Source organism: Aquarana catesbeiana, linkage group LG02, assembly GCF_042186555.1.
Source record: "Aquarana catesbeiana isolate 2022-GZ linkage group LG02, ASM4218655v1, whole genome shotgun sequence".
Classification (NCBI taxonomy): domain Eukaryota; kingdom Metazoa; phylum Chordata; class Amphibia; order Anura; family Ranidae; genus Aquarana; species Aquarana catesbeiana.
In genome coordinates, this window is record NC_133325.1 from 140696997 (window position 1) to 140841175 (window position 144179).

The following is a 144179-nucleotide window of genomic DNA, read 5'->3' on the forward strand; positions in this document are numbered from 1 at the left end:
GCACAAAGAAATCTCAAAACATTGGACTATATAATGAAAAAAAACTGAAGAAAAACTGAAAACTAATAAAAAAACAGGACATAGTGAATCAATATAAAATATGCAAAGAATACAAAAAAGAAAAAGAAAAAGTGAAAGTCCACATATGATGTGAAAAGTAGGAAGGCAATTCCCCTTAACCACTTCAATACACTGTATTATATACTCTGCAGTGCACTATATACCCTGCACTGTATTATATATACTACACCGACTGCACTATATATTCTCCACTGTATTATATATACTACACTGACTGCACTATATACCCTGCAATGTATTACATACAGTTGTTCTCATAAGTTTACATACCTTGGCAGAATTTATGATTTCTTGGCCATTTTTCTGCGAATTTGAATGATAACACAAAAACATTTCTTTCACTCTTGGTTAGTGTTTGGCTGAAGCCATTTATTAATTATCAATCACCTGTGTTTACTCTTTTTAAATCTTAATGGCAACAGAAACTACCCAAATTACCCTGATCAAAAGTTTACATACTCTGGTGATTTTGGCCTGATAACATGCACACAAGTTGACACAATGGCTATTAAAGGTAACTGTAACGAGCCCCTTGCTCGCTCAGTTCCAGTCTCCCGACACTCCTCTGCTGCTATAGAATCAGACTGCAGATCACAACATCTGATTGTTCGGTCATCCGATGCTCCGGGACTAGAACTACAGCTCTGTGCCGTTCTAGTCCAGTTGTGTAGCTCAGAACAAACACCAGGCAGGCTGTATGTAAGTTCAACCAGGAATCTCACTTTATTGCAAAATACAGGCTTTTATACACTAAAAGTGGAGGTGCAGACCTCCTGCTCATATTACTCTAACAATACAGCTGTAACCTAATTAACCTAATTAACATGAGCTAATTAACTAATCCCTTTAGACAGCCTAGAAGACTCAGACATGACTTTTAGGCCAGACTGGCCGTCTTGTAGTTCAGAAAATCCAATCAACATTATCACAATCAACATAGACTCTTCTTCACACAATAGCAGAGTTAATTAACACAAACAACAATGGGGATCTAATGACTCTTAGATCCCATACTATAGACTTATTTACAATACACATTTTAGCAGACAACAGACGGACAGGTGCTGGAATTTACATCAGCATCTCCTAACAGTATCTGTCCCAGCATTATGAATCAGCCACTATTCCAATATGGCAAATCCAGGGTCCCCGAGTCTGTTTGTCCTGGGGGACCAGGACTCGAATCCACAGCAATACCACCTCAAGGGTCCCCAGCCATACAGCTCACAAAGAGCACCGTTCCCCCAAATGCAAGGGCCCCCGATCGATCGGCAAGAGGCTAGCATACAGTCCCCTCCAAAAGTCTCTCTCCCGGCTAGGTCTGTCACAGTAACCATCCTCACCTGTGATCTGTTTTCTTGTAATTAGTGTGTATATATAAAAGGTCAATGAGTTTCTGGACTCCTGACAGACCTTTGCATCTTTCATCCAGTGCTGCATTTCAACATTGAAACACTGAAGGAAATATCAGACATTATAGTGTCCAAAATGTGTTGATCTTGCCTTCATCAGATAGGGTGATGTCACCCCTGTAAAAGCCAAATTTTGAAGATGCACACAAATTGGGAGTCAAACTGGGGATTTCCCTCCTGATCCCATACCTAATGTCAACATGTGCTATCTCCCATCATGGGGGATCAATGTATGTGTTTTGGGGGTGTAACCCCTTCCTCTCACCTACTTGAGTTGCGAGGAAGGGGTTGCAGCCACAAAACACGTACATTGATATCCCCTGATGGCAGATAGCACATGTTGACACACTGTGTGCATTTTCAAAATGTGTAAAAAATTTGTGCTTTAAAAAAAAAATGGTGGCATTTTTGGGGTATTTAGATTCTTCCTAGTACATCAATCATGTTCTTCAGTTTTTGTTCAATCCCAATTGTTTTTTTGTTTATACAGTCTAAATCCCGAATACAACACATTATCTCTTGGATTAGCCTTTGGGCACTGTCGCTGGTGAAATTATGTGATTGTTCTTCCACAACCTGAACATCACCTAAAAAAAAAAAACAAAAAACAAAAAACATCATGTATTATAAATATGCATGCATACATCTATTACCTGAATCTGTGGTGTCTGTCACAACAGGTGAGTGTCTATCTCCACCACCTCTCCTTCCTCCACATCCTCTGGTTGTGACCTCTGTTCCCCTTCTTCAGGAGGTGGGGGGGGGGTTCCTGGTGTCCTCATGTTTTCCGAGTCTTTGCTCCCCTATGAGAATGAAACAAAAGGTATACTTAGCACACCGATATTTGAGGCCAGAAATAGGAATATGTAACATTGCTTGGAAGTGGGGTACAATTGTCTGTTTGTGCAGAGTTCAAAGCTGATGACATGATTTATTCCCTTAACCAAGCTGGAATAGTTACCTTTTTTGGACAACTTTCACACATGTAGACACCCCAAGTATCCACTGGAGTACCTGTGTGGGACACCCTAAAAAGTTTGTTCTCGTGTCTCACACTAGTGCTCCAGAGTCCAGATGTGTAAACAGCTGCTGAATGTCCTCTCCTTACATTACATTGAATCAAGTTTGCAATTCTAGTTTCAAACATATCTAGACAACAACGTCCTAAACTTCTTTTTAGACAAATTATCATGACCAAATGTAGTTAACCCTGTATCTGCCTAAAACGTTGCATTTAGTTGGCAAACGAACGATGTTTACTACGACCGATTACTGTGCTGCCCATGAACATGAAAGTAGCCATTTTAAACTGTACAACAGTAAAGAAAAGCACATGGGAGCAGCATGCAAATAATAATAATAATAATAATAATAATGACACACGACAACTATTTACTTTTTAGAAGCATTTTCTTTATCCTTCTGTACTGATCCTGCTCCCTCAGTTTCAGGTCTGACCAGCGTTTCCTCAATTGCTTCTTGGATCGTCGTACCCCAAAATTCCAGCGCAGACTCTTCACAATTTTAGTCATGATCTTGGCCTTTCTCACATTTGGGTTTAGGTACGCTCCATACGTCCTATCATAGTCGGCCCTCTTCAAGATGTCCACCAGCTCCACCATCTCTTCAAAGGACATATTTGAGGCCTTAAATTTTCTCCTCTGGGATTGGGACATTTCTTGTTCCAGGCTTTCCTCCTCATTACTGCTATTAAGCACCTGTGTCTCCGCCATGTCGTCTCCCACTGTGAAGAAAGAGAAGGGGCGGAATATTCTAGAAAGAACGTCAGGGGCGGGCGACGCGGGCGGAGTTTCACGCATACGCAGTGTATATAAAGCGGTACACGTGTGTGTCGTACATACGATCTGTGAGCGGAGGGCGAAGTAACAGGAGCGATGATCGTTATAACGAAGGTATAATTTGAAGTTGGTGCCTTAGTGGTCTATACTGCTTATAGATTGAGGTCTATATTGGGTCAAGATTAGGAGAGTTTTGCCTGACATTAGGGTTTGTATTGTGTTGTGTCTTATAGAGAAAATGGATCCCTTTAATGATAGGGAATTTCTAGGAATATTCATTGATATGTTCAGGGAGCTGCCCTGTCTGTGGCAGCTGAACCACCTGTTTTTTAATAATCAAACAAAGAGGAAGGCAGCGCTGGATCAATTGGTGGAATTTGTGAAGCCGGTGATCCCCACGGCAGACAGCCCCTAATTGGTGGCCTGAGGAGCACTTATAATAGGGAGCTCAAGAAGGTCCAGGATTCCCTGAGATCAGCAGCTGCAGCAGATGACATTTATGTCCCCAGGCTGTGGTACTACCACAGACTGCATTTTCTGGCAGGCCAGAATTAACCCAGGCCAGCATTTTCCAGTCTTCCTTCAAGGCTTCCTTCCCCCCCAGCTGAGGCTTCTGACGTCCAACCTGGGCCTTCCAGGCAGCAACATGTGGAGGAGCCCAGCTTGAGCCAGGTATAGCATTCTTCAAAATATTTCTGGTTGTCAAATTAATGATGTTAAATATATGCTAATTTTGATCACTAATTTCTGATTTCACAAAGTGTTTTACATATCAATAGACAGTAGTGGCCACAAATGATTGGGATAAGAATGAAAAATGCTGGGGTCAGAATGATAGTCTTTTCTATTTATTAACATTCAATTTGCAACAGTCATGAGATGAAAATTGTGTGTGATTGATGAACCAAAAACTAAAACTATGTCCCTTTTTCATACACAGGAAAGCCTCAGCCAGGCAGTGGAAAGTGACAGCCAGGAGGTGGCCGGGCCCAGTAGCCTGCCAGAATTGCAGGTCGCTCCCCCCTGCCTTCCACCAAAAAGTGCCAGGAAGAGGAGTCACATGAAGGAGGCAGCAATTGGCCTATTTCTGAAGGCTACTGTGGCCCTCACAACCTCCCACACTGTTCAAGAGGACTTTGCATACATTACAGCATGCAAAATACTGGAATGGAGAAGGGCCAACGCCTCTTATGTGAGGAAATCATCTTGAAATCCCTAAATAAGGGGTTGAGGGACCAACTCACAAGACAAAACCACATTTGTGAGTTGAACCATGGTCCTCCTCCTCCTCCTCCTCCAGGTCCTACTCCTCCTCCTCCACCTCCTGCCACACCTCCAACACCAGAGCCACAGCCTTGAAGGAAGTGTCTAAGGAAGACCAGAGAGTGATGGCCTGGGTTCAGTCTGGTCTGGCAAAAGATGCAGGCTGTTGTATGACCACAGCCTGGGGACAGATATGTCATCTGCTGCTGTTCCTGATCTCTTGTAGTCCTGGACCGGATTGTGCTCACTATTATAAGGACTCCTCAGGCCACCAATTTTGACTGTAAAATTATTGATGTCTGCCCTGGGGTAAAAAGGCTTCGCAAATTTCACCAGTTTATCCAGCGTTGCCTTCCTCTTTATTTTGTTATGACCCATAATAAATGGCTATTTTGTTTTCATAAATACTTGCCTATGTGTTTTTCTTCAAAAAGGACAGTTTGTTTGTGAGTAGGCAGGTACATTTAAAAAATACAATGTCAAATTAACAAGGGACACCAACCAACCTCCTTGAGATTTAGAAATACAAGATAATAATGGTGTTGTGGAAATGTGACATACAAAAAAAAAATGGAAATCACTAACAGGAGATCTCAACAGGAGATCTTGATTTAAAAAATAACAAAAAAAATAAAAAATGTATTCTAAACATTATTATAGGGATCTGGCTTTAAAAATAAAAAAGATTATTCATGAGATCAAGAGAAATAATAAAGAAAGAAAAGTTTGTGAGAACTCTGCGTGAATATGAGCAGCAAAACAACTTCATTCTTCTAGTATTATAAATAAGAAGAGAATGCGCTGCATTGAAAAATGTAAAAAAATTATCTGTGTGACGAATGTGCCATCTCCATTACGCACGGTCGTTTTACCAGACCGAGCGGCTCCGTCTCGTACTTGATTCTGAGCATGCATGTTTTTTTGCGCGTCGGAATTGCATACACACGAGCGGAATTTCCGTCTGAAAAATTGAGAATATGCTCTCAAAAATTCGGCCAGCAAAAGTCCAATGGAGCATACACACGGTCGCATTTTCCGACCAAAAGCTCTCATCGGTCTTTTGCTGGCCGAAATTCCGATCGTGTGTACGGGGCATTAGCCTTTCTCCTTAATGCTGACCTGTGTCCAAATCTAACTCTACAGTTTTAGTCCAAGGAATACCTGCTGTGATCATTCATGAAGAGGTTTATCGTGTTAACTAAATTTTTATTAAATAATATATACCTGCAGGAAAAAAATAACCATGCATTAATAATTGAACCTATATCACATAAAAATATGTAAGGCCATATAGTACTTTTATCAGCATTTAATAAAATTTTGTTCAAAAGTAACAACCCCCCCCCACAAGGTTCCTCTCCTTTTGAGCGTTTCACTCCCTGGTAGTGCCTCATTGTTGAGAGATAATTCTGTTATTAAATCTCAGAAGTAAATGAAATGCAACAGAGAAGAGGAACCTTGGGGGTTTGTCCTATGTTAGCCTTATATAAAATCTGTGTACATTCAAAGTACCTGGTGGATCTGGGCAGGAGAAATAAAAAGTATGTTACCCCAACTTTTGCTGGCTTGGCCACTTATGAATAAAACTTTATCAAAACGTGATTATGGTAACAAGACCCAGAGTTTAACCGGTATCTACGGAGGATGACTGCAGCTCGACAGGCCCTTTGAGAAATGTTGTGGAATGGGATCACATCCCATTAACCATATGTGGACCGCCCTGCGTACATATACTGCGGCAGAGCGCGCCGCCCTGTGCCAGATCACGGGTCTGGGGCATGTGTGCGTGCCACCGGCAACCCTCTCCCCCTCTGATTGGACATAACGGGAGCCAATCAGCAGGTTCAGCGAACGCGATGTGCGCTGGGACCTGCCGATTGTTCGGGAGACGGGCAGAATGGCCGTCTGCCTATGTAAACAAGGCAGACCGCCATTCTGTGAGAGGGGAAGGTACTGATCCTGTGTTTCTACTAAGTAGCAACACGGATCTTTACCTTCCCCCAGTCAAAGCACCTCCCTCACAGTTAGAAAGCACTCCCAGGGAACACATTTAACCCTTTGATCATCCCTGATGTTAACCCCTTCTCTGCCAGTGTCATTAGTACAGTGACAGTGTATATTTTTTAGCAATGATCACTGTATTAGTGTCGCTGGTCCCCAAAAAGTGTCAGTTAGGTGTCTGATTTGTCCACCACCATATATCGCAGTATTCCACTATAAGTCGCTGATCGCCGCCATTACTAGTAGAAAAAATAAATTAAAATATCCTATAGTTTGTAGATGCTATAACTTTTGCGCAAACCAATCCAGATACGCTTATTGGGATTTTTTTTACCAAAAATATATGTAGCAAAATACATACTGGGCTAAATTGATAAAGAAATTTGATTTTTTACATTTTTTTATTGGGAATGTTTTATAGCAGTAAAAATATTGTTTTTTTTTTTGTTTTTTGTTTTTTTGTTTTGTTTTTGGCTGTCTTTTTTTGTTTATAGCGCAAATAATAAAAACCGCAGCAGTAATCAAACACCACCAAAAGAAAGCTTTATTTGTGGGAAAAAAAGAACAACCATTTTATTTGGGTACAGCTTCGCACGTCCACGCAATTGTCAGTTAAAGTAACACAGTGCCGTAGCGCAAAAATGGCCTGGTCATGAAGGGGGTAAACCTTCCGCAGCTGAAGTGATTAAAGTTGAATATTAAAGGTACATTTTTCAGGCAATAAGGTTGTTTTATTAAATCATGCAATTATTAAACTTAACACCTTCATAAAGATTAGCCATAGGTCCTTTAAATAATCATGCATCATTTTAGGAAGATAAAGCAAATAGTTATTTTTATATCAATTTTAGCTTTAGAGCATTATCTATAGATCACAGAATATATAGCCAGCATTCAAATATTCATCTGCTTGACCCCATGCATTACTGACAGATTTTGTATACTCCAGTTTTAGTAAATCAATCCCTGTGTTTCTATAAATAATTTGTAATTATATATACATAGGAGTAGCCATATGTTTTCATTAAAGGGTCTGCTTCCTGACTCCTTAGAAGCATAGGTATGGAGCCTTAAAACCAGCATAATTAATACCTTGCTCTTCTTTGTTTAGTAATACACTGAAACTATTTATTGGAAGGGCAAGGCCACAGCATTTTATATTTAAACCGTTTCATACAGTTAAAGAAAAGTCAAAGCCATAAACATCAAGGTTCAAGAGAACAAATCATGCCAGTCACAGCTGAGCTGTGAGCACCGAATCACTATAGCGAAGCATTCATGTCTGTCCTAACCATAAGTTCAGGACAGGCACCCTACAAACACCAACCACTGAAGATTACACAGATAACTCGTAGCTGGCAATGTGACAATCTGCCTAGAAAGCTGTGACAAAAATAAAAAATATATACACAGTTATTGAAAAAGATGGAGCAGATTTCAAACTAAGAGAAAGAAGCACATTCTGCACATTACTGGTCAGAGGAAGGTTCAAAGCCTTATGTCTGTGAGGTTGTATGCACTCAACATGAGCACCATATGTTCATACTTACCAACTGTCCCGGATTTCCCGGGACATTCCTGGGATTTGGACTCTTTTCCCGAATTTATTGTTTCCCGGGGAAATGTCCCGAGAAATCTGGGTTTTTCACGATTTTTCCCTGCCGCTGCTAGAGGTCCGCGGCCGGCGGAGACATTTTTAAGAAGACCAGGAACACGGCTGGGTGGCTAGACGAAGCTCATGCGTTGCCGCCCACCCTCCGCCCCGCTTCGCCCCGCCTACCCCCCGCCCCGCTGACGGTCTGTTATGGAAAGGGGCGGGGGTTCTATTGTAACCACGCGGCCGGCGGAGGGAGACACTATTTTGTATACCCCTCTATTCTGCAATGGCGGCGGAGACCTACTAGGACACCAGAGGTAAGGGGGGGTGCACTGCTGGGGACATCTGATGTAAGGGAGGCTCCGCTTGTGACACCTGATGTAAGGGGGGGCTCTGCTGGAAACATCTGATGTAAGGGGGGCTCCGCTGGGGACACCAGATGTAAGTAGGGGCTCCGCTGAGGACATCTGATGTAAGGGGGGGCTCCGCTGGTGACACTTGATGTAAGCTGGGCTCCGCTGGTGACACCTGATGTAAGGGGGGCTCTGCTGGGGACATCTGATGTAAGGGGGGGCTCCGCTGGTGACACCTGATGTAAGGGGAGGCTCCGCTGGTGACACCTGATGTAAGGGGGGGCTCCGCTGGTGACACCTGATGTAAGGGGGGGCTCCGCTGGTGACACCTGATGTAAGGGGGGCTCCGCTGGGGACATCTGATGTAAGGGGGGGCTCCGCTGGTGACACCTGATGTAAGGGGGCTCCGCTGGTGACACCTGATGTAAGGGGGGGCTCCGCTGGTGACATCTGATGTAAGGGGGGCTCCGCTGGGGACATCTGATGTAAGGGGGGGCTCCGCTGGTGACGCCTGATGTAAGGGGGGCTCCGCTGGTGACGCCTGATGTTAGGAGGGCTCCGCTGGGGACATCTGATGTAAGGGGGGCTCCGCTGGTGACACCTGATGTAAGGGGGGCTCCGTTGGGGACATCTGTTGTAAGGGGGGCTCCGCTGGGGACACCTGATGTAAGGGGGGCTCCACTGGGGATATCTGATGTAAGGGGGGCTCCGCTGGGGACATCTGATGTAAGGGGGGCTCCGCTGGGGACATCTGATGTAAGGGGGGCTCCGCTGGGGACACCTAATGTAAGGGGGGGCTCCGCTGGGGACACCTGATGTAAGGGGGCTCCGCTGGGGACACCTGATGTAAGGGGGGCTCCGCTGGGGACACCTGATGTAAAGGGGGGCTCTGCTGGGGACACCTGATGCAAGGACGGATGGCTGGTGGCAGGCGACGTGGCAGGTGACACGCTCAGGGATCCCACTGATTTGGCATTATGGTGAGTTGAATGATTTTTTCATTTCATATTACAATGTAATAATAGAAATAATGCACTTCAATCATCCTGACACCATAACAACCATGGTGCCGGGATGACTGAAGTGCTAACACCAGGTGTTTGGAGTTTCTTTATCTGCTGATTGTTAAACTTTCTAGAATACACATATTTTCATTGTTATGTAGGATCTGGGGCTGCTGTCCCTCCATCCCTCTCCCCCCCTTTCCCTCTCCATCCCTCATCCATCTCAGACTCTAACCACACCCCCTTTGAGCCACACCCACTTAAGACACGCCCATTATTTTGCATAAACCATGCCCATTTATCGCCACGGCGAGCTTCGCGCCACATTTTTACTTTCCCCCTGTGCCACACCTACAAACGCATGCCCCGCCCCTAATTATAATAAGACTCCACCTACAGCCAAAAAAGTGTCCCTAAAAATTTTTTATCAATGTTGGCAACTATGCATATGTTGTGCGACAAACATCAAAACAGTAGACCATTTCTTGCCACACACGAATCATCTGATCGCTAGTTCAGCTTCAACAATTTGTTGTCTAAGATCTTGAAGAATAGCAGACACAAGTGGGACAAACACCCTTTCTTTTATGTACTCACATAGATAAAAATCTCAGGGGGCAAGGTCTGGTGACCTTGGAGGACCCACCTCGCCACTTAAAGGACTTGAAGGATCTGCTACTGATGGCTTGGTGTGGGTCAGGGCTGGTTTGGCAGCAAAAGGGGGACCTACTCAATATTAGGTGGATGGTCATAAAGTTATGGCTCATGGTGAATTTTTCTGGATCAAGGTCCCTGATGCAGACTTGATTGTCCCCACAACCAAACAGTAATCTGACCTTTATATGTTTCCCATACATCTGGATGTTTCTGATGAGTGGGGTACTCAAAACCATATTTCTCAGTTTGCATGTGTGATGATATAGTCGTGTAGTAAGATATGAAGTCGTTTTTGAAACATTAGCAATTATAGCATTTCTGAGCACATTTTAGGTTGCATTTACAACTCAAGTTTCTTTTTTTGTGCCTTCAAATTCTGAACTTTAGATCAAAACTTGATTAAAAATTGATTTATATGACGGCAGTTGTCACCCAAACATGTGTAAATGCCTGAAGACAAAGTAGAGCAGTCAGTAGTAGCACAGAGAGATAACGTGTTCAGCACAGGGATGCAGAGTGGTAGTAACACACCCATTCCCAGCAGTGCTGCACACTACAACTTTGTACTTACAAGCGTAGAATGGTGAAAAACTTTAATGAGTGAGAGTCAGGCTACGCCCTAATGAAACTCTCAGACAGAAAGAGCATACACTGAACAAGGCCATTTCAATTTTCTACGCAGTGCAGTCAGAAAGTAAGATTTTTAGTGTGAATAATACCTTGTGGTATAGTTGTGCTCAACACTGAAGTTAGAACCGTGTGACATAATTCTATTTTCACTCTTATCAAATTAGACCTGTGCAAGTGTCTGGTCTACAATCCTAATGGAATTTTGGGCCTTTGTTGCTTATGTGGCCTTTGCAAAAAATCTAAGGATTTACGTGGGATTTGCAAAGAATAAAAATCTTGTACCTCCAGGAATGATGGTTCTTGCATACAAGAACCGAAAAAAGTTAGCAAAAGAGAGCAGGTATACACATTTGACAGATGTTATACTTACTAGCTCTGTGCAGTGGTTTTGCACAGACCAACCCCTATCCTCCTCTTCTTGGGTCCCCCTGCCAGCACTCCTGGCCCCTCCCACCTGCCGAGGGCCGCTTGCTCTGGGGGCACTCAAGCAGAGCCGTGGCTCTGCCCCACCTCTTCTCTCCCCTCACTGGCTCATTGCCTGTGATTGACAGCATTGAGAGCCAATCAGCCAATGAGGAGGGGGAGACCCCAGAGAGCCAAGGCTCTCATGCACACCGCTGGATCGTGATGGGGCTCAAGTATTAGGGAGGCTGGTTGGGCTGATGCACACAGAAATTTTTTACCTTTATGCATAGAATGCATTAAGGTTAAAAACCTTCTGCCTTTCGAACCACTTTAAACAATGTGCTTGTACGGTTTTCTTTAACGTTGAAATAAAATAAAAGTTTTTAAAAAACAAAAATAGATCCTGAGGCATTTTGGGGTTTTGACACAATCAAGTCTCACCTTCAGGCTTCACATCAACTCACAAACCTGTTGACAACAACTGATCATTTTTGTCTTGGGAATTGGAGAGCAGAGATATACTTACCTAATCCTCTGATCCTCCCTGCACAAGACAGGTCCCTGCAGCAAAAGGCCACCCCACCTCCCTCCCCATAGTCTAGCAGTCTTATGCAGTGGACTGTTCCTGATTTCACCATGCCCATAGACCTGCTCTGGACATGAAGAAGTCCAGAACAGTCCACCATTGGATCATGGGGGAGCACTGTTTGCTGCTGGAGGAATGGGTGAGGATACAGCTTTCTGGTCACCCTTGACAAAAACGAGCAGTTAACCCATAAAGTGCGGGCACAGCCCCACTGGATGGTGAGAAAAACAATTGCCCAGAGTTCAGCTTTAACTTCATCTGCCTAAATAAAAACATCTGAATATGTTACTCATAGCAGCAAAACAATAATCAGTTTCCGATCATCAAAGTAGGGGAAATAAGGCAAACTTTGGTTGATTGCAATGTGGATACTGCTCTTTACACATTTTAATTTTGCATTTAGTAATTTTTATGAATAAACCTAATAATGAATTACAGACTACTATTTCGATTTAGAACAGTCATTCTCTCTCTTAGGCAAATATATCACCTCCTAAAAGTACACCTTTGTCAGACACTAATCCGTTCTGGCAGAAACCCACTGCTGTCCTACCAATGACCTGTAAAGAGCCACACACAGCTCTCAGACCTTGCCCTGCAGCTCCCCCTCAAGGTAAAATCCACTGACAACACCGGTATATTCACTTTCTAGAATATATATCACCCTTCTTTAATTCTGACAGGAAGATTGACAGCTGCATAATCATCAAGGCCACCTGTTTAGTGCAAAAAGCAAAGGGCACAAATTCTATGTAAAGCTGTGCACAGGACGCGTTTCATGGAAAGTTCTGTATCAAGATAGGCCATCGGGGAAGGTGGGCCTTTTAAATTCTTTAGGGGGTCATTAAGTTACAAAGTGGATGACAAAAAAAGAGCAAAGACCAATCATTTCACAGTGTATTCTTGATCTTTAATTAAGATTTTTCTGTGCAGTAATCTACATATTGAACATTGCATTCAATTTACAGCATTTTCAGCTTACCTAAGGCTGGGTTCACACTTGATTCTGATGCGGCTGACAGCAGGGGTCCAGCGTGTCCCTGTGTTCTCTGTTTCAGGGATGAATCAGGCCCGAATTTTTGCCTGAATTCAGAACTGAAACTGAGCCAAAGACGCACAGAAACTTTGTGCAATTCGCTCCATAGCCACCCCAGAGATGTGTAAACCCGCTGAGAGCCGATCACACTCTCCTGTCATGCGAATTGGATGACATCCAATCAACCCACATCCAATTCGCATAAGTGTGAACCCAGCCTCAAACAGATAATACTAAATATTTAATGCTCTGTCAAGCTATGGGTTACATATTTGAGTATTTTAATAACATGTTTTTTTTTTTAGCCAGACAAAACATGTACAGTATATCAAACAAAAATAAAATTACTGCGCTTGTCATCAAAAAACAAATGAATTGGTGAATGAATGAAAATGAATATGTTTGTTTTTAGAAAGCCAAGCTTCAACTTCCTGTGGGATACACACAAAATAAACAACTTTCTATATTAAGTTGCGCTAAGCCCTCATACGAAGTGAATTCATGCAATAAACATTAATAATGCTGTAATATGTATATAAAGTGAGTCCGCGCAAAAATAGGAAAATTGATTGATTATATCATGTTTTTGAATAGTCCACTGTACAAAGATGATTTTCATCTTCATCACACTTTTCATCACACTGCCGCTTACCGACTCCAAATTACTATTACAGGAGATCACACACGCTTGTGGCTCAATACCCAGCCTGGGCCTTTAAGAGATGGAGCGATAATTTCAGCGTCTTCCTAGATGTAATCCTTCAAAGGCACGTATTGCCCTTTGATCCCCATAAAGAAATAAAAGCTTCCATAGTATAAAATCTTAGGTAACTTTATTAAATAAAAAGTGTTGCACTTACAATTGAAACAATAAAAAATTGAAGTGTAAACAGGCTCTCGATTGCAGCCCGTCACTCCGGGACCTGCGTGAACGTTGTTCCTCCCTACGCGTTTCGTCACACCTGACGTCATCCTGGGGCCCCAGGACAATGTCAGCTGAGATTATTGCTCCATCTCTTAAAGGCCCAGGCTGGGTATTAAGCCACAAGCGTGTGTGATCTCCTGTAATAGAAGATCATTTGGAGTCAGTAAGCGGCAGTGTGTGTAGAGGTAGAGGTTTTATCTTTCTCAACCACGACTCTTGGGTGCATCGTGTGTCAGTGACACTCCCTCCTCACTGATTTTGAGTGAGAGCAGCAGGAGCCAATGGTTCCTGCTGCTGTATCTGAGCCAATTAGGAGTGAGAGAGCCTCGGCTGTCATGCACATCGCTGGATCTAGACCGGGTTCAGGTATGTATTTAGGGGGGCTGCGAGGGGAGCTGCATGAAAAAGGTTTTTTTTACCCTTCTGCCTTTGCAACCACTTTAATATACATATACACTATATTACCAAAAGTATCAGGACACCTGCCTTTACACGCACATGAACTTTAATGGCATCTTAGTCCATAGGGTTCAATATTGAGTTGGCCCACCCTTTGCTGCTATAACAGCTTCAGCTCTTCTGGGAAGGCTGTCCACAAGGTCTAGAAGTGTGTCTATGGGAATGTTCGACCATTCTTCCAGAAGCACATTTGTGAGGTCAGGCACTGATGTGGATGAGAAGGCCTGGCTCGCAGTCTCTCTTTTTATATTAAAGGAGAAGTTTGGGTTAGCAAAAAACAAACATATATACTCACCCCTATGCTGCAGCATCACACTGATGCTGCACCTGTCCCATGTCGGCTCTAAGCTTGAGAACCGAGCGATCACATGACAGCTGGTCACTCAGTTCTCAGTCTGCTTGGAGTAGAGAGCAGTGACTGTCAATCACTACTTTCTGCTCTGCTCCTGCAGCGATCACTGAAGTGCTGGGCTGGGGAAGGGGCCAGTGGGGCTGGGGAAGGGGCCAGTGCAGCTGGCTCCGGCTCTCAGTCACACTCTGAGAGGAGCCAGCTGTCAATCAGGCAGCTGAGTGGATCCCAACAATATTTTCAGAACCCTTCCAGGGCCTGGATTGGCTCTGTCACATCAGCTGATAGCGAGCTACTGCCCGCTATCTGCTGATTCTGTGTCATAGGAGAGCAAAAGTAAGTGGCCCACAGGAGAAGTATGGCCAAAAAATGCATTGGCTATAATTCTCTTTTAATTTATTTTAGTAAGGCCCTTTAACCACTTCCCTACCCGCCCATAGTCATATGACGTCCACAGATGGGATCTCCCATCCTGGGTGGACGTCATATGACGTCCTGGGATTCCCGGCCATCTAGGGGGCGCGCGCGCCCGCCGCGTTCCTTGGGACCCGGTGCGTGTGCCCGGCGGCCACGATGTCCGCCGGGCACCCGCGATTGCCCGTTAACCGGGCCGGCATGTGGATCTGTGTGTGTAAACACACAGATCCACAGCCTGTCAGCTCTGAGGAGAGCGATCTGTGTTCCCAGAACGGAGGAACACAGATCGGTCTCCTCCCCTAGTGCGTCCCCTCCCCCTTCAGTTAGAATCATTCCCTAGGAAACATATTAACCCCTCCCCGCCCCCTAGTGGTTACCCTTCACTGCCTGTCACATTTACACAGTAATCAATGCAATTTTATAGCATTGATCGCTGTATAAATGTGATTGGTCCCAAAAATGTGTCAAAAGTGTCCGATGTGTCCGCCATAATGTCGCAGTCACCAAAAAAAATCGCGATCGCCGCTAAAAAAAATAAAAAAATATTTTTTTTAAAAAAATGCCATAAATCTATCCTGTATTTTGTAGATGCTATAACTTTTGCGCAAACCAATCAATATACGGTTATTGCGATTTTTTTTACCAAAAATATGTAGAAGAATACGTATCGGCCAAAACTGAGGAAAAAATGTGTTTTTTAAAAAAAAAATTGGGATATTTATTATAGCAAAAAGTAAAAAATATTGTGTTTTTTTCAAAATTGTCGCTCTTCTTTTGTTTATAGCGCAAAAAATAAAAACCGCAAGCTCTATTTGTGGGAAAAAAAGGACATCAATTTTGTTTGGGTACAACGTGGCATGACCGCGCAATTGACGTTTAAAGTGCGACAGCGCTGAAAACTAAAAATTGGCCTGGGAAGGAAGGGGTTGAAATTGCCAGGTATTGAACCGGTTAAAGAGGAAGTAAACCCTGATGGGTTTTACTTCCTCTTTTTTCCCCTGCAAAGTAAAAGCATAATGGGCTAGTATGCAATGCATACTAGCCCATTATGTTGCACTTACCTGCAAACGAAGCCCACGATGTCCCCCTTGTCCCCGCTATTGGCCACATCCATCTTCACCCCTCTTCCTTTCGGGGCCGTAGACTCCGGCTCTGTGCCTGGCTGGAGTCTCGTGACGTCACGGTACGGGTCCTTTAGAATCGGAACGATCATGCCCTTTCTTCAGTGCGCATGCGCCGATGATGTTGGCGCAAGCATATATGGTAATATCTCCTAAGGATATATTTCCAGTACCTACAGGTAAGCCTTATTATAGGCTTACCTGTAGGTAAAAGTGGCGTAACTAGGTTTACAACCACTTTAACTTAAAGCCGAACCCCAGGTGGATATAAAAAACACAAATTAATGCAGCTCTGTGATCATTACTACATAAATAAATGTATCTATTAAATGCAAGCAGCGCAAGTACCTGAATCTGACCTATTATCAGGCTCTTGCAGTCCCATACAACAGAGCTGGAGTGTCAGGGGAAGAAGCAGCACAAAGAGCCAATCAGTTCACGTGCTGACAAGGAAGCATGTTGATGGGAGGCGAAAGCAGGGTGGCAATGAGATGAGCTCATCACTGTGCTGCTTATCCTTTCACTGTCCAGTGAAATATTGAGGCAGGTCCAGGACGACCTTGGCTCTGTAGAAGTGGGTTGAAACAAGTACTATGGGTTAAAGCTGAATATCACAACAAAATTTGCTTTTGTTATTTTAACAAGCTATTCATTTTTATCTTATTATTTGTGGCTGGAGTTTCCTTTAAACCGGAGGTCCGTCAGAATTTTGCATAAAGACTAAAATGAATGTAACCTGTTGTATCAGAGCTTTAATCTCTCTATGGAAGGCCTTATCTATAAAGACATTTATTTCCTAAAAGTATTTCGGAGCATCAATCTTAACCCAGAATCGGTTTACAACTATAGTAAAAAAAATATATATATATATATATCATTATGTTACCATTAACTAGTTGCAAAAACAAGAAAAGTTATGAGAAAAAAAAAACTGAAATTCCCTTAACATTTAAAGAATCCAGCCTTGTAACAGGTTAAATACTTGGTAACAGGTAAACGTCCTGAGGGAAATTCAGATACAGCCGATAACAAGCCTGACATACCACAATTTTGTGCCCTTTCACTACCTCCTGAAGCTTTCACCCTCTCCCCCCCTGGTTTCTGAGACCCCTTCCTACTGACAAATGGATCACATCATTGACTTTTCTGCCTGTAGGAACTCGCAGTCCTGTAAAATTACCTGCAGCATTGCAAGGGGAGAAGAATTCTTTTTTTTTTTTAAATGTATTATTATTACCTGTAAAAAACAAGCATAAACACATTATACATTCCACTGTCAGCTCAAGGGAGGCTCCCTGCTAACTTGAGATCTGCAGGGCGTTGCCACATTACAAGTAGACCATTACACCAATAAATGCTTCCTGCAGAACATCCATTCACTACATCTTACCTGCAGAATATTTTATTGTAAAAAGATTGAGAAAAAACACCTTTTTTTTAAAATAGCATAAGCCGGGGGGTCCTGGGAACACAGAGGGTGGTGTAAGTTGGCAGAAACAGACTGCCAATGGTCCTTGGCAAAGAGGAAAGTTGTCTTTGGCACAGGTTATTGTTGTTTTACATACATGACATGGTGTCAGCTGACCAAAGTCTGTCTCCATCAGCTGGTAATTTTTTCCCCTCTGTCCACAAAAAAAAGAGATTCCCTGCATTCAGTAACACTGTACAGCAAGAGGACCTGTCTGTAACCTTTACTGCTTTAACTCAACCTTTCTATATTACAAGCAGGCCTCAAAAGATGTGCATTGCATTTTTTACACTTAAATACTAAACTATACTATTCCTAAAATAAGTGTACTTTATAACCATATAGTATTTCAGTATTCACATGTAGAACTTCATAGCAACTGTAGATCAAACATAGGCTAAGATGGTAGCCTTCTTTGCTGTATTGGATAGGAGGGTTTAGTCCTGCTTTAAGTGAATTGTTTTCAATGCTTATTTTATTTCAAACTGGATATAAAGTCTAAGGCTCTATTCACACTAATGCGTTTTTTGATGCATTTTGCATTTTGCAGAAATGCATGGGAATTTTTTAACATGGGTTCCTATGGAGCATGTTCACATCAATGCATTTTTGTGCCTCTGCGTTTTTGGAAAGGGTCGGGGACTTTTTTCATGCAAAATGCAGAGTTTTGCATGTAATAGAATTCAATGGACCCGCATCCAAAACGCAAGTACCGCGTTTTTACCAAGTTTTTTTCCGCGTTTTGCATTTTTTCTTTTTTTTTTTACACTGTATACAGTATAAAAAAAAACTGTAAAAAAAAAAAACCAAAAAGCGCAAAACGCGGCAAAAACGCATGTTCAAAAATACGGCAAGCAACGCAAAAAGCACTGCAGAAACGCTCAAAAGCAACATGCATAGATGTGAATCGAGCCTTAGGCTCCATTCACGCTAGCACGTTTTTTGATGCATTTTGTATTTTGCAGAAGTGCATGGGAATTTTTTAACATGGGTTCCTATGGAACATGTTCACATCAATGCCTTTTTGTACCTCTGCGTTTTTGGAAAGGGTCAGGGACTTTTTTTCCATGCAAAATGCAGCGTTTTGCATGTAGTAGAATTCAATGGACCAGCATCAAAAACGCAAGTGCAGCGTTTTTGCAGTGTTTTTACAGCGTTTTTGCGGCGTTTTTGCGGCGTTTTTGATGCGTTTTGCTTTTTTGCCGTTTTTTTTTTTTTAAACTGTATACAGTCTAAAAAAAAAAAACTGTAAAAAAAAACGCAAAACGCGGCAAAAACGCTGTAAAAACGCTGCTCGAAAACGTGGCAAGCATCACAAAAAACACTGCAGAAACGCTCAAAACAACATGCATAGATGTGAATCCAGCCTTAGGCTGGATTTACATCTATGCATTTTTAGTGCTTTTTGCATTTTGCAGATTTGCACTACAGAACATGTTCCATAGGAAACCATGTTAAATGTTCTGTAGTGCAAATCTGCAAAATGCAAAAAGCACTAAAAATGCATAGGCGTGAACCCAGCCTTAGGCCCCATTCACACTAGCGCGTTTTTTGATGCATTTTGCATTTTGCAGAAATGCACGGGAATTTTTTAACATGGGTTCCTATGGAACATGTTCACATCAATGCTTTTTTGTATCTCTGCGTTTTTGGAAAGGGTCGGGGACTTTTTTTCATGCAAAAAGCAGCGTTTTGCATGTAATGGTTTTCAATGGACAAGCATCAAAAACGCAAGTGCACCGTTTTTGCAGCGTTTTTGATGCGTTTTTGGTGCGTTTTTGGTGCGTTTTTGCCGTTTTTTTTTTTTTTTTTTTTTTTTTTTGTAATTTTTTTTTAAGACTGTAAAAAAAAATGAAAAAAAAAAAAAAAAAAAAAAACGCAAAACGCAAATCGCGGCAAAAACGCGGCAAAAACGCCGCAAAAACGCGGCAAAAACGCGGCTCAAAAACGTGGCAAGCATGAAAAAAAACCCTCCAAAAACGCTCAAAAGCAACATGCATAGGTGTGAATCGAGCCTTAGGGCCCATTCACAACTAGTGCGCAGCATTATTGCACTTAGTACCGCACACTTCCCTGCATTGCACAGTAAGGCTGGATTCACACCTATGCATTTTTAGTGCTTTTTGCATTTTGCAGATTTGCACTACAGAATGGGTTCCATAGGAAACCATGTTAAATGGACTGTAGTGCGAATCTGAAAAATGCAAAAAGCACTAAAACTGCATAGGTGTGAATCCAGCCTAACACAATTTGGGAGATTTACTAAGGCCTGATTCACACCTATGCAGGTTGCAGTTTTCATATTCCAGGTGCATTTTGCGTTTTTTCAATACACGTTTTTGATCTATTAAAGTCTATGGAACCAAAAATCAGAAAAAAGTCCCTGGCTTTCCATCAAATGCACAGATGTGAATGTCACCATAGGAAACCATGTTAAATGGACTGTAGTGTGTTTCTGCAAAACTGAAAACCTTTAAAAAATGCATAGGCGTGAACCAGGCCTAAAACTGGAGCACACAGAATCTGGTGCAGCTGTGCATAGTAACCAATCAGCTTCTAGCTTCAGCTTATTCAATTAAGGCCCCTCTCACACCAGAGGACTGATCAGGTCTGCCTGTCCATTTTTCAGGCAGACCCAATCGGACCACTCATTGCTCTCTATACAGCGGCGGATGTCAGGGAACATGTGTCCGCTGACACCCGCCAGCATCCAATCCGTCCGGCAGATTGGATGACAGTCGAATGGAAACAGACAGGCAGTCCATTTCCATCCGACTGCCCCATAGAGAACAGCGGGCCTGGGCTGTGTCCGTGTCCGTTCTGCAGAGCGGACACTGAACTGCTCAGCGGGGATCAGCCAAGAGATCCCCTGCTGAGCAGGCGGATCCACTTGACGGATTCTGCTTAGTCTGAATGGGGCCTTAAACCTAAAGGCCGATTGGCTACTATGCACAGCTGCATCAGATTCTGTGTGCATCAGTTTTTGTAAATTTCCCCACCCCGATGTATATATGCATTCCCATTCATCTTGAAAGGCACACTAATGCACATGTTGCAGGGCAGGGGTAGAAGGTTGCGTGGGTGGTGGTCATGTCCTCCATGTTTCCCTCTTCAGGTGCCAAGCAAGGGTCACATGAGAGGTCTTCCCCGAGGGGGGTTCTCCTGGGCTATGCTAGGCATGTTATACAGGATCACTTTACTACACATGGGGTACCCTTGCTTTGTGTCATCTTTATCAATGCCATATACACTTGCACTGCAACTGTCCTCCAGTTAACTCTTGGCACTCTGCACAGGCTCATCACGGTCACTTCACTTAACTCTTGAACCTCCATATCTCTGTACAGTATGGGAACCTCTGTGGCGCAAATCTGCTCCCGTTGGTCTGGGAGACAGACCGCTGGCGGAAGAAGTGCCGACAACATCTCCCTCGCAGCTAGAGACCACTCCACCTACGTATAAAAGGTACACGCTATCAGCAGGCTGCTATAAGATTTCTGTTACCCCAGGTAATTGTGTCTTCACACTACTCCACACTGATATCTTCATACCCCAATGTGTTAAGACCCACTCGTTGAACTATGTGTGTCGGTTACTTGCAATAAACCCCTTTCAGTAACTTCAGACCAGGCAAGGACAATGTTTCCATACGTTACTTAAGAAGAGTGCAAAATAAACATCTCAAAGTCCAGAATACAAGAACAGGATTTTTCATACATCTCCTAACTACATGCTTGTGTTGCCCTGCAAAACTGAAGTCCAACAATTATAATTCCTTCAGAAGCATTCTCATGCAGATGTAGGTCCTTCAGAGGCATACTTCAGTCCTGGTGGCTTTGGGGTAAACCCCAGGTTCAGATGTCTTTACATCCCGATGGTGATAAGCGACATCCCTCTGCTCCTCGTGGGTGTCATTCTCCATCTCTCTCCCTTATGGGCACCATTCTTAACTCTTTATAAGGCCTTTATTGGGGACATGCTGTAGGGGATTACTCAAACCCAAACTGACCTTTGCCAGCTCCCTTAGGGCTCTGGGCTTCAAACTTCCGAGCTCTCACTCTCTCAAAGGCTCTCCTCCATGTACTGGACCACTGTCCAATTTATATAACATAAGATTAGTGGGCAGGACCCAGAGAAGAACCTGCCAAAAACCAAAGAACTGTGAAAGGCATTAACTTTGACTGGCCTGGAAGCACCTAAATGGTTATTCTGACCTACTTACACAATGCACCTGCGGTACAGCACACGGCAATGTACCAGACTGCATGACTGTATTGCCCTAAGCTGCAGTGACAATAATAACTACAGTAGCTGTTTTACGTTTGTACCCATCTAAAATTAATAGGTTGCAGTAATGCTGTACTCCTTGCTGTCATACGGATCCAGCAACTTCATTATTTTCTGTGTGATTGACTCAGAACAAGCAGAACCAAGGCTTTTTCACTGAAAACAGCAGCCGGGATTTCCAACAGTCTAAAAGGCCCCCAACTCAAGCAGCAAGATTGGAGCAGTGTTCAGGGGTATGTCGGACCACTGGAGAGTCAAGCTGTTGTTTTTTGAGAGAGAACAGCGGCCTGCCTCTCTTCTGTGCTTCCAGCATAAGTGATTTCAACCATTTTTTGCAGCACTTAGTAGGGTAAAAAAAGTAAATAAACCTTATATGTACAGCCAGGCTACTTTATAGTAAACATAATTAGGGTTCAATTGGGCTTTTAGCTTTACCTTTGTTTTTGGAATTCTTTAGACACTGTGGAAATATAGGCTGAATCTTCACTTACTGTAGAGTACCTAACACACGGGAACATTTTTTATATTTTAAGACTCTTGAACTAGGTTCATTGTAGTCCACTTCAGCAGATACAAGATTTTCTGCAAATGCCAGTATTCATTTAGTGTGTGTGTCTGCAAAAATACATTCAATCCATTAAAATAATTATTACATTCCACACCCCAGTACAGGCACTGACAGCACAAGACCAACCCTCAGTAGTTGTTACATGCCTGGAATTCACCTAAAATTTATGTTCCCAAAGAAAATGAAACTAAATATGAAGCGGAGCATCTATGAGATAAAGAATGTAAAACAAAACATCATTATTCTTTTTTTAATAAAGCAATCTGCATTATATTAAATGCTATAGCAAACAAGAGAAATGCACCTTTAACTGATCTGCATACAGTTAACAGCTGTTGCTCTGAGTAAAGGCACATTGTTTTGTCTTAAAGGGACTGCTGAAAAGGCAGCCAGACTAGGGTTATACGCATGCCACAGCCATTATGCTTTGTTTCGTGGTGCAGCATAAATTATGCCCCCCCGTCACATTCAGCAGGCAGCAGTTGTGGCAGGGTATTCCCATTCATCTGTTAATATCTCCTCCTTAATGTCTGTCAGCTACACCCGTACTGCTCTCTGAAAGTGATCCATCATAGATCACTCTTAAAGCAGAGCTTCATCCAAAAGGAGAAGCTCCGCTTATCTGCCTCATAACCCCTCCGCTGCCACATTTGACACCTTTTGGGGGGGGGGGGGGGGGACCTGGTTTTGACAGGTACCTGCTCCCACTTCTGGCTGAGTTCGCTGTGGTGTACTCAGCCGGAAGTTCTGCCCCTACCCCGCTCATTCAGAGAGCGCAGCGCAGTAGGGAACCAGCTGTGAAGCCGCACAGCTTCACTGCCAGTATCGCTTAGTGGAGATGGCGGCGGCAGCATCTGATAGCAGATTGAAAAATGGGCTTGGGTGAAGACACCGCTGGATTTGTGGACAGATACGTGTCCTAATATTAAAAATCAGCAGCTACAGTATTTGTAGCTGCTGACTTTTTATTTTTTTCTGCAGGACCTGGAGCTCCTCTTTAAGAGAGCAACACTTTAGCAGCCCTAATGTTTTTCAAGTCAATGACCTAGAACAAGCATGCAGAAGGCAATGTTGGAGGAAAGGCAGAACTCCTAAGCAGCACACATGTTCCATCGTAGTGAGTCAAAGTATTTAAAGGATTAGCTCACCTTACTGAAAACCTTACAGAAAAAAGTAAAGATGAACATAACCTTCACCTTCACCTCTTCCCCACCCCAGTCCTTGCTGTATGTAGCTGAGCTGAGCACCTCTGCAGACGGTCCAGCAACTTGGGGATTTAAAATCAATGATCTTCTTCCTCTTCTCCATGCAGTGCATTGGGACAGACCAGATCGATTCTGATTAGTCAACGCCATCAGAGTGAATCGATCTGGTCCATCCCGGAAGCACTGCACAGAGAAGATGGAGTACAGCGAGGATTTCAAATCCCCGACCAGTGCAGTGGCGCTGACAGACACCTCAGCAACCCCAGAGGTATGTACAGCTGGGAGAGAAAAATATCACTGCTCTGAAAGAGGTCTGTGAGGAACAAACATTTTCTCCATGCTGGAAGTAACAGGTGCAGGCAATGCTAGTAATTGAGAGGTAAACGAGAAATCCTGGACAGCCGCACTCAAAAGTAATCTTCGATCTTTATTTAAGTATAATCATAAAAATACATGCCACAGCATCACAAAGCAGGAAACTGATGCGTTTCACACTGTAGTCAGTGTTTAATCATAGCTGTGATTAAGCTGTGATTTGAGTGTGGCTGTCCAGGATTTCTCGTTTACCTCTCTTGTGTACACCTGGGACCGGAGAGGGTAGGGGGGTGTATGGTGTTAGTTTATTTTTACAATTTTACTGTAAAGGTGAACACTTTAAAGCAAATTTTGTCAAATTAAGGGAAAGCATTAGATTTGTTTCTATCCTCCATTTACCCTCAGCATACCTAACTTTCATTTGCTTCCCCACCACTAGCCTAAGCTAAGTATACACTCCAAATGGGCAAAATGACAGTCTCCTTAAAAAACCTTAGCCTAAGAGCCCCCCCAATACTAATTATACTTGTCAGTGAACAGAGATTTTTTTCTAGATGGTTGCTATTATTCCACAGAGATCGGGATGGAACTTGGGTGGTCAGGATATAAACATATATAATGGACTGGTACAATTTGCATGTTTATTACACGATTGCCTACAAAATGACCATGTAGTGGTCTGGTCTTCTGAACACCTTGTTATGTTTATTAATGCCTGTAAAGCACAACTGCACTTTTAGAAATTAAAAAACAAATCAGTAGCACTACAGCGTACAAACAAAAATGCTAGAGTTGAGCTTTAACATTTACATCTGATAGCTTGCCATACCCTAAAGCAGAGACTATACCGTTCTTTCCACCAACACTTTAAAAAGGGCCCAAAATACATCCCTGGGAATTACAGACCAGTTAGCCTAACATCAATAGTATGTAAACTCTTGGAGGAGATGATAAGGGACTATATACAAGATTTTAGTAATAAGAACGGTATCATTAGCAGTAATCAGCATGGATTCATGAAGAATAGTTCTTGCTAAACCAATCTACTAACCTTCTATGAGGAGGTGAGTTGCCATCTAGATAAAGGAAGGCCCGTAGACGTGATGTATCTGGATTTTGCAAAAGCATTTGACACAGTTCCCCATAAACGTTTACTGTACAAAATAAGGTCCGTTGGCATGGACCATAGGGTGAGTACATGGATTGAAAACTGGCTACAAGGGCGAGCTCAGAGGGTGGTGATAAATGGGAAGTACTCGGAATGGTCAGGGGTGGGTAGTGGGGTTCCCCAGCGTTCTGTGCTGGGACCAATCCTATTTAATTTGTTCATAAACGACCTGGAGGATGGGATAAACAGTTCACTCTCTGTATTTGCAGACGATACTAAGCTACGCAGGGCAATAACTTCTCCGCAGGATGTGGAAACCTTGCAAAAAGATCTGAACAAATTAATGGGGTGAGCAACTACATGGCAAATGAGGTTCAATGTAGAAAAATGTAAAATAATGCATTTGGGTGGCAAAAATATGAATGCAATCTATACACTGGGGGGAGAACCTCTGGGGGAATCTAGGATGGAAAAGGACCTGGGGGTCCTAGTAGATGATAGGCTCAGCAATGGCATGCAATGCCAAGCTGCTGCTAACAAAGCAAACAGAATATTGGCATGCATTAAAAAGGGGATCAATTCCAGAGATAAAACGATAATTCTCCCACTCTACAAGACTCTGGTCCGGCCGCACCTGGAGTATGCTGTCCAGTTCTGGGCACCAGTCCTCAGGAAGGATGTACTGGAAATGGAGCGAGTACAAAGATGGGCAACAAAGCTAATACAGGGTCTGGAGGATCTTAGTTATGAGGAAAGGTTGCGAGCACTGAACTTATTCTCTCTGGAGAAGAGACGCTTGAGAGGGGATATGATTTCAATAAACAGATACCATACTGGTGACCCTACAATAGAAATAAAACTTTTTCACAGAAGAGAGTTTAACAAGACTCGCGGCCACTCATTAAAATTAGAAGAAAAGAGGTTTAACCTTAAACTATGTAGAGGGTTCTTTACTGTAAGAGCGGCAAGGATGTGGAATTCCCTTCCACAGGTGGTGATCTCAGCGGGGAGCATCGATAGCTTCAAGAAACTATTTGATAAGCACCTGAATGACCGCAACATACAGGGATATATAATGTAATACTGACACATAATCACACACATAGGTTGGACTTGATGGACTTGTGTCTTTTTTCAACCTCACCTACTATGTAACTATGTAACTTTGTAAACGGTAAATAGGTTGATGGTTTGTGGTTTTTAACTGATGAAGGAAAAGTGCAATGCCAAAAACTACAAAAAAATATAAAACAAAGCTTACATGTCCAATGTGTCATTCTGCCTCATAATCAATCAGAGCTACTTGTTGGCTGGTTATATACACATACTTAGTAAATAATTGCAATAGTATCTCATTGCATAGTATAAAGTATGTAAAGAATATCAGGGCAATTTGTGCACTTTGACACCTACAGGTACTTCTATCTCTTATCTTAAGCGGTATTTATGAGTATTTCTTCAAACTGTGACACTTTTATCAAAACAATGCCTGATTCATATGTCTACAATTCTTAACAGATTAGATATTTACTTGTGGGTAGAGTGCAGTGTGGTGTGCCAGCGGCGAAGAATACACTTAGAGGCTGAGGTGGTTGAGAATAGTATATTGTGAGAGATCCAATAACGTATAAACAGGCCCAGAGGGTAGGCACAGCCAATTGGAGGCACTTACAAACAATAGTAGAGGATCGAGATCTTGGAGTGATGCCGACAGCTTCTACAGCAGGGAGCGGGAATGTGGTCTGGCCGATCCACACCCAAGAGGTTTCCTATGAGGAGATAGTGTAGTCCCTGCACTTTCCCTACTCCTCAGGAACCTGTCCCTGCCAGACGGGGAACCTGTCCCTACACTAGCTACTCGCATAAGGCGCTTCAGTCTTAAATAAACTCTACCCTGACCCAAGATGGCCACTGAGGTCACGTGGGGCACCAGCCTTCAATCGGACAGCTGTCTCCTGGTGACTGCAGGAAGTCATAGAGGATCCAAGTTACTCACAACTTTCTTCCCCTTCTGCATTGCTGCTTTAGTGAAGTGCCACCTACAGTAGGGAATACAGACTGCACCTGCCTACATACTTATTACTGAACAATGAAAACAGAAGTAATTCAATAAAAAGACTGAGCCCTTGAGCCAGGGTAAATAAAGTATTGAGATACTTGTGCTGTTATTTACTTCATCGGTTTAAAAAAAACACAAATCAATCTATTTAGCTTAAATTAATAAGAAAATATATATACAGTGCCAATAAATAAAAATCTTTCATGAGAGAAATACATAGACTTTTTCTATAAATACCACTTACCTGGATGTCTATTTTTGGAGGCATGGCAGCTAAAGCCATAATGGTGATGCGTGTTTCAGAGTTTCAAATGCAACATGGTAGTGCCCAAAAAAAGAAGTTTTTGTGATTGCTGTGTAATATCATGCTTTACCCTGAAGTCACTGCACTTGTAGCGTAACAGGTGGTGCAGCCTATTTCACATTTACAAACCTGAATGGATCCAAAGTTAACACATCAGTGTGCTGAAATAAATAATCTCAGGTCCTCTGAGCATTGTTTCTCTGTTTCTGGGGCTTCCTATGATTGGTGCCATAAGTATCTAAGGCATTATTGGCACAATAATGGTACATGTTGTTGTCCACAATAATGGTAAACCTGTAACCACGTCCATGTAAAGTGCAGATATCTACTGTAATCCTACAGTACAGGTTTTTTAGTTTAATTTACAACCTATCTGAATCGAGTCTGCATACTCTTTGTGTGTGCAGGTTTTAGTGATTGTTTACAAAAGGTGTAACTTGGGTGGCAGACTGGGAGTTATAGTGCTGATCATAAACATAGCCAATGTAAAATGCTAAGTTAAGGCTTTTACAAGAAGAGTATGAACTTGGAGTGCATGCTAGTGAGTGTGATGAGATTTACCTTACACTGCATTAGTTTGGGCACACTTATTGTACTATTATTGTAAGGTAATTAATGATTATTATTTTTTCTTACAGCAGGGAAAAAGTTAAATATGTAGACCTGGTCCATGGTGCTGGCAGAGAAGAGCAGCTGCATGGAATTTGCTGTTAGTTTTCAGTGCGGGACAGGAACAGCAGTGCAGGGGAGACTGTCATTACGGAGCTGTGTTCAGACCCTTTAAGCCCGAAGAGGAGTGTTGATACTATCACAAGAGGGAGGGCAGTGGACTGCTTGGACTAACGTAATTGCTGGGAGCAACTGAGGATTGTGGAGGGAAGTAGATCTTTTACGGACAAAGCTGTTTGAGACATGGTGTGGGGGGGGGGGGGGACTACATATCCCAGGTTCCCTGGAGCTCAGTAAGGAAAGACGAAGGAAGGATTGTACCCAGACTCAGGGAGAGGTAAGGAGGACATTGTGAGAGACAGACTGTGCATTTGGTCACTAAACACTTACCACGGCATCAGGGATGGAGATAGATACAGCAGCAGACCTTCTCTAGTACCTAAAAACACCACTGTTGTAGTCCAAGCCTGATGCCTGAATGTCAGTATAAAAGCTGCAGCCACTAACTAGGAACAGAGAGATATCAACCATCACCCCCTGGAGTCGGTGAGAGACCACTGGCCAACCCCCACTACACCATGCTAAAGAGGAACAGGGTTTCCAATATGGGTTACAGTGCAGGCACCTTCACCCGGATTAGGAGGAACTTTATTCAGAGCACTCCAACACCAGATTTGGGCACCAATGTGCTGGCCAGAGGGGGGAAAGGGGTTTAATATAGATTGCTGCGCCATTCTTGTGGCATTACCCCCTTTAGGCAGGATTTTTTTTTATTTTCCTTACAACTGATTGGGTATTCTTTACAAAGTGAAGCTTCACCACATTCACTAAGCTCTGAGGAAATTGAGTGCAACTGCGCTTGCAAAGTGCACAGTCTATTTGCCTTTAGTAAATCAACCCCTGTGAGTATGTTTGCCCCATATTCTGTTCTGTTTATTCAGAGGGCTGCAGGGTACATTTAAAGCGACCATGTGGCACTTTGGGCACCTACTGTATTTCACCTAAAATACATTTCTTTCCAGCTCTCTGTTAAAGGTTTGCTTTAACTCAGTACATCCTGGGTTGGATAGACGTTGATTAAGTGGGGTGATTTCTATGTAGTACAACAGAAATGACTCAAGGTATACACCCTGTAATTTATAGATGCACACCAAGCCATAGTTTGTACCTCATAAAATATTATAATAAAAATGGGAACATTATTTCCATCAGATCTGCAGGCATTTTTAGCTTGAACAATGTGCCTGTAGCAAAATAAGTGTTATCTGGTAATGCTTAAGATATTTATCTTAATGCTTTTTTTGCAGATTGGTGTGCATTTTCTATATTTTGAATTTCTCTTAGAAGAAATTTTTTTTTGAGGGAATAAACTTTGCAACCTTTACTCAAAAAGGGCAAACAGCTAGTCACAAGTATTATATGTAGGTTCCATGCTAGCTTATAATTTAAGCCTAGTACACAGGGCCAAACGTTGGCTGGCATTGACAGGTTCAATAGAAACCGGCCAACAATCGGACTGTGTGTATGGCAGCCGGTCCGACAGAAGCCAGCCGATTGGATCTGCAGCCAGAGGCTGTCTGGCTGCACACCTTTGCGAAACAGGGATACAGCGGGGTCTGTACTGATAATGATGAGAGTGACCCCTGACAATCACTCGGCCGACGGGGAGCTGGCGATGGTGGATCCGCTCACATACCCGCCAGAGGCTCTCCATGCTGCCTAGGCTGCGGCGCCTGCTCGCAACCCTTCAAGTGTCCAGGTCCCTGTTCTCAGCTGAAGGTTGTGGTCCCAAAATGAAGGTTCCTCCCCAGACCAGGCTATATATGTCCTCACCTGGCATTCCGTTCTCTCTCACAGCCAGCTGGAACTTGTAGTTTGCAGCGGTATGACTCCAGTGCAAATCCTGGCTCCTCGTACCACATATCCCAATATCCGTTGCTCTCAGTTGTGATCTCTGATTGCTCTGCATTTTAGGTGATAATGACGCAGTGTCCAAGCTAAGCACTAGAGGGGAACAAACTCAGTGCAGCTGATGTTACAGAATGTCCCCCGATGACACAGGCAAATTTAGCCAGCACCTGGCTACAAATATGCAATAGGGATTAGCAAATCTGCCTTGGTTTGATTTGCCACAGGTTTAAGAAATCTGGTTTGATATTTAGTAAATCCAAACTTAGCTTTGCATCTCAGTGAAGTCAATAAGGGCCAATGCCTGTAAATGTCAGCCATTTTTAGTACCAAAAGTCAAACTGCTGTCAGAAAAGGCAGCACATTCTGTATATGGCTGTGGATTATTTTTTTTACAATTAGCTTGGCTTATAGCACCCAAAATTGTCAGAAGTGATTTATGCTGATAGTAGAGGAACAAAGCAGCAGACAGAAATGACACTTGGGGTTTATTTACGAAAGCTAAAGGAGGGAAAAATGTGTCACAATTCTGCATTGAAACCAATCATCTTCTAACCTTAGCTTGTTTAATTAGGCTTTAGCAATAAAACCTGGAAGCCGATTGGTTTCTCTGCAGAATTGTGACTAATTTTGCCCTCTCTAGCTTTAGTAAATAAACCCCTCAGTGCTCTTTATTCAGACAAGTACACACTATAGAGGGGTATGCTTTGTTCATATTTCATGTCTGTGGTTTAAATCCACTTTACTGGATACATGTGTGTAGATGATGAATGTGCAGAGGAAACTTTAGGGACCAAAGCCTCACTGCGCACATGTTGTTGGTCACAAATTATTAACCGGTGGTTGGAAAGGCCTGTGCAGTTTTTTAATGGGAACAGGAGTTAGTATTGAGGTTAATATTCAGGTTATAGACTTTGGCAGCCATCTTTGAGCATTGCATTTGGGTTGCACTTTTCAAATTTGCCTTAATCCCTTTATTTTGTTGACACTGCCCCGATAACAAAGATGAGGGTAACCACGTGTCACCTTTCTCTGTAGGATCACTCATGTTTCATCTACTGCACACTTGCGTTTAGAAAGGACAAAGGATACATTAACAATAAAAATGTATAAGCCCTGAAAACACATTGGCAGTGTCACCATAATAACTTGATGGCAATCACTACTTACATTACAAAGATTGCGAACATTTTCATTACAAGAGCAAGCCACAAGTTGTGCCATGCATAATCTCTTACAGATCACCCCACTGCCAGGGTATACATCTGCTAAATAGCTGTGTAAACTGTGGTCTCAGCTATCTGGCAGGTTGGCGTCTGATGGATGGATAATGTGCACTTACAATGTACTGACACACCCAGCTGTATACTGGCACAGACTCATAGACAGGCACAAACACACACGTACGAGTAAGTCAGAGACATGAGACATACAAAGAAGCACTGATCTGTCAAGGAAGGCTAGGAGTGGCACACAAATGTATAACGCTTTGAAACGAACTGTGGAGAAGCAATAATGGCAATGAAAAAAACTGAAGAAATCATAGTTAAAAGTGAACAAGTTACAATGACAGAGAAATAACAGGAAGTCCCTGGAGTGGTCCAGGACTGTGTACCAAATCTGAGCCAAAGCCTTTCCTGTACTATGTAACATTAGGCCTGAAATAGTGTTGGAAAGAAACAGGGTCTAGAATCCATGGCTGCATAAGGTGTCATTTGTTTTTGTCTGAATACATACATGAGCCCATGTCCAGTGTACAAAGAAATATGAAAACTCATTACTCCCTGTTGCTGGGATTTGAGAATTACCTATTTCCTATGGATCAAACAGCTCTGCACACATACAATTAGGATAATCAAAAGTTCTTAAAAGGATAAGTTCACCTTTTGTAACATGTTACAGCCATATTCAGGGTGGAACATGTAACATATTACAAACGGTCCAGCCCCCGCACCTCCCTGATTCCCTGATCTGACAGCTAGCAGGGATCTTCAACCCCCCCGCCTGCTGTCACAATTTTTCACAGTGTTCTTTGAATGGAAAACTACTAGGTCTGTCAGCCTTTGCGGCAGTCAGCTTGTAGTTTTCAATGAACTACCACGGCGCTGTGGCACGCTGTGGTAGTTCATTCTCCCTTCATGTCAGACTGTATCTATTTGCCCGGATGGGATATACTGGCACCCAGATAAAATGGCAGATCTGCTGGAGACCTGCATGACACCACTGATCTGCTAATTGCTGGTGCAATGCTATAAAGTCTCAAAAAAAATAATAAATGCACATTTTTGTACCTGCAAAAATGTGCATTTATTCTTTATTTCAAAAAAGTTAACTTATCCTTTACATCACAGATTCTCCTGATTCGATCAGCTGAGAATGCTGTATTTGATACAGTCTGTCACTTATTAGTAGGAAAAACTCTTTGTTTTTCTTAAAATCAGCCACTATTTAAATATAATGAGCGTTGGATTGAAGAGTTTTTATAAAAGTTTTAAACCTCTGTTTTCAGGGAGAATATTTACATGTTTTCTGATAGGTGTCTTATCGCTATTACATACTGTACAACTGTAGCAAGGTGTCGGGGCCCTAGAGGCCTAATGATGACCTCAAGGGTTAGGGAGAGCTGACATCCTTCCTTGTACAGTGGGTTACCAGGCATGGTGGGTGTGATGCAAGAAGAAATGATGGGCGCCAGTCACTTTTTGAATGGGAAAAAGAGATTTACTGTCTCTTAACAACACTGTGGGAGAGAGGGTTTGGGCCAGGACACCCTTGAGTAGATGCAATGGTAATTGGCAAACTCCGAGACTTCTATAGGTAGACAGCTATACAGTGGAAGGCCTCCAGCCGAATAACACTTCTGTATAGGTAGGACCGCTGTCTCCTATGGCAACTAATCTTGCAACAGTCACTAACGGTAGTTGTACATAACTCTTGGTAACACAGAACAGTCCTTTACTCATCTCACAGTATCCCACTGTAGATCTTCACTGACTGAGCTCCCAGTCTCTCACTAGACTTCAAAATCCCAGTCATCACTGGATCCCCTGAGCTCTTCCACAGCTATCCCGCTGTATACTCCTCAAGCGCCACCCCCACTATCCTGCTGGGTCCCTGGCTTGGCACTTGCTGATGCTTTTCAACTTCTTCACTGTCCCCGGGTGGTGAGAAGACTGCCCTGGTACTTGCTTCAGCTTACTCACAGTAGTCTCCGGTAACAAGGTGGCCAGTCGCTTAGTAGCAATAGCTTCTCCTCTATCTCCGACCACAACTGGTTCCCCGTTCAGATAAACCTTCACAACTCGGTTGGACTCCAATCCTCCAGTCACAACCCTAGACTGCTTCTCCTGCTCCTGGATAGGCCTCAGGCAGTCTAGCAGCCAGGTGTTCCCGGGATAGGCCTCAGGCTTTCGGCCTAGCAGCCTGAGGTGACATAACACACGTCCACCCAGACAGCTGTCCAAGGTGGCATAGAACCCCAATCACCTGACTCCACCCAAATAAATAGGCTCTCCCAGCAGGCCAAGGGACTTAAAGAAACCCTTGCCTATTGGCTGAGACACCCCATCCATTCATGATCTGTCCTTGCTATGCCCTTGTATATCTAATGTCACTAGCTACAATGCCACCTAGTGACAGAAGAGAGAAGTGCAGCAATTCCAGAATTAGGGGAAATCAGTGGATCTCCAAACAATTAACCAGGACAAATACTACCTGGTAAACTTAATTTGTTAGCAACCCTGCCTAAACACCAGGGTGCTACACAACAATAAAAGAGCTTTAGGTATACCTCAAATAATAGCTTTTAGAGATACCAAAAGCTCTTTTTATACTGTTGTATCCATTTTATAGTGTGGAGTCAAGGGCTTGTCCCTAGCTTTGTGGAATTATTTCACCTTGAGGGGATTTTTTTATAGATTGGTAATTAGTTCTCCTAAAGAGCTATTTATCTCATAGTTCACAATACCATTGGTCCCGGTTCCCCCAATGTAATTAGTCATGGATCTGTTAACCATTTGCCTACTGGGCACTTTTACTCCCTTCCTGCCCAGCTAAATTTTCAGCTTTCATCGCTTTCACACTTTGAATGACAATCGGTCATGCAACACTGTACCCATATGACATTTTTATAATTTTCTTCACACAAATAGAGCTTTCTTTTGGTGGTATTTAATCACCACTGGGTTTTTTATTTCTTGCTAAACAAACAAAAAAGGACTGAAAAATGTGAATAAAAAAAAAGTTTTTTCATAGTTTGTTCTAAAATTTTGCGAACAGGTAATTTTCCTCCTTCATTGATGTGCGCTGATGAGGCTGCACTGATTGGCAGTGCTGATGGGCACTGATGAGGCGGAACTTATGAGGCTGCACTGATAGGAACCAATGAGGCAGAACTGGTGGGCACTGATGAGGTGGCACTGATGGATGGCACTGTTGAGTTTTTCATAGTTTGTTCTAAAATACTGCAAATGGGTAATTTTTCTCCTTCACTGATGTGCGCTGATGATTCTGCACTAATGGGCACTGATGAGGAGGCACTAATAGGCGGCACTGATATGCAGCACTGATGGTTGACACTGATAAGAAGGCACTGATTGGCGGCACTGATTGGCAGCACTGGTGGGCACTGTTGGAACTGCATTGATAATCAGGGCCCTGATTATTAGTATAGATGACCATAACCTGATTTCATTTAATGTTAGCTGTAAGCAACAAACACATACAGGAAAGAGAGAAACACTTAACTTTAGGAGAGCAAATTTTCCAAGGATGAGGGCTGCTCTCCAGGACTTAGACTGGGAGGGAATATTGGCATCAATGGACACAGAACAGAGATGGGAATTCTTCAAAAAGACTGTATGCGAACTCACAGAAAAGTATATTCCCATGGGTAATAAGTTTAAAAGGCTAAAAATATAACCTATGTGGCTCAGGGCCAAAGTTAAAATGGCTATAAATAATTAAAAAAAAAAAAAAAACTTTTAAAAAAATATAAAAATGAAGGAACGCTATTATCGTTTAATTTTTACAAAGAATATAACAGAATATGTAAAAAGAGAATCAAGGATGCAAAAATTCAAAACGAAGGACAGATTGCAAAAGATAGTAGAACAAACCCCAGAAAATTTGTCAAATTTATTAATAGTAAAAAGGTCAGGTGACTGGTGACAAAGAGAGTGGGTAACTGGGGACAAAGAGAAGGCAAATGTATTAAATATATTTTTTTCAGCTCTGTGTATACAAAGGAGCATGGGGGAGCTCATGTCCATAATGGGGGTGGTAGTGACACAGCCCCAAATGATCCACAATGGCTCAAAAGTGATATGGTCCAGAAATATTTAGACAGAATAAAGGTGGATAAAGCACCTGGATCAGATGGCATCCTAAAAGAACTGAGCTCTGTCATTTCAAGGCCATTGTTTCTAATATTTAGGGACTCGTTAATGACTGGAATGTTACCCCTGGATTGGTGCAGGGCCAATGTGGTGCCCATATTTAAAAAGGGACCAAAGTCTTTGCCAAGTAACTATAGACCTGTTAGTTTAACTTCTATAGTCGGGAAGATACTGGAGAGTTTAATAAAAGATCACATAGATGAGTTCTTGCTGGAAAAAAATATTTTAAGCAACAGACAGCATGGATTCATTAAAAACAGAAGTTGTCAAACAAACCTGATTTCTTTTTATGAGGAGGTAAGTAAAACCTTGGACAGAGGGGTGGCTGTGGACGTGGTATACTTGGATTTTGCAAAAGTGTTTGACACAGTTCCCCACACACGACTCATGTATAAGGTAAAGTCTACAAGCTTGGAAAGATCAATTTATAAATGGATTGAAAAATGGCTAACAGACAGATTTCGGAGATTAGTGCTTAATGATTCATACTCTGAATGGTCTAGGGTTATCAGTCGTGTACCCCAAGGTTCAGTGCTGGGACCCTTACTTTTTAATACCTTTATTAATGATATAGGGTCTGGGATTAAAAGTACAATTTCTGTCTTTGCAGATAACACTAAACTATGCAGTGGAATAACGTCCTTACAGGATGTCTCCAATTTACAAGCCGACCTCAATGCACTGTCTAATTGGGCAACTGAGTGTCAAATGAGGTTTAATGTTGATAAACGTAAAGTTATGCACTTGGGGGCTAAGAATATGCATGCATCATAAATTACTAGGGGGAGTACATGTGGGGGAAAAGGATCTGGGGGTTTTGGTAGATCATAAGCCCAGTAATAGCATGCAATGCCAAGCTGCGGTTTCCAAAGAGAGCAAAGTCCTTTCTTCTATTAAGAGAAGTATGGATTCCAGAGAGAGAGATATAATTATGCCCCTGTACAAATCATTAGTAAGACCTCATCTGGAATATGCAGTTCAGTTTTGGGCACCAGTTCTCAAAAAGGATATCAGGGGGACTGGAGAAAGTGCAGAGAAGGGCAACCAAACTAATAAGAGGCATGGAGCTATGAGGAAAGATTAGAGGAACTGAATTTATTACCTCTTGGGAAGAGTAGATTAAGGGGGGATATGATCAACATTTGTAAATACATAAGTGGTCCATATAGTGAACTTGGTGTTGAGTTATTCACTTTAAGGTCATCACAGAGGACAAAGGGGAACTCTTTACATCTAGAGGAAAAAAGATTTCATCTCCAAATATGAAAAGGTTTCTTCACAGTAAGAGCTGTGAAAATGTGGAATAGGCTCCCTCCAGAGGTGGTTCTGGCCAGCTCACTAGATTGCTTTAAAAAAAAAGCCTGGATTCTTTCCTAAATGTACATAATATAACTGGGTGCTAACATTTATAGGTAAAGTTGATCCAGGGAAAATCTGATTGCCTCTCAGGGAGGAATTTTTTTCCCCTGCTATAGCAAATTGGATCATGCTTTGCTGAGGTTTTTCACCTTCCTTTGGATCAACTGTGGGCATAGGATTGTGTATGGGATTGTATTTATTTTTTATTTATTTTTTTGGTTGGACTTGTGTCTTTTTTCAACCTGACCAACTATGTAACTATGTCCCTCTAACACAAGCCGGTTATCGGCTCTCTTCTCCCCTCCTCATGGTGTCAGCATGAGGAAAGGAAAGCGGATATCTGGCTTGTGCTTACATTGTGACCAGCTGTCATTGGACACAGCTGATCATGTTGTAAAAGGCTGCTGTGATTGGCCCTTTACTCCGATCTGTGATCAGCTGAGTCTGCCGCAGGGGGCGCAGGGCAGCGTGATCATAGGAGGACGTCATACGATGGAAAAAAATGATTCATGTACGGCCGGCTTAGTAGAATTTGTTGTGCTTGTGTTTTTCAAGCATTGAGCAACGCTTTAATGGTTATGGTATTATTCAAAATTGCAGTGCAAAAAAAAACAACTCTATGGTGCTAAAATCATGAAAGCATATTAACCAATTAGATTTAATTTTAACCACCCAGATGGCAACCATACTATCACATCATTTTTGTTAATATAAGTAAATATATTTCACTATCTTTGGAAATAGCCCTACTTGGTAATCCTATGGGCCTTTTTGAGCTGCATGCACATTTTTGCAAGTTTGTACACCAGAAGTCTGTATGGGCACAGGGGTTATGCAGAGGGGGTCACACATATATTGGAGAAAAAGTGACCATGCATGGACCCTTAAAAACACAATGCAATCAACTGGAAAATAGCTTCTAGCATACCACTGCAGTCAGCCTGTTTTAAAGGTCATATGCGATTTAGCAAAAAAAAAAAAAAAAAAAAAAAGATTCATTCTAAGGCCGGGTTCACACCTATGCGAATTAGATGCAGTTTTCCCTGCATCCAATTCGCATAGCAGGAGAATGTGACCGGCTCCCTATGGAGCCAGTTCACATATCGCCATTGCGGCTGCGGAGCGCACTGCACAGAAACGCTGTGCATTTTTGGCTCAGTTTCAGGGCATAGATTCGGCCCTGATTCCTCCCTGAACGTGGCCGGTTCCAGTGTGAACCCAGCCTAAGTGTTATTAAGAAAGAACTGCAGTCTGCTCACATAATTTTTAATAAAAACATCTTTGCCACTCTGAAGCTTCCCTCCAACCACTTTGCATATTATTTTTATATACTGTACTTGCCAAATATGCTGCAGAAATCTCCCTCCACTAAAGGCCTGTACACACGGTACGCAAGTCGGAAGTAAAATTTCGTCTGATAAACGATCTGCTGATTTTTCGATAGTTAGCATGATGCTTTCTACAGCCGATTACGATTTTTCGTACGACAAAAACTATAAAATTTTAATCGTATGTGAACACAACGTTCGATTTTCGTTTAAGTAGTACAGTTTTCATCCTAAAAAAATTGTAAGAGCAAGACTACGCATTCTCAGAAACTAGAGAATACATACAAAACTATTCAATGCATGACGTCACTTCTGAAGTTGAATTCTGTCATATGAGAATTTTGGTATGGTGAGTAACCTCTTCAGTTTCGACATGAGACTAGCGTGCAACAAAAAACAGACGAACATTTGTCCGAAAATCTGATCATGTGTACGTGGCTTTAGTGTGGCTGCAGCCATTTTAACTGTGGGCAGCTGAAGCTGCTGCCTGTGCACTTCCTGGATTTACACAGACACACAGAGGCATACCTCCGGCCCTGCAGCTCTCATTGGCCTTCTTATGACTCATCCCCCCTCCCTTCCTGGCAAACTCTCATGAGAGTCAGAGAGAGAACTGTACATGATGTCATACGCCTAGGCTAATGACCAGACAAGAAAAAGGAAGTGGGCTGTATATGGTATTTACTGGTGAAAAAAAATGTTTTACTATCCAAAGTTAAAACAACAAGGGCAGAAGATTTAATAGATGGAAAGTATTAGGCCTTATGCACCCTATAAGCTTAAAGATATTTTTTATCCTACAGGAGTTTAGCAGCGTTTTTCTGGAAGGTTAAAGAGGAAGTAAACCCTGATGGGTTTTACTTCCATTTTTTTTCCCCCGTGAACTAAAAGCATAATGGGCTAGTATGCATCGCATACTAGTCCATTATGTTGCACTTACCTGCAAATGAATCCCGCGATGTCCCCCCTGTCCCAGCTGGTGGCAACTCCACCTCTGTGACTGGCCAGAGTTGCGTGATGACGACATAAAACAAAGGCGCTTATTCAATAAGGAGAAGTGCATTAAAAATGAAGTGCAGTTAAAACAAAGGGCACATATCCTTTGTGCCACCTTTCTTGACCTAAACTAGCTTATCCTCCCTGTCTCCATATGTATACTTATCCCTGATCGAAGGCTGCGGCCTCTATTGTTTGTTTCTATCATGGGACAAAAGTTGGGAACTACTGTACAGAAGTTTCCTATAGACTTAGATAGGGCCATCTCCTGAGCATTTCCAGTCTCAAGATACATTACTATAGAAGTTTATGGGGATCCAACTTGCAGGCATGCCCAGGGCACTGAAGACTTGCTGAATGCAGGATGTAAACAAACACCAGAGGCTGCAGCTGTCAGATAGAGGTAAGCAAGCATTGGGAATAAGTGTTTTGGCTGGTTTGGGTCAAGAAAAGGGGTAAAAAGGTTAAGTGCACTTTGTTTTAAATTGCACTTACCCTTCAAAGTGACCCTATCACATAAGTAAGAAGTATCAACCAAGCACGTATCTGTAAAGAAGAAACAGAATAGTTACCTCTCTTGCCACCCACATCGCTGAATGCTGCTCTGTTGCTAAGGAATTGTCCCCTGATGTACATTGGAAAACCAAACACTTCCTATCTCCTGTGTCCCCCACAACACTCATTCATAGCTCCCAACTGTCCCTGATTTTGAGGGATTGTCCCTGATTTGGACCAATGTCCCTCTGTCCCTCTTTCCTCCTCATTTGTCCCTCATTTTGATCTGCTCTATATAGTTGTATATAAAATGCACATTTTTAGCTTTCAAAAAGTGTTTCCCAGTGCTAAACCTTTCGTCCAAATTCTAAATTGCTACATATGTAAATAAAAAAAAAAAACACTTGTGGGCTTATCTAATATTTTTTGTATAATTCACCTTTAAGGTGGCGTGATAGCGGGTGTGTCCTATGCCTACATACTTTTGCTAATAGATGTCCCTCGTTCCCATCTCAAAAAGTTGGGAGGTATGCTCAGTGACATGGAAGCCTATGCACAGCTACACCCTCATGGGATTGCAAATGGCACCATCCAGAACCATAAATAGAATAAAACAATAAATAAGCAAGCACATCAAATTATGTGGATAATAATGGCACAGCCCTTTATTGGATAAGCATAAGGAATAAATTATTAACCAACCAAGATAAAAAAAACAATAAGATATATTGCTCAGCCATACAACTCAAACAAACATCACACTTTTGTGAATTGGATGTGGGTTTTGTCGCATCCAATTCACATACATCCAATTCACATAGCAGGAGCTTGTGACCGATTCTCTATGGACCCGGCTCACACATCTCCGCAATGGCTCCAGGAGCCCTGTGCATCTTTTGGTCCATTTCAGGCCCAAATCATCCCAAAATTCGGGCTAGAATCAGACCTGAGACAGTGAATGGAGACGCACCAGACTCCTGCTGTGAGCCGCTGCGTTCTCAAGTGTGAACCCAGCCTTAACCATAAATGAAAAGTCCCCAATTTGGAATAAGTGACAAAAACACAGTAAATGCTATGGCATAAACAGGTAAGGAGAGAGGGAGGCTTGGTAGCTTGCTGATTGCATTCGGTCCCAAAAGAAGAAGCTCTTGCTCCAGTTCATTTCTTTATTTACCCTCCAGATATGCAAATGAAGAAACCATTGCAAACACAAATATAACAACACAAGACTCCATGCTCCAAGTGACTTTGCAAAATAAATGGGGCAAAAAAGGAAATAGGCGCAAAACAGCAGCCAGGACATGTATAACATTACAACCTTATGGCTCCATTCACACTTGTATGAATCCAAAGTTACGCTGATTTTGGAGTGCAACTTTGGATGGGTGCAACTTGGATACAACTTTGGCTTTGACCAATGATAATGGACAACTGTTGCATTGTATAACATTCAGGTACGACTTTCATGCAACTTTTGAGAGTTAACATTGAAGTCTATGGCCCTCAAGTTGCATGAAAGTCAGACCAAAGTAGTGCATGTAATGGTTATCATTGGAAAACATGGGGAACAACTTGTCATGCAACTTTGATGTCCAAAAGTTGCATGAAAAGTCGCACAAGTGTGAATGGAGTCTAAAGGGGCCTCTGCAATCCCTCAAAAGGGTGCACTATAATAAATCCACCCTCCTTTATTCATTCCATCCCTAATCACTCAATTATCACCGCCCTGGACGCTGATGTTTGCAAAGTGCAATGACATGGGATTGCCACAGGAACGGCAAGAATGTGATATCTGGGCTGTAATGGCTTCTTGAACTCTGGGCTGCGTGTAAGAAGCAAGATGGTGGCATCCAGTAAGGAATAACTGGGTCCTGGGGGACAGACTCAAGTAGAGTTTTTATTCACTGATTATATGAGTTATTAGCTGAAACTCTTAGCAACCACTCACATCTCACCTTTCATTGATCTATCTACAATTAACTAAAATCTGAATAGTTGCTATACTTCTTTAGATATCACCATAGCTGGCACTGCATTGCTGATGAAGAATAAATGTATGCATGGGTATTAACGTAAAAATCTGGCCATATTAGGTCCCAACACATCACCCATCTAAAAATCAGAACAAATGTGTTTGTAGAGTTAATAAACAAACCTAGACATGAGCCCAGCAAGGAATGAGGTGTGTGCTTGTGTGAAATCGCAGCCAAGCTTTGGGTGGATGCACAATGCTATTGAATGAACTTTAATTACTAGAGAAAAAATGACATGCAAGCAAAATCCAGCATTTCACACTGAGCTTTAACCAGCCCCACCCTGCAAACTGCTCCCCGCCCAGCAAGCCGCTCCACACCTAGCAGAGACATGACAGGATTGCTGCTATTACAGGTGTCCTAGACAGATAACTTCAGCAAAGATTGAATGATTAGTTTTGCAATATACTTAAAAGAATGTGCAAAACATTTTTCTACCAGGTACCCTTATTACATTACGTTGCATACCTTCCCTTCTAATGAATGGTCTCTGCCACCTGTGCTATGCTGAACTACATTTTTCAGCCAGCAGTAATAGACTGCGGGTAACATAGCATTCCCATAATGGTCAGTTATCACTCATGTATGCATTAGAGCAAAGGCCTGAATATCTGAAGTGATCGTCTCCTGTTGCCTGCTAACTGTCAACTCATGAGCCGATCTTTTGCAATATCAGATTCAGATTTTTGCTTAAAAAGGTAAAGTTTTTAATCGTAGTCTCCTTAAAGGGATAGTTCACCTTTACCACAAAAATTCCTATGCAGATAAGGGGTATCTGTAGATAAAAGCAAACTGTGCAGCACTGACTGAAAGTTAAATAAAGCCCTTACTATAGGTGTATGCCATTTACATACCTTATGAAACCTGACTGAAATACTCCCAGAACGTTGCTAAGTGAGGCCTAGTCATCACTGCTCACCTCCACCATCACAGGAGTGAGCTCTCAAATGCTTAGCTCAGAGCTACTTCATCAGGGGAGAGAAAGAGTATGTGAGGGGATTAGAATTAGAGAAAGAGCTCACTCCTGTGATGGTGGAGGTGAGCAGTGATGACTAGGCCTCACTTAGCAACGTCCTGGGAGTATTTCAGTCAGGCTTCATAAGGTATGTAAATGGCCTACACCTATGGCAAGGGTATCATTCATCTTTAGTCAGAGCTGCACAGTTTTAATCTACAAACATCCCTTACCTGCATAGGCACTTTTTGTAAAGGTGAACTATCCTTTTAAAGTGAACCTGCCTTTGAGAAACAGTAGAAACTGTTGGATAGCGGTGGCACAACTACATTAAACAAAATGAGCATCTCAGCTATTCCATATCTGAACTTAGCATAACCTAAACTCAAACTTTATAAAGTGAGGATAAAAAAACTTTGTGAACTTTATATGGCTGTTTATGTCTTTGTTAGGATGAATTCCCCTCACGTCTTGCTGTGAGTGAGGACAGCAATAAAAAGGAAGAGCTGCAATCGATCCAAAGCAACCTGAAGATATATTAATGTAACCTCTACTGCTGGAAATAAGAAGTTCTCAATGGCTAGCCTATATAGAGCCAGAATGCTCTCTGCAGAGTTACACTTGGAAAACTATATGAGCTTGCATTTTATGTATGTGCAGTATGGAGTAAACACTGTAGTGTCCAGCAAATAGCGATATTGCCTTACTTTTATAAATGAGCCCCTAAGTTGTGCGAAGGGTGCTTTAACCACTTGACCTCCAGAATGTTCTACCTTCTTAGTGTCTGGGGCATTTTTTGCTATTCAGCACTGTGCTACTTTACCTGACAATTGCTCGGTCAGCAACGCTGTACCCAAATAAAACTTTATATCATTTTTTTTTTTTTTAACACAAATAGTTTTCTTTTGGTGGTATTTGATCACCACTGAGTTTTTTATATTATATAAATGAAAAAAGACCTAAAATTGTGAAATAAAACAAACATATTTTCTACTTTCTGGTATAAAACATATCCAACAAAAATCAAATGTCTTCATAAATTTAGGAATTCAGGCTAAAATGTATTCTGGTACATGTCTTTGATAAAAACCAAACTGCAATATTGGGGACACTGATCCGTACAGACACTATACTGGTAATGGCGGTAATCAGCGACTTATAATGTGACTGTGATACTATGGTGGCCAATCTGGCGCTAACTGACACTGGCTGGGAGGAACACTAACTGACAAGGACATCGCTAGTGACACTAATTCCGCGATCAGTGATAATACTCTACACTGTCACTGTACTAATGGCATTGGTTGGTGACAAGGCAGTCAAATGGTTAACTGTGGAGGGCAATCAAGGGGTTTAATGCGCCTAACAAGTGTGTGCAAGTGTATATGATCTGCTTTTATTTACACAGAATCTGTCTGGCTTCTCTCCCTGAACAAAAAGAGCTCAGGGAGGGAGAAACTGGCCAAATCCTGTATGGCCACAGCAGGTATAGAACAAAAATAATTGGCTGTAATCTGCTGACAGACTCATACTGTGGCCAATCACAGCACAAATCAGCAGGGGGCACACGCAGCATGCCCGAGAACCAGGAAGTAAGCCGCAACTTATCCATAAGCCAATTAGCCTGGAGCTGCCCCCCACCCACAGAAAATGTACTGTGGGTAGAAGGCAAGTAGTTAACCTGTCATGACAGAACATGAAGGCTACCAACCTCTCCTTCTAAAAATGCTCAGAAATGCTTCTGAATATCATAAAACCTGGAATGAATCATTAAAAAAGGAAGATTTGACTATATTCCGACTTTTTAAACTGCATACGTGTTCTAGATCAATGACTGAGAAAGTTCTAAAGCCACAGCCGCCAGGCAACTGTATTCCTAAAATGAAGTCAACATGGCAGCTCCTGTATTTCTATCAGCACAAGTACCCATAAAGCCCAAGTCCAGGTTTCCTTTCACTATAGTTTGTTTGGGCCGAAAAAACAATTTTCATAACTAAGGTATTCTGCTGCTGTCTGTGCCTTATCATTCTGTAGTAGCATCCGCTACACACAGTGTGCAATGTTTTGTTCTGGCAGTATCTCGGGTGACTTCCCATCTATTGCTAGAGCAAAACCGAGTCAGGCCGAGTGCGTCTCAGTCACTCAGGGGAACCTTGTATTTTTATCAGTGAATACAAGTCTTCCTCTGATTGGCGGAAATGGAAATCATGACATAATTTGCCTGCCCCTCATCCAATCAGAGGAGGCCTTGTATTATAAAAATGACAAGGCTTCCTATGACTGGCTTAGAACCACTCAGCCTGACTCGAAAATGTTCCAGCAGCAGAAGTCACGCTTGACTAATGCTACTACAGTATGATACAGAGCACACAGTGGCAGAATAACTTTGCTATGGAAATAGTTGGTTTTGGCCAGCTTGGCCCAAACCAACTATTTTATAGTGAAAGGTAAACTGGACTCTGTCTTTAAACTTGCAGGAAGGGAGTATGTCTGATACAGCCCTCTGCTTGCTCCCTTACTCCCTACTTAATCAGCCAGCTTTTTACAAAGTAGATAATGAGGAAATTGACGGCAAGGGACAAACACATCCCTAACTCTAGCAACTCAGTTCATCCCTAATAATAACACTAAACTTGCAACACACATTTATTGACTAGAGGACTATTGCATCACTATGAAAACATTGTATTGTTGTGGTAACAGGGATGTCAGGGAAGAGCTCCATGTCCAAGAAGCATCAGTTGATAAGAATGACTATGGGAATCACCAACTCACAGCAAACATACTGGTGTGAAGGCACATTAGCACAATATAGGTTATAACTGCTTACTATGGTTACTATATTTTGTGTTTAAAGAGGTTGTAAAGGCTGATTCTTTGCATTAACTGTTACAGCGCAGCTCTTCAGTTCTTGGAGGATGCCCATGGACTTCCTCCCACGTGCGCGTCTCCTGCATGCTCTGTGACCGCTGTGTCCTTTGGAAACAGATCGCAGCAAAGGGCCAATCACAGCGGCACTTTACCATGTGATCAGCTGTATCCAATCACAGCTGATCACATGTAAACAGACTTGTTGGTTATAGGCTTTGCTTTCCTCACATGCTGTCTCTGAATGAGGAAAGGAGAGCCAATAACCGGCAAGTCTGACAGGGGACGGTGAGTACATTGTTTACACTGATAGTCAGAGTAGTGATCATCAGTTCCAATCAGTGTGACCTCATCAGTGCAGAAAAATTACTTATCTGCAAAATTGTATAACAGAAACTAAGAAACACAATTTCTGGTCTTTTTTGTTTATTTAGCAAAAAAAAACAAAAACCCTGTGGTGATTTAATACCAGCAAAAGAAAGCTCTTCCTGTCTCAAAAAAATCTATAACAATTTCATATGGGTACAGTGTTGCATGACCGTGCGATTGTCATTCAAAGTCTGACAGCGCTGAAATCTGAAAATGGGCCTGGGCAGGAAGGGGGTGAAAGTGTTCGGTATAGAAGTGGTTAAGGTAAAAAACCTTCTATTGAAAGTCCCTTCCTCTTAATACCAGAGCCCCTTCTTGACCCAGTGCAGTGCCCAAGAGCAGCGACTTGGCTCTGCTCGCTCTCCCGCCTCACTGGACCTAGTGAGAGCAGCGGGAGACGTTGTCTCCTGTCAATAACATCTAGTGATGAGGGGGGGGGCGGCCTGTACTGTGTGTGTCAATGTCGGGATCGAGCCCTCACGTGTGCCATCATAGGAAGCTGCTTGCTATGGTCGCACACGGAGAAGAGGAGAAGCCCAGTAGGGGACCCTAGAAGAGTAGGATTGGGGCTGCTCTGTGCAAAACCATTACACAGAGCAGGCAAGCATTACAAGTTTGTTATTTAAAAATGAGAAAAATAACTTTACAATCAGCTTACATAAAGATAAAACCGAAAGCCTCCTACTGTCCGGCTCTAGCCGACAATTTTCCAGCCAGCTCTTTCAACAAGAATCAATTAAAAAATTGACTTTTGTGAAGCCAGATGTTGCCAACAGGACCATCCATAGAATGAATTTCAGCTGATTCACCAAGAATTGGCATGGCTAGCTTTACACGTTTCCTGTTGTACAATGACACCTCACCACATCTAAGGACTGGTAAACTGCAATATATTATATTTTTGTACTTAGAATTAGATGTTTTATTGATAAGCATGAAAGAGAGAACAAGGTTCTTTTTTTCACTGATGGGTACCACTACAATTATGTACAAAACACACACTGATCCTGTTACACTTGTGCATTGTGTGCAGTTTATTGCAGATATTATTGTGGATTCTATTCAGTGTGAAAGAAATGCCCATATGAATAACATGCTGTGATTTATTTATTTTTTTGTCTGTGGTGCAAAACAATCTTTATGAGTTGTTATTTTGTGGTACCAATTGTTTCTGTATCATTTTTTTTTCCTCATACTGGTTTCTGAGTGTCACTAAGGCTTCAAGTACACTTGCCTACACTAGCAGGCCCTAAACTTGAGTTTAGGAGGTTTTGGCGCTTTTTTTGCTAAAGCTCCTAAACTCAGCCCCATAAAAGCCTGGGGGGTCTATTTACTAAAGGCAAATCCACTTTGCACTGCAAGTGCACTTGGAAGTGCAGTCGCTGTACAGTAAAACCCTGGTTTGAGAGCGTTTTGCAAGACAAGCAATTTTTTTTTAATAATTCTTGACTTGATATACAAGTAGCATCATGTCACAACTGAGTATAAAAGAGAAGAGAAACGCATTGTATGGTGTGCCCCCCAAATATGTTTTTGTATATTGTAATAAGCCCTGACCAGGTTTTTTTGGGGTTGGAGCACCCATTCCCCTCTTCATTACCTCTTATTTAGTGGCCACCAGTGCATAGGGGGAATCCCTTCAGTTCTCCCACATAGAGGAGTTCAGCTCCCATGGCTGAGACGAGGGTCTTCCATTCTATTACTAGAGTAGGACCCACTAATTCGGGGTACTTTGTCGCAGTAAGTGGGCTTAGCACTACATGACCATATAGTGTGACCAAACCCCCTAATTTTTTGAATATGTTCAGGTGTTTTTAACTAGCCTTGCAGGAAATGTCATTCTTGAATGCGTGTGCTGTAAAATATTTTGTAAAAGAGAAGAGAGGCGCCTCTAAGTGTAGCAATATGGATACATTTAATGAAGGTACAACATTTAGCAACTCACATGGTTGATGATTAAAAGAGGCACATCTAAGGCATCCAGGGTAAAGCTGTCCACATAGACCATTTTCCTCACTGCCATTGACATCGTCCTTTCCATGCTGCACTCCACGAGCGGTTCAATCACTCTACTGCAAGGTAGTCTTCCCAGTCACAATTGCAGACTGACAGCGGTGAGAGCCAGCAGTGTGGGGGATGATCTATGTAGACAGCTTTACCCCGGATGCCTGCATACTTAGATGTGCCTCTTTTAATCATCAACCATGTGAGTTGCTAAATGTTGCACCTTCATTAAATGTAACCAAATTACTACACTTAGAGGCGCCTCTCTTTTCTTTTATACCCTGTAGCTCCTGCTGGATTTTGCAAGGATAATCAAAAACTGCATTTTTGCTTGTACATGATGGAATGATAAAATCAGCAGAGCTTCCCCTCATTTCAGATCTTCCCCTCAGATCTAAAGCGAGTGCACTTATAGTGCACAGTGGATTTCCCATTAGTAAATCAACCCCTATGTGTCAATGTACCCAGAGGCTTTTAGCAGAGTTTCGGAGCTACCACGTTTAGGTGAGCTTCAACCTCCCTCTCCTGAACGCGAGAGAATTGTGTTCAGGATAGGAACAGTTTAAGGCTTGATTCACACCTAATCCGGCCGCGGATCGCACAGGAACGCGGTGCATCCCTGTTCTCCATTTCAGGGACGAATCTTTGCCTGAATTCGGCCCTGAAACGGAGCCAAAGACGCACAGCATTTCTGTGCAGTGCACTCTGCAGGCGCCCCGGAGATATGTGAACCGGCTCCATAGAGAGCCGGTCACATTCTCCTGCTATGCGAATTGGATGTGGGGAATTCCGCACCCAATTTGCATAGGTGTGAACCTGGCCTAAACGCTGGCCATGGGACAATGCAAAATACAGTAAAATTACAAAATCACCTTAAGATCTTGCCACATTTTTCCACGGCCAAGGTAAATGTACTGTATAGTGTACATGAAACCCTAAGCTAGCTTCACACCATGTGTTCTGGTTGCAACCACCTGCAGCCAAATCGCACTGCTTTCGCGAGACGCGCGGGTCTTGGTTCCAGTACCAAGACTCGCAGTGGGTGTATCTGCATCACCTAGTAATTCTTGCACAATTGTATCTATTACATGTACAAATTGCTGTGTTGCACAACTAAATTTAGTCTCACTGTTTGAAATGATAGTGTTGAATGATGCTGGCATATCTGTTTTGATGTAGATGATCTTTCATCTACCATTCCCTAAATAATTTTATCTGATTGATCATGCTGGACTATTGACTGAAAATAATATGATTAACACAGTTTTATTCATTGATGAGTGTTAACTTCAAAGAATACATCAGTTAAACATCCTCAGCAAACCACATCCACAATTGCCTAAGGAATAATACAGCAGCCAAGGATCATCGCATGTGTATCCAAGTGGACATAATAACTTACATAGTTTAAAATGTTACTCCGGATTCTAAAATCACTAAAGATTCCAAGTTTTAGAAATGAGGATATTAATAGATATATAACAGAGACCTATTGATGATAATGCTCCTAGCATTCACAGATCATCTCAATTTACTTAGGGATGTGCTTGCCATACCAAATTATGGGGGTAGTAAGGTAAGTGGTAATATTCACATAGAAGGTACATAGGTTTGTTTTCAGGAGGCCTGAGCTGGGAGAGCACATTAAACTGGAGCGTTGTCTGGTCTGGGTGTGGTAGGGATTCCTCCCTGCTCTGATTCTGTCAATGTTGTTTCTCTGTAGCTTTGGGTGGGGCGGCTTCCCTGCACATCACACAGAGAGAGGAAAGCATTCTCACCCCACCCAGACGCGACACTTTCTGCAGTCTACGCGACAGCAGGGCAAATCCCAAACATAACATAGGTGTTCTGCTAAAACATTTTATTGTATTAGCTCTCACAGACATTAATAACTGTGATAAATTTAAATAATCAACTTTACATCTCAGCTTGGGAAGTCCCTCTATACAAACTGTGGGGGTTATTTACGAAAGGCAAATCCACTTTGCACTACAAGTGCAAACTACAAGTGCACTTGAAATTGTACTGAAAGTGCACTTGGAAGTGCAGTCACTGTAGATCTGAGGGGTACATGCAAGGAGAATAAAAAACAGCATTATAGCTTGCACATGATTGGATGATAAAATCAGCAGAGCTTCCACTCATTTCAGATCTACCCCTCAGATTTACAGCAACTGCACTTCAAGTGCACCTTGCAGTGCAAAGTGTATTTGCCTTTCGTAAATAACCCCCACATTTTGCATACAGGGACTTCCCAAGCTGAGTTGTAAAGAAATGCACTGCAGGACTAACTAATCCTGTCTGTCCTAGAACTGCGTTGTATGTAGAGATCAGCAAATGCCCATATTCATCCCCCGTCAGCACCAACCAGCTTGACAAAATTCAAAAAAGTTAAATTGACTTTATTTGGAAGGGGCCAGGTGGAAGATTGCTGGACAAACAGTGACTGCGGCCACTGTCCAAGTATTCCCAACAGCCTCCAAGGGAGATTTGTCTATCCATGGTGTTTCACATGGACGACTGAATCTATGGGGTTGATTTACTAAAGGCAAATACATTGGGGTTTATTTACTAAAGGCAAATCCACTTTGCACTGCAAGTGCACTTGAAAGTAAAGTCACTGTAGATCCGAGGGGGATATGCAAGGAAAATAAAAAAACAGCATTTTAGCTTGCACATGATTGGATGATAAAATCAGCAGAGCTTCCCCTCATTTCAGATCTACCCCTTAGATTTAGAGCGACTGCACTTCCAAGTGCACTTGCAGTGCAAAGTGGATTTATCTTTCGTAAATAATCCCCATTGTGCGCTTTGCAAAGTGCAAGTGCAGTTGCTCCAGATCGTAACAAATGAGGTAAAGCTTCACTTTGCAAAGAATAGCCAATCACATGCAAGGAAAATAAAGAAAACAGCATGTTTGCTTGCACATGATTGGATGATGGAAGTCAGCAGAGCTCTCCCTCATTTACTCTAAGCTCTGGAGCAATTGCACTTGCGGAGTGCAACTGCAAATTAACTCCTATGTATTTATGGCCACCCTCAAGCTGGCCATACATTATACAATTTTCTTTAGATTTACCTTCAACTATGTAGTGCAAGGGCCTGCCTGATTGCATACTAATGGAAAGTGTTTCTCTAAAGCAAAATTGTATAATGTATGGCCAGCATAAGTCTTCTATGCCCAGCTGATCACCAGAACTGGGGCATAGGTGGGTATTCTTTACATGTTAGATTAGCTTTTCGCTATTGCTTTAATTGTATTTAGAGAATTTGTCCTTTAGGTTGCATTCACACTGAAGCACACTCCGGCTCACAGCAGGAATCCGGTGAGTCTCCATTCACAGTTTCAGGTTCAACTTCAGCCCAAATTTTTGGCTAAATTCGGATCTGAAATGGACCAAAAGAAGCACAGGACTCCTGTACTAATCTCACCGGAGCCGCTGCGGAGATGTGTGAACCGGCTCCATAGAGAGAGACGATCACAATCTCCTGCTATGCAAATTGGATGCAGGGAAATCTGCATAGGTGTGAACCCAGCCTTAAATAATGACTTTGTGGCTTTTATATAAAAATGTGATATGCGAAAAGTTTGCTTGTACTCATATCAACCAAATAGCCTCCAAATTTCTTTTTTTACTGTACTTATTAAAAGGGATCCTACCTGGCTATAGAAAACATGTTTTTTGGCATACTTCAGCTCCTATGTGCTTCTTCCTTTATCCAGAGAACTTAGTTTACAGTTGAAATGTTGGAATGTAAGCAGAGAAGGTAAAATATCCCCTCTACACTTTAGTGCCGCTGAAGTGGCCACCAGCAATAAGCTCGGATCCTAGTCCAAACCCACCTGAGTGACCCAGCCCTGCAGTCCCATGTGTACAATGGGCGCATACCTACTGCTCGGGTAGCTTTGGACTAGGAGCTGCACACCCAAGCTCATCTCTTGTGACTAGGGTTGCCACCTCATCCCCTTAACTCTGAGCACATATATAATTACACAGGTTCTGAGGCTAATTTAATGCAGATAAGGCACCAAGTGAGTTTAATTATCACCTTAATCAGCCAGAGAACCTGTGAAAGTCATATGTGTTCGGTTTTAAACGGATGAGGCGGCAATCCTACTGGTGACCCCTGGACTTCATACTAAGAGCATCATTCAGAATAAGCAAGTGGTCAAAGAATGGCAGCATCCCACTGCATTTTAATAGATTCCCTTTAAAGGCACGGTTGTTGATATACTGTATGAAGTATTTCTCACAACAAATGACGCATGGCATACAATGCTGTCGGGTTGCAAGAGTATTGACATTTGTAGAAGCTTTTTTTTATTTGCCTCTTTAATGACATTGGGGGCTATTTACTAAAGGCAAATCCACTTTGCACTTGGAAGAGCTGTCACTGTTAATCTAAGGGGTAGATCTGAAATGAGGGGAAGCTCTGGTGATTTTATCATCCAATCATGTGCAAGCTAAAATGCTGTTTTTTATTCTACTTGCATGTCTCCCTTGGATCTACAGCGACTGCACTTCCAAGTGCACTTTGCACTTGTAGTTCAAAGTGGATTTTCCTTTCGTAAATAACCCCCATAGTAAGCAAGTACTATGAGGCATTCTACAAATTAGTAGTAGGAGCACTTCTGAATACTGAAGTACACAAGATATGTTTTCGGATTGTGTATTATAGGTTATTGCACATGACAATCAAATTAAGAGAATCAGAATTGCATTGCCGATCAATAACTATTTACTGTCCGCTTTGTGTAGAACTGTGCAATTTTGACTTATAAATTCTAAGCATCTCTGCAGACAAATCTACATGTATATACCTATCAATAATCAAAATGTTTGCAATTTACTGGTTCACTCATTGCTAGTTATTGCAGTTTGCACTACTTTATTGCTCTTTGCATTGCATTATTGAATATACGTGCGCTGAATATAAGGAAGGAGATCATATATATATTTATATAGATAGCAGAGATTTAGGTGGTCCCAGGCTTTTGGTTCGTGCTCAGGACTGACATACCTGCACACATCTCTGCATGCCTGAATCTCTACAAGTCAGCACTAGTTATTATGACTTGCCTGCAGGCTGTCCTTGAATTGTTGAGCTTTTAAAGCCTTCCACTGAGGAACCCCTCCCTCCCCTCTAGTGTATGACTCAGATATCTGAGCACCTGGAATTCTGGACGGAGTTTTTCTGTCTTTTAGCTCAGTGCCAGAGTCCACACCTATAATACTCTGCAGGAACCTTATGAGTCAGGTCTGCCCCCACTTCCAAGGTGATCTCCCACTTGCAAAAATTCTAGCAAGCATTCACAAACTGAATAACCATGAGATATCAAATATGAATATGGCTTCACTTGTCACATCTTAGGGCTGTAATGCTGCTTCTTTTGCACAAGAATACTATTCAGCACTCACTGAAAAGTTTTTGGAAAGCCTTACCGTTCCAAAAGCTCTAAATAGCCATAGTTGAGTCTAGTTTTAGAGAATGTAAGGCCCTGGACAAAAATATTTATTTCAGGTACTTATATAGCGCCGTCAATTTATGCAGCGCTTTACACATACATTGTAAATTAACATCAGTCCCTACCCTCAAGGAGCTTACAATCTAAGGTCCCTAACACACATTCATATATGCTAGGGCCAATTTAGACAGCATCCGATTAACCTACCAGCATGTCTTTAGAGTGTGGGAGGAAACCAGAATACCTGGAGGAAAACCACACAGGCACAGGGAGAACATGCAATCTCCAGGCAGATGGTGTTGTGGTTGGGATTCAAACCAGCGACCCTTTTTGCTGCTAGGTGAAAGTGCTAACCTCTACACCACTGTGCTGCCCCATGATATAATAGAGTAACTTGGTTTGAGAGCGTTTTGCAAGACAAGCAAAATTTTTAAATATATTTTGACTTGATATACAAGTGATGTCTTGATATATAAGTAGTGTCATGTCACAACTGAGTATAAAAGAGAGGGGAGACACCTCTAAGTGTAGCAATATGGTTACATTTAATGGAGGTACAACATTAAGCAACATATTGCTACACTTGGAGGCACCTCTCTTCTCTTTTATACTCTGGAGCTCCTGCTGGATTTTGCTTCTAATCCCCTTGTGGAGGCTTCCATTTGTGGATGGACATTTTATGGTTACACAACCTGGTCTCATTGCTATAATCTTTTTATATGGACTATAAACTGAAGGACTTATGAATAAATGATTGTGGAACAAATCATTTCAGTTTCCATTATTTCTTATGGGGAAATTTGTTTTGATCTACAAGTGCTTTGGATTACAAGCATGTTTCCCGGAATGAATTATGCTTGCAATCCAAGGCTTTACTGTACTCAGAAATATAGGCATAAAACAAGCCATTGCCATAATAAAGCAGCAAGCTACTTTTTTGTTGCGCATTTACACAACGTAAGCTCTGGTTACATCACCAGAAGGGCCCTTTCACACCGAGTGCAGTTGGATGCATTTTGAACTGTACTTCAGCTGCATAGACAGCCCAAAATCAAGGACATCCTGTGGACATAGTTCACATCCTTGCAGTGCAGTTCAGCGCAGTTTAAAAAAAAAAGGTAGAGCATGCTGCATTTTTCAGCACCGCAAATTCAGGGAATGTGCTACAAACGTGCTTCAAATGCATCCACACCGTGCCTCTTTAATGGCCCTTTTTGAACAGCACTCCAACTGCATAGACAGCCCAAAATCAAGGTAATCCTATGGGCATAGGTCACATCATTACTGTGCAGTTAAATAAGTAGAGCATGCTGCATTTTTCTGCACTGCAAATGCAGGGAATGCGCTACAAATGCACTTAAAATACACTGCACCTCACCCCTTTAAGCCAAGAAAGCCAAGCCTAAAAATGTATGGCAAAATGCACTATAATGCAGTACTAAACACAGCACAAATTGCATGCAAAATGCGTTCAAGTGCATGTCAAATGTGCTTCAAATGCATGTAAATATGCAGTCAAAAATGCGCAGTTATGTGCAGTTTCTGGTGTGAATGGGCCCTAAGGGTTCATGTACACTTGGCCATCATTTATCGCGGACGTGGTAAAACGCAAAATCCGCCACGATTTTGCAACGGTTTTGCTTTTTCCCGTGACTGGTAAAAACATTCCTATCCTGAACGCTATTCTTCCGTGTTCAGGACAAGGGGGTTGATTGAGGTTGAACCTCACCAAACCGCAGTAGCTCCTTAACTCTGCTAAAAGGGTATATAGGCTTTTGTGGAGTTGCGTTTAGGAGCTTTGGCAAAATAAATGCCAAAAGCTCCTAAACGCACATTGCTAGTGTACAAGAAGCCTTAATACTTTTTAAGATTAAAACATTAATTATGATTAATATCATAAGCTCACAAGACCTGCCCAACATCTGTCCAAAAAATGGACCAGATCTGGAAAGAACACTCTTACTTTGACATGACTGCTACTTTTGAGTTCCAAATATCAGAACAATCTTAACAAAATGCAAGAGTACATGCATTTACATGTTTGAGGAAAAGGAAAAAAACACCTTGGCTTGGCAATTAGTTAGTTATAAATTTTTTTTTTTTCAGTTCATCATTCCCAATGGCCAAGTTCCAAATACAATTACAAATCCCTAGCCCTATTAACCACACACAAACCTGTGTGCAAGGGAATGTACTGTGTTCCCACACCCAGGGTCCTTCCCTTATTTATATATCTTTGGCTCTCTCCCATATTAAGTAAAAATGTTAAAACTGGGCCCTAACAATAATAACTGACCAAGGTCAATCTCTACGTAAATGGCACCACAAACTGGCAACTCTGTTGTTGTTTAGGCAACATGGGGTGGTGTTGTCCCATTCATGCTCCCAATTGTCTGTGGTGGTTTTCATCATAATCTGGAAGTAGATCCAGGTCACTATAGTCCAGCTGTCATTTGAGAAATATTAGAATGCCTGGCATGCTGTACAGGAGTGAAGATAGCCGGGCACTTGCTGGCCATAGAGAAACACTGGGTGTCTCAAAGTGGTCAGTGGGGCTTGGGTCATCTGAGGAGCATGTGGGCTTAAAGCACAGTATCAAAAAAGACACGTCTTTTTGAGATTTGGATAGGGAAGCCAGTCCAGGTTTGTGAAACATAACTAAATTATATGGAACTCTAGGTAGTCCGAAACCAACCTGATGAAAGCTCTCAATAATAATAATCTTTATTTTCTCGTTGTTTTATTATTATGCTGTTGTTGGCTGGATAAATTATCATGCAGTTAGGGGGGCGAAGAACCTAAATCTTGGTCCCCCAAACAACATATTTTACTCAGCAGGTCGTAAATAACCCCCTATATACAGAGGCTTCTGTTAATTGAATGCACACTGCCTGAAACTAGAAATGAGGTTCAGGTTTGTGAATTGCAAACATTTAGCCAAAAACCAATGCAGGTTCCCCTCCAAGGATTCATAATGCATAGTCAGCTGAGTCAAAAGAGCCAATAATCTGAGGAAATATATGACCAAGCTACCTACTATAAAAGGGTGGGCTCACAGCAGCCACATTGTCAGTGTTTGTTGTTAAGGACCTTTGACGATTCTATATAGGGTGTAATACTGTGCTTTTAATGCTGGCATTGGTACATATACAGATTCCTATTCCCTTTATTTGACTATAACTTGTTTATTAGCTCTACAAATAGCTACATTTGAATGGCATGTTTTACTCTCCATAGACTTCAATGTGGTTTTCCTCGTATGATTAAAAGTGTCATATGAAATGTGCCAGAGTGGTAGTCCTGTCTGACACTAATGGGGCATTATACCCAAAAAGCAAAAAAAAAAAACACAGCAAAGTGCAGCTTGTTTGTTTGGATGCAATGAGTGGTTTACCCAAAAGCTGTGAATTTTAAGCAGGATTTATAAAACAGTTTGCAAACCAAACTTGGAAAATTTGGCTCACCTCTTCTTCTAATATGTCTTGCGGTATAGTGGTGTCTTCGTAAACAAACAATACCAAAGTTCAGATAGGGACCATAAGGGTCTTAGTTTGAATGCACTAAAAACTGATATCTTGCTGTATCCTGCATAACCATATAGTATGTGCTAAGAGTGTCTGTGATTGTTGACCAGATGTCATGAGGTCAGTCTGGAGCTACTAGTTTTCTTGTTTTCTGATTAATTGAGATTTCATACTATTCATTTTTGTTGTTTGCTCCATACAGCTTTTTTTTTAGTGGTTGATTTTGTCTTGACAGCCTGCACTCAATATGTTTTTCATTCATTCATTCATTTGAATGAGCAAAATATGGAACCCCTTAAGGCTCCATTCACACTAGCGCGTTTTTTGATGCATTTTGCATTTTGCAGAAATGCATGGGAATTTTTTAACATGGGTTCCTATGGAACATGTTCACATCAATGCTTTTTTGTATCTCTGCGTTTTTGGAAAGGGTCGGGGACTTTTTTTCATGCAAAAAGCAGCGTTTTGCATGTAATGGATTTCAATGGACAAGCATCAAAAACGCAAGTGCACCGTTTTTGCAGCGTTTTTGGTGCGTTTTTGCCGGTTTTTTTTTTTTTTTTTTTATTTATTTTTTTTTTGTAATTTTTTTTTTAAGACTGTAAAAAAAAATGAAAAAAAAAAAAAAAAAAAAAAACGCAAAACGCAAATCGCGGCAAAAACGCGGCAAAAACGCCGCAAAAACGCTACAAAAACGCTGCTCAAAAACGTGCCAAGCATGAAAAAAAAACCTCCAAAAACGCTCAAAAGCAACATGCATAGGTGTGAATCGAGCCTAAGACATTTTATATAATCCAAATGAACTGATCAATGGCATAATTTATATAATGGGCACTGCAAGTTTTATAAGCCTTTTATGGAGATTTATTTCTCTTTTGTTTTTTTTTCCTCTCAATTCAGAATAGTCTAAACTTCACCCAAGGCAACCAACAATAAATGCCTGTTGAAATAATCACAATGTTAAAAATAAATGCTTTCAATTCTGATGTTAATAAATTAGAAAAATGGTTTCCTCTTTCAGTTTCGTGCCATATTAATTTACTTGTTACATACCACATACCTTTTTATTGCATAACTTAGCAATGTTGTTGAACTAAGCAATGAAACAATAAGTACCAATGTATAAAGCAATTGCAGGTGAAGGTAATGTATTGACTACGCTCACCTTCCTCCCACCACTTTTCCAGCTGAAAGCCCAGACCCAAGCAACTTTTGGGATCCACAAGCTTCCGTTACCCTGGGTTTCAATGATTCTTGGGATAAGTCAGATTTCGTGATATATAATTTTTTTTATTAGTAAAAGGAATGCTACCAACAGAAACAGCAGTAGTGGCCCCATTGAAACGATACAATAAAGCTGATTGGTGGGGGAGAAGCAGACCCAACCAGCTCTACAGTACTCTGCAATAAAGTGCATATTCAGCCTTTATTGACAATGAAATCACTTTAAATCTTACTGAAGAGCCCTGTGAAAATTAAGCTGGGTTTCCTTGGGTGTATAGAGTATGCTTTACTGTTGAATCAGTCAGAGCCACACCTTCAACTGTAGTGACATTCTTGTCATAGACACTGTCAGCAGATTCAAAATCTCAGGGAACGAGTTATCAGATAATGAGGTCTGCTGTAGATTTACTACTAAGCATATTTATTTGATTTATGTCATTTGTTGCAGAAAGAAACAAAGGCTGTGAATTATAGGTGATGACATTCAATGAAATGTCCTATGACGGAATAAGGGATCGTAAGGAAGATTTGCAAAAAGAAAGGGTCTAACTGTAGGGGGTAAAGACAATGCTAGTACGCCTACTTCTTCATCCTATTTATCAGATGTGCTTTCACACTGTGTTCTAAAGAGAACAGAAGATCTCAGGTGGGCTGTGCTGACTTTGACAACCATCAGGGGCAATCAGTGTACCTCTATGTTAAACTCCCCATCACTAGTGAGCCCAGGTCTGTATCTAGGTGGACCAAAAATGCATACAACTGCATCAATGGTCAACTAATGTACAGCCCTGACATACCCTGCAGTGACCTCAACTCATCATAGGTTTAAGTTACACCAACAGCTATTGATCCTAATCCAGGTTAGGGTGCCTCGAAAGAGCACCAGCAGTGCTCTACATGATGGATCTGGAAAATGATCAGAGCACACCGGGACTGCAATAAGTACTGACTCCTAAATTATTGTATGTGAAAACTGGGTAGGTGACCCAAGTACCTTATCAGGTATTTATATACATGACCCCAACGGACTGGTTTAAAAAAGGCTTCAGCAGGGCTGACGAGAATGTCACACCTAAATGTATTAAATTTTTCATCACCTTTCCTACTGTTGCCAATATGATTCTGCCTGTCCAAAAAAAGAGATGAAAACCGTTTATCATTATCTCCATACATGCCAGTGTCTCTGCTGCAATGCATGTTGTGATATTTTCATATTAACCTAGATGTATGTACAGCTTTCAAAATGGGTGATGTCTGGAAACCTAATAGGAACATCTTTCTCTAAATTTCTCCAATTAAGAACCCATAATAAGAAGATTAAAAAGTGGTGTGAGGCCCGGTTCACACTGGTGCGATGCAGAACATCGCATGTGATTCGCAGCGCACTGCTGTTCACATCACATGCAATGTGCGAATCGATTTCAGCCATACAGATAGTATGGCTGATATTGTACCGCATTCGGTCCAAACACGCAAAGGACCCTTTTTTTTTGTTCGGACCAGAATGGGATCACATGGCTGTTCACACCTGTGCAATCCGATTCATGTCCGAACTGTCAGTTCGCAGTGCGATATGCAAGCTGAACTGGGGGTGTCGTTAACAATGTATTGACATTCCCCAGCAGTTCTCATATGGCAGTATAAACTGCCATGCGAGTCGGTGCGATGTGGGAATCCACAGTGGATTCGCAGGGTTCTCGCATTACGCCAGTGTGAACCAGCCTTAGTCAAGCCAGAACCCAAATTGTAGGGACAAATCAGACGAGTCACGGATGCAGATTTTAAGACAATTGCTCATTTCAGCTGGTACTAATCTGTCTACTTGAGATGGCTTGCAGGGAGGTTATTAGCATGTATTATTCTGCAGATTATTGTGCAATATTATAGTTATTGTCCTATGAATACATTTAAATAATCAAAACTAATGCTGACCCTCCCAATCTGTATTCATACAATTACAAGGCAAAAATAGGCCCAGCTTTGCCTCAGTGACTACATACCAATTTAATGACAAACTACAGTATACTTTTATAAATATACTTTTTTTTTGTAATTGTATTATTTCATATTTGCATAATAATATTTTATATACTAACTTGATGTCGCTGTCTCTTGTACTTGTTGAATGCTGAAATAAACTCAATTACTGGAAATTTAAATGTAATTCCTATAGCATATACAGTAAAAATGGTCTGCCAAGCTACCTGCTCAGAGTAGGCTAATTGCCAGGCCATTATATTCTATGGCAGCAACTGTGGGGAATAGTCAAGAAGATACTGTCTGTACTGCAGGTTACCAGCCTCGAAACTGAACACCCAAATGCTGCCCAGCTTGGACAGTGAAAAGTCACTGTACTTAAAATCACACCCTAAAGTGGAACTTCCGCTCATCAGATTCCCCCCCTCCCCCCCCCCCTCCGGTGCCTCAATTGGTATCTGCACCCACTTCCGGGAATAGCTAGCTGCAAATGCCCGCCCGCCCCTCCGTTGTGATGTGGGAAACACACAGTCCCCACAACACAAGGGGGACCAGTGTAGACGCGCAGCGCGACTTGCGCATGCGCAGTAGGGAACCGGGCAGTGAAGCCGCAACACTTCACTTCCTGATTCCCTGACCGAGGATGGTGGTGGGGGCAGCCGAGAGACGAGCAATTGATCGGCTTCGGCTGCCGACATCGCTGGACCCTGGGACAGGTAAGTGTCCATTTATTAAAAGTCAGCAGCTGCAGTATTTGTAGCTGCTGGCTTTTAATATTTTTTATTTAAGGTGGAGCTCCTCTTTAAGCTTTCCTTATTCACATAGGGTGTAACGTGCCCCTATAGATCTTTTTGTCAGTGATAGATAAGATGACAAATCTGGATTTGTGAAGAATATCATTCATCAATGACAGAAAAATAGACCTAACATATTTTCATTAGGTAGATGTGTTCACTTGTACAATAAACTATTTGCATATTCCTAAGCAGTAAACAGCTTTAAAACTCGAAAACAAAATGTTTAAAGCTTTAAAACAACCCATATTTTATTTTCTCTAGGTGCTTTAAGTCCTCATGGATGTGGACGGTTCAAGGATTAAAATATGCTGTAGCATAAAATCCCAGCAGTTTTCCCCATCTAGGGAGCCACAGGTGGTGCATACAGCCAGCCATTAAAGTGAATGGACAGAACTAAAACAGAAATTCTGAGTTCAGGGTATATCTCATTCACTATAATGTCAAAAGTATTGGGACACCTGCCTTTACATGCGCATTTGTGAGGTCAGGCACTGATGTTGGATGAAAAGGCCTGGCTCACAGTTTCCGCTCTAATCCCAAAGGTGTTCTTTCGGGTTCATGTCAGGACTCTGTGCAGGCCAGTCAAGTTCCTCCACCCCAAACTCACTCATCCATGCCTTTATGGACCTTGCTTTGTGCACTGATCCAAATCATTTGGTGGACGGGGATTATGGTGTGGGATTGTTTTTCTGGGGTCTGACTTGGCCCCTTAGTTCCAGTGAATGGAACTCTTAAGACATCAGCATTCCAAGACAATTACATGCTCCAAACTTTGTGGGAACAGTTTGGGGGTGGTCCCTTCCTGTTCCAACATGACTGCGCACCAGTGAACAAAGCAAGGTCCATAAAGACATCGTTGAGCGAGTTTGAGGTGGAGGAACTGGACTGACCTGCACAGAGTCCTGACCTTAACCTGATAGAACACCTTTGGGATGAATGAGTGCAGAGACTGAAAGCCAGGCCTTCTCGTTCAACATCAGTGCCTGACCTCACAAATGCACTTCTGGAAGAATGGTCAAACTTTCCCATAGACACACTCCTAAACCTTGTGGACAGCCTTCCCAGAAGAGTTGACGCTGTTATAGTTGCAAAGGGTGGGCCAACTCATTATTGAGCCCTACGGACTAAGACTGGGATGCCATTAAAATTCATGTGCATGTAAAGGCAAAACAAAAGCATAGGCCAAGTACAGCCATGTGTAGCCATTCTATGGCCAGCTGTATGTGCAACCCACAGCTTCCTGAGCAGGGAAAACTGTGGGAGTTTAAGCAACAGCATTTTTTAGGCCTCAAACCACCCATGTGCCTTATTGTGAATTTTTATTTATTTTTTTTGATTCTCTAAAATCCTCAAAGATTGCAAGGACTCTGAAGTCCTGTTTTGGTTGGTTCCTAACTGCTTCGATGACTCCACAATGCCTATAGATAAATAAACGTGTTTCACATTGGTATTGGACATGCGATTTGACATGTCAAATCGTCAGCAATTGCCGGCAATGGCACCGTCCTAATCGGTGCGAGGCTGCATTTGCGGTGCCGCACTGATTTCAGAAAGTAGTTTCTGTACTACTTTTTGTGATTCTGGGCTGCGATTTACATTGACATCTGTGCAGAAATCTGCACGGATGTCTCTGAAATCCCAGCCGAAATCAGGACTGACATGCGGGAGTGAAATCGTGCAAGTTCAGCTGAACTCGCACAGCTTCATTCCCGCAGCTTAGTGTGAACCTGGGCCTATAGTGCTTTCACTGCTGTAAATGAGCACAGGTTTACTGTAAAAGAATCAATAGAGATGATGATCACTGCACAATCTCATTAGGTGATGTCTGAATGACTATAGGTAGGTACCCTAAAACTACACCCCTTGGGCAATGAGCCTTGCTGATGTTTGCTTGCCAATTGATACTAATCAAAATAAGACTGTAGTGCAAGTTTTCCTACACAGTGCATAAACCTAAATGTTTGGCCAATCCAAGAGTTCATTTTTTTTGCAGCAAACATGAACAGGATAATCATATGGAAGATGGTTCTTACCTTTCACTATGCCTCACAACCCACCACATATTGAAAGATGTCAGCTATCTTTGGCCTTGGAGGTGATCATTAGACCCAAAGAGGTAAAAGACCTTGCTACAAGCATATTACAAAAACATCCTCCCTCCAACAGGGTCCATTGCTGGGAACAAGACTGATATTGTTAAAATGGGGCTCTATATGTTCCAATGTATCTGAAGTCACAAAGATTGCACACCTCTCTTCTAGATGACAGTCTCAGCTTGCAGGAGCATACCAATGATGATTTGCAGTTCCTGAATATATTGCTATATACAATAAAGCTTACATTACAAAAAATGAGGCAATGTAATTTTGTGCCACTAAACCAGTTTTCTGACAAATCTAAAGTTGTAAGTTTTGGCATAATCAACTTTGCAATTTTTAGTATCAACCTATTTTATTCTATTATGCCTGTACAACAATCTGTCAAGGCCTGCCATACCCCGTTCAACCAAGGTCTATAGATAATTTATAAAAAGGAATTTCAGTGTGACTAAAACCGAGATACCCTTTGCATTTTTGCAAATTCCCACTGCTTTGGTGTATTGCAAATACAAAACAAAATGAAGTATCCATGAGTGAAGCAGCATGTGAGGAGCACAAATGTAGTGTATTTTGAGTGTTCCTGTGCCACACCTTACCCAAGCCTCTGTGGTTATATAAAACAAGGCAGCTCAGTGTGAGCGATAGCTCTGCCAGTATCTACACACAAGGTGCTGTCTGGACTGCTCACCTTGGGTGGAGTCAAATGCCTGAGGCTTTTCTGCTTGGAAGCCATACAGAAACATGAAGCCATTGTATTTAGCACAGGAAACTACAAAGTCAATCCAGCTCATACTTGAATTTTATGAAGGAGGAGGTGTCACTCCTGGTATGTCTTACATGTTTCCCTGTCAATTTATGTCCCATGGCTCTAGCATTTTATCACTTGGCCCATAAGAGATATTCTCTAGAGTGGTAGGGGTCAACTTTCTTGATATAGGAGGCCTCAAGTGCAGCCCCTGAAATCACCAAAGGGCCACATATAATATTCACTGAATGTAATGCATGAAAGAGCTATCAGAGATGGCAGACATACAACTGGAGATGATCAGACACCACTGACATGCTACAACAGATGGTCATATGCTGTGGGAGTTGTTGGAGACTGGAGACATGCGACTCTGCTATTAGAGAGTAATGAGGAAACACAGACTACTGTCTGCAGGGGCCCATAGACTGAAAGTTGGGCCCGAGGCTCTAGAGTGGCAATATATGACCCTTGGAAATGGACAGCCAGCAACCCAGTAGACATTTTGAAGCCAGGTTTACTTCACAGCATACAAATACAAAATAAATAGGGCCAACATTCAACATATTGGGGACACTATGGCCCCTTTATCAATCTGTAAATGTGGGTCCCACTTATTTTCTATTTGTGTGATGTGAAATAAACCTAGCTTTAACACCTTCTTGCCCGGCCTACAGCAGAATGATGGCTGGGCAGGAGTTTTTGCCATACTGACTGGACGCCATATAACGCCCTGTGGGCACACAGTGCGGTGACCGGTGGTAAGCTGTATCCCTCAGACACATCGCATTACCGATCAGGGTAAAGAGACCATGACCTAGGCTCTTTACCATGTGATCATCTGTGTCCAATCACATAAACACGTGCCAGTTATCAGCATTTCTTTTCCTCATTGCTGTCAGTGTCTGAGGAAAAGAAAGCCGATAAGCGGCTTTCCAGTTACAGGAGACATTCACACTGATAAGCAGGACACTGATTATTAGTGCAGTCCCATGAGTGCAGCATATCAGTGCTCCTCAGGGCCTCCCCATCAGTGCCTACCATTTTTTCAAAATTATCAGTCTTTGTTTAGCAAAAATTAAAAAACCCAGTGGTGATTAAGTACCACCAGAAAAAAAAAAGCTCTAAATTTGTGTGAAAAAAAATTATAAAAATGTCATATGAGTACAGTGTTGCATGACCGTGCAATTGTCATTTGAAGTGCAACAGCGCTGAAAGCCGAAAATTGGCCTGGGCAGGAAGGGGGGAAAGTCCTGTAATGAAGTGGGTAAATACGGTATGTACTGGAGTGCTGCCTGTTGGTTTCCTGTTGTGTGGAGGTGTCACGGCCTGCTATTTACCTGATCTTCTCTGTTGCCCTTTAGGCTCAATTCACATCTATGCATGTTGCTCTTGAGCGTTTTTGGAGTTTTTTTTTTGTGATGCTTGCCACGTTTTTGAGCAGCGTTTTTGTAGCATTTTTACAGCGTTTTTTCGGCGTTTTTGCCGCGTTTTGTGGTTTTTTTTTTTTTTACAGTTTTTTTTTTAGACTGTATACAGTCTAATAAAAAAAAAAGCCAAAAACGCTGCAAAAACGCTGCAAAAACGCTGCACTTGCGTTTTTGATGCTGGTCCATTGAATTCTATTACATGCAAAATGCTGCATTTTGCATGAAAAAAAGTCCCCGACCCTTTCCAAAAATGCAGAGGTACAAAAAGACATTAATGTGAACATGTTCCATAGGAACCCATGTTAAAAAATTCCCATGCATTTCTGCAAAATGCATCAAAAAACGCGCTAGTGTGAATGGAGCCTAAAAGAGTCATTCATATGTTATTCTCCTATTCTCAATGTTCAGATGCAAGCAGCAAATCCAATATTTGGATGAAATTTGGATAAGATTATACATATTAAAATCTTTCTTTGCACTAGAATGAGCATACACCATCACTGGAAAGGTTTCCCAGAGTCCTTAAGTGTTTGCCAAGATGCTAAAAATGCCCCCCCCCCCATTAAGTAATTGCTCCCTTTTATACAGAGGAAATTGAACGTCCCCCCCCCGCCACCCCGCCACCTCTAAACAACTGGCTGCATCCAAAGATAACACTCTCTCCTGAAATCTCAATGACATGTAATAAGCCACACATCAGCAAGCAGCCCAAAGGGAAATATTGGTTGTGGGTAGAGTTGGCCTACGTATAATCAAGTGACCAAATAAATGTTTAGCGTCAGTCAAAAAAGATATTCTGCTCTGTTAAAGTAAGGGTTCTTATTCTTAAATTCTGCAATAATTTGTGACAACCAAGAATTACTGTAGCATTTGGGAATAAGTGCTCTTCTTAAATAAAACTAATACAGCATGGGTACCTAAAAGACTAAGGCTGGCCATACACTATACAATTTTCTTGTTCGACTTTCCTTTAGATTTACCAAAACCATATAATATGAGGTCAAACCTAAACACTTTCAATTTGTATGCAATCAGGCAGGCCTTTTCACTACATAGTTGAAGGTAAATCTAAAGGAAATTGAATAAGAAAATTGTATAGTGTATGGCCAGCCTAAGGAGCAAAGTTTGAAATCTTCTTGATGAATTACTTGTGTACAATATTTATTACTTGCTCTCATTGATTGCAAAAGTATGTTTAAATAGCAACTCCACCAAAACTTGTTTTGTATATTTGGTGTGGTTCTCTTTCCAGATATACACAATATTGTCAAAAGTATTGTGACGCCTGCCTTTACACGCACATGAACTTTAATGGCGTCCCAGTCTTAGTCCGTAGGGTTCAATATTGAGTTGGCCCACCCTTTGCAGATATAACAGCAAGTTTGGGGTGGAAGAACTTGACTGGCCTGCACAGAGTCCTGACCTCAACCCATTAGAACACCTTTGGGATGAATTAGAGCAGAGACTGCGAGCCAGGCCTTCTCGTCCAACATCAGTGTCTGACCTCACAAATGCGCTTCTGGAAGAATGGTCAAACATTCCTATAGACACACTCCTAAACCTTATGGACAGCCTTCCCAGAAGAGTTGAAGCTGTTATAGCTGTTATAAGGTTGGGCCAACTCAATATTGAACCCTATGGACTAAGACTGGGATGCCATTGAAGTTCCTGTGCATGTAAAGGCAGGCGTCCCAATACTTTTGGTACTATAGTGTATTTTGCTGTCCATCAGAGCATTTGGAAAATATTACTTAAAAGTCAAATAAATATTTTTTATACCTGTCAGAGTATTTTTAATTAATTTCACCAAATTTTCCAATGCTAACATCCCTGCCAATTGTAGAATGTCCTGACCAATTACTGTCCTCTGCTGCAGGAAAATCAATATATTTAGGTCATGACTGTAACTGAATAGTAAAGTATCAGTTTGTCACAAATTGTGCTCTCTCCTCCAATCAGCAAGCTTCATTCGTAAGACTTACAGCACTCTTAATTTTCCCTCCGACATGTCACAAATACAAGATCCCACTTAAAGAGATGCTCTATGGGGGTTATGCGCTAAGGCAATGCACAGTCGTTTCCGAATGACTACTGCACGTTGTTATTTCTTTGGTCAATAAGCCAGTAAAATCAGTCTAAGCATTACCAGTGATACCAGACTGAGGATTTAAATAATTATAATGTATTTTATGCACTCACTGAAATCTCATCATTAGTTACGCCCCAGCAGTACAGCCCAAGTACAAGAACACATTTTAATAATGATTATAGTGTACATTTTAGGACTCAGTGAACTGCTTTTTTCCCTTCTCTTACATATCGTTAAAAACTGCAAAATCATCTTATACTGTACAAGAGAATGCTAAGCCTTGATTTTAAATCCTGTATGCACACACACATGGACAGACACACTCATATGCAAATTAACATGGAGATATCTGACCATTCTCTAATGAGCAACAGTAGCTGTCACTATCTTCTAACAGCAGCACACAACCTACATTGGATATCTCACTTTTTCCATTGAAGAGTCAGTTGTCTAAAGCTGGCCATACATACATCAGCTGATTCATAGTGAATCAGGCATAATTTGCTCCATGGGTGTCCCTGTTGGCAACGCCCATATTGAGGAAAGTCAACAGAGCAAAGCTGGATACACACTTTACAACTTTTGTTGTTCGATTTCCTTTAGATTTACCTTCAGTCATGTAGTGCAAGGGACTTCCTGATTGCATACAAATTGAAAGTGTTTAGGTTTGACCTCATATTATATGGTTTTGGTAAATCCTAAAGGAAAAAATATAACGAAAATTGTATAGTTTGTTTCCAGCTTTGGGTGGAAAGTTGCTGGATGTGCAGGTGTACAAACTGTTTCTAACAACCTCTGGGGGGGATTCTTTCATCCATGCTGTTAGCATAGAAAGAGGAATCAGTCCAAATTCTTCCATTCGCTTCATAGGTTGAACAACTGAAATCCATATGTGTATGGCCGAACTTAAGGCTTTCATCATCACTTTTCAAAAAATAGGAAATTGCACCAATAATCGATTGATGCTTAAAGGGTTACTAAACCATCGTGTTTTTTTAAAAATAACAAACATGTCATCCACTGTGTAGTTCGTTTTGTACAGAGTGGCCCCGATCCTCCTCTTCTGGGGTCCCCCGGCGGTGCTAGTAGCTCCTCCCCACATCGGGAAATCACCTAGCAGAAGCGCTCTCCTTGGGAGTACCCGTGCGGGTGCACACCCGAGTCCAGCTTTTGCGTCCATAGACACAGAAAGATGGACTCGGCCCCGTAACCCCTGCTTCATTGGATTTTATTGACAGCACCGGGAGCCAATCAAGAGCCGAGACCCCGGCCAGAGAGGGTATGCGTGTCTCTGGTGTGGGAGCGAATGGGCTCAGGTGAGTAAAACGGGGGGTTGGGGGGCTGCTCAGTGACAAAAGTTTTTTCACCTTAATGCATCCTATTTCATCACTACTCGAGGAGTTTTTTCACCTTAATGCATAGGATGCATTTAGGTGAAAAAACACAAGGGTTTACAACCCCTTTAAATTGAGGAGCGCTGCTAGTTGTTATCAAGCCTTAGATTGCCCTTGTCAATACAAAACTGCTACATTAGTCAAACCAGAATAATATATTTCCTTGCAGACCATCAGAAGTTCAGAAAAGTAGAAGGCTGTGTCTTAATGTGACCGTAGGAAAGAGTTTGAAGCACCAGTCCATTTTTGGTTTACAATGGATATGGAACTATGGAAATAACCTAAGTTAGGGTCATTTCGGATCAGAGTACCCCTCTCAATTTGCCAGGAGATCCATTCAGAGAACACTTTGCATGTTCTCAAAGCATGCAAAGCATTCTCCAATTGGACGAGGTGAAGAGGTGGGGTGGTGATGTCAGAATCTCTACCTCATCCAATCATATGCTTTAATTTGCTTTATTATGCCCAATCTGTGAGCCTTTCTGGGAGAAAGACATTTAAAATGTAATAGAAATATGGGAGCTGCCATTGCTAGCTATCTTTTAAAGGTTTAAGCTCTGGGGTTGTCATCCATATAGTTTCATTACTACTCGAGGAGTAGCTAGCCTGGAACAAACATATACTTTACACCTTGCTTATTCCACACCAGTGATTCACTATTGTAGCAAGGATAAGGATGGCAGCCCTGGAGCATGCAAGTTAGCAATGGCCACTCTAATTGTCCATAGCTATGTGCAAATAGTAGTGTACAATCAAATTTCTAAGTTCAATGAAATCAGATTGGTGGCTGGAGGATGCTGTGCTTTATACTACCTCATCAAATAAGCATTTATATCTTCCTGGGGGCTTTTCACATAAGATAGCAAAGATCAAGAGCTAACATGACTTACTTTACTATCAATGTGTAGCGGGCACCTACTTTTGGTAGGTGACCTTTTTCCTGGTAGTTTCAATGTCAGGTAAATTTAGACAGGCTTGTGCTATTACAGCAGGCCTGTCTGTTGTTAATTTTCCTTTGAGTGGCAGGTAGTTTGTATGCTAGTCTCGGCCAATCTTTAATTTGCTTGGTAACACCCGGGACTCTCATATAGAAAGGGAGTCACGTGGTTCCGGGAGGAGTTCGAGTAGAGTCCTGCTCTGAGGAGCGAAAGAAGCCAGCCTGGTTCCCGGAGGGGGGAGTGGAGGTTTTCCCCTCCGGGGAACCAACAGAGCTTCACCCCTGCAATAAGGGTGAAGAACGGGTCCTCATGGAGCAACAGACGACATCTCACAGCATGTAGTCGCTGGTGTCGTTGGCCGCCCCTGCGGGGAAGGGAGCGGGCCATAAAGGAGAAAGGGAACTAAGAATCATTGCGGAAGAAGTAGCAACAAAGTGGAAGGAAACTGGGTGATCGATCGTTTATGAGTGGCACATGGACTATTGATCACATGAGTGAAAGCCCAAGGGAAGGGTACTACCAGAGGCTGAGGGTTGTTGGTACGCAAGTCAGTGAGATGGGCAGTAATGGGCTAGGACTTCAAGTTCAGCATTGCCCCGGGATTCCAATCAGTCAAGTGGGAGGAGTTATTCAGAGTGACTTTTCTTTAGCTCAACTTGGAAGTACCATGTAGATGGGAAGTAGTGGTAAAAAGGTAGCGGTGATGCTGCAAGCCCACATATAGAGATACGGACTGTTCTTTAAAAGTCATGCAGATGAAGAAGTTATTCAGAGTGACTCTTTATCAATTATTCTCTATCAAATCTACTTCCATCTTCCCTGATTGAAGAAATCACACAAAGTGATTTCCCAACTATCTGCAACTGATTATAGTTTTCATGTAAGAGCAATTGCAAGATGATAATGTAACAAAGAGCATCTCAGAGGAAGTCCTTCTCCCATCCCAGTTTATGTTGATGAATAAAGCAAGAGAAAAAGCATTAAGGACTGTGAGTTTTGAATCTATGGGCTGCGAGGGTTGGGTAGTGAACGTGAATTACGGATATAATGTTTTAATCAGCCGCTCCTTCAGGGGTAAGCGCTTCAAATGCATAAATTCATTACACATTACACATGATCAAACTGACATAGATGAATCAGTGTCACCCTGCATTCATTCTCAGGACCCAACTGCCATCTGTTTGCCGCCCTCTCCTCTTCACAGTTGTCCCTCTGATGCTGTGGTAGTCAATCTATTTAAAGAGGACCTGTACTATGGAAGATGTGCAAAAAGACAGGCAGAGGGAAAAGTCCTAGTCACCAGTATCGTCTGTGAGATCCCTGCAGCTGATATTTTCCCAATTACTGACTTATCATGCTTTGTTCATTACTGTGTACATTTACATGTTACATTTACGATAATGTTTAGGCACAATTAACATTTGTAGACGTTCCCTATATAACAAGCCCAGCAGGGTCTCCCACTACAGACTTCCTGCAGAAAACTAGAGGAGGGGGTGGAGCAGGCCTGTACTGGCCATCGGGACTACAGGGAGTTTCCCGGTGGGCCGATGGCTCAGTGGGCTGGTTTCAGTGACAGCCTGTCAAAGTAATGGCTTTCTTGGTTCGCCCTCAACTTCACACAGTGATGTGAGAAAGATGAGAAAAATACAGAGGAGAATAAGTGAAATAATAAAAGAGGTTAGTGAGGACTCCTTATGTTATGCTACTTATGTTTTTTTGCACAATTGCGTATAGTTTATATACTGTTTTTGTGCTTGTTTGAACAAATAAGGTGGGCCGGTGTGGATGAAGTCCAGGGCCAAATTTTTATCCCAGTCCAGCCCTGGGGTGGAGACAAGACGAGTTACCCTGCACAAGAAGAGAGAGCAGCAGTGACCGGTCTTTGTTACAGGAAGTTCCTGCACAGAGGCGTAGGGGTTGATTTACTAAAACTGGAGAGTGCAGTTGTGCATGATAGCCAATCAAACTTCAGCTTGTTCATTTAAGCTTTGACAAAAAAATGGACGCTGATTTGCTCTATTCAGAGCTACGCACGATTTTGCACTCTCCACTTTTAATAAATCAACCCCAAAGTGTCACACTGGCTTGATGCACAAATCTGGAAGGAATAAATAAAGCACATCAAGAGTCAAGGAAAAATACAAATGCCTCTTGTGTAGCACCCTGATGTCTAGGCAGGGTTGCTCCTAAATTTACCTGCCAGGTGTATTGGCCTTGGCCAATTGTTAGGGATCAATTGAGTTCATCCTAAGTCTGGAATTGCTGCACTTCTCTCTTCTGCCACTAGGTGGCCGGGTACCTAGTGACATTAGATAAGACAAGGGCAAAGCAAGGACAGATTAGGAGTATATGGGATAGTTCAGCCAATAGGCAGGGGTTTTCTTAAATCCCTTGGCCTGCTGGGAGAACCTATATATTTGGGTGGGGTCAGGTAATCGTTGTTCTGTGCCACCTAGACTGCTGTCTGGGTGGACGTGTGTTGTGCTGCCCAGGCTGCTAGGCTGGAGTTTGGGCCTATCCTGGGCACATCTGGCTGCTAGGCTGTCTGAGGGCCTATCAAGAAGCAAGAGAGCAGCGTAGGGTTGGGATTGTGGCTTGCAGTCCAACCAGAAGTGACAGTTCTGCCGACCTCTACCTGTCATGGTCCAAGGTAGAGGGGAAGCTGTCGCCACTAAGGGACCAACCACCTTATTACCAGGGACCGCAGTGAGTAGCTGAAACAAGTACTGGAGCAGTATTCTCACCAACCGGGGACAGTGAAGAATCGGGAAACTTCAGCAGGTGCTGAGCCAGGGACCCAGCCAGTGGGGTGACGCTTGAGGAGTATCTGGAGTGCCAAGCCAGGGACCCAGCAGGGAAGCGGGGGTGACGTTTGAGGAAGATACTAAAGTAAGAAGATTAAAAGAGCTCATGGAATTCAGCAGCAGTGAATCAGCAAGTCTAGTGAGAGAGACTGAGTGCTCAGTGGGCTGAGAATCTACAAGAAATGATTGCATAAAAGTAAAGGAGTTTGTTACAGTTTGTGTTAGGAACTGTTCTAAGACTGTTGCCATAGGAGACAGCACTCCTACATATGCAGATGCGGTGTCTTGCTGGATGCCTTTCCCTGCATGGCTGTCTACCTGTAGAAATATCAGAGTCTGCCAATTGACATTGCAACTACCAAAGGGTGTCCTGGCCCTAAACCCTCTCTCCCACCGTTCTGTTCAAGAGAAAATAAATCTCCTTGCATTTCAAGAAGTGTCTGACGCCCATGAATCTACCCTCCATTACATCCACTATGCCTTGTAACCCATTACACAGAAGGATGTCAGCTGTCCCTGGCTCTTGAGGTTCTCATTAGACTAAAGGAAGCCTGGGACCTTGCTACACTGGACAACATTTGTTTATACCGTAGTTCAGCTCTAAAGTCTACCTGTTGTGAAAGACATAAGAAGACTGTCATTGCAGGGTGGCAGTTTTAGAAAAGTTAGAATCCCTAATGTGTACATTAATGGTTTCAGGGTGGTGGCTCAAAACGTTTTATAGCCAAAGTAATTGCAGAAGGAGAAGTCAGTGAGGGCAACCCATATGTCTCTCATACACTGATTAACTACTTGCTGACTAGGCCTTTTTCTGACATTTGTTGTTTACAAGTAAAAATCAGTTTTTTTTTTTACTTATGTTTTTTTTTTTTTTCCTTAGCAGAGATCCTAGAGAATAAAACGCAGTCGTTGCAATATTTTATGTCTTTCAAACGCAATATTTTTGGAAAAAATAGACTTTAATAAATAATAAAAAAAACAGTAAAGTTAGCCCAATTTTTTTGTATAATGTGAAAGATGATGTTATGCCGAGAAAATAGATACCTAACATGTAATGCTTTAAAATTGCGCACGCTCGTGGAATGGCGACAAACTACGGTACTTAAAAATCTCCATAGGTGAAATTTTCAAAAATTTTACAGGTTACCTGTTTAGAGTTACAGAGGAGGTCTTGCGCTAGAATGAGTGCTCTCACTCTAGCAATCGGGGAGATACCTTACATGTGCTGTTTGAACACCATTTACATATGTGGGTGCGACTTACTTATACGTTTGCTTCTGCGCGTGAGCTCGAAGGGATGGGGTGCTTTTAAAAAAATGTTTCTTATACGTTTTACTTTTTATTTTTACACTGTCCCTTTTTATTTATTTTATCACTTTTATTCCTATTATAAGGAATGTAAACATTCTTTTCATTTACCTTTTTTAAGAGCAAAAAAAAAAAAACAAAACATTTTTGTCTTAAAAAAATAAAATAAAAAATTCTTTCTGTCTGCCTGAGAACAGGAAGTGACATCAGAAGTCACTCCAGTCCTCTAAGGGCATAGAGCCAAGTGGGGGCTATCTTGCCCTCACTTGACTTCCTTCCTAGCCATCGACTGCACCGGATCGGTTCCGGGCTTACGGCACCGGTAAGCTCGGAAACGAGCACCTCTCCCTCCGCCTATAAATGTGATCTCACAGCGAATCCGCTGCTGGGATCACTTTTAGGCTGGGTTCACACTAGCTGCGGTCGGGGCTTGCAGCAGGAGATCCGGTGCGTCCCTGTTCTCCACTTCAGGGGCGAATTAGGTTTGAATTTTTGGCCGAATTCAGACCTGAAATTAAGCCAAAGATGCACAGGACCCTTTTTCAGTGCGGACCACGGCCATTGAGAGCCGGTCACAGTCTCCTGTCATGCGAACTGGATGCGGGGAAAACGGCATCCAATTTGCATAAGTGTGAACGCAGCCTTATCAGAAAGCCGACCGATTGAGTAAAAAAAAGATACTGTGGCTATGGCATCTAGCTGCAGCCATAACGCCGGTATTTAACTGTAAATTAATGACGTTCATTTACAGTTAGGCGGTTGGCAAGTGGTATGTGTTACCAGCAGAGGCCCTGATGTATGAAAGGCAATATTTCTTCTTGCTAACTTTAAGCAATTGACATTCCTGATTTTTGCTTTCAAACCTGGACTGTAAAATTGACAGGTAAAAGCTGATTAGTTGCTTTAAGCAACACAACTTTTTTTTTTTTTTTTTTGGCGTTCATCGGGTCTAGAAAATTGCAGGATTACTTGCTTAGCATTTAAGATGTACAAATCTATGATGTCAGCAGCTGAAGAAAAGTGTCAGTGTCCCACTTTGTACGGGCGAGACTCACATTTTGCACTTCTCATTGACTCTTATAGGCAGGTGGCATACTTTTGCTTTTACCTATTGGAGGAAAGTATTCATCCATTTTTTTTTTATTTAGAAAAATGTTGGATTGTGTCAATGCAGCTTTGTGCCTGGTTTAATTCAGGGCACAGATGGTTAGTTGCAGAAACAGTGTTGGGGCAATGTCACATTTCTGTAAAGGCAAATGGTTTCAGCCAGGTGTGTGAGGGACACAGGAGACGAGAGCAGCTAGTCAACAAGAACTCCAAAAAATATAGGTGTGGTCCCTGTTAGAGAAAGTATGAGTGATACAGCAAGAGAGAGACAAGCTGGATCCAGCCAGCATAGTAATGAATGATAGCTAGCTGGTCAGCAGATTAGCAAGGCAGAAAAAAGTCTCAGTGACTGCAGTTTAGAAGTTCATGTTTTATGCTGTTCTTTAGCTTTAAATAATGCTGTGGAAATAAAACAAGCCATATGAATGCTAAAAACCGATGTAAAAGTTTTACTGCAGATTGAAGACAATACCTCTTGATGGGCTCTGAAGAGAATTAAGGATTTTTTTGTTTTTTGTTGTCTGCTCATGGTTTAGCAGACATGTGTCAAACACAAGGCCCGCGGGTGGAATCCGGTCCTCCAGGTCAATTCATGTGGCTCTTACACCCAGGGGGAAGGATGGTAGTGAGATGTGGACAGCCTGTAAAAGTGAGCTGAACCTGAGCACCTCTGAATTCTGCACGTAGCGCATTCCTGAACTCTGCACTCTACATATTGCGTCCCTGAACTCTGCATATTATTATTATTATTATTATTATACAGGATTTATATAGTGCCAACAGTTTGTGCAGCGCTTTAATATAACGCACTCCTGATATTTATTGCCCCTTTAAGATCCTCCCACGGTTAGTGCTATTTGGCCACACCCACAATTTGATATACTTTGATGGGGGTTGTGGTTGAGTTCCTGCACCTTTTCTCTGAGAAAAAAAAGCCCTGGATAAATGTATATGGTCTTACAGATACAACCATGGGCATCCACAGGTAGGGGCAAGGGGGGTCAAGTAACCCCGAGCCCTTGGAATCAGGGATCGAATCAGCACTGTTAAATTCAGCACAGTGCCATCGCTATATGGGTCCGGGCAGCCCGCACCCGAGTGCCACCTGCCAGTAGGGTGACACCATCAAGGTGCTGTGTAGTGTGACTGCTGGCTCTTTTCCCTGCTCAGTCCAGCAGAGAACTCGGCGGTGCTGTGACAGGAGAAAGACGAGCTGTAGGCTGTCAGAGGTTTCCCCCACTCTCCCCCCTTTCTCCTGTCAAGGAGAAGAGACAGCGGCTCTCACTAGGTTCCCCGCCCAGCTTCCTGCCCGCTCCGTTCCTTCCCCATTGGCCATAACTGAGGGCCAATCAAAGGAGACTAGGAGAGAAGAGCATCATGGGACATTTAATCCCAAAGATTGGTGGCCCCATTTTCCACAGGGAGGAGGCGATCAAGAAAGAGATTGAGAGACTGCAGCCTGGAAAAAAGCTGAGGGAGAGAGTACTACAGGACAAAGAATGAGGAGTGTGCTGGGCGGAAGCCAGAGAGAGAGTCACGCTGCCCAACACCACCAGAGAGAGAGAGCCACGCTGCCCAGCGCCACCAGAGAGAGAGAGCCACGCTGCCCAGCGCCACCAGAGAGAGAGAGCCACGCTGCCCAGCGCCACCAGAGAGAGAGAGCCACGCTGCCCAGCCCCACCAGAGAGAGAGCGCCACCAGGGAGAGTGCCACGCTGCCCAGCACCACAAGAGAGAGGCTAAGCCACTGCCAGGGTACAGACATGCTACACTACTGACCAGAGTCGCCCCCGGGGGAACCCACTGTGAGCGATCATCCAGCCAGAGGGATCACTGCTGTAGTTTTGCTGGGTCTGGTAAGAGGGCCTGTCGGCCATTATCCATTACTTATCCTAGGGACTGTAGTATGTCTGCAGTCTCTGACCATGATAATGTGATAATGACATTCTCAAAAAGGGGCGGCGCATGGGTGATCCCAAAATGATGCCCCCCCCCCGAAAAAAGTTGAAATTGAGTTTGACACCCCGGGTCTAGTACCTATTATTACCCTAGCACTTTTCCACACTATTACAAAACAAATATTGTGCTATGCAGCTAGTTTGCATTATTTCTCTGTAGTGCAGCATGGTAGAAAAACTGCATATGGTTTTGTCAACATTTCTAGCCCCATAGAAAATATAATATGCAAATCTAAATGTGATATGTGATTTTGCACGTAGAAAGATGCAGCTTACATTGCGCCTACCATGTGAGCTGGTAAAGAGGCCCTTAAGGCTGGGTTCACGCTCGTGCACCGTTTCAGGTCCGATTTTAGCCCGAATTTTTGGCTGAATTTGGACTTGAAACAGACCAAAAGACGCACAGGGCTCCTGTGCATATTCGCAGCGGAGATATGTGAGCCGGCTCCATAGAGAGCCGGTCAAAAACTCCTGCTATTGCGAATTGGATTCACCGCATTCAATTCGCAATAGTGTGAACCCAGCCCTAAAGTTCTTACCAGGTCACCTTCCAGTGTCCACAGCCAGTCCTCCATAACCATTGTGTTAAAAAAAGAAAATCCCACCAGCTTCAAAAGCTGCCTGCTTCTACAATGTAATCTCCTGAGTGTTCCCACTAGGGCTGAAACGATTAATCGATAAAATCGATAAAATCGATCATTGTCAACGATTTTCATTATCGATTAGTTGGTCTGCGAACGGCACGCACCATCTTCCCTGCCTTTCAGTCCCGCCTCTGTCCAAGTGTTACAATCCCCTGTGTAAAAAGCCGGCGCCGCTGTATACCTCTCATAGCAGCTCTCATGTGACCAGGCACGTCCGCCTCTCTCCTCTCTGCTGACGTCAGCGCGGTATTCTTAGCCACGCTCGTTTTGCTGCCTCGAGCGAGAAGAGAGAGAGGAGAGAAGCAGCCGGTCACATGAGCGCTGAGCTGCGATAAGGTAGCAGCTTGCTTTTAAAATATAGTGAACCTGGCAAGGCATTCATCTTGGTATTTATGGGAGGACAAGTGCCCCATCACTGGTTTTCCTGGGGGGGGGGAATAGTGTCCCAGCATTGCCCCATCATTGCTGCTCCTTGAGGGGGTAGTGCCCCATCATTGCTGTTCCTGGGGGGGATAGTGCCCCATCATTGCTGTTCCTGGGGGGAATAGTGCCCCATCATTGGTGTTCCTGGGGGGGGGAATAGTGCCCCATCATTGGTGTTACGGGGGGGAATAGTGCCCCACCATTGGTGTTCCTGGGGGGGGGATAGTGCCCCATCATTGGTGTTCCTGGGGGGGATCGTGCCCCATCATTGGTGTTCCTGAGGGGGAATAATGCCCCATCGTTGATGTTCCTGGGGGGGGAATAGTGCCCCATCATTGGTGTCAGTTTGAGGAATACACAGACCTCTCCCACCCACACTGTGGTCTGGAGCCTTCACCACTCCTTCCCACACTCCGGTCCGGTTCCTCCAGCCCGCTATGGTCCGCTCCCTTGCCCCAGCCCACTCACCCCCCTCCCCCCTTTTGGGTCTGGTTCTTTGTCCAACTAAACTCCCTTTCTATTGCAACCCCCTCTGGTCCGGTTCCTCTCCCACATGCCTCTTCCAAACTCCCTCCCAACCTACTCCCTCTAACGCTTGGTCTCCAAACTAGGTAACTCCCTCCAACCCTCCACTACGGTCCCCTCTCCCATTCAGGGCCAGCCCCCTCATTGCATTGTCAGTAATGAATGAGGAATTTACTTTAATAGTTATGTTGTGATGCAGTTTGAGTGTAACACTCCGTTTTGTCATTATTATTTTAAATAAACAAATTTTTTTTTATTAATGATTTTATCCGATTTAATCGATTAATAGAAAAAATAATCGGCCGATTAATCGATTATGAAAATAATTGTTAGTTGCAGCCCTAGTTCCCACATATATTTTTATGGGCAACAAAAAAGGTGCAACAGCCACACATTTAGTAACATGCATTGTTAAATATACAATATATTGTGGTTCTGCATGCACACAAATTTTCCTGATAGTCTCTTTCTGTTTATCTGAACTAGTATTTTAAAATGAGAGAGGGATCTAGCAGGGATGTTCGAAATTAAAGGTTGACTCTCCTGTCTATCTGAGCCTGTTGGGTGACACCTACAGTATATTCTACAAGCAGGTCTTCAACTAAAATGCACCTTCCTTCATCCTAATCCTCCCACCTTCCACAACATCAAAAAGCTCTCCTTTAAAAAAAAAAAAATAATAATAATAATTCTATTTCCCTTTTCCTATGGTTGTCCTGTACCTTGCTGCCATTTTCAGTTATTTGAGAGTGAAAAGTAGCCTCCTTCTGCAGTCTTCTGGGATTCTGATGTCACATATCCAAGGGGGCTGTAGAAGGTTTTCCTACAGGGCCGATGAATCATCATTTATCTGGTGCCATGTCATCAGGGGCCGTTGTAAGATCCCGGAAGAGACAGACAGCTCCTGAAGACAATATAAGCAAAGATGGCGGCATGGGATGGGATGTGCAATGGAAGAAGAGCAGGGGAGAAAAAGACAACACAGGATTCACTAGCCTTGCGAGTATTTTTTCTTGGATAAAAGACCATCAAAAGTGAGAGGCAGATTGTGGATTAATTTACTTGGATTGGATGACGTTCCTCTTTAATTCTGTACATTCTAATTTGACCTATTCTGTCTATCAATGCGGACGTAATAGAAATTATATCCATATATCCATGTGGTGTTATGTGTAGTTTTCCTTGGTTTGGTTATAATAATAATGTAGCCGGGTCAGCAGGCTTGATCATCCTGTCTCCCCCCACTGCCCCCCACCCCTAGGAGGTGCACACAGAGGGAGAGTCTGCGGCTGCGTGTGTGTACTCAAACTTCCCCCTTAGCAGAGGTGCTGATCTGTGCAGCCACCGGCCGTCTGTAACAGGCCGGCAGCTGTATACTACCCACTCTTAAAGAGATGAAGTCTTGTGCACCACCGACAGAAGGCCCCACTACAAAGCGGCCGACACCAATATTAAGGTGCCAGACTTGAAGCGCTACCATTTAGGGGTACCACGCTTGGGAACACAGCCCCACACCTGTGGTATCAGTATAGAGTACACGTAAGAACATTATCATTGCGCTAACTGGGTCTGATCCCATTGGTTATTAGTTATCTCAGTTAAAGCTTGATTAAATAATACCATTAATCCTTCAGAATATAGTCTTGTGTTCAATTTATTTAGTTTTGCAATCTAGAAGTGTGATATTGCATGAAGCCAGGTTTTGTACCGTTTACTTGCTTTATGTAATACAGTTACCTAATCTACTACTATCTGGTAGTCTGTGGTCTAATCCCAGTGCATTGTATAGTTGTGATTTACTAATGCTTAAGTTATACAGGTGTATAAGTGGTCCTCTCCCTCTAACTGGGTGTGTCACTGGGGCATGAACAGTTTTGAGAGTCATGGAAGAACAGAGGACCCATCATCACCAGTGACTCCTGTGGGGGTAAGGGCTACTATATCGACATTTAGAACCTTTCATACCAAGGTGCTTTTCAGGCGTTTTAGCGCTAAAAATAGCACCTGTAAAGAGCCTGAAAAGCGTCTCTCATGCCTCCCCAGTGTGAAAGCCCGAGTTCTTTCACACTGGGGCGGTGTGTTGTGGGACGGGAAAAAAAGTCCTGCAAGCAGCATCTTTGGGGTGGTTTGGGAGCGGTGTATACACCACTCCCAAAACGCCCTCCCATTGAAGTGAATGGGCAGCACTGCCCATACGCCTACAAAGCGCTTCGGCAGCGCCGCAACACGGGCACTTTTAACCCTTTCTTCGGCTCCTAGCGGGGCTAAAAATGCCCCGCTAGCGGCCAAAAAGCGCCACTAAAACAATGTAAATGCCCTGCTAAAACTAGCGGCGCTTTACCGCTATTGCACCCCTGTCCCAGTGTGAAAGTAACCTTAAAGCAGCTGATACATTGAGTTTGATTGTAAAGCTGATACTTCTGCACAGAACCCTCTTATTTTTTCATTAGCACTTGTTAGAAAACTGTTTGCTTATTCATCACCCTACCAAGGTAAGATACTGTTTTGTGGTTTTATACATTTGGGGTTATTTCATAATTCTTAGACACTTCCTTGGTCTTATTGACAGTGTTCTATTGCTAAGAGTGCCTTGCTGTTTTTTCATTGTTCTTTTTTCACATCATTATTGTCTTTTGGACTGCTAATAAGACCTGATTTTTTTTTTTTTTAACAAAATAATATTTTTTATTTCTGAAAATTGAGCAATTAACAAGTGACACATTATATTATCATGAGCAACATACATTATTGGAATCCATTACCAAGAATTAGTAAACTGTATTGGTTGGGTTTATTGCTATCTTTCCCTAAGACAACTATGCATAGTCATTCCATACTGTCCTTTTCTCTGAAGTTCTAGAAAACTAGATTATGCAGAAAGTCTACTAATGTTGTCTTTAAAAATAAAATACTGTTTTCTATGTTTTCAGTACCAACATTCATTCACAATTGTCCTGTGCCCTGCCTTTCTAGTTAATATACTACTACAGTATTACATTTTTGTCTTCCATTCACCATCAGCACTGTATATCATTTTTTCTCTTTTACTGCCACCATGTGTTGATATTGATGTATTACAGAATAGTCTTCAGTTAGGCCTTCTGAACCAAGCCTGTACTCACTTTTTAGTTTTAAAAGTACATTTTTTGCTTAGGATCAAACTCTCCACAAGATGCAAATTATTATCTTTATTATCCAGGAAATTCATCCTCTTCTTTACCCTTTATTTTTAGTTTCACCTTGTTACTGAGGTTTGTTTTTTTACCTGATGTCATAGCTTACTGGCAAATAAGAGCGTTGTAAAGCTCCGGAGACCATACAATGCATTAAGGCCAGCACCCCCCTACATGTCTCAGGTTACTGTGTGTTCGATAATTACTTTCAAATACTGCCATTGGTATTGTTGTCATGTTAATACTGTAGCCTGGAGAACTATAGGGGAGCATGCAAACAACAGGCAGAATACTAAGGACATGGCTGTGCAACTCTGCCTGTCGCATGGCTGGAATTGCAAAGCTGAGAAAGAAACAGCATAAGTGATGAGCAGAACAAGGATGGAAGTCCCCTAACTAACTATTATAACAGATAAATCAGAATATTGAAAATGGAATTCTGCTTTAATGAATATCGTAAAGAAAACCGGTGGGGCTTTTTGTTTAAAAAGTGTGAAATAAGGAAATTGTGTAAACATGATCTGTACTCATTTATAAACTTATATTTAAAGAAAAAAAAAAGGATATAGCCTGCCTAAGAGCAGACATCAGAAGATGTGCCTTTATTACTCATGTAGCACCCTCTAGTGTTTACTACTAGAAGTGAGAGTAGGCAAAACTATAGTGTGGCACACAGTTTAAACCTGAGTCACTGAATCTGGGTTAGGGTTATTAGAGGCCAGGGTTGGATGACTCATCCTGGCATCTCTTTGGTGCCTCCCCCCGTTTCTAGAATGTTTGAAAATGTTCTGCAATATAGTGTGTGGAAGCTAGGAGGGGTTGCCTTGAATATTTAGTAGCCCTTAGGCCATCTGCAGGTTGGGGGCCTGGCAGGGAACTAAGGAGTCCTTAAATAGACGTGAGACATACCAGCAGGGTAGTCGGGTGGAAGATGGAGAAGCAGTGCTGAGGTGAGGCTGCCGGTGGCCCTTGAGGGACCCCTGCCAGGGAGGGGTTTTACCTCGGGCTGGAGCTCGGGAGGCTGGCCTGGAAGGATTCCACCACAGGAGACAGTTGGAGGGACCCTAACCGGAGAGGCAGCGGAGAGAGCAAGGAGAGACCGTGAGTAAATTAGCATGGTGCAGGGACAGGCAAGGGGAGAGACTGCCAGCTGTAGCAGTGCTCTCCTGAAGACAGAGGTGTGCCTAGTCTTCATCCAACCTTGCCCTGGGGAATCTCCATGTCTGTTTCAGCCAGGAAGACTGGGAAGAGAAAGCAGCCAGGTGTGCTGGTGGCAGCCAGGCGGGCTAGCAGTTTCTGCAAGCAGTAGAACTGGGACCAGTATCTATCTACGCAGAGGCAGAAGGTGGTGAGAGATGCTGTTCAATCCACATGGAACTGCAAGTTCCTAGCCTTTAATGGGCTGTTGCTAAACTAACTAGAGACTGTTGGTTCCCCAGGAGTGAACAAGCAGGAGCTGTACAAGGGAACCAAGTTTGTGCAGGAAGAAGAGGAAACTGTAAATAGGGAGGAAGTTGTCCCTGGTTTTGTATGTTGAACATTTTCAAGTTGGGCATCGCAAAAAATCCTCTTCCCTATCCAAGTTATCATCCTCTAATAAAAACAACAAAAACAAGCCAAAGGACTGGTTTCTGGGTTTGAGTGAAAGAATGAAATGCTGTGTGACTGGCTGTGCAGCAGTGGGGGAACCAGGCATCAGCAACTCCTAAGGGAGTACTGCTACAGGCCTCACCTGTGCCAGTCTCTGATTCAATTTCCATTTTTTAATGTAAGGGCCTGACTTTCACTGACTAAATGGCTTAGTTCCACCAACTGCAATTCTCCAATCCTCCTGTATAGTAGGCATACCCCCCAATCATCTGGAGTGAGAAAAGGGCACACCAAAAGATTATTAAGATGTAGGACATAGCCTTGATCATGTTGACTACAAAGAATTAAAGTGCAAAAATGATCACTGAAATCTTTTTAACCACTTCAATACCGGCCTATTGTCAAATGACGTCCACAGATGGGATCTCCCATCCTGGGTGGACGTCATATGATGGCCTCGGGTTCCCAGCCGTCTAGGGGGCGCGCGCCGCGCTGCACGGGACCCGGTGCGTGTGCCCGGCGGCCGCGATGTCCGCCGGGCACCTGCGATTGCCGTTAACCGGGCCGGACCGTGGATCTCTGTGTGTAAACACAGAGATCCACGTCCTGTCAGGTGAGAGGAGAGCGATCTGTGTTCCCAGTACAGAGGAACACTGATCGGTCTCCTCCCCTTGTGCATCCCCACCCCCTACAGTTAGAAGCATTCCCTAGGAAACATATTTAACCCCTCCCCGCCCCCTAGTGGTTAACCCCTTCACTGCCTGTCACATTTACACAGTAATCAATACAATTTTATAGCATTGATCGCTGTATAAATGTGAATGGTCCCAAAAATGTGTCAAAAGTGTCCAATGTGTCCGCCATAATGTTGCAGTCACGAAAAAAAATCGCGATCGCCGCTATTACTAGTAAAAAAAAAAAATAAATATTTTTTTTTTAAAAATGCCATAAATCTATCCCGTATTTTGTAGACGCTATAACTTTTGCGCAAACCAATCAATATACGCTTATTGCGATTTTTTTTTTTTTTTTTTTTTTACCAAAAATATGTAGAAGAATACGTATCGGCCGAAACTGAGGAAAAAATTTGTTTTTTAAAAAAAAAAAATTGGGATATTTATTATAGCAAAAAGTAAAAAATATTGTGTTTTTTTCAAAATTGTCGCTCTTCTTTTGTTTATAGCGCAAAAAATAAAAACCGCAAGCTCTATTTGTGGGAAAAAAAGGACATCAATTATGTTTGGGTACAACGTCGCACGACCGCGCAATTGCCGTTTAAAGTGTGACAGCACTGAAAACTAAAAATTGGTCTGGGAAGGAAGGGGGTGAAAATGCCCGGTATTGAAGCGGTTAAACTACTACTTTGACAGTTAAACATCCTTCCTCTACACCAGGTCTAAGAGAGGGACATCTGAAGAGGAAAGAGGAATTCAGGGATTTTTAAAAAGATGGTCCTGTCCTTTCAAGTAAGGGACATTTGGGAGCTATTATCATACAGTATTTATATAGCGCCAACAGTTTGCACAGCACTTTACAATATAAAGGGAGATGGTACAGTTACAATACAATAAAGTACAAGAGGGTTAAGCGGGCCCTGCTCATAAGAGCTTACAATCTAATTGGATGGGTTAAGCACTAAAAAAGGTTATAACTGGGAGGGATGAGCTGATGGAAGTAATAAAAAGTTCAGTTAGTTGGAGGTGTTGGAGGTGTTGGAGGTGTTATAGGCTTCCCTGAAGAGATGAGTTTTCAGGGATCACCTTAAAGTAGCTAGAGTAGTAGAATAGGCAGACAGATTAAGCTAGAGAGTTCAGAGGATGGGAGAGGTTCTGAAGAAGTCATAGAAGAAGACAAGGAAGCTCTCAGGTGAGCTCTCAGGTGAGCAGGAGGTTTTAAGAGGAGCAGAGAGGATGGTTTGGGTGATATTTGGAGACAAGATTGGTGATGTAGGTGGGGGCAGAGTTGTGCAATAACTTTGTATGTTGTTGTTAGTATTTTGAATTTAATTTGCTGGGCAATAGGAAGCCAGTGTAGGGATTGGCAGAGAGGGGTAGCAGATACTGAACAGTTAGTGACATAGATGAGTCTGGCAGCAGCATTCATGATAGACTGAAGAGGGGTTAGCCTATGGAGAGTTAGGCCCATGAGTGGTTTGTATATATGATGTATTGCATGTTTACAATGAGTAATATATTTTCCATTTGCTTATCAGAACTTGTTGCCCCATTTATTACGATCCTGAAGAAGCTAAGCATTTAGTGAAATACGTTGACCGTTGAATGGAACTCACACGCCTTTACCTAAAGATTATAGGACACATTGTAATATATGAAGGCGTTTGGTTGATGGTCCAATTGGGGTATATCTTTTTTTATATTCAGGTGCAGCATCTTTGGACTGCATGGTTTTAATGTTTGTATACAGAACAATTTTTTTGATCTAAGATTGTAAATAAAGAATGTTTTCCTTTTTTTTATACAAAAGTGTCTGTCTCATGCGGGTGCCATGGCAGCACATTATCCTGCATTCTTGGGTTCTTGTATAGCCTAGGATGTGGCACGGTGGAGGTCTCTTTTATGTTTCCATGTTGTATTGCGGAACAATTATCACTGTCAAGTTAAGGTATGTCATTTGTCTGGCTTCATCCTGAGGAACATAGTAGCAGTGATTTCCTTAATTATAAGGTATTTGCATGTCATCATTTCCATCACAATTCCAAAAGAGGGAGCTTATTCCTTATTTTAGGTTTCAAAACTGTACCACAAAATTGCTTTGTTAATGCTGAGTGATACTCTTTCATGGTTGTTTGCTTTCATATAATTTCAGATAAAAATTCTGTGGAGAGAAGGAAGGGGAATACCCAAGTCATGGCTTCTACTGAAATACTGTGAAGCTCAACATTCTCTTCATATTTGGGAATAAACCCCATATTTTTAGGACTTGGTGGCATATAGACATCTTTTGTGTTAAGAAGGTATAGTATTTTTCTGGATGTATTCTAGGGTACTTTTGGGTAGGGTAGGAAAATCCATGCACATCTGCTGGCAACATTCTCAGTATTTATAAATCTTACTAGTGAATGCAACCTTGAGTAAATCTCAAGCAAAATTTTGGGTGAGCCTTCTGTGTTTTGGCAAATGTGCATCAAATGTGATTTGCATTTGCGATCAATGTGTACTTAAGCCTAGTACACACAATGGGATTATGGGACGAATGGTTATCTATTTTATTTTGTATGCTAGTCTCCATATCGAAAATTAAGACGCTACTAAAGTACGAAAATTCTAGTACAACAGAAAAAATCCAGAAGTGACGTTATGTATTGTATTTTATTTGTATTGTATTTTCGGACAAAAACTGTGCTGATTAAATGAAAATGATCTGGTATCATATGAGAAAAGTTTTCGCGTTTTATCCCTTTCGGATAATTTTGGACAAAAGCTGTGTACTAACGATCGGATTATCGTATGATCGCTTTGAAATCGGTATTTTTTGTACGATTTTCTGATCGTGTGTATGGGGCATTAGGTGAAAAAGCAGATTGAGAATTGAGAGTGAGCATTGTATATGGAAGGAATTGCCTAGTTCCATGTGATAAATTATACTATAAATACTGTTCAAATCTTGTCAGTTATGATTGTTACGCTTACTGCTGATGGTGCAAATGTTGTATGAGTCCCTTGACTAATAATGGCCCTTCTAGGAACACCACACCCTCTGACACACCAAGGCTGAAGAAGGAAGATTTACGGTATTTGGGTTACACACCCAACAAGGCACCTGTCTGCAGTGTTTTAGTTTCATCCACCTCTCCTGTCCTGAATATGCTAAATTGGAATGTTTGCACGGTTTGAGTGTAACTGTTATAGAATGAAATACATATACAAACAGTCAGAACATGCCTCAACATCTGATGTTCCTCGAAAAACTGATCATAATCAGAAGACTTTATTAAAAAAGTCTACTGTGTATTAAATAAGTTGTGTGCACTTGGGCTGCCTGTAGAAATTAGCTTTCATGTCTCACTGTCTTCTTTGCATGTTGTTTATTAATATCTAATTAGGGTAGATAGGATCAGTTAGCTTGAGGTGGATGCTCAAAGATGACTGATCCATGTCAACAGTATTCAAACTAACTTGCTGCCATGTTTCTTTTGTTACTTTGGCAACCCCCTTCTCCATCACCACTGGCATCCCTTCTGACCTGATAAATGTTCTCCCGATCTCTGCAGGAACTAGTCAGCATGGCTAAAGTACATGGGGCTGAGGGGCTGGGTTTGCTTTTATTGTAACTGTGTTATTTGAAATCTGATAAAAATAATGGAAAAATGTCCTAGTGTGACTCATAGAGTGACTGTGTTTTGTGGAACATTGCTTCCACAGGAAGAACTGTCTGCTGCTTTGTTACTTTGGAAGTGAACTACTTGCAGTTTGAAATCTGTAAAATATACCAAATGCCTGAGAATCATATTACTGATCATCATGCATGGATTTGGAAAAGGCTTTTCACAGGAGTCTGTCAGGTTGTATATGTTGGCTTTGTTACTTGAGCAAAAAAGGTAATTTTTTTAGTAATTTTTTTATTTCAGTGTATTCTACTCCAAAAGGTTGTACTGCAAGCACCTTTTTAAAAAGTTATACACCAACTACATACTTATTACCATACACATACATTATCCATTCCCAGCTCCCAAAATTTTAAGACCCTCTGTGAAAATAAATGTTTTCCGAAAACCCCGTTGTAGTGTGTAACACCTACATACTTACATCCTGGTGGTTTTTCCTCCAGTTACCATTCTCACTCATGTGACTGATGCTTGATTCTTGGGCAAATTGCAGAGAGGCATGTTTTATATGTAGCGCTGACTCCCTAAGGAATGCTGGATTTTTAGTCCTTCTGCCGTCCTCCAGTGGCGACCCGCCTCAAACTCAACCCAGTTTTCACCAACACACCAAAAACAATACAAAAGGTTTTATTCGAAGCAGGACAAGCCCTGAACATTGAACAATGGTAACACAGATCCGAATACAGAGTTGACACCTTATAGGATAACAAAGTAATGAACAGCACAGTAAGAGCACACTGGGATAATAAAGGAAAACTACTATATAAAATAAACAGCAGCAATAGCATCAATGTATACCATTATATTAAGAAGGAAACATCAATAACAAGGTGGCCTATTCTATAATGTTTAGTTCTTATCTAAACCTTTGGCCAGTGGGGGAATAGATATAACTCACATCTAAGCACTCACTCTCAAAGTGAGATTATTTGTGTAGCACCCTACTAGATAGGTGCTAGGTTTAGATAGATAGAATTTAGTTTTTTTTTTTGATAGGTACATTGTGTTACCACATTGTAGTCATTGTGGCTGTAATGGCTTGTTAGGTAAAAGCATAATTTGCTCACTGTACTCAGTGTAGCTATGATCAATTAGATAGGTCTGTTCAGTGTGCTCAGCAGCTGCCAGTCTGTCTGATAGCTTGCTCTATATCCAGGAAACGTGAGAAGTTTCTGGAAGATAGGTATGGAGCTATGCAGATGGCAGCATGAATATTGATACAGCCCTGGCCTATCCCAGAGAGGCAGGCTCTGATGGCATGCTGGGAGACTGTATATATTCTGTGAGCACACTGAGCTCAGGGTCTTTTCCTGGAGAGAATAATTTCAGCCTGGAGGACACGCTGCACTTGCAGGCACTGCTGCTATGTCAAAAAAGGGTGACAGCTAAGTGCAGCAACGGTGGGTTTATTACGATTAAAAAGCAAAATGCAAACTCACAGAAATATAAAATCAAGGCGCGTATCTGCAGCCATGCCACATTTGATGGACTTGGGTTCCTTACTGACAACACACTGTTTGCTGTCACAAGCAGCTTTTCTGTTGGGCTGCTTCCATCCAATGTGGCATGGCTGCAGATGAGCAGTTCTGTGAGTTTGCATATGGCTTTTTAATCATAATAAACCCATTGATGCTGCACTTAGCTGGCACTCCTTGTGTTCCTTATTTGTAATTTCAGAGATTTGCTCCTGTCTCAGGTAGAGCTGGCTGCTGAAGTACAACAACCTTCCTATGTCATTTTTTTTAACTCCTTAGGAACATTTTATGAACTACCTATGCTACACATGCATATCTTCGAGGCTAACTCATGTGGATGGTGCATTAGCATTTGTTTGCACCACAATTTAAATTGTTACTTGTGCTATGTCTGCTGTCGTAAGGCCTTAGGTGAGTGACCTGAGGCCCTGGATGCTGAGACCCTGGAACTAAAGAAAGATGACTTGAGGCGGGGGGGGGGGGGGTGACCGAAGGTAACTCCCATAGGCTGGGCCCTATAAGGTAGGCCTCACAGTTTCTTTGGCACAATGGAAAGAATCTGTGGAAGGAATTGTCCCCAGCAAGAAGTCCCACTCTGCTTAATTAGATCCTGTGTGTCTCCCTTCTCTCCTTTCTGTACAGCTCACTCTCTGCTCTGAACAATGCACAGTATGCCCAGCAGTGGCGGCTGGTGCTAAATATGTCAGAAGGGGAGCGGCAAACTAACGCCACGTAACCCGCCCCCGATCTCCACAAGCACCCAACCCCACTCCCCCCCCCGCGGAAGACTGACCTTAACTTAGGAGGCAGGGGGAAGGAAGAGCCGGGTCATTGCTTCTCCTCCCGGCTGAACAGGAAGTGTGTCCTGAGACATGATTGGCCAGGTTGTCCTAAGACTCCCTGGCCAATCGGGCCCCAGGACCTGCTTCCTGATTGGCCGGCAGGAGAATCAGGAAGACAATAGCGAATATTAATTGGGTGGGCACAGGGCGCAGTGCTCTGCACCCCCGAGCCCACCTTTTTTTGAAGCCAATAAGAGCCTTGGTTCTAATCATGTGCTTAAAAAAATCCCACAGTTGAAATCTATGGGTCCGGCGCCCTGCATGTAGATTAGGGGCCGGGCGCATGGATTAGGGGGGGCGGCGCCCCTGTGCCCCATATGGACAGGCCGCCACTGTTTCCCAGTAGCCTGGTAAACAGTTTCTGACTCCCAATCCCCAGCACACCTCTCTCTCTGCAGCACAACCTCTCTTCCTAAAGTCAGATTACGCCTCCAGATCTCTCTTCTCTGTGGTGCCTGGGGCAACATAGCACCCACAGTGCAACTCCCTCTCCTCGTGCAGCAGTGCCCTCTTCCAGTCAACCCCTCAAAGCTCCTCGCCACACTGCACATCCCGCCAATCACCTTGTCCTCTTTTCGATGCACTGAGGGGTGGAGCTAAAGTCCTGGCCATGAAATGTGTATAATTGGGTTCCTCCTTTCACCTGCTGCCAGCTGTACTGTCTTCTCAAGGATGGGGAAAAGACACAAACTGCTGCGCTGCACAGGAATGCCTGGGCTGTCCCTTAAAGGGGCTGCCAGCCAGAGCTACATATACAATAAGATAACCAAAATAAATAGACAGTACAAGGGAATTTTTTTCTTCTTTAGTTATTGCTGTGCTTAGGAAGTATGCATTTTGCCGTTATTTTAGGTGCATATTTGGGATACATAAAGGTCAGAATTTGCACTTGTCATTGTTGCATTTTTTCAATTGCACTAAAATACTCTACAGTAAAAAATAGTATTGGCCTTATTACTAATTGCTGCATTGTCAGTGGTAGGTCTATGTGTGTTTACTGATTGTGGCTGTAGGAATTATTGCTGAGATTTTATCCTTTGATTTTATCTTTTTGTAATATTTCAATTGTGCTTACGCCCATAGCATTTTGCTTGCTGTACTGGTGTATTTTGAGTTTTGAGTGCCTAGCTCAATCCTACCTTGAAATTCAAGAAGGCAACAAACATGTTTATGGTTGCATAGACAGAAATAAATACATTTTTAAAGTGGTATTAAACCCAAAAACAAACATGTATTTTATTGCAGCTTACCATTTCTTAGATGGAATGGCTGCATTAGTTTTCTTTTTTAGTATTTCTTTCTTCTATTTTCATCAGGTGCTCTGGCCGGTAAGTCTGTTGTCTTTCAAAAGAACAAGCTCTCCAGCAGAATATATAAGTTACAAAAATTAGACAAACCATTTAACACTAGCAGGGTGCTTACAATCAGCTTTTATTTATGTATGTAAAACATTTATTTGAAAAGGAAAAAAAAACAGTTTGCGGAAACTGCTTATAAAGTATTAGCTGGAGTTAGGCTTCAATTTGTTAGTGTATTTAAATCTGCTGGTACATCTAACACTCCCCCCCCCCCCCCCCATAATGATAGTGCTGCTGTCCAAAGGTGACCCTGTGCTCCTTCGTCCAGAGTGGGGGCACTCAAATATAGGAGGTGTTTTACTGGTCAGATTATTAGGGGAAAACAGAGGAAAAAGAAAACTGATGTAGCTACCACATCTAATGATTGATAAACTGCAATATATACAATTTTGGGGTTTAATACTGCTTGAAAAAAAAAAAAAGTGTATGACCCAGTACTGGTAGTTCATCTATTTACATTAGCATGCTATAGAACCTCTGATCTTTTTCCTAGTCTTAAATTTCTTCCTAAACTATTTAGTTCTGAATATTTATTTTGCTCTTTGCACTATTTTTAGGAGATAATCACTTATTTATAAAAACTACCAAAATGATAATAGGAAACAAATGCAGAGTTGTTTCCATCAGCCATCTGTTTCCTAGTTATAATTTCTGCTGTTACAACATTGCATTTCCATTCATGAAGACATTTATGATTGTTTACTGCCCTCTGCTGGGCAATTAGTAAAGTAGTAGAAAACAGCTCGACATTATCAAATAATTATATCATAATTTGTTTTTCTAGATATCTTAATTGAAAAAATGGGATTTCAGTGGTAAGATAAGTTCTGGTAGTAACCCCAAACATAGCTCCAGCTATGTGGGCACTGTAGCTGGACTGGATCACGTATGTGCAAGCAACCCCTGAATCACCCCCACCCCATCTGTGCTGTGATTCACTACAGCACAAGTTTGGCAGCAGGTCCTGGCCAATGGTTTTTGGCCTTGACCTGCTGATCGATTATAGCAAATCACAGTGCAGCCTGTGTCCATGTTGGTAATCCCAGACGCAGGTTCTGGTGGATTCTTCTGTCTCTGGACCCTTTTCGTCCACAGAGAGAAAAAAGCCAGACCTGTGTGTGTAGAATCAGCGCATCTACCTTTGCAAACACCTAGTTAGGCACATTTAACCCTTTGATCACCCTCCAGTTAACCTCGGAGGCCGTTAAAATCTCCATCCTTTGAATTTCAACCACCAGACGTAAGAATCTGGACCACGGAGGAGGAGCGTTGGACAATCAGCACAATGGAATAAGCCTTCTGGCGGCTAATAAAATATAGGAGATTAGCCGATTCTTTTTTTTTGGTTGTATTTGGAAGGGGAAGGCCCAACAAACAATGCAAGGGATCCAACGGGAGGGACACATCCACCACCTTCTGTATGAGTAAGCTCACATCACGCCAAAAGGGTTATATCAGAGAGCACTGTCAAAAAATATAGAATAGAGAACCCGTATCAATTCCGCAGCGCCAACAGCGCAGCAAGACCGAGGGGTCAAATTTATGAATTATATCAGGCGATCAATACCAGAACATAAGTATCTTGAGGGATGTCTCCCTTTGAGTTACACATTTGGAAGACTTAAAAATAGAGGACCAAATCCTATCCCACATTTGTACCATAATAGGTCGGCTCAGTAAATGGGACCATCTTCTCATATAGTGGTGTGTGTTCTCCTCAAGAGGGGTCGACTCATGGAGAATACGGTAAATGTAGGAGATTTGATGTAATTGGTGTGGGCCCTGAGCGCATAGGTATTAAAAAGCGGTAGGTATATCAAGGGTCAGGGTTGAGGATTTAGAGTGGAAGAAGTGTCTTACCTGCATATAGAAATGTAAGAAATGGGAGGGTATATCGAACTTCTCACATAAAGTGTTAAAGGTATGCAATCTCTGCGTAATGGGATGAACTAGGTTTCAGAGCTGAAAGAGAGTTACGTTAAGCTATGGGAAGACACTACCCAGGGATAAGCTATCTGGTATAAGAGGGTTAAATAGCACATTAGCAAGAGGAGGACATGGCGAAGTGAGGGAGTAGTTTTTGAGACACTTACGCCAAATGGTTAGGGTAAATGCCATTGGAGCAGCACAATGACGTTTGTAAATGGGATCCAGGGAAGGGGGGGGGGGGTACCCCAGACTGACCACTGTTTTAGTGTCAATAGTGACGCCAGATAGTGCTTCTGTCAGTTAATGTCCCTCCTAGATAGCGTCAAATTGCCCGCCACACTATCACCATCCATTTAACTCTTTGATTGCACACACTATAACCACCATTACTAGTATAGTGTCTGAACAGATCAGTATCTTCAATCAGGATCAGGACTATAACATTATAGTGTCCCCAAAAATGCAGTGTTAGCAGGATCAGCCCCATTTGCTGCCAGCACTTGCATTTAAACCCCCCCCCCAACAAGTGCAGTGTCAGTATAATTTCTGATCACGGTGACCTCTGATACATTTCTAGCACCCTGATGTTTAGGCAGGGTTGCTAGTAAATTTACCTGCCAAGTATAGTTGCCTTGGCCAATTGATAGGAGATCAATTGATTCCACCCTAATGCCCCGTACACACGGTCGGACTTTGTTCGGACATTCCGACAACAAAATCCTAGGATTTTTTCCCACGGATGTTGGCTCAAACTTGTCTTGCATACACATGGTCACACAAAGTTGTCGGAAAATCCAATCGTTCTAAACGCGGTGACGTAAAACACGTACGTCGGGACTATAAACGGGGCAGTGGCCAATAGCTTTCATCTCTTTATTTATTCTGAGCATGCGTGGCACTTTGTCTGACGGATTTGTGTACACACGATCGGAATTTCCGACAACGGATTTTGTTGTCGGAAAATTATATATCCTGCTCTCAAACTTTGTGTGTCGGAAAATCCGATGGAAAATGTGTGATGGAGCCTACACACGGTCGGAATTTCCGACAACAAGGTCCTATCACACATTTTCCGTTGGAAAATCCGACCGTGTGTACGGGGCATTATTCTGGAATTTCTGCACTTCTCTCTTCTGTCACTAGATGGCCGGGTATCTGGTGGTATTAGATAAGACAAGGGCATTGCAAGGACGTGAGGGCTGCTAGGCCAGAGCCTGAGGCCTATCCTGGGGAAATCTGGTTGCTAGGCTGTCTGAGGGCCTATCCAGAAGCAAGAGAGAAGCGCAGGGTTGGGACTGCGGATTGCAGTCCAACCAAAGTGATGGTTCTGCCGGCTGGAAAACCTGTCATGGTTGGAGGTAGAGGGGAAGCTGTCGCCACTAAGGGACCATCCACCTTGTTACCAGGGATCACTGTGAGTAGCTGAAGCAAGTACCAGAGCAGTATTCTCACCAACTGAGGACGGGGAGGAATTATGAAACTTCAGCAGGTGTCAAGCCAGGGACCCAGCCAGCGGAGGTGACGCTTGCAGAGCAGTCTTGTGTGCCAATCCAGGGACTGAGCAGGCCAGTGATGCTTGAGGAGTATGTGTGAGTGCCAAGCTAGGGACCCAGCAGGGATGCGGGGGTGAGACTGGGGGAAGATACTCAGTGAGAAGATTGGAAGAGCTCAGGAGATCCTGTGGCAGTGGATCAGCGGGTCTAAGTGATAGACTGGGAGCTCAGTTGAGTGAAGATCTAAAAAGGAGATTGTGGAGGAAGTGAAAGAGTTCATTACAACCTGTGTTAGAAACTATTCAAGATTGTTGCTATAGGAGAAAGCGTGTCTAAACATGCAAACGCGGTGTCCAGCTGGGTGCCTTTCCCTGCACGGCTGTTTTCCTATAGAAGTCTCGGAGTCTGCCAATTAACATTGCATCTACCCAAGGGTGTCCTGGCCCCAACCCTTTCATGAAGTGTCTGGTGCCCATTAATCTACCTTGCATTGCACCCACCATGTCTCGTAACCCACTCTACACAGAAGGATGTCAGCTGTCCCTAACTCTGGAGGTCACCATTAGGCCTCTAGGGGCCGGGGCCATGGCTACACATTGTACACAAAAGTGCAGTGTTAGCAAGATCAGTATGGATGGGCCCGATGTTCGACTCAAACATATGGGACGCTTGCGGGATGTTCGCCCACTGCAAAGCATCCCATAATGCACTGCAAGATCGCAGTACATTGAAAGCTGCTGATTGGCCAAAGCATGCACCTGATCTGTATGCTTTGGTCAATCACAGTGCGAGTAAACCATGATTGGCCAAAAGCAGGGTTCCTTTGGCCAATCATGGCTCAGGGGCTAGGTCCACGCCAGTGGCGGCTGGTGCTCAAAATTTTTGGGGGGATGCAAGCAAACTGAAAAAAAAAACATCAATTGCAGCCACTGTGCCATCAAATGCAGCTACTGTGCCCATCAATTGCCGCCACTGATGGACACCTGAATAGGGGGTGTCAGCGGCGACCATTGATAGATTCATGCAATGCATGAATCTATCTATGGAGATAGAACGGTGCCAGGAGAGAGGGGGCGGCCCTCCTGCGCCCTTTATGGACGCCCCGCTACTGGTCCACGCCCCAAACTCTATAAGGCTGCTTCCAACAGCGGCCATGTATAGTGTGCATTAATGGAGAGAGATTAGGCAGGTAGTGGACTGAGCGTGCAGACAGCGTATTGTATATAACACAGTGCAGAGTATATGGTGCAGTCAGTGTAGTGTATATAACGCAGTGCAGCGTATATAGTGCAGTCAGCGTAGTGTATATAAAGCAGTGCAGAGTATATAGTGCAGTCAGTGTATTGTATATAATGCAGTGCAGAGTATATAGTGTAGTGCAGAGTATATAACAGTGCAGTGCAGTGTAGTGAAGATTATATAATACAATGCAGTGCAGAGTAGATAATACAGTGCAGTGCAGAGTATATAATACAGTGTATTGAAGTGGTTAAGGGTAACCCTAAGACAGAATTAAGAAAAAAACGGCATGTGGTCTCCCCAAAATCCATATCAGGCCCTTTTGGGTCTGGAATAGATTTTAAGGGGAACTCCCTCCTGAACCATACCAGACCACATGCCCTCAACATGGGGGGATGGGTGCTTTGGGGCGGGGGGGGGAATGTTGATGGGGACAAGGGCCTCTTCCCGACAACCCTGGGCTGTGGCTGTCGGGGTCAGCGGGCGGGGGCTTATCGGAATCTAGACCCCCAGATCCCGCCCCCCCCCATATGACTATCGGGTACATCGTACTCCTACCCATTCACCAAAAAAGTGTCAAAAAGTAAAAACCACAAGAGACAGTTTTTGACAAATCCTTTATGGAAAAATTTAAAAAAGTGTCCTGCGATACGCCCCCGACGAACCCAAAAACTTTTTGGGGCCTAATCCTTAAAAACAAATTTGTTTTTTAACGAATTTCGACGAATTCGGAAATTTCTGAATTATTGAAAACCCGTTTAACAAATTTTTCCGAATTTACGAAATTCGAAAATTCGGAAATTCGAAAATCTGAAAATAAACAAAAGTTCAAGAGAAGAACGAAAATCCAAAAATTCAAAAATCAGAAATAACAAACTAATAAATTATAGGTATTGGAATTTCCTTTTAAATTTGGCTGTTAGCGAACGTAACGAATTTATCTAAAATTACGAATTTTCTGAAAGAAAGAATGCTGTATCTAAACGAATGGAACGTAATGAATTACCTGCATCAAGTACTGCTACCACACACTAGTTAGGTATTTGTATAGGGTACAACATGACTCAGTCTTGGGAGCACAGTTCTGCACAAGAAGGGTCTTGAAAGATATTAGGTATTCAGGAAACTGACCCTAAAATCAAAGGCTGAAATCATTGTGCTGAAAAGTTACAACTTTTTTTTTTTTAAAAAGTTGTTTTTTTGAATTAATTTTACATTTTTACTTAATGTTATTGTTAACTGCTGTTTGCTTTGCAGGAACGCCAATCAGCTGCAGCAATGCCCAGTGTATTCTGACAGCAGCAGGGCGCTGCTCTTAGAATACATATGTGAAAAAATAGAAAACAAGCATGCATCCACTCTTATTTAAAAAATGATATACAGTGGGGACGGAAAGTATTCAGACCCCCTTAAATTTTTTACTCTTTGTTATATTGCAGCCATTTTCTAAAATCATTTAAGTTCATTTTTTTCCTCATTAATGTACACGCAGCACCACATATTGACAGAAAAACACAGAATTGTTGACATATTTGCAGATTTATTAAAAAAGAAAAACTGAAATATCACATGGTCCTAAGTATTCAGACCCTTTGCTCAGTATTTAGTACAAGCACCCTTTTGATCTAATACAGCCATGAGTCTTTTTTGGGAAAGATGCAACAAGTTTTTCACACCTGGATTTGGGGATCTTCTGCCATTCCTACTTGCAGATCCTCTCCAGTTCTGTCAGGTTGGATGGTAAAGGTTGGTGGACAGCCATTTTTAGGTCTCTCCAGAGATGCTCAGTTGGGTTTAAGTCAGGGCTCTGGCTGGGCCATTCAAGAACAGTCACGGAGTTGTTGTGAAGCCACTCCTTCGTTATTTTAGCTGTGTGCTTAGGGTCATTGTCTTGCTGGAAGGTAAACCTTCGGCCCAGTCTGAGGTCCTGAGCATTCTGGAGAAGGTTTTCCTCCAGGATATCCCTGTACTTGGCCTCCCTCATCTTTCCCTCGATTACAACCAGTCGTCCTGTCCCTGCAGCTGAAAAACACCCCCACAGCATGATGCTGCCACCACCATGCTTCACTGTTGGGACTGTATTGGACAGGTGATGACCAGTGCCTGGTTTTCTCCATACATACCGCTTAGAATTAAGGCCAAAAAGTTCTATCTTGGTCTCATCAGACCAGAGAATCTTATTTCTCACCATCTTGGAGTCCTTCAGGTGTTTTTCCATGCGGGCTTTCATGCGTCTTGTACTGAGGAGAGGCTTCCGTCGGGCCACTCTGCCATAAAGCCCCGACTGGTGGAGGGCTGCAGTGATGGTTGACTTTCTATAACTTTCTCCCATCTCCATCTCTGTAGCTCAGCCACAGTGATCTTTGGGTTCTTCTTTACCTCTCACACCAAGGTTCTTCTCCCCCGATAGCTCAGTTTGGCCGGATGGCCAGCTCTAGGAAGGGTTCTGGTTGTCCCAAACGTCTTCCATTTAAGGATTATGGAGGCCACTGTGCTCTTAGGAATCTTAAGTGCAGCAGAATTTTTTTTGTAACCTTGGCCAGATCTGTGCCTTGCCACAATTCTGTCTCTGTGCTCTTCAGGCAGTTCCTTTGACCTCATGATTCTCATTTGCTCTGACATGCACTGTGAGCTGTAAGGTCTTATATAGACAGGTGTGTGGCTTTCCTAATCAAGTCCAATCAGTATAATCAAACACAGCTGGACCATCTCAAGGATGATCAGAAGAAATGGACAGCACCTGAGTTAAATATGAGTGTCACAGCAAAGGGTCTGAATACTTAGGACCATGTGATATTTCAGTTTTTCTTTTTTAATAAATCTGCAAAAATGTCAACAATTCTGTGTTTTTCTGTCAATATGGGGTGCTGTGTGTACATTAATGAGAAAAAAAACCGAACTTAAATGATTTTAGCAAATGGCTGCAATATAACAAAGAGTGAAAAATTTAAGGGGGTCTGAATACTTTCCATCCCCACTGTATGTGAAAAAAAAAAAAAATAATATCAAGATTCGTAGGATCTCAAATTATAGAGATGAAAGACGCCTGTGCTGCTGGCATGCTGCTGCAATTTGGTGGTGACACATGCTGCTGCAATTGGTGGTGACACATGCTGCTGCAATTTGGTGGGACACAGGCTGCATGTAAGGAGGGACTCTGCTGGGGACACCTGATGGCATCTGGTGGCAGGCGAGGTGGCTAGTGACACGCTCAGGGCTCCCATATATTCTGCATTATGGTGAGTTGAATGATTTCATTTTATATTACAATGTAATAATAGAAATAATGTGCTTCAATCATCCTGACACCATAACAACCAAGGTGCCGGGATGATTGAAGCGCTAACACCAGGTGTTTGGAGTATCTTTATCTGCTGATTGTTAAACTTTCTAAAATACACATATTTCTATTGTTGTGTAGGATCAATAGGATCTGGGCCTGCTGTCCCTCCATCCCTCTCTCCCTCGTTCATCTCCGACACTAACCACACCACCTTAGAGCCACGGCCACTATTTCGCTGAAGCCACGCCCATTTTCACCAAGTGGGGTCAAAAAGGAAGGGCGGGGTCTGGCGCCCCCCCATCCTAAAACTTCACCAGCTGCCACTGCTACAGGGGTATAAGTGCCCAGTAAGCAAGTGGTTAATGCTGGAGCAGAGGCGAAGTCCAGGAAAAAGCCAGGTCATACACAAAGTTGTCACTTTAACCATTTGAACTTCTGGAAGATTTACCTCCCTTTATGACCAGGCCACTTTTTGCGATCCGGCACTGTGTTATTTTAGCTGATAATTGCGCAGTCATACTACACTTTACCCAAAATGTATGTCATTTTTTTTTTCCCACAAATAGAGCTTTATTTTGGTGGTATTAGATCACAACTGTGTTTTTTATTTTCTGCGCTATAAAAAAAAAAGACTGACAATTTTGAAAAAAAAAAAACATTATTTTTACTTTCTGCTATAAAACATATCCAATAAAAACATTTAAAAAATGTAATTTCTTCATAAATTTAGGCTAATATGTATTCTGCAACATGTTTTTGGTAAAAAAAATCCCAATAAGCGCATATTGGGGTTTATTTACTAAAGGCAAATCGACTTTGCACTACAAGTGCACTTGGAAATACAGTCGCTGTAGATCTGAGGGGGACGTGCAAGGAAAAGAAAAAAACTGCATTTTTGCTTGTACATGATTGGATGATAAAATCAGCAGAGCTTCCCCTCATTTCAGATCTACCCCTCAGATTTACAGCGACTGCACTTCCAAGTGCACTTGTAGTGTAAAGTGGATTTGCCTTTTGTAAATAACCCCCATTGATTGGTTTATGCGAAAGTTATAGCGGTTTATTTACTAAAGGCAAATACACTTTGCATTACAAGTGCACTTGGAAGTGCAGTCGCTGTAGATCTGAGGGGGGGACATGTAAGGGAAATAAAAAAAACAGCATTTTTGCTTGTACATGATTGGATGATAAAATCAGCAGAGCTTCCCCTCATTTCAGATTTTCCCCTTTCCACTCAGATCTACAGCGACTGTACTTCCAGTGTACTTGTAGTGCAAAGTGGATTTGAATTTAGTAAATCAACCCCATAGTGTCTACAAACTAAGTTATATAATTGCCGGCGGACATCGGGTGGCCAGCACCCGCAGGCGGAAGTGCAGGATCACGTATATGTACATTATCCAGGACAGAGCTGAAGCCCTGTAGCATTAAAACTGCTATAGGGTGGTCAGCAAGTGGTTAAAAAGGCCAGGCCTATTCTGACACTTCTCTCCTACATGTAAAATTTTTTATTTTTCTGCTAGAAAATTACTTAGAACCCCCAAGCATTATACATATCTTTTTTTAGCAGAAGCCCTAGAGAATAAAATGGTGGCCGTCACAATTTTTTATGTCACACGGTATTTGCGCAGTGGTTTGTCAAATGCAATTTTTTTTGAGTAACGTAATATATAACTGTTTTTTGTACTGTGGGACAGTACATATTTTAAAAAATTGTGGGAAAACAGTGTAGAGTACCCAGAGTTCACTTGTAGTGCAAAGTGGATTTGCCTTTCGTAAATAACCCCCGTAGGGTCATTGCAAAAGAGGAAAAGAAGCTAAGTGCAATACTATCAGATCAGCACAAACTTTTCTTACTTGTAGGGTCGCTATACTGATAAAAGATGGGGAAATATGCATGTATTGCAGAGATATGCTGCATATTTGCTTTATTTTTTTTTATTTTTTTCTTATGCATAGACATCTGTTTCAGTGTCAATGTGCACATCTGTGAGAAGAAGGACCTCATATTTGGTAGGTCAAAAAGGAGAGCCATCAATCAGACTCCTTCACCACCCCAAATGATTTATTGTTGTTGAACTTAATTTACGCTTAAAAATAAAAGTGCTTTAATTGTGTGTTATAATTAATAAAAAAATAAAAAATAAACTTTAAATCTAAAAAAAGATTAACAGTCTATTATTTAAAGCGCTAATTGTCAATTTTGAGAAAAATGTATGTTTTTTTGCTGTTTCCTCATTGTAAAGCAATAGTATGTGATATGTACAATAGGTGCTATACTGTATAATTAAATGAAATATTTAAACATTTTGTAAAGGGACACAGGAGGAATGATTTCATATAAATCCTTATTATTATGGATTTCTCAGTAACTTTAAAAACCGTCATGAATACATTCCAGACATGGTACAAGTTTGATTTGTTAATACTAAAGTAGTTGCGCAGTCCAAAGGTGCATAAACTAACCAAGTTCATGTGAATAGTACAAATATTAAAGGAGTTGTAAATTCTATGCATTAAGGTGAAAAACCTTCTGTGCTGCAGCTGTCCCGCAGAGCGCCCCTTTTTCTTTCCTGAACCCGATCGTTCCAGCGACGAGCACGAGCCCAGCAGCTCTAGCCACTGTCTTGGGTCCTCATTGGATAGAATCAAATCCAGTGACATGGGAGCCAGGGGTGGGGCCGAGTCCTGCTGTCTATGTCAATGGATGCAGCTACAGGACTCGGGAACGTGGCCGCACGGATGCCCCCATGGAAATTGGCTCTCCCTGGGGGCACTGGCTAAATAGGAGGAGCCAGGAGAGCCCTGCACAAAGCATGTAAGTATGACATGTTTGTTATTTTAAAAAAACAAAACAAAAAAAACCAAACCTTTAGACCCCTTTCACACTGGGGTGTGTTTCAGGTGTTTTTCAGGCGCTTTAGCGTTAAAAAAAGCATCTGTAAAGCGTCTGAAAGAAGCCTCATCTGCAATCCCAATGTGAAAGCCCGAATGCTTTCACACTGCCAGCACCCGAAAAATGCTGGTAAAGCGGCGCTTAAGACCCCTTTCACACTGGGGAGTTTTTCAGGCGCTGGCAGTGTGAAAGGGCTCGGTCCATTGGCGCACCCAGCCTGGTGGCAAAAACACGAAAGCGCTGCAAAGAAGCTGCTTGCAGGACTTTTTTTGACGCCCTGCCAGCGCAGCGCCCCAGTGTGAAAGCACTCTGGCTTTCACATTGGGATTGCAGATTAGGCTTCTTTCAGGCGCTTTACAGGCACTTTTTTTAACGCTAAAGCGCCTGAAAAATGCCTGAAAAATGCCCCAGTGTGAAAGGGGTCATACAATCACTTCAAACTTGAGCTTTAATTTTTTTTTATATAATTTTTATATAATTTTTTTTATATAGTTGTAATGTATGTTTTATCAAAAGTACAATCAACAATCAAATTGAAATGGATCCAAAAGAATACAAAAATCTGTTTTTGTGTCTGATTTTTATTATAAAATACAAATTATCAGATCAGAGGATAAACTAAGAAAATTGGGATTCGGGAATGGAAAGGAAAGAGCAGGAAAGAGAGAGGTGGCCAGGAAAGGGAGAGGAAGGACAGGAAATAGGTTAGGCATAATACAGAGTAAAGGGTAAACATGATTCACAATAAAACCGTTCATATTAGCAGCCCTTACACATTAATCAGCGTATGTGCTCCTAGAGGAAAATCTGTCATGAGAGATCAATGGAGGCTGCCATTGCTGACCTCCTTTTGAAAAATTCCCTAGGTCTGAGTCTGTGACCCAAAACACATACAGAGACAACCACTCTGACATTTAAATTGCATCATCCTTGTTCTCAGTGTTGGACTCATAAATATGGAAGTCAAAAATAGCCAGGCAACTTGTATTTTAAGAAGCAGATCAGCAATGGCTGTGCCCACGCGTCTCTCATGACAAAGTCACTTTAAAGCCCAACTCTATGCAAAGAGTTTTTTAATGCAGGTCCAATTGTGAGACTTCTTCAGCCTCATCACCCAAAAGATTGAGACATCTTACACCTTTTTTCATTTCAGCCAGCAGCAAAATCATCCTGCTAATCGCTCTTTAAACAAAAAATTCCTCAGACCAGTTTAATTGTTTGAACATGAAATGACTTATGTGAAGCCAATTCCTCAAGTCTATGTCTCAAGTTCCCATGATTTACACTGTAATTACATCCTGGCAAACAATAGTCACAGATACAAAACAGTACAATTCCTGGCATTCTCAACATCACCAGGCAATAAACTCAGTTCATAGCAGCATATCCTGCTTGTCTTTCAATACCATAACAATAATATTTTTTTTGTATAGAATAGCATACTGGACTGTGGTTAAAGGGGATTTCCAAGAATAGTGAAGGGTCACCACTTCCAACAGTCCCTCACTTGTAGAATCCAATCAATACAATTCTGACATTCCTATATAGAAGCATGGTATAATTTCATTGTTTTACTACAATACTGGATTTCACCTCTAGGTGGCTCTCTATCCCAAGTAAAGCTAGGGGCAGATCAGGGGTGGAGGAACAAGATTGCCATTTTACAAGCACAAACACACATGGTATTTACATATTTTTAATGTAAATTTCCCATGATAATGAAATATTTTAGCAAAATCAGAAACAGGTTTGTGAATTAATCTGCCAGCATATGCCCAGCACAGAATTATCTTTTTGGGTGGAAATCGGTCCTCTAACTGAAACACCAATGGTTTTTCTGTACTGTATAATTGTCTATAAGCTTATCTATAGAGCATGCTGTGCTGAGCTTATATCGTATTACCTGAATGTTTCTTTATTTTTCCTTGGAAAAATAAAAACAAGTACAACACTTCCCCTATTACGTATACTTATATTTTATATTTTATATAATGTATATGCTTCCATAAAAAATGTACTATTTAAAGCCCAATTGGACTTTTAGTTTAACCTCTTGCCACCTGCATAACACATATGTGTGGCACACACTGTACAGATATAAATTGTGAAAAAAACAATCAGCGCCAAAATAAATGACTTCCTCCTATAACAGGGTAAATGTGTAAAATCACCAATATATGTGACTGCACAGCTGCTGAACACTTGCAGTGATACACCACACCAAATTCAATATTGTTTTTTAAATAGTGCAGCGCTGTGTCTCATTAGATAATGGGCATACAAAATTGATATTAAACATTTCATGATCAAAAATATATTTTAAATTAAAAAGTGAAATTGTCAAAAAATTTGAAAAAAAACTGTTCATCTGTGTTAATGCTTCCAAAACAATCACCGCTGTGTGTGGTCGCCCTCAAAAAGACCAATATCCAGTGCACACCTCCACCAGGTAAAGCGCCTGCTCACCTCAAAGATGAATGTAAAAGCATAGACAAATCACTCCTCGTGTCCACCACAATGGATCAACTTTCACTCTCCAATGGTAATCCTACAGTCTCCAGACTGCTCCTCTGTGTGGGTAATCAGCGTTTGTATCAGACAAACCTTCCTTCACTTTCTCATAAGTGCTCAATCATGCTATTATTTCCATATGTTATAGACATGAAACAACAAACACAAGTGCCATAGTGTACTCTGTTTGCATATTTATTAAAAGCCCCCAAAACAAATCCACTTACAAGATAAAAACTTTAAACAGCATGTCTCAAATCATCACTTCATTCACCACAAATCTACACTCACGATTCTTCACAGATTTGTCTCCTCCCCTCTAAACGCGTGTCGGCACCTCATTGGTCTTTATCATCTCTAAAATACGACCCTTCCTAAACAATGACACCACAAAGAACTGGTGGAACTACCAGGGTGGCACTTGCGGCTGCCACCATAGGGGGACTCCAAGACAGCATGAAGGGGGCCCGCTGCGGGACTGTATAAAGGTCCCATGATGGGTGCAAAGGGCCCCTGGATCAGTGGGAAGGGCACCGTCAGGTGACCCTTCATGGTTTCCTACACTGGGGCCCTAAAGGTTCTAGTTACGCCTCCCCGACCCGGCAACTCTGAAAATTTCTCTTTATTGTAGAGCACAAATACTCTAGCTTCCTGTTGCTGAGTTTTGAACAGAGTATCTGCTACCCCGACCTCAGAGATTACCAAGTTAGGTAGAACAGGATGTGGGGTAGTTTGAGTAACCAAGGATTCTCTTTCCTTTCTGGCAGTGGAGGCTGGTGCTCAACACTAAGCACCCCCCCCCTTCGCTCGCATGCTTGCACTACCCACCCCCCCGGCGTTCACACTACATAACCCCTGGCACTTGCTCGCCCACACTACCCCCGCCCTTGTACTCGATCGAACGATTAGGAAGGCGGCGAACCATGGCCATACCGTATGCTGCGATTGAGGTGTGGGAGGAAGTTGCGGGAGGAAGAGCCGGGTCGTAGCTTCTCCTTCCGGCCGAACAGGAGGTGGGTCCTGAGACCCGATTGGCCTAAGACTCCATGGCCAATCAGGTCTCAGGATCGGCTTCTTGATTGGACAGGAGGAGAGGCAGGAAGACATTTGCGAATATTAATTAAAAAAATGAAAAAATTAACAAAATTCAAGTGAGGGAGGACGTATGGGGGGGGGGGGAGGATGGGCATGGCAGCAGGTAGATGGGGAGGGAGGGGGAGGGGAAAGGATGGGAGGAACAGGGGGGAGGGGGAGGGAAGACAAGAGGGAGAAGGGGAAAAAATAATCTGTTAATCTTTAGATTCTTGGATGATGGTACAAGTCTCTATATATCCTACCTTAGTAACCTACCATAGAGGCCACTCGTTTATTTCCAAGTCACTTTGGATAAGTCTCTATGAGCTTGCCACATCTTACCACTGGGATTTTTGCCCATTCCTCCTTGCAAAACTGCTCCAGCTCCTTCAAGTTGGATGGTTTGCGCTTGTGAGCAGCAAACTTTAAGTCTGACCACATATTTTCTATTGGATTGAGGTCTGGGCTTTGACTAGGCCATCCCAACGCATTTACATGTTTCCCCTTAAACCACTCAAGTGTTGCTTTAGCAGTGTGGTCATTGTCCTGCTGGAAGGTGAACTACCATCCTAGCCTTAAATCACACACAGAGTGGTACAGGTTTTGCTCAAGAATATCCCTGTATTTAGCACCATCCATCTGTCCCTCAACTCTGACTAGTTTCCCAGTCCCGACTGCTGAAAAATATCCCCACAGCATGATGCTGTCACCACCATGTTTCACTGTGGGGGTGGTGTTCTTTGGGTGATGTGATGTGTTGGGTTTGCGCCAGACATAGCGTATTCTTTGATGTCCAAAAAGTTAAATTTTAGTCTTATCAGACCAGAGCACCTTCCTCCATACATTTTGGGAGTCTCCCACATGCCTTTCGCAAACTCAAAATGTGCCATTTTGTTTTTTGCTGAAATTAATGGCTTTCTTCTAGCCACTCTGCCATAAAGCCCAAGTCTATGGAGCGTACGGCTTATTGTCATCCTATGTACAGATACTCCAGTCTCTGCTGTGGAACTCTGCAGCTCCTCCAGGGTTACCTTAGGTCTCTGTGCTGCCTCTCTGATTATTGCCCTCCTTGCCCGGTCCATGAGTTTTGGTGTGCGGCCATCTCTTGGCAGGCTTGCTGTTGTTCCATGTTCTTTCCATTTGGTTATGATAGATTTGATGGTGCTCCTAGGGATCATCAAAGATTTGGATATTTTTTTATAACCTAACCCTGACTTGTACGTCTTAACAACATTGTCCCTTACTTATTTGGAGAGTTCCTTGGTCTTCACGGCAGTGTTTGGTTAGTGGTGCCTCTTGCTTAGGTGTTGTAGCCTCTGGGGCCTTTCAAAAAGGTGTGTATATGTAATGACAGATCATGTGACACTTAGATTGCACACAGGTGGACATCATTTCACTAATTATGTGATTTCTGAAGGTAATTGGTTGCATCAGAGCTTTTTATGGGCTTCATAACAAAGGGGGTGAATACATACGCACATGTCAATTATCATTTTTTTATTTCTGAAAAACAGTTTTATGTATATATTTTTCTAATTTTACTTCACCAACTTATGCCGCGTACACACGGTCGGATGTTTCGGCTACAAAAGTCCGACGGACGCCGACGGACTAAGTCCGGCGGACAATCCGATCGTGTGTGGGCTTCCCCGGACTTTCAGCTGACTTTTCCAGCCACAAATCTGACAGACTTTAGATTTGGAACATGCTTCAAATCTTTATGTCGTAACTCCGCCGGACCCCGAAATCCGGTCGTCTGTATGCTAGTTTGGCGGACAAAAAAACGACGCATGCTCAGAAGCAAAAACTAAACGGAAGCACTCGGTCTAGTAAAACTAGTGTTCGTATTGTAGGTAGCACATTCCTCACACTGCAAATTCTGTGATCGTTGAGTGCAGCGCATTTAATGTCTTCTTTAAAATAATGCTATAATAACGAAGATGTTTTGCTGTTCCTATTCACACAGAGTTCTCCCAAACTGATTTCTGGATTCTTTTTCTCTTTGATCTCATGAATGATATAGTATTTTTTTGAAAAGCCATATCTCCATACTTAATACTAATTTTTACACTTTTTATTTTTGGGGGAGTCATCTTTTATTGTAGATTTTATCCTGGTTTTTTTATGATTATTGTCGAAATTATTTTATCTTTATCTACATTTTTTTTTTGTGTGTGTGTTGTTTATTTTGATTTTTGTAGTTCTTAAATTGAACACAAATACATTTTTCTTTTATTTATTTTTTGTTTCATTTTTTTTGGTTTAAGTTACCACAAAGAATAATTTCTTTTTGTATTTTGATTTTTTCTTTGTATATAAAGTTAACACAAAAGAACCTGTTTTGGTTATGTATATATATATATATTTTTTTTAAGTTACCACTAGAACATTATATTTTTTTTTGGGTGTTTTTGCAACCTCAAGGAGATTGTTGTCCCTTGTTAATTTGACATTGTCTCTAAATCAATGATGTTAATTAAAACACATAAAGTCTTTTCATAAACTAAAATATCCATTTATTTATGGTAAAAAGAAAATAAAGAGGAAGTCAACGCTGGAAAAAGTCTGTGGACAAGAAAATTGGGATCTTGAGGAGTCCATATAAGAGGGAGCACAATCTGGTGCAGGAATCCCAGAGATCAACATCAGCAGCAGATGATATAGATGTCCCCAGACTGTGGTACTACAACAGCCTGCGTCTTCTGTCAGACCAGACTGAACCCAGGTCATCACTTTCTTCTCTTCCCTGCAGCCTTCCCTCCACGCTGCCCTGCACCCTTCCCTGCAGCCTTCCTTGGAGGCTGTGGCTCTGGTGGTTGAGTTGTGGCAGGAGGAGAAGGAGGAGGAGGAGGAGGGGGGGCTGCCTCATTTATTTGTGTGTTGGCAGTTAGCTCGCCGTTCAGCCCCTTGTGTATCATTTCTGCAAAAAGTTTTTCACAAATGAGGCGTTGGCCCCACTCCATTTGAAGCAGCGTGCTGGCTAAATAGCACCCATAGGCCTCTTCAGCTTCGGGGGGGCTCTTCAAAAAATTGGTGGCCTCTCGCATGAGGCGCAGAGATGCCTCCTGTGTCACCGTCCCCTTCCTGGCCCTTTTTGTAGGAAGGCGGAGGGGAGCCACTTGGGATTGGGTCAGGCTCCTACTGGGCCCAGCCACCTCCTGCCTGACACTGGGTCCGGCCTCCTCCAGGATGACACTGGGTCCGGCCTCCTCCTGGCTGTCCCTGGGCCCGGCCTCTTCCTGGCTGTCCCTGGGCCTGGCCTCCTCCTGCCTGCCACTTTCCACACTTTCCTCCTGGCTGACCTCATCCTGTGTATAAAAAAGGACAGTTTTAGTTGTTTGTTTTTGGTTCATCAATGACACACAATTTTCTTCTCATGACTTGAAAATTCAATGTTAAGACATCTATTACTAAAAGAGTCTAGAAATCAGACACCATAATTTTTTGAAGCAGGTGACAAACATATTTGGCCACTACTGTCAATTGATATGTATTCATCATTTTTAGGCAAAAATTATTTTAATCAATTCTAACATCTAGTTAACATCATTAATATTAGGACAGTAAATATGTTTGAAAAAAATTTACCGGACTCCAGATGGTCACATCCGGTTCTTGCAGGATGGAAGACCCAGCTTGGTCCTCATCAGCCTCTGCTGGGGTGGAGGGCAGGGTGCATGAAAGAGTGCATGGAATGGTGGAGGGAAGGGTGGAGGGAAGGGTTGAAAGTGATGCCCTGGCTTCAGTCTGGTCATCAAGAAAACATAGTTGATTGTAGTACCACAGCCTGGGTACATATACATCATCTGCTGATGCTCCTGATCTCAGGGAATTCTGGATCTTGTTATGCTCCCTCTTATACATGTTCCTCAAGATCCCAATTTTCGATAACAACATCTCCATCGTTGCTTCTGGGATGTACGTCTGGACAAATGTCAGAAGTCTCTCCAGCGTTTTCTTCCTTACATGTTTAAGATAATATTGTGGGTGTCCTTGTTTGCTGACCCAATTCTGGGCCTTCTCTTATCTCTTGTAAAAATTATATGCCTGTTTTCCAAAAAAAAAAAACAAATTAAAAAAAAAAAAAAAAATAGAGGCTTGTTTTTTTAAAAAAAAAAAAAAAATAGAAGCCTGTTTTCAAAAAAAAAAAGAAAAAAGAGGCCTGTTTGTTAAAACATAACTAAAATAAAATATTGTAAAAAAAAAGGACCTAATTCTATTGTTAATAATTTATAAATATAGATATATTTTGGACTATCAAAGATTTTTACAAACGCATAAGTGAATGTACACAGAATATTAAAAAATCTGTGTAGTAGGTAACAAAATGTGTGGTTTCTTATTTCAATGCTCAGTATCAGTTTGTTTAAAGTTAAAATAGTTGCTTACAGTGGCAATGGTGCTTATTTAACCACTTGAGCCCCGGACCATTATGCTGCCTAAGGACCAGAGGTCTTTTTCCAATTTGGCACTGCGTCGCTTTAACTTTTAATTGCGCGGTCATGCAATGCTGTACCCAAACGAAATTTGCGTCCTTTTCTTCCCACAAATAGAGCTTTCTTTTGATGGCATTTGATCACCTCTGCGGTTTTTATTTTATGCGCTATAAACGGAAAAAGACCGAAAATTTGGAAAAAAAATGATATTTTCTACTTTTTGTTATAAAAAAAATCCAATAAACTCAATTTTAGTCATACATTTAGGCCAAAATTTATTCGGCCACATGTCTTTGGTAAAAAAAAATGTCAATAAGCGTATATTTATTGGTTTGCGCAAAAGTTATAGCGTCTACAAACTAGGGTACATTTTCTGGAATTTACACAGCTTTTAGTTTATGACTGCCTATGTCATTTCTTGAGGTGCTAAAATGGCAGGGCAGTACAAACCCCCCCCCAAATGACCCCATTTTGGAAAGTAGACACCCCAAGGAAATTGCTGAGAGGCATGTTGAACCCATTGAATATTTATTTTTTTTGTCCCAAGTGATTGAATAATGACAAAATAAAAAAAATATTTACAAAAAGTTGTCACTAAATGATATATTGCTCACACAGGCCATGGGCCTATGTGGAATTGCACCCCAAAATACATTCAGCTGCTTCTCCTGAGTATGGGGATACCACATGTGTGGGACTTTTTGGGAGCCTAGCCACGTACGGGGCCCCGAAAACCAATCACCGCCTTCAGGATTTCTAAGGGCATAAATTTTTGATTTCACTCCTCACTACCTATCACAGTTTTGAAGCCCATAAAATGCCCAGATGGCACAAAACCCCCCCAAATGACCCCATTTTGGAAAGTAGACACCCCAAGCTATTTGCTGAGAGGCATGTTGAGTCCATGGAATACTTTCTTTTTTGACACAAGTTGCGGGAAAGTGACAATTTTTTTTTTTTTGCACAAAGTTGTCACTAAATGATATATTTCTCACACAGGCCATGGGCATATGTGGAATTGCACCCCAAAATACATTTAGCTGCTTCTCCTGAGTATGGGGATACCACATGTGTGGGACTTTTTGGGAGCCTAGCCGCATACGGGGCCCCGAAAAACCAAGCACCGCGTTCAGGATTTCTAAGGGCGTAATGTTGTGATTTCACTCCTCACTACCTATCACAGTTTTGAAGGCCATAAAATGCCAAGATGGCACAAAACCCCCCCAAATGACCCCATTTTGGAAAGTAGACACCCCAAGCTATTTGCTGAGAGGAATGGTGAGTATTTTTCAGCTCTCATTTGTTTTTGAAAATGAAGAAAGACAAGAAAAATGTATTTTTTTTTTCTTTTTTCAATTTTCGAAAGTTTGTGACAAAAAGTGAGGTCTGCAAAATACTCACTATACCTCTCAGCAAATAGCTTGGGGTGTCTATTTTCCAAAATGGGGTCATTTGGGGGGGGGTTGTGCCATCTGGGCATTCCATGGCCTCCGAAACTGTGCTAGGCAGTGAAGAGTGAAATCAAAAATTTACGCCCTTAGAAAGCCTGAAGGCGGTGCTTGGTTTTCGGGGTCCTGTGTGCGGCTAGGCTCCCAAAAAGTCCCACACATGTGGTATCCTCATACTTAGGAGAAGCAACAGAATGTATTTTGGGGTGTAATTTCACATATTCCCATGGCATGTTTGAGCAATATATAATTTAGTGACAACTTTGTGCAAAAAAAAAAAAAAAAAGATTTGTCTCTTTCCCGCAACTTGTGTCACAATATAAAATATTCCATGGACTCGACATGCCTCTCAGCAAATAGCTTGGGGTGTCTACTTTCCAAAATGGGGTCATTTGGGGGGGTTTTGAACTGTCCTGGCATTTTATGCACAACATTTAGAAGCTTATGTCACACATCACCCACTCTTCTAACCACTTGAAGACAAAGCCCTTTCTGACACTTTTTGATTACATGAAAAAATATTTTTTTTTTGCAAGAAAATTACTTTAAACCCCCAAACATTATATATTTTTTTAAAGCAAATGCCCTACAGATTGAAATGGTGGGTGTTTCATATTTTTTTTTCAAACAATATTTGCGCAGCGATTTTTCAAATGCATTTTTTGGGGAAAAAACACACTTTTTTAAATTTTAATGCACTAAAACACACTATATTGCCCAAATGTTTGATGAAATAAAAAAGATGATCTTAGGCCGAGTACATGGATACCAAACATGACATGCTTTAAAATTGCGCACAAACGCGCAGCGGCGACAAAATAAATACATTTTTAAAAGCCTTTAAAAGCCTTTACAGGTTACCACTTTAGATTTACAGAGGAGGTCTACTGCTAAAATTACTGCCCTCGTTTTGTCCTTCGCGGTGATACCTCACATGCATGGTGCAATTGCTGTTTACATTTGACGCCAGACCGACGCTTGTGTTCGCCTTTGCGCGAGAGCAGGGGGGGACAGGGGTGCTTTTTTTTTTTTTTTTTTTTTTTTTTCTTTATTATTTTTTTGCTTTTTTATCTTATTTTTAAACTGTTCCTTTCATTTTTATTTTTTTTTTATTAATTTTATTGTTATCTCAGGGAATGTAAATATCCCCTATGATAGCAATAGGTAGTGACAGGTACTCTTTTTTTTAAAAATTGGGCTCTATTAGACCCTAGATCTCTCCTCTGCCCTCAAAGCATCTCACCACACCAAGATCGGTGTGATAAAATGCTTTCCCAATTTCCCAATGGCGCTGTTTACATTCGGCAAAATCTAATTTATGAAATGCTCGTAGCTTCCGGTTTCTTAGGCCATAGAGATGTTTGGAGCCATTCTGGTCTCTGATCAGCTCTATGGTCAGCTGGCTGAATCACCGGCTGCATTTTCAGGTTCCCTGTTGGGACAGGAAAGCCAGAGAAAAACATGGAAGACGGTGGGGGGGGGGGCATTCCTTCCCACTGCTTGCAAAAGCAGTCTAGAGGCTAATTAGCCACTAGGATTGCTTTTACATGAAAGCCAACCGCTGGCTGAAAAGAATGATACCAAGATGATACCTAAACCTGCAGGCATCATTCTGGTATAACCACTCAAAGTCCATAAACATACCAGTACGTTGCTGGTCCTTGTTAGGCATATATTGTAAACTTTTTTTTCATGCAGCCTGTGGGCTGAACGAAAAAAAGATATTGATCGGTGGGTATGCCCACCATTAGAATACCTCCCTTCATCCACCCACTTCTAATGATGGGCATACATGCACCATTTATATATGCCGAAGCATGGGGGCATCCTCCCGCAAAAGGCAGGAGCAAATTGCTCCTCCACCCACTGCTGCCCCCACGCTTCGGCATATATGCTGAAGTATGTAACTGTGGTGGTGAAATCACCTCCGACAGCGCTGGAGTCACGGCTTTATATATCGTGGGAGCAAACGCTGTTGCTGTCAAGATAAATAAATCCGCGCTGCAACTGAATGGCGTACCTGCTAAGCAAATGATGGTTAACAATAAAACAAAGTAACATTACAGTATAACAGTAAGACTTACCATACCTGCAAAGCAAATACAAAAAAAAAAACATAGTAAAAAATAAAACATTTAACGCAACCTGTGTCTAAAATATATATATGCCGAAGCATGGGGGCATCCTCCCGCAAAAGGCAGGAGCAAATTGCTCCTCCACCCACTGCTGCCCCCACGCTTCGGCATATATGCTGAAGTATGTAACTGTGGTGGTGAAATCACCTCCGACAGCGCTGGAGTCACGGCTTTATATATCGTGGGAGCAAACGCTGTTGCTGTCAAGATAAATAAATCCGCGCTGCAACTGAATGGCGTACCTGCTAAGCAAATGATGGTTAACAATAAAACAAAGTAACATTACAGTATAACAGTAAGACTTACCATACCTGCAAAGCAAATACAAAAAAAAAAACATAGTAAAAAATAAAACATTTAACGCAACCTGTGTCTAAAATATATATATGCCGAAGCATGGGAGCATCCTCCCGCAAAAGGCAGGAGCAAATTGCTCCTCCACCCACTGCTGCCCCCACGCTTCGGCATATATGCTGAAGTATGTAACTGTGGTGGTGAAATCACCTCCGACAGCGCTGGAGTCACGGCTTTATATATCGTGGGAGCAAACGCTGTTGCTGTCAAGATAAATAAATCCGCGCTGCAACTGAATGGCGTACCTGAAAACAATAAAATGGTTACCAACACAGTAAACGGTAAAGTATAAAAAATCTGAAAAGCAAACATGGTAAAACATAATAACAATAAAACATTGCAGAATAGAATAGAGTAAAAAAGAGCAGAACAATAGAGAGAGAATAGAGAGAGAGAGAACAATAAAACAACAACTATTTTTGTTTTTTTTATTTTATATTTTTTTTTGTGTTTTTATTTTTTTTAATTTTTTTTTAATTTTTTTTTTTACACTTTTTTTTAGTAACTTTTAACTTTTGTAACTCGTTCCAGGTTTGGGTCTCTCAAAATGCAATGGCATCTTGGGAGACCCTGTGTTAGTGTGCCTAGTCTGTGCAGTGCTGAACCCTACGCTAATACTCAACTAATGTATGGTAGCGTTCAAAGCATTCACCCATGCAAAGACCAGGATTGCCAGGACAGGAGGGACAATAAGACCGGGTGTCACGCCTAAATCCGCGCTTGCTGCAGACACGACATCTTTTTTGGGGGGCTTTTTGGGTAGGGGTACTCGGGATGGCATAAAGAAAATGCCGCTCATGCAGCCGGCTTACTGCATTTGGTTGGGGAAGGTGAGGTAGAGCACCGTCTGGAAACAGAAGGGCTCTGACGATCTCTTCCTGGAATTTAAGGAAGGATCCAGTCTGTCCTGAAGCTCTGTATAGCACATGAGCGTTCAGCAAAGCCAATTGAAATAAATAAACAGACACTTTTTTGTACCAGCGTCTGGCCTTACGGGCAACTAGGTACGGCGCCAACAACTGGTCATTGAGGTCCACCCCTCCCATATTAAGGTTGTATTCGTGGACACAGAGGGGTTTCTCCACAACACCAGTCGCCGTAGGAATTTGGGTCGTCGTATCTGCATGAAGGGAGGTGAGAACGAAAACATTCTTCTTATCCCTCCACTTCATAGCGAGCAAATTATTATACTTCAAGCAGGCTCTCTCCCCCAGCCTAAGACGGGAATCTACAAGCCGCTGGGGAAAGCCCCGGCGATTAGGTCGCACGGTGCCACATGCTCCAATCTGCTGATCAAACAAGTGACTAAAAAATGGCACACTCGTATAATAATTGTCCACGTACAAGTGGTACCCCTTTCCGAATAAGGGTGACACCAAGTCCCACACTGTCTTGCCAGCGCTTCCTATGTAGTCAGGGCAGTTTGTCGGCTCTACGTGACTATCTTTGCCCTCGTAAACCATAAAACTATATGTATAGCCTGTGGCCCTGTCACAGAGCTTATACATCTTGACCCCGTATCTGGCACGCTTGCTGGGAAGGTACTGTTTGAATGACAAGCGGCCAGAAAATTTAATCAGGGACTCATCAATGCAGACAACTTGATGGGGGGTAAACAAGTCTGCAAAACGTTGGTTGAAGTGGTTTACGAGGGGCCGAATTTTGTAGAGCCGATCGTATGCAGGGTCTCCACGAGGACGACAGAGTTCATTGTCGTTGAAGTGCATGAACCGCAAAATCTGCTCGTATCGTGCCCTGGCCATGGAAGCAGAGAACAAGGGTGAATGGTAAATTGGGTCAGTGGACCAATATGACCGCAACTTACTCTTTTTATTCAACCCCATGAGGAGGGAAAGGCCCAGAAAGGTCTTAAATTCAGAGACCGTAATTGGTCTCCAATCTCTGGCAAGGGAGGACTGGGGATTAGCGGCGATGTGTTGACCAGCGTATAAATTGCTTTGGTCCACAATAGATCTATAGAGATCTTCGGTGAAAAACAGTGAATAAAAATCCAGTGGCGTAAAGTCAACTGTTTCCACCTGAATTCCGGGTTGGCCAGTGAAAGGGGGAAGTACGGGTGCTGCAGAAGTGGAGGGTTCCCAATTCGGATTGGCCAATGCAGCAGGAAGGGCACTATGGGCACGACGGGCCTGTCTTTGTCTTCTTGGTGGCAGCGGGACACTACTAGTGCTTGCCACCTCGCCAGCTTGAACTGCACTTATGGGACTCGCCACGTCACCACGTGATACTGCAGTGCTGGATGTACGACCAGGGTGTACTAGGCCGCTGGTGCTTGCCAGTTCACCAGAAGGAATAGCGGCGCTAGTACTTCTCTGCTCCATACGAGAGCCCTGCGGTTCTTGCACTTCAAGGACAGAAGAAGATTGGGGTCTGGTACGCCTGACCTTAGCAGGGACCACAACTCTGTCGTCAGAGCTATCTGTCATGGAGCCGCTGTCCTCTACAGGTTCGTATTCTGAGCCTGAACTTGACAGATGAGTGACTTCCTTTTCACTATCTGTCATACTCAGAAACGTGTAGGCCTCTTCACTAGTGTACCTTCGATTTGCCATTTTGGGCTCTAAATTTAGGGGTACACTAGTGAGACTCACAGGCAAAAAAGCTCCTGACTGTCAGCGACTGTATAAAAACGCTACCAAAAAACTGTTAGCGATCGCAGGGATCAGGCCTGACTCTGCGAACGCTGCAGTTATGTGTGCTTAGTGTTTTGTAAGTGTCAGTTATCGATCGATACTGCACTTGGGTGGGCTGGGCAGGGCTGGGCCGAGGAGCAAAACGCAGGTGCTAGCAGGTATCTGGGCTGATCCCGCTAACACTGCGTTTCAGGGAACCCTAAACTGCTGGGGAGTATAGATCTGATCGGATCAGATATCGATCCGCTCAGATACTATAGCACTAAGGGAGGTGTATGCTGCGTGCGTGGGTTTTAGCGGTACTGGCGCTAACCTGACGCTGCCTGGGGCGACGCAGACCTAAGCTGACCCTAAAAATGTAATTTATATCACCGCCGGGCAATTAGGGGGTTAAACCTTTATAGGGTAATAAACGGCGGGTGCCCTAAAACTATAATAAACTGTAATAAACTGTAATAAACTACAAAAAACAAACTAGCTAACCAGCGTCACCCGTAACACTTATACGGTGATCGCTGGTGAAAGGGTTAACTAGGGGGCAATCAGGGGGTTAAAACCTTTAGCAGGTAGTATATGGGGGTCCCTGTCGCTATAAAACACTGACAGCGAACCTATATACTTACCTCCCTAACTAGCGTCACCTGTGTCACTAATACAGCGATCAGAAAAACGATCGCTTAGCGACACTGGTGACGGGGGGTAATCAAGGGGTTAACTTTTATTAGGGGGGGGGTAGGGGGGTACCCTGGACCTAAGGGGGGGTACCCTAGACCTAAAGGGGGCTAACCTAACTGCCCTAACACTTGTAACTGACACAAACTGACACCAATGCAAAAAAAAATGCTATTGGTGTCAGAGTGACGGGGGGTGATCGGGGGGTGATGGGGGGGTGACAAGTGTGCCTGGCGTGTTCTACTGTTAGTGTAGTGTTGTGCAGACTTACTTGATGTCTTCTCTCCTCGGCGCCGGATCAAAAAGACCGACTCGAGGAGGGATGACATCACTTCCTTTCCCTCTGTTTACCTTACAGAGGGAAAGGAAGCATTCTCATTCGCCGGGAGCGATCGGGAGGGGGTGGCCAACAATGGATGGCCTCCCCCTGACCTCTCAACGCCCGGGAACAAATGGCGACCGCCTCGGGCACCGGGGGGGGGAGCGATCGGACCCCCCACCTGCGGAAGGCAAATCACGTATATATACGTGATTTTGCCTGTCCGTGCCACCTTGCCGACGTAAATCGGCGTGAGGCGGTCGTCAAGTGGTTAATAAATGAAAATACACTTGGCACTACAAGTGCTCTACGATAACCTAGGAGAAAGCCAAAAAGAAAGGCAAGCAATAAATATAATTCAAGATTTGATCAAGATTTTTTATGTTGACAAATTAAATATTCTGGGGCATTGCAATGGCCCCCCTACCCATAAAATAATCTACATATTGCTCACGAACTTGACGGGCACTTTGGGGGGCCAAGCCAGTACGGACAGTATCCAGGCCCGTCAGATTGTCACTAATAATAAGTCCAGCCTCAGGCCCAACTGGCAAAATATAATTTGGGGAATGTTTGTTCAAAAAGTTGTGCAGGATGCAGCACGCTAAAATGATGTAATTAAGTTTGTATTCCGCAAGGTTTATCGATGTCTGAAACAGGCGGAACCGGCTGGCCAGAATCCCAAAAGCATTCTTAACAACTCTTCTCACTCTGACCAGCCGGAAATTAAAAAACCCTCCTCTCCGGGGTGAGGGTCCTTTGGGGGAATGGCCTCATGAGGTGCTTGCTCAGAGCGAAGGCTTCATCTGCTATGAAGACAAAGGAGAGTCCTTCCACGTTATCCACATCAGGTGGCAATCCCAGGCCACCACTCTGGAGATGCTGGTAGAACTCCGTCTGGGCAAATACTCCTCCATCCGACATCCGGCCATTCTTCCCCACGTCCACATACAGAAAGTCATATTGTGCCAACACCACCGCCATTAAGACAATACTATGGAACCCCTTATAATTAAAATAGTATGACCCCGAATGGGGTGGTGGCACGATGTGGACGTGTTTCCCATCTATAGCCCCTCCACAGTTGGGAAAGTCCCAACGGGTGGCAAAATGGGATGCCACAGTCTGCGATTCCTGTGGTGTTGAAGGAAACTGGGGAATCAAACATGAAACCAAAAATCAGTCATTTAGAAAAGAACATTGCAAGAACATTACACTTATTAAAACAATATTGCCCAGCATCAGGATAACATTAAACAATTGAAATCTTCTTGAACAAATAATATGGAAAGGCACACTTATCAGATTGCTCACCCCCTCTGATGGCACATTGTTACATTTTAGGGGGTGGTGAAATTAGAAATTAAGTTTAAGGACAAGCAGGGTTTGATTGACTAAAGGCTACAAAGACTGTGCAGTTTGAAAAGTGCAGTTGCTCCACAGCTTAGTAAATGAGGTAAGGTAAAAAGGCTTCATGTTGCAAGGAGTACCCAATCACATGCAAGGGCAATTAATCCCAAAACTTTGTGGCTTGCACATGATTGGATGATGGAAATCAGCAGAGCTTCTGCTCATTTACTAAAGCCCTGGAGCAAATGTACTTGCAGAGTGCTGGGGAGGTTAGTGAAGGCAAATATACATGCAGGACAAAAAAAATCTGAAAAAATTACAGCATGCATGAGGACAAAAAGGGGACATTCACACTATATTGCAATGATGGTAAGTAGTGTTTGAGTTAAAAAAAAATTACATTATCAAACATTAAATAAAATAACGTGATGCTAATAAAGGATAAAATTATTACCTTAATATACTCCTTCTGCAGGACCTGAATGATGGCAGAACAGGTCTCTGGGATAATGATCCCCAGAGCCTGGGGGGAGATGCCTGTCGAGAACTTCAAGTCCTGCAGGCTTCTCCCTGTCGCCAAGTACCGCAACATGGCGACTAGCCTCTGCTCCGGAGTGATGGCTTGCCTCATGCAGGTATCCTGCCTGCTGATATAAGGGGTGAGCAAAGCCACCAAACGGTCAAAAACGGGGTCCGTCATCCGGAGAAAGTTCCTGAAAGCCTCAGGATTATTCTCACGGATCTCACGGAGCAAGGGCATGTGACAGAATTGGTCACGCTGGAGCAACCAATTCTTCATCCATGAACTCCTCCTCGCCCTGTTCATGGACTGGTCTTGGGCTGAAGAATGAACTACAGCACCAAGCACATACAATGCACGAGCTCTACGACTAGTATGTACACGTAACATGGCTTCAAAACGGTCGGCTGGTCAGAACGCACTTAACAGAACGCACTGAAGAACAGCAAGGCCTGTGAAGAGCGACCTGAAAATCAGCAACGAGCGGACAATAAAACAAAGATTGCTCAATGCCAACTGACCAAACGCACTGAAAAGCAGATACAAACCTCACAAGCACAGACTGAACAACAGTTAAAACGAACTGAAAAATACGAGTCTCACAAGCGCGAATCGTCTCTCACCAAACTTCTACTAACACGAGATAAACATGAGATTAGCAGAAGAAGCCCAAAGGGTGTCGTACGGGCTATTGAACTTCCGTTTTATAGTCTCGTCGGACTTGGTGTACGTCACCGCGTACTAGGCTGTCGGACTTTTGTGTGATTGTATGTAGGCAAGTCCGTTCGTTAGAAAGTCCGCCGCAAGTCCGCCAAAAGTCCGTCGAAAGTCTGTCGGACGGGCTGTCAGACTTTTGTAGCCGAAAAGTCCGACCGTGTGTACGCGGCATTAGACTATTGTGTTCTGATCCATCACATATAATTCTGATTAAAAAAACATTGAACTAAAGGCTGTAATGTAACAAAATAGGTAAAAAGCCAAGAGGGGTTAATACTTTTGCGAGGCACTGTGTATATTCAGTAACATTTGGTGAAATTATCAATCCCAAATATTTAAATAATGTAACCAGAGCCATTTGATGAGCCTGGTGTGGAAGTTGCACATGTATAGGATCAAGAGGTAATATTACCGATTTATCCCAGTTAATATTAAATCCTGAAAGGGATCCATAGATATCAATTAAAGACATAACTGCGGACAAAGATGAAAGTATGTCCCCTAGAAACACCAGGGTGTCGTCAGCGTAGAGTGCAATTTTTTCTTCGCCTGTGGATCTCCGAAACCCCACAATATCTGTGGAGCTACGGATAGCCTCCGCCAGTGGTTCTACGGCCAATGTAAAAAAAAGCTGGGACAGCCTTGCCTTGTTCCTCTATTCAAAAAAAAGGGGGGCAATATATGTCCCCCCTTTTTACCTGTACCCTTGCGCTCGGGGAATTATATAAAAGTTGTATCCATTTTATATATCTAGGACCAAACCCATAACGTCTTAAACAGTTTCACAAAAAGTCCCACTCTATACTGTTGAATGCTTTAGCCGCATGAAGCGACAAGATAGCTCTATTTCCTATATTATTTGTGGGAAGTTGCAAATTTAAAAATAGACGCCTAATATTACTAGCTGTGGATATGTTGGTGATAAATCCCAATTGATTACGATTAATTAATTTCATAATATATTTTGACAGTCTAGTCGCAAATACCTTTGCTAACAGCTTAATGTCTGATTTTAGCAAAGAAATTGGATGATATGCATCGGGGTTACTTGGGTCTTTACCAGGTTTCAACAGAACAACAATTACTGCCTCAGTCATAGAGAGGGGTAAAAAGCCCACCTCCATGGCATGATTAAAGACCAGCAGTTCGGGCAACAGCACATCCCCATATTTTTTATATATTTTCCCTGGGGGCCATCTGATCCTGGTGCTTTATTATTAGATAAATTAGCTGCTGCAAGTCTTAGCTCATCCAACGTCAGTGGCATCAATAGTATCAAGAAATGTATTCAGGTCTTCTCTGAGTAGGTAACCCTACTTTTATATAAGGCCCCATAAAATTCACAAAACACCTCCAAAATCTCTGGAGTAGTGCAAACCCTCTTACCTGAAGAGGATTGCATTTCAATTATATGTGTTGCAGGCCTTCACAATAGTGGCCAATAAATGTCCTGTCCCCTCTCCCTCTTAAAAAAATATGGTTGTTGTAAAATATATCTTTTATTTTCTGCTTTCTTCATAGCCACCACTGCATATTGCTGTTGACTTTGAAGCCATTCTATTTGAGTATCTTTATTTGGATTAGCTATGTATATAAGTTCGGCCAGAATCATATTATCAGCTAGAGTCTTTTCCCACTGCCTAGACTGTTTAATTGTTTAGAGGTAAGCTTTCAGTGAGTCCCAATATATTAAAAGTGAGGGTCTATTAATATTTCAGTAAGTATTTAAATCTGTCATAATTCCTTCAGGTGAAGGAAGAAGTGACAGCCAATATGGGTTCACCTTCCATAAAGTACACCCTGGACTGATCCTAAAAGAAAATGTTAAAACTAAGGGAGAGTGGTCTGATAAACCCCTAGCCTCATATTTGATTTGACAAAGATATGGAAACAGGGGTGAAGTTCCCAGTTCCAAATCTATTCTAGAGAGGGTTTTGTGGGTACTAGAAAAGCGTGAGAATTGCCTATTTGTTAGATTATGTTGTCTCCAAAGGTCTATCAACCCCATTTCCGCTACATATCTAGCAAAGGCCGTAGGCTCTGATGGTATTTGCTTACCCATTGAATGATATTTATCTATTGAGGGGTCTATATAATTGTTGAAGTCCCCTACTAGTAGCCATGCACTATCTGGTTTATCAGATACAAAGCAAATAAATTCTTTAAATACTTCCAGAGAGTAAGGTGGAGGAATATAAATGTTCGCTGTCACATGAGGCCGCCCAAATAGTGAGCAATACAAAAAAACAAATCGACCTTTACTATCCCTCTTAACCTGTCTACATAAGAAATCCATTCTGTTTGATATAAGTATAGAAGCTCCTCTAGAGTATGATGTATATGTAGAATGATATTGAATGTTAAACTGATTCCTTTTTTAAATAATGCAGAGTATCAGAGTGTAAATGAGTCTCCTGAAGACATTTTATTGAGGGAGAGAATCTCTTTAGTGAGGTAAACACCACTTGGCGTTTAGAGGGGCCACCAAGACCTCTAATATTCCATAAAATTAACAAATCACTCAAGGGTGCCATAAGAAACTAGTGGCATATATATCAACCGAGGAAGACAACCAAATGCAACAAGTATCTATAGCTTTTGGGCTTATCAATCCAATCCATGCCTCCTTCATCACTTCCCCTCCCCACCTCAATCTTACATCCATTGTGATGGATTCCAAAAAAAAAAAAAAAAAAGGGAGATGAGGGAGAGACCAAGAAGGAGAGAGAGAGAGAGCAAGGAGAAGAAAAACAAAACAAAAACATAATTAACGTAACAAAACATAAACACACACATACACATAGGGGCTATATAATCAAGAGGGCCTCAAAAATAGCGCTCTCTCTGCCCTTTTATCTCCCTTTCTTCCCAGAACATCAAATTTAATTTGAGGGATTAGTTTGGCCATCTGTAATTGTCCAGCCACTGAACTGCTAATTCAGGAGTAGTCTGGCTGGAAACAGTATAGAATAAGACAGTTCCATCTGCCTCAATCGCCGCTTCACCTCCATAAATCCTGCCCTCTGACGCTGTACTGCTGCTGAAAAATCAGGAAAAAAACGTATCTTTGACCCATCCATCCATATTTCTGGAAGGTGTCTGGCTCTCTGCAGAATGATGTCTCTATCTTTATAGTTGAGCATTTTTTGAATAAAAGTTCTTGGGGCCCCTCCAGAGGGCAGGGATCTGACAGGAACTCTATGTGCCCACTCCACTAAAAAAAAAAGAGAAGTAAAATGTTCTGCTCCCAAAGTGGATATGAGCCATTTCTCTATAAATTTGACTGGTATGTTTCCTTCTGCTCGTTCAGGAAGACCCACTATCCTAACATTGTTCCGACAGAGGAGATTCTCTATGTCCTCCAAACGAGAGTCATGTATGGATAATTGTTGTGTGATCTTTTTATTAGTTTTCATAACTGGATGTAAAGAATCTTCAAGTGTACTTATTCTTTCCTCCGCTGCTGATATTCTCTCTTTAAAAGTATGCATGTCTTGTCTAATAATTGTTAAATCCTCCCTCGTTCCTTCAAGATTGCAAGAAAGAATGTTCACAGAGCTATTGCATGTAGTAATAGCTTTCATTATATCTGCCAGCATAGCTACATGCTCTACATTTGAATTATTTGAGGTATTTAATGTATTTGAGGATTTAAGAGAAGTGTTATGCAAATCATTCTCTGAAGCAGCATTACTCACTGTGTCATCCGGCTGTTCCAATAAGGCTGCATCTCCCTACATACCCTGGAGTGTAGCTGGTCCAGTGGGGGCTCCCTCTATGGCTAACCCCTGCATTAAGCCCGACGATGCGGTCAGAAGTTCACCTTTAGCCACACTAGGTGTGTGGGCAAATTTCTCAAGTCGAGTGACAATATCTTAGGGCTTGTCCTTCATGGAGCTTTGAGATTTCATGTCTGTGCTGCTCTAAGAGGGTCTTTCGTTAATGGAATAGTCAGCAGCTCCTGTGTCTTTCTTGTTCCTTTGTGTCATCCTGGCAGGATTGCACTGGTGCTCTCTTTATCCCTATTCCCCACGTTCTATAGACTGTAAAACCCCAGGAGCAGACCAAGATGGTAATATTGTTGAGGGGGGAACAGCGGGAGTAAATAAAAGGGGGTTAAGAAATAAGGAGATCCGGAGAAGAAAAATGAATGCCGGGTGTGCTGGGAAGAAGCTGGGAGTAAGCCGACAGACGACAGGTGGAGCCGGTAACAAGCTGGTAACAAGCCAACAGATGGAACCAGATCTTACGTGGCTTTAGTGTGGCTCAGTGCACCATCGATATCTTGTCACAGGATAGAAGGGAGGTTTGGCAGAGGAGCTTTATCCTGCATGTCCTCTCACATCACACTTCCTCTCTCACTGCCGTGCCATGCCCCTTAGGGAACCTTAGTGAACAAACAGCATCATAAAGGAACACACCAGACAAACAATGAACATCTTAATAATATAAAGAAAGGGTTCGCAAAACACAGTCTCTCGAACCATTTTAGGGTACATCTTAATAGGGACCCTAGTCTAGCAACTTTTAGTGGGATTCACAGAGTAGAATCCCATTGGAGAGTGAGGGGGCATGACTCAGAGAATATCAAAAAATGAAATTGAGTGACTTTTTGAATTAAATATGCTTAATCCTGCAGGTATAAACTTGGATATAGATTTAAATTGTTTTTTAACTAATTGCTAGGATGCTATACATAAATACTTGTTTTAAATGTATTTGAGGTGTTTCAATTGGATTTAATCCATATAAAAGTATTTAAGGTATCATTTGGCAATACCATTAACCACCACTAGATGGTGTAGTATAATGAAAGGGAGAAGGCTTTTTACTGCACTCCTCCACTAGAGGAAGAGAGTATGGATGTAATGCATTGGTTTTAATATAATATTATTTTATTTTAAAATAATAAGTAAAGAGAATATAGAATAATAAAGTTAGGTAATGAGATATACATTGCAGTGAGAACTTCTGTTGCAGTCTCCTGCTCATCAATTTGAAGGATTGAATTGGATTGGATATCCTAGAATGGTGACAGTATATATGTAAGGAGGTGACGTATCCGGTCATGTGATCCCTGATTACGTCAGACGTGCTGACGAAATGCGTTGGGTGGGATCAAGAAGTGATATGTCACTTCCGCCATAGTGGAATGCAAGTGGAACGCAGATCAGCGTCCCTGCTCTCACTTCACTGAATTTTTTACTATGACTTGCTGTAAGTGGAATTTTTAGCGCATTTTTTTTTTTTTCTTTTCAAAAAGTTTTTATTTGATTTTCAAAAATACATTAACAATATAGTAATGTGTACAGTCAAATTTTGTGACAATCACAGAGGCAGCAAATAAAAGGAGTACTTTGGTACAAACTTAGGTCTAAATAAGGGATGGTTTCCAATGTATTTACCCATATGAGATGGCTGAATAGACAAGTTTTACCAGATCGTATCGTTTTAATAATTGGCTATCATTAATGAATACCTGGATGGATCTGTTTGGAAAATCCCTGTGAATATTAAATTATGCGATAACAATAATACACAGAAGAGAACAAAAGCGGGGGGGGGGGGGGGTAGGTGAGAGGGGGGGCACCTAGTTGAGAAGTAAGACAGTTGGTAGGGTACAGTCCATTATAAGATTGTCCAAATGTATTTTACCACATTGACATTGAGCTAGCTGGTGACAGAAATTTGAATAGGGTTCTGGTTGTGCTCTTGGAGTGGCAGGTTTGGCGGCCAGTGCCGTGTTCAGGTTGGTGCAATAAGACCTTTTTTCAAGAGGGGATTTGTTCCTTATTCAAGAGAAGATTCACTCCTTTGGCATCGGTTAGGAGGAGTCGTAGTAGGAAAAGGATGATAGGCTGAAATTTGCTATTTCCTCCTGTGAGAGAGATGAGAGCATAAAGGCATGCCATTTGGAATGGAAGTGGTCTGAGGAGTTTTTCTGTTTGAAATCCGTATTTAGGCGGTCTTTGATTAGTAAGTGCATAAGTTCTCGTTTGACTTGGGTGATATTGGGGCACAGAGGTGAAATCCAGTTTTTCAAGATGGTTCTTCTTGCGATTAAGAGGCAAGTCAGGGACCACTCTTTGTGTGAAGTGGCATCTTTCGAGATCCCAGTGTGTCCAGTACTGATGTTGGCAGTTTTGGACCACGGCAGGAGTATTGGGTCCCAGTGGCCGAAAATAAGAAGTAATGGATCCTTGGGTAGTTTAATTAGGGTCACTTCAAATATGTAGGCAAGAACCTGTTCCCAGAATGTAGAGCTGTATGAGCAGTCCCAAAAGCGATGAGTCAGGGATGGTTTCTGGTGGTTACATAGTGGGCAGAAGGCTTTGCTTTTGTCTGTTTTTGACGATAGGAAAGGCATATATGCTCTGTGGGCTATTTTCAGTTGCGTTTCTCTCCAAATTTCCTTGGGTGTTAGCTTTTGTACAGTATTAAGACCTTGCAGGATTTTTTCCACTAGGTTTGAATCAGGGAAGTCTTTGTTCCAGTTTTTAATTGATGATGATGAGAGAGGTAGAGAAGACTTGTTGAGGAGAGGTTTGTATATGTCTGAGATTTTGTATGAGTTGTTCGAGATCATTTGGTCTGTGACGTTGGTTTGGAACCTTTTGTCGACTTGTTTGCACGCCTCCCTTAGAAAACTGGTGCATTGGCCATAGTAGAAGTTATGTGTTGTGGGTAGAGAGAAGGTCCGCAATACTGGCAAAGGGTAATGGCCGTCCCGTCTGTATGTTGCAGAGGGAGGAGAATTTTGTTAGGCCTTTCTGTGCTCATATTTTGAAAGGTTTGTGCTCTAAACCCGGTGGAAAAATCGGATTTCCTTGAATCGGGAGTGTACCGACACAAAGGGGGATAACTTGAGTATTTTCCTTGCTTCTCTCCATGCCACTGCTGTATCCCTTAATAGAAGGTTATGTTGATAAGGAGGGGGGACTGGCTTCCATCTGCAGTGTAGGAGGGCTACTAGTGAGTAAGGGTGGGCCATGTCAGATTCCAAAGAGAAATTTGAGTAGCGAGAGGACTGCGTTATCCAGTCTAGACTAGTTCTAAGCAAACATGCTACGTTATAAATTCTGATATGAGGGAGACTGATGCCCCCTTCGTGCCTGGGAAGATATAGGTTTTTGAGAGCTATGCGTGGTCGTTTGTTTTGCCATAGGAATTTAGATATAGTATTATTGAGTGAAGTCACATCTTTATGATGGAGAAGTAGTGGGATAGTTTGCATTGGGTATAGTAGTCTTGCAAAACTGACCATTTTTACTAGATGACATCTTCCCAAAAGCGAGAGGGGCAGATCCATCCAGGTATTTAGTTCCTGAGTTATTTTTGACAGTAAAGGAGGGTAGTTAAGGTGGTATAGTTAAGAGGGGAGTTTTCCTATTTTTATTCCCAGGTAGGTGATATGAAATTTTGCAACAGGGAAGATTGATTGCAGGGTCCATTCTGGTGTGGAGTGAGTGCCGATGGGTAGAATTTCGCTTTTGCTGTAGTTAATACGAAGACCAGAGCACAAGTGAAATTCATCAAATACATTTTTTATGGTTAACATATCTGAAGTGGGGTTGGCCGAAAATATGAGGACGTCATCTGCAAATAGGGAGGTACGTAAGTCATGTGTGCCTATTTTTATGCCATGTAGGGGGGCTATTAATGTTAGATATCTGGAGAGTGGTTCTAGGGCGATATTGAAGAGGAGCGGGGATAGGGGGCAACCTTGGCATGTGCCCTTGTGAAGGCGGAGTTCTTCTGATAGAAGACCTGCTACCACTAATCTTGCTGTCGGGGCTGTGTACATGGCGGTGATAAGATGGTGGAAGAGACCAGTAAAACCCATTGCTGTCATTGTCATGGATAACCAGTCGAAACTGACGTTATCAAAGGCTTTTTCCACGTCTAACGTGATAATGGCATGATCAGTGTTCGGGTGTTGAAGTGCATGTTCGAGGGCCAACATGACTTTGCGTATGTTGAGGGTGGCAGTTCTTCCTTTTACGAAGCCTGATTGGGTGGGGTGAATTAGAGAGGGCATAATATCTGCTAGCCTAGTGGCAACGATTTTTGAAAGTATTTTCACATCTAGATTGAGAAGTGATATGGGCCTGTAGGATCCCAGTTCCTGGGGGTCTTTGCCCTTTTTAGACAACAGTTTTATAATGGCCTGGTTCCCCGATTGTATGTATGCACCTCCTGACCAAATATGCTGGTATACTTGGAGAAGAGTGGGTTCTAGGAGGGGTTGTAGGGTTTTGTAAAATTCACTGGTGAAACCATCTGGGCCTGGGGCCTTGGATAGGGTCAGGTTGCGGATGGTTGTCGAGAGTTCAGGGAGAGTTATAGGTGCATTAAGGGTTTCTAGTTGTGATGGAGAGATTTTGGGCATGGTTATTGTTTCTAGAAAAGCGCATGCTTTTTGTGTATCTATGGGATCTGAGGCATAAAGTGTACAGTGCATGACTTTGATGATTGAAAGTGGAGTGGCATGGAGGGTGCCTATGTTGTCACGTAGAGATGTGATGTGGGTGGGGCGGAATTGACCTTTGCATAGTCTGGATAAGAGTTTACCTGCTTTGTTTCCAAACTTATGGAATGTGGCATCTAAATAGGCCTTCTTGGTTTTTTCAAGGGTGTTTACCCAAGTGTCAAACTCTCTTTTTGCTGTCTGCCACTTAGTGCGTGCAGCTTGGGAGTCTTCAGTGTACAGTTCTCATTGTGCCTGATGTAGGCGTGAGCTGGCTTCTTTGTATTTAGTTAGGGTGTTGTGTTTAAAGGAAGTTGCATAGGAGATGATACGGCCCCTTAAGAATGCTTTACCGGCGTCCCAAAATAGGTTGGGGTCGTGTATGTGTGGGGCGTTGTTTGAGGAGTATTCAGCCCATGCATCGGAAATGTATTGTTGAAAGTCAGTGTTATTATGCAGATAGGATGGGAATCGCCAGATATTGGGGTGTGGGGGTAGGTCTAGGTTGTCGAGTGTCACCTCTATAGGGGCGTGGTCAGAAATGGTTATGTCGTGAATAGTGGAGTTCTGGAGGAAGGGGAGTAGGTTGTCAGAGCCAAAGAAATAGTCTATCCTAGTGAATATTTTGTGTGGGTTGGAGTAGAATGTGAATTCCTTGTCTGCCGGGTGAGAGAGGCGCCATAAATCCTGAAGGTGGATAGAATCCATGGTGCTTGCAAAGAGGGAGGGGGCAGGGGGTTGGTGCCCTGTTTTGGACCTTTTGGAGAGGACCTGTCATCTAACTGATGGAGAGTATCATTAAAATCTCCTCCGATCAGATGGGGGAGATGCGTGTTTTCCAGTAGCCAACTGGTTAGTTCAGTGTAAAATTGTCTGCCTGGGTTGTTGGGGGCATAAATGTTAGTTATTACTAGCTCTTTGGAACCTATTTTGACATGTGCCGTGAGTAAACGGCCCTGACTGTCATTTTTCGCAGACAAAACTGTACAAGGGAGGTTTTTGTGTATGAGTAGGAGAACGCCAGCTTTGCGTCCTGCTGCCTCTGAGCCTAAAACAGTGCCTACCCAAAGCTTCTTCATGCGATGAAAGTCTGGGGCTGAGAAATGTGATTCCTGAAGTAATGCTATATCGGCTATGAGCCGTTTGAGATGCCTAAGGATTTTCATTCTCTTTTGGGGGGGTCTGAGACCCTTTACGTTCCAGGAGATTATTTTCATATAGGGGGGGGTTGGAAGGGGATATGTGCCGATAAGTTTGGTTTATCATTGTGTGGGTGGTGTGATAAAGTACCAGCTGTGTCAGGGAGCATGATGTTATTATATTGGAGGTGAAGTAGAATAAAAGTACACTTGGTTTGGTAGGAGCCTTGGGGTAGAGGGGGAGCAGAGGGGGAGGTATAACATATAGGGGGAACAACATAAAGGAGAGCATCACAATTAAACATGGAAACTTCGCTTTTTTCCGCATGGAGTCACTGTGTAGGTCAACTCCCATATCAGGACAGTTGCGGTACATTCCCAGAGAGCCCTTGGGAGTGAGACAAGTTACATAGTAGGTGAGGTTGAAAAAAGACACACGTCCATCAAGTCCAACCTATGTGTGTGATTATGTGTCAGTATTACCTTACATATCCCTGTATGTTGCGGTCATTCAGGTGATTATCTAATAGTTTCTTGAAGCTATCAATGCTCCCCGCTGAGACCACCGCCTGTGGAAGGGAATTCCACATCCTTACCGCTCTTACAGTAAAGAACCCTCTACGTAGTTTAAGATTAAACCTCTTTTCTTCTAATTGTAATGAGTGGCCCCGAGTCTTATTAAACTCTCTTCTACGAAAAAGTTTTATCCCTATTGTGGGGTCACCAGTACAGTATTTGTAAATTGAAATCATATCCCCTCTCAAGCGTCTCTTCTCCAGAGAGAATAAGTTCAACGCTCGCAACCTTTCCTCATAACTAAGATCCTCCAGACCCTTTATTAGCTTTGTTGCCCTTCTTTGTACTCGCTCCATTTCCAGTACATCCTTCCTGAGGACTGGTGCCCAGAACTGGACAGCATACTCCAGGTGCGGCCGGACCAGAGTCTTGTAGAGCGGGAGAATTATCGTTTTATCTCTGGAGTTGATCCCCCTTTTAATACATGCCAATATTCTGTTTGCCTTATTAGCAGCAGCTAGGCATTGCATGCCATTGCTGAGCCTATCATCTACTAGGACCCCCAGGTCCTTTTCCATCCTAGATTCCCCCAGAGGTTCTACGTAGGCACCTAGGGGTCATAGTTTTGGGGGAGAGGGGGGGGGGGATGCAGTTAGCCGTACACAGTGAGGCCAGGAGGGGATAAAAGAACATATTCAGAGAAGTAACTGCTAAGATAAAACTTAGAAAATTGAAAAACAACTGTATATAAAAACATTATACATTACGTGTTGTTGTGCGAAAGAAGGTAGGAAAAACCTGAGGGGGGACAGAGAGATCTACTGTCCAAAAATTTGGGTGGCCAGAGAAGTAGGTTGCAAGTCTCTGTTCAGCGAGGAGTATAGCGATGCTGGTCCGAGACCGAAGATCTGAAGCGCTTGGGAGAGTCTTTGCGCGGGCTCCGTTGATCCAGGGAGCGATTGATTGGAGGGGCCTTTGGAGGGGGTGTGCTGTTGAGTGTTGGAGAGCAAAGACCTCATATAGGCTTCTGCTTCTGAGGGTTCCTGGAAGGAAAGCTGGTCACCGCTGGGTGTCTTGAGGAGTAGAGTGGCCGGGAAGGCTAAAGTGAATTTAATTTGTTGTTTAAAGAGTTCTGAGCATATCTGTTGAAAGGCCTTGAGTTTCTTTGAGACTTCGATGGAGTAGTCGGCAAAAATCAGGACCCTCACACCGTCAATTTGGAGCGAGCGGGTTTGTCTGAATTTTTGGAGGATAAGAGCCTTATCAGAATAGTTCAGGTATTTGGCTATGATGGGCCGAGGGTTCTTGCGTTCTTCTCTATATGACCCCATCCTGTGGGCGCGTTCCACCGTGCAAGAGCCTGTTAGGCCTAGCGCCTCGGGGATGCGTTGGGAGCAGAAATCTGTTAAAGCAGATGCTTGGAGAGATTCGGGTATCCCCACGAATCGCAGGTTGCTCCTTCTGGATCTGTTTTCCAAATCGTCAAGTTTTTGGATTATATATTGATTTGTCTTGTCTTGTGCTTGTTCTGTGGCTTGGGCTTGGTACGTCTCTTCTTCCATGCTTGATAGGCGATGTTCTAGCTCGTTTAGCCTAGTGTTATGTTCTCCTAGCTGGGCCTTTATTTGTTTCATCTCCGCATTAACAGCTTTTTCCACAGATGCAGATATCATGGGGACAGGAGGGCTGCCACTGCCTGTGCTATGTGCTCTGTTTTATGGTCCCTGGCAAGCTGTGGAGATGAGGCTGACATGGAGAAGGCCTGAGAGAGGTGGGCTTGAGGAGAGGAGGCTTGAGAGTGTGGCTGAGCAGGGGATGCTTGAAGGGATGTGTGTGGAGCTGTGCTTCCACTTACTTCCATCTCCGCCGTCGTCTGCGCGCCTGTGTGAGCGTCCGTGTAGGCCGAAGCCGGGGCCTCGATTTGCGGCTGGGCCGGCGGCGCTGTCTGGGCCGTGTTGGTGCGGGAGCTGAGGACCTCAACAAATCGGTCCATATAACGGGTGTTAGTGCCCAAGGTGGCCGAGGGTGTTTTTTGGCTTCTGGGCTGGTTTTGCAGGTAGATTTAGTGTCCTCAGTGCGGGAGCTGTGAGGAGATGCAGTTACTCCATGCGGCGCCGGAACTGGAAGATTAGCGCATTTTAATAAAGCAATCATACTTCACCATGGGAGGCATTCTCTTCTTATTATCCCACTGATGTCCAGAGATCTAGCTTGTGGATTAACCCATTGGGAGAATCTTGCCGAATCAATGTTACAGCCACCAGGAGTGGTATATCCAAATTTCTGTTGTATATGACTACATGTAATGGATAAATCCAGTGAGTGGGCTGTGTGATAAGTGTTGGTGGAAGAAGATTCACAAGTCACTTGATTGTTGGATAAATATTTACTCCACGTATTTGCACCATTGGAGATATTTGATGGAAGCTTTTTTGAACAGTGCACAGATCTGGTGGCAACCATATGGACGATATTTGCACTTTATTTATATTTTATTTGTATATTGCACATATATTTCACTGTATAATTTGGATCCACTAGTGACATCTAGCGGTCATTTAAGAAATTGCACAATTTGCATTTATGTGGATATTTGTATTGTAAAGTTTTTGTTCTTCACAAGGTTATAGTAGGGAGGGCAGTTTATAATATACAACTTTCTTCAACTCTTGTGTAGTCAGGATCTCTTCAGAATAGGACCTGTCCTTGCGTAGCCTTTTTCTAGAGTTCAGGCTCCACCCAGTCACCTCGTGCCTCAGTGGCCAATCCCATTTGAGCCCCTTAACCTCCCTGTTTTGGATAACCCCCACATAGCTGCCAAGCTTCCAGCAGTCAAGGCTCAAGGGAGCCTTGACTGCTGGAAGCTTGGCAGCTATGTGGGGGTTATCCAAAACAGGGAGGTTAAGGGGCTCAAATGGGATTGGCCACTGAGGCACGAGGTGACTGGGTGGAGCCTGGGAGTGGCACAGTGGGTATTGGGCACGAAGGAGCACGGGTCGCCAGCAGGTAGTAGAGTAGCTGGGCGGTTCTTCAGGTAGGGAAGAGATCCGTGCAGGGTGGCTGACACCTCACCAAAGCCGACTGAGCAGGAATCTGGAGATGAAGGCTGAAGCCGGATGCAGAGGGTCAAACACAAGGCAGAAGTCCAGGAACGGGCCAGGGGTCAAACACAGGTAGGCAAGCAGGCAGGTAATCCAACACTGAGATGAAGCAGAGACAAGTCCAAGAGCAGGCCGGGGGTCAAACACAGGTAGTCAAGCAGGCAGATGATTCACACTAGGATGAGGCAGAGGCAAGTCCAGGAGCAGGCCGAGGGTCAAACACAGGTAGTCAAGCAGGTAGAGAAGTCCAGAAGGCAGCCGAGGGTCAAGCACAATAGAGGTTCAAGCAAGGTCAAGGTCAATCTGGGTCACAACGGGCAGGCACAGGTACACAGGTTCAGGAACAGATCACAGGAGCTGAAAAGACAAACCAGCAACAAACACAGGACATAGCTGTCTTTATATAGGCCCACCAGGGGAACGTCCCAATGTGCGTGCACGCGTTCGTACTGATGCGCTGCGTCGTGCACCCACGTGAGCTGATCCATTCGGGACACGCGCTCGTACCCGCTGATTGTGAAACGGTACGCGCCGATGTGCAATTCTACCACGCAGGCGCATGGGGAAATGCCTATACTGACAGGCTCTGATTCTGACATTCACCTGACAGTGCCCCCCCAAGGGGCAACCTCCGGGTGCCCAACCTAGCTCAGATCCCAGGATGTCTTCTGTGAAACTCTCGCACTAAACGAGGGGCATGGACATTGCTAGCAGGCTCCCAAGAATAGTCCTCCGGGGGATACCCTTTCCACTTAACTAAGTACTGTTCCTATCCCCAGGTCCATTTGTAATCTACTGTTGCCTCCACTTCGAACTCTTCTTCCCCTTCAATCCGGATTGGTGGGGGAGGTAGTTCATCTCTTCCTGGAAAAGAGTTGGGGGTTACCGGCTTAAGTAAAGAGGCATGGAACACCGGATGTATCCTATAAGAGTTAGGCAAGGTCAGTTCGAAGGCCACGTGGGTTTACAACCCTCTTAATCTCAAAAGGACCACTGAATTTTGGGCCTAGTTTGCGTGATGGGCAAGGTAATTTGAGGTTGATAGCCGATAGCCTTACTTTATCTCCAACCTTGAAATTTGGGTTACTTCTTCTTCCCCTGTTATAGAACTCTTCATAGCTCTTTTGGGCTTTTTTCATTGTTTCCTGAATTTGCAAAAAGTTTGTTTGGATAACATGTATACGGTCTTGTACTGTAGGAGTTGAGACTTCGGGAATGGAATCCGGGAGAAAGGAAGGGTGGAAACCATAGTTTGCCCAGAAAGGTGTTTGGCTGATGGCGGAATGTATAGAATTGTTGTAGGCAAACTCTGCGCACAGTAAGAGAGAAGACCAGTTGCCTTGGGAACAGGAGCAGAAACATCGAAGGTATTGCTCTAGAGATTGATTCGTTCTTTCTGTCTGGCCATTGCTTTGTGGATGATATGCGGAAGAGAGGGATGTCTTGATTTCTAAGGACTTGCACATATCCTTCCAGAATCTTGACGTGACCTGAATCCCCCTATCGGATACAATGTTGTGGGGAACGCCATGGAGTCTTACTACTTCTTTTATAAAGACTTCTGCGGTTGTGGAAGCAGAAGGGGTGCCTACTAAGGGCAGGAAGTGGGCCATCTTCGAAAGGTGGTCGACAACCACCATGATAGTAGTAAACTTCTTGGAAGGGGGCAGATCAACAATAAAGTCCATAGAGACCTCCATCCAGGGACGTTCAGGTACAGATAAAGATTTTAAAAGTCCCCACGACTTGGCATTGGATCCCTTATTACGTTTGCAAGTAATGCAAGATTGTATATATCTTCTGCAGTCTTGTCTCCAACCCGGCTACCAGAAAGAGCGATTAATTAGTTCGGAGGTCTTCTGTATACCGAAATGTCCTGCCAACTTGTGATCGTGAAAGGTTTGTAAAATCTGAAGTCTTACCGGGAGTGGAACAAATACCTTGTCCTGGGCCCACAACAGACCATCTTTCTTTTCTAGGGAGGACACTTCAGGTTCCATACATTGACTGGAGGCTTGTATAATAACTCACCTGAGATTGGGCTGAACGAGGCTAAGAAAGTTGTGAGGAGATAGAATGGTTCCAGGTTCTTCTGATCCACTGGTTTCTGGGAACATACGGGAAAGCGCGTCCGCCTTCCCGTTCTTAGAGCCAGGTCGGTAGGTAATATGAAAGTTAAACCTGGAGAAGAACAAGGCCCAACAGGCCTGACGAGGTCGGAGGCGTTTAGCTGTTTGAAGATACTCTAGGTTACGGTGGTCAGTGAAGATCATGATGGATTGAGATGCCCCTTCCAGCAGATATCTCCATTCTTCTAATGCAAATTTTATAGCAAGTAACTCTCGATACCCAACATCATAATTCTTCTCCGGAGGGTTGAGTTTACGAGAGGCAAAGGCCACCGGATGGAGCAGGGCTTTTTGGCCACTTCTCTGAGACAGGATTGCCCCTATTGCTGACTCCGAAGCATCCACTTCAAGCACATAGGGTAAGACTGGATTGGGATGTTGGAGAATAGGAGCCGATATAAAAAGTCTTTTTAGTTCATTGAAGGCTTCTTGAGCTTCCGGGGACCATTGGAATCTAGTCTGCTGGCGGGTTAATTGAGTAATAGGGGAGATGATAGAGGAAAAACCTTTAATAAATCTGCGATTAAATTGGCGAAGCCAACGAATCGCTGAATTCCCTTCTTATCTACGGGAGCTGGCCATTCCTGGATGGCCCTAACTTTCTGCGGATCCATTGCGACCCCTCCTACTGAGATAATGAATCCAAGGAACTGGATGGTGTCTTTCTCGAAGTCACATTTTTCCCCTTTTAAGTATAGAGCATGTTTTCTGAGGATCGAGAGTACTTTCTTCACATGGGTGCGATGTATTTCTAAAGTGGTGGAAAAGATCAGGATGTCATCGAGATAAACAATTACAAAGTTATCTAGATACTCACGGAAAATATCGTTGACTAAATGTTGAAAAGTAGCCGGGGCATTGCAGAGGCCAAAGGGCATCACCAAATATTCGAAGTGCCCGAATCTGGACCGGAAAGCTGTCTTCCATTCATCTCCTTCACGTATCCGAACCAGATTGTATGCTCCCCGGAGATCTAATTTGGTAAAGACTTGAGCGGCTCGGAGACGCTGGAAAAGTTCAGGAATAAGGGGGAGCGGGTACCTGTTCTTGATGGTAATTTTGTTAAGCTCCCTATAGTCCACACAAGGCCTCAAGGATCCATCCTTCTCGACGAAAAAGATTCCTGCTCCAGCTGGAGAAGAGGAAGAACGGATGAATTCCTTTTCAAGATTTTCTTTGATGTAGGAGCGAAGGGCTTCTAGCTCGATCTCTGATAGAGGAAAAATGCGGCCGAAAGGGATCTCGGACCCGGGTAGGAGGTCAATGGGACAATCATAAGGTCGATGAGGTGGTAGACTGTCAGCTTTCTTCTTATCAAAGATGTCCAGGAATTCATGGTATGCTGCGGGGACATGTTGAAGATTATCCGGTGCTGGTTGTAGAGTTAGACAAGGAACCGTTCTGTCGTATCTTGGTGAAAGGCAATGCTGAGAGCAGTACGTAGAAGAGAAAAGGATTTCTTTCTTGCTCCAACTTATCTGAGGATCATGGGCCTGCAACCATGGAAACCCCAGAATGATAGGAAACATAGGTGAACTTATATTGTCAAAGCGAAGAAATTCTGAATGGTCAGAGTCTGTGTAGGTGAGGATAGGCTTAGTTTCCTGTGTGACAGGCCCAGAGCAGGGTAGGGACCCATCTGCCAGATGGATTTGTAGATGTTGCTCCTTGACTTGTAGAGGAATGTGCAGGCTTTGGGCTAAAGATGCATCCAGGAAGCAACTTCAGGCTCCTGAGTCAATGATGGCTGGCAACCGGACCTTCTCTTCCGCCACCTGTAATGAGATCATGAGGACAAGGTGAGACTGGCTTGAACTAGCAACTTGAAAGTTCGTGGCAGACCGTGGGTGGCACTTACTGGGTCTAACAGGGCAGTTGTTTAAGAAGTGACCGGACCCTCCACAATATAGACAAAGGTTAGCCTGGCACCGGCGGAGCTTTTCATCAGGAGAGAGTGGGGGTCGAACTAAACCCAGTTGCATGGGCTCACCATGGGAGGATGAAGAAGAGGCTGTAGAAGGTGCAGGAACAGGTGGTACCCGTGGCATCATCCAAGTGGGTCTTGGAGACTGGAAACGCTCGCTGCGACGCTCCCGTAAGCGCCTGTCAAGTTTAATAGCGAGCTGGATCAGGTCTTCCAGGGAGACCGGGGTATCTACTCGAGCCAGTTCATCCTTTAGGGACTCTGAGAGTCCCTGGCGATACTGATATTTTAGAGCGGCCTCGTTCCAATTGGTGTCCCCTGACCATTTTCGAAATTCCACAGTGTAGTCTTCCACCGGTCTTTTTCCCTGGGTCAGGGTATGCAGGATGGACTCAGCCGTGGCGGTGCGCTGTGGATCGTCATATAGCTGGGCCATGGAGTCAAAAAATATATCTGCTGAGTCAAGGAGGGGGCTCTTCTGCTCGAAAAGGTTGTGAGCCCAGGATTGCGGTTCATCAGAAAGCAAAGAGATGATAAACCCCACTTTCACGGTTTCAGAATAAAAAGTCCTGGGTTGAAGGGCAAAGTATAGTGAACAAGCATTTCTAAACGCCCTGTACTTCTTCTGGTTACCGGAGAATCGTTCCGGAATGGGAACCCTGGGTTCAGGTAAGACCATTACTGCTGCAGGAGCTGGGTTAGCTTGATCCCAAGAGGAAGATGTCCCACTGGCAGATGCTGACACGGTGTCCGAGGGGCTAGGAAACGTGGTTAGATGTTGGAGACGACCCTCAATCTGGAAGTAGCCGTCTTGGAGTCTCTGGACAGCCTGGGTGAGGGCTGTAACCTGCTGGCAGAGTGCCTCAAGGGGAGAGCCAGGTCTGTCGGCCTCACTCATGGCTGGTTTGTACTGTCAGGTACTCACCAAGGCCGAGTTGCTGAGAGAGGCTCCCCTTGCAGCTGGGCGCACGATACCCTCTGGGAGTGGCACAGCGGGTATTGGGCACGAAGAAGCACGGGTCGCCAGCAGGTAGTAGAGTAGCTGGGCAGTTCTTCAGGTAGGGAAGAGATCTGTGCAGGGTGGCTGACATCTCACCGAAGCCGACTGAGCAGGAATCTGGAGATGAAGGCTGAAGCCGGATGCAGAGGGTCAAACACAAGGCAGAAGTCCAGGAACGGGCCAGGGGTCAAACACAGGTAGGCAAGCAGGCAGGTAATCCAACACTGGGATGAAGCAGAGACAAGTCCAAGAGCAGGCCGGGGGTCAAACACAGGTAGTCAAGCAGGCAGATGATTCACACTAGGATGAGGCAGAGGCAAGTCCAGGAGCAGGCCGAGGATCAAACACAGGTAGTCAAGCAAGTAGAGAAGTCCAGAAGGCAGCCGAGGGTCAAGCACAAGAGAGGTTCAAGCAAGGTCAAGGTCGATCTGGGTCACAAAGGGCAGGCACAGGTACACAGGTTCAGGAACAGATCACAGGAGCTGAAAAGACAAACCAGCAACAAACACAGGACATAGCTGTCTTTATATAGGCCCGCCAGAGGAATGTCCCAATGTGCGTGCACGCGTTCATACTGATGCGCTGCGTCATGCACCCACGTGAGCTGATCTGTTCGGGACACGTGCTCCTACCCGCTGATTGTGAAACGGTACGCGCCGATGTGCAATTCTACCACGCAGGCGCATGGGGAAATGCCTATACTGACAGGCTCTCATTCTGACATTCCCCTGACACCTGTTCTGGCGGGAGGGCCTTCCCCTGTTAGTACAGCGGCTCCAACCAGAACTGTCAGGTTTTTTATCTTTCAACCAGCTGGGTTGAACGAAAAAAGACTAGTGGTGTGTACTAGGCTGTAGGCTGCCTTGCATCCTTCTGTTTCTTCATGTAATCCCAGGCAGTCTCAATGATATTGAGATTAGACATCTGTGGGGGCCAGACCATCACTTCTTGGGCTCCTTGTTCATCCTTATTCTGCAAAGGGACAATGACCCCAAACATACAGTACAGCCATTGTCATTAGGAACTATCTTCAGCATAAAAAAGAACAAGGAGTCCTGGAAGTGATTGTTTGGCCCTCAGAGAGCCCTGATCTCAACATTGAGTCTGTCTGGGATTACACAAAGCAGCATTTTTTTAGATCTGCCTAAACCAGCAGGAGGTAGGAGGTTCTGATTCCTCTATGTAGATCTTTAGTGAGACCTCATTTAGAATACTGTGTACAGTTCTGCAGACCTCACTTACAGAAAGATATTGATAAGATAGAACGAGTCCAGAGACGAGTAACAAAAATGGTGAAAGGTCTGGGGGATAAAACTTATCAAGAGTGACTTTAGCAACTTAATGTGTACAGTCTGAAGGAAACAAGGGAAAGGGGAGACATGATTGAAACCTTTAAATACATCAAGGGGGTGAATAAGGTTTAGAAAGGCATGTTTTTCAATATGAAACCAAAACCAAGAACACGGGGACATGGCCTAAAACTAACTGGAGGAAAGTTCAAAACTGATCTTAGAAATTATTATTTCACTGAAAGGGTAGTAGATGCTTGGAATAAACTTCCAGCAGAGGTAGTGAAATAGTCAAAAGTAAATGGCTTCAAACATGCTTGGGACAAACATAGATCTATACTCAGGCAATAAAGTTAACATAAAAAAACAAAGAAAAGACAAAAGACAAAAAACAAAAAACGAAAAATGGGCAGACTCGATGGACTACTACTACTACTACTACTTTTTTCTGCCGTTACTTTTCTATGTTTCTATGTAAACCTTTTGCACAGTACTGTATGTGAAAGCTTTAGAGATCAAATGACTCAGATGTTTATAAACTGGCTCTGTGATGGCAATTAATAAAACCCCTGCATTCATTTTGATGGAGAATATGTACACTTCTAAATACAAACATAACCATAATACATGCTATATAAAATTTTGTTCTCCAAAACTTCTGTCAGTTCCATTGGAACATATCAAATTTATCTATGTTCCCTTTTCTTGCCCTGTGCTGGGGAATGTTGCATGGCTCTGTTTGGTTTCCATGTTTGTCCTTCATGAGGAGCCGTGAACTTTCACGAATGTGTGAAAAACAATTCATTTGCCCACATAGGTACTTTAAACTCTGCAGGGAGTGTTTACTTCCCTCTGAGCAACTGCACACCCTCAGCAGTCACCTCACAGCTGGCGCATTGTGTACGCCTTGGATAAATAATTATAAAAGCTGTTAGGCTAATAAAGTATACTGTATATATTACCAAATGTGGAAGGTTTTATTGCCTATTTCATGTGCTAAGAAAACAAATATCATTGTACACCCTTTGATCTGACTATGTCCCTCCCTAAGTACACTAATGTAACTAGAAATGTATTATTACAACCTTGTGAATGAGTACAATTTACTCGCTGACACTAGAAAAAGTTGTATTGAGAGTTTAACTGACCACATAATTAAGAGTAAAGTTTCTAAGCCAATACAATCATCTTACTAAAGCCGGTACACACAGGCTGAATGCCAGGTGACATTGGCTGATTCAATAAAAAATGGCCGACATTCGGCCCGTGTGTATGGCAGTCACTGATGTGAATGTATAATAAATATGTAAAGTGCTGCGTAAATTGACAACGCTATTTAAGTACCTGTGATACATAAATAACAAGTCTAGTTTTTGCAAAAAAAAGAAAAAAAATCATAATAATAATATTAAATGCACCCATATTTGCAGCAAACTGCGGTCAGTGGCTTGCAGATACAATGCATGATCTCCTGCAGATTCTTTCTCCAGTGTCTTGTCTATAACCAGGTACAGACTTACAGTTAATGAGCTAGAGGAAGTGTCAATGAACTACGAGTGCGGTAATCACAGCAATTGAGAACTACAATTCCATCTGCTGCGGGGCCAGACAGGACTTGTTTTTCATTCATTCACAAATCTCTGTGAATGAATGATGTGACTGTGTGAACAAAGAACAATTCAAAAGTGACAGCTGCCATCGGGGAAAAGAACCAGTGCATGCTGTCAGAGGAGGGGTGTGTCCACTTGCAACCATGTAACACCCTAAATATAGGTGTAACATGGTCTAAAACAGTGGTTCTCAACCTTGGTCCTCAAGTACCCCCAATGGGTCATGTTTTCATGTTTTCCTTTATTTTGCACAGCTGCTTTAAATCCTTATCAATGACATGGTATTGATAAGAGCTATTTTATCTAAGAGAAGCTTCCAAAGCATGGCCCGTTAGGGGGTACTCGAGGACTGAGGTTGAGAACCACTGGTCTAAAAGATAGAGTTAGCATTCAACAATTTTTTTTGTTTGTTTTTAAACCCTCTATGGAGTTTTGCTGGCAACCAGCCAACAAGTCACTATTTAGAAAAAAACTTTCTTTTATTACAAAAAATACACAGATTCTTTAACCACTTCCTGTCCGCAGTACGTCATATGACATCATGGGCTTTGAATGGGGATATCTGAATGATGCCTGCAGCTGCAGGCATCATTCATATATAATTTTGTTCCACCGTAAGAACAATTATAGCGGCCATTTAGCCCCCCCTTTCCCGCTGCCCTCCAGTGCTTCTACTGGCTCGCCCGTGCGATCAGGGAGCCAGAGAAGGAATCTGCCGGCAGTGGAAGTTCACCATAGAGAATACTGCAAACCAGATGGTCCCTGGCAATCTCTATGACCTTCGGAGGCCGGGCATGACGTTATGACGTCACGTCCAGCCCCTGCAGTAGTAAACAATGCCGTGTATTCAAGTGGAAAGCCAAGATTGTTTTTATTTTTTTTTATTTCGGGCTTTCCAGCCTGGAGGAGAGATGTGGGGTCTTATAGACCCCACATCTCTCCATAAAGAGGACCTGCCATGCCCTAAAAAAAGTAAAGCTCCCCCGTCCCCGCAGAAGCGAATGCATACATACATCGCGCCCACATGTGTAAACGGCATTCAAACCACCGATGTGAGATGTGAGACATCCACTTTTGTTGAGAAAAAACATTCCCCTCCGGGTGACCTATGTACATTGCAAGGATTGTAACAACCTTTGTTGCAGATTCCTACCTTTTTTTATTCTGAAGAAATCCCTGTATGTTCCTCTGTGCCTCTGTGATGAGTGGATCCAATGGGTGTGATTTCATAATTATCTATCAGGTGTGCACCTGCATAGCACTAATGAGGAAATCTGCTGGGCCTGCATCCCTTTAGACGTTTTTCTACAGGGAATAACACATCAAAAATGACATTTTTGTTGCAGGGGATGCCTGAAATCTGATTTTGTATCTTAGGCTGACTTCTGGGAAACAAAAATAGGAGTGCAGCACCAGATAATAAACCAATAATAAAAATGCGTATAATGTGTATAATTAAATGTGTACAATAAGTCTATAATATATCATATGTGAACATAATCAAGTACAAAAACTATCCAGTAGAAAATAGTCCATATGTGATTACTCCATTAGTAGAAATACGTGCATTTAAACACAAAATGTGACAATAAAAAGTTCATGAGTGAAAGTATCCAAACTAAGAAATTCCCAGTGCAAAACCCTGGGTTTATGTTTTCCACCACTCGTGCTGCCCGTCACCTTTTAATAAACAATGGAGGCTTACCAGAAAGCCTGCGACCGCCCTTATTCAGGGGATGTCAAATCAGGCTTAGTAGAAACAACAGGAAACACTGCTGAGATCTCATGGACCTCCCTCACAGGTGACCGGCTAGCATGAATGAAGAGCACCTTCCATGGCACGCTCCCAGGAGACAGATGCTGTACACCGATGGATGAACACTTCCACAGCGTTCAGTGGATTTTCCAAGAAGGGAGAAAGAAAAAATACTCCAATAGTTCAGAGATTCCTTTGATGGTTTATTAGGATATCAATACATAAAAACGTTCCTTGCAAGGATAAAGGTAAAAAAGCTCCTCCATTGTTTATTAAAAGGTGATGAGCATCACGAGTGGTGGAAAACATAAACCCAGGGTTTTGCACTGGGAATTTTTTCATTTGGATACTTTCACTCATGAACTTTTTATTGTCACATTTTGTGTTTAAATGCACGTATTTTTACTATTTTTATTATTGGTTTATTATCCAGTGCTGCACTCCTATTTTTGTTTATATCTTTTGTGCCCTATATCGGGGTTATAGTGCTTAGCTGCAGGATATCCTTCACGGTTCCCCTTCTTTTCAATCATTTTTTCATATATATCACGCACCTAGCGCAATTCTTTCTTTTTTATTCTGTCAGACTTCAGTGAGCCAATCACACAAGCACCAAATTTTGTTTCTGGGGGGTGGTCAGTACATACATGTGTACAGAACAACTCCAGTTAGCCATATTGCACTGCATTTACAGAAAATTACAGCAGCTGCAGATTAAAAAGGAAAAGTAATTTTTAATAATATTCAATTACAATATGACTTGTGTCGTAATTTATATACGCTATATTATTTTTTCTTTATTTGCTATTTTTTTCCACACGAAAGTGGAGTTACCTTTTAAGCTTTTAACAAAATGTTGCTGCTTTATGCCACATGCATGGAGGAGGGATTGGAAAGGGCTGGCATAACTGGTACGCTTGATGAGTGGCAGATGACAGGCCCCTCAGTTCTAATGACCACCGCCACACTGGAAAATGACAGTGGCTGGGGTAGAGGGGGCTCAGAGGTGGAGGATTTAAACTAAAACAGGAGCCAGGTCTGGGATTTATGCAGCTCTGCTGCTGATGTTTATCTACTGCAGTTAAGGTCAGCCATAGATGGCTTGAATCTTGGCTGGTTCAGCGGGAACCAGCGGAGATTCGAACCATGTATGATCAGGCTGAATGTACCAAGTTGATCGATTGATCAACT